The sequence below is a fragment of the Ailuropoda melanoleuca genome, chromosome 2 (genome assembly GCF_002007445.2).
Source record: "Ailuropoda melanoleuca isolate Jingjing chromosome 2, ASM200744v2, whole genome shotgun sequence".
NCBI lineage: Eukaryota > Metazoa > Chordata > Mammalia > Carnivora > Ursidae > Ailuropoda > Ailuropoda melanoleuca.
The window spans coordinates 88564875-88682209 of NC_048219.1; the positions used below are offsets into that span (position 1 = coordinate 88564875).

Consider the following 117335-nt stretch of genomic DNA (forward strand, 5'->3'; position numbering starts at 1 on the left):
GGGGGGCGGGCCGGCGGGGAGGGGAAAAGAAAACCTGAAGTCCCGAGCAGGGTCGGCCTGCGCGCCTCTGTAGAGCGCCCGCCGCCCGGGAGGGGGCCTGGCGGTCGGAGAGCTGACGACGGGGCCAAGTTCTCCCCGCCCCGCCCCGCCCGGGGAGGTTTAGTTCCCCGTCGTTTAGAGCCGCCTTTTCTTATTGATAATTTCTTTTTGTCATCGTCATCTCTTGGCCTCAGACTGCATTAAGGGAGCCATATTGAGACTGCGGAAAATGAGGTGATCTGGAGAAAAAATTAAAATGTGATTTAAAAAATAGAGTTTTTCCTACTTCCTTTTTCTCTCTCAAATTACTGTAGATGTAAGTTACATTTGGAAAAGCCCCAAGGTCAGGCTTTCCAAAGCTCTGTCTTCTGCCCTCACCTGACACTTAAAATAAGATTTTGGTGTGATAGTAATTTTGCCAAGTGGAGGTCGACTCCCCAAAACATCACCCCGGTAAGTAATGAACATTTCCGTGAGTGAAGACTTAGTTTTTGTTTTACTTCTTTCTAATACATGTCTCTTCTTTGAGTGGGTAAGATTATACCTAGGTCAGCCCTGGTTAATTCAGATTATTTTTTTAAAAATCTCTAGGTAAATAAGTAATTTACCTAGTTTCTTATTCAGATTTAGGAAATTTTGCTTTATTGCTACATACATTTTAAGTCTTTTTTGTCATGCTATTCTTAGTATAGATAGAAAACAGCCTCTTTCCCTCTCTCTCCTGGTAGGGACTGTCAACAAACATTTGGGGAGTACTTAGTTCAGGATGCTGCTGGGTACTACAGATTAAACAATCTGACATACCTGTTAATTTCATTTGGGGGGGGCGCATGAGTGGCTCAGTGGTTAAGTATCTCCCTTCTGTTCCAGTCATGGTCCTGGGGTCCTGGGATTGAGCCCTGCATCTAGCTCCCTGCTAAGTGGGGAGTCTTCTTCTCCCTCTCCCTCTGCTCCTCCCCCTACTTGTGCTCATTCTCTCTCTCTCTCTGTCTTGTTCTCTCTTGCTCTCTCTCTCTCTCTCAAATAAATAAATAAAAATTTTTTAAAAAGCTAAAAAAAATTGGGGCGCCTGGGTGGCGCAGTCGTTAGGCGTCTGCCTTCGGCTCAGGGTGTGATCCCAGTGTTCTGGGATCGAGCCCCACAACAGGCTCCTCTGCTAGGAGCCTGCTTCTTCTTCTCCCACTCCCCCTGCTTGTGTTCCCTCTCTCGCTGGCTGTCTCTCTCTGTCAAATAAATAAATCTTAAAAAAAAAATGCTAAAAAAAATAGCATTTAGGGCCGCCTGCGTGGCTCAGTTGATTAAGCGTTCGACTCCGGATTTGGGCTCAGGTCATGATCTCTCAGGGTCATGATCTCAGGGCCATGAGATCAAGCCGGGTGAGGGCTCCATGCTGGATAGGGAGTCTGGGGCAACTTTTCTCTCTCCCTCTCCCTCTGCCCCTCCTCTCACATACGTGCACTCTGTCTTTCTCTCTCTCAAATAAGTAAATAAATCTTAAAAAAATATCATTTAGGATTTCATTTACATATAGTCTATACGTTGCTATGTATCAAAAATATTTGTGAAATGTAAACTCCTAAAATGTAGGGGCCCTGTTTTATTCTTCAGTGAAATGGAGTTCATCTCCTTGTAGCATTGTGCATTTTAAAGGGTCTAGGATATAATAGGGACTCATTGAATTAATGACAGCTGTTAGTATTGTTTATCCTGATATCCTCCAAAGTGCTTTGCACGTGGCAATCAGTAAGTATTGGTTGAATGAATTAACATGACATGTCCTGTACTATACACAGGGAAACACTAGGATAGGAGCCCTCTAGCTCCATGACTTTACTTCATCACTGAGGCTTAGTGTGAAGGTATCCATCCTGCAGCCCTCTTACCAGATGCAGGCTCTCTTGACCGTGGAATGTGGACCACTTCAAATTTCCAGGGGGAAAAAGCGTGCCTCATTAACTAGCAGGGCCTAACCTCTTGTCAGGATGGAACTTAAGGAGTTTGTTTAAATATGGAAAAGCTAAGCGCACTTGACACAGATGTGGGGGGGGGAGGTTTCTATGCATTATTCAAGTTATTCATGTCAAAAGCGATTAGTGGGCCCTGGTTTCCATTATTACATCACTCCTTAGGAGAGTGAGAGCCTGGAGTTCTGCAAGTCACGTGATTCAGTGAAGGAATTGACTGATTTTTCTTTGTGTTTCTGCCCTTAGCCATATTTAGTTTTTAGTATATTTGGAAAAGGTGAAAACAGAACATGGAGATCGAGTTACTTTAATGCTGTCAGACTGCTAAGTGGAGGAAACTTGTTGAAGAGATTTACTGAGCTGTTTCCTTAGATTAAAGACCTTAGTGAATGAATTAAAAAGGTTCTGAGAGATAAAACATGCCAGACCCCTACTGGCTCATAAAATTGTTCTTTTCTATTGATGTGACGTGACAGCTGAGCACCGCTTTCGTTCGTGTAAAGCTGCAGGGGAATAACATAAGGGCTGTGCTGATGTGTTCAAAGACATGCAAACATTCAACTCCGTGTGGCCGTGACAATGGAGTCAGTTTTCTTCTGCTCAAGCACCTGAGCTCAACAGAAGCATAGGTGTTGGCAAGGTGCTCGACTATTTGGTGCAAATGAAGTCACAGCTTCTGAAGAGCTTCACAGATTTTGATGAGTAGGTATTATGTCTCATGTTTCAGTTGTTGCTTTCGGAATGCACACCGGAAGCCGGCCCTCAGTTTCCAGAGTGACTGACTGAACTGAAAATGAACTATGTCTGTAAGGAGACAAATATCCCTGGAATGTTCCAGACAAGTAGATGAATTGCAGAAGTATTCTAAAATTTTTGAGCAATGTTTGGGGCTAGCTGGTATAGAAAGTACATTCTTTTTCAGGCAACAGTGAAGTCAACCTCGTCAAAATTGTCAGCCAACACTGAAGCTGCAAGCCATCAACATTAACGTATACCTGTAGTCAGAAACTGAGAATGCTGTGGCTGAATAGAACATATTCATTCAACACGTATTTATTAAGCGCTAGACCTTGGAGATGCCTCAGTTCTTATACTCTAACAGTTGAATAAGAATGTAATTTGAATCATCTATGTAACTTAAGGCTTTCTAGTAGCCACATTAAGAAATTTAAAAGAAACCAATACAATTAATTTTAATACTATATTTTATTTCACCAAATATATCTAAAATATTATTTTGGTATGTGACCAATATAGAAATTATTCTTATTCTTATTTATTTTTTTAAAGATTATATTTATTTGAGAGAGAGAGTGAGCGAGAGAGAAGGCACAAGCCGGGGGGAGAAGCAGAGGGAGAAGCAGACTCCCCACTGAGCAGGGAGCCTGATGCGGGGCTCGAGCCCAGGATGCTGGTTTCATGACCTAAGCCACCCAGGCACGTGAGAAATTATTATTTTCTAATAGTTTATTATTTGGGGGGCATCTGGGTGTCTCAGTTAAGCCTTGACTGTTGATTGGGCTCAGGTCATGATCTCAGGATCATAAGATGGAGCCCTGTGCTGGGCGTGGAACCTGCTTGGGATTCTCTCTCCCTCTCCCTCTACCCCTCTACCAAAAAAAGTTTATTATTTTTTTTAGTAATATCTACACCCAACTTGTAGAACTCACGCCCCATGACCTATTTAGAAATTTTTAATAAAATAGTTACATTCTTTAGAATCCAGCTTTTCTAATTTGGTATTTTACACTTTCAGCACATCTCACATTGTGCTCACCACATTTCAGCTACTCAAAGCCACACGTGACCAGTGGTTACCATACGGGGCAGCCCAGGTCTAGAGGGAAATACAGATGAGTAAACAGATAAATTCAGTGAAATGTAACAGAAGCTACGATGAGACAAGTATAAGGTACAATGAACATATACAAAGGGCTTAGTCCCTTCAGTTCATCCCCAGATTTCACAATTCTCTGTATGTCTCTGCATCCTTCTCGCAGCTGTTCTTAAGCCAAGCCAGCATCCTCTCTTTCTCAGACTTGCACGACAGCCTCCAAAATTGTCCACTTGCATCCACCCATGTGCCTCTCTGAGTGACCTTTTAAACGTGTGCATGTGATCATGTCACCCCCCTGCTTAAACCTTAAATACATGAATGCACGGTGAACAATGTGCAATAATGGACGTAAAGCACCCAGGGCTCAAGTTCTGCTGAGTTCACTACTTCTTCCGTTCACTGTTTCTGCCTCTTTCTTCCCTCTCGGTTTGCTTTTTTGGTCTGCCTCTCAGCCCAGCCCTTCCTCCTCCTTTTATCATACAATAGTCTCTTATCATCTGAATTTCTTTTCTTTCTTGCCTTCCACTTTCTTTCCACTTTCTCTTTTCTCTTTTCTTTTCTTTCTTTTCCTTCCTTTCTTTCCTTTCCTTTCTTTCTTTTCATTCTTTCCTTCCTTCCATCCTTCCTTCCTTCCTTCCTGTAGGCTCAATGCTGAACATGGGGCTTCAGTTCACCACCCTGAGATCAACAGTCGCCTGCTCTACAGATTGAGTCAGTTGGGCGCCCCTCTTCTTCCTGCTCTAGTGGAATTTAAATGGGTTTGAATAGAATTTTAATGGGGTTTAAATTTTGTGCTATAGTTATTTACTTCTGTGGTTCAAGTTCTTCACTTAAAAATCAGGAGAGCTTGACCCTATATCAGGATTAAATTCAAGTGCTTTTCTTCTTCTTCTTCTTTTTTTTTAATATGCTTTATTTATTTACTTGACAGAGAGAGAGAGAGAGCGCGTGCACAAGCAAGGGGAGGGGCAGAGAGAGAGGGAGAAGCAGGCTTTCCCAGGGGGCCAGACACAGGGCTCGATCCCAGGACCCTGGAATCAGGACCAGAGCCAAAAGCAGAGGCTTAACTGACTGAGCCTCCCAGGTGCTTCAGGTGCTTTTTTTTTTTTCCAACATGGTCTTCAGTTAATTCTTCTTGTAGATTAGAGACTTCTATAGAAAAATACCTATCACCTTCTCCTCCCGGGAGGAAAATGATCCCCTTTCACATTTTGTAGGAGAGAAAGTAGTGTAGCTACTTACACCAGATCATCTAGTGATTTGAAACAAGTCAGAAGAATCCAGGTGCTCGCCCACAATTGTACCTCTTTTAGGTAGATTCCTGTTGCCTCCTGATAGTAGGGCAGTGAGGCAAATTAATTATTCAGTGTCTGCAGAGGTCAATAAATAAATGAAATCGCTAATTAAATAAACGGGGTGCTGAGAGCTTGCAGTTTCCCTAACTTCGCCCTTTCTGTGGAGCACCAGTTCTCGTGTTTGAAGGAACAGCCTACCCAAGCAGATGGGCTGTTCCCTTTTACTTCTGGGAAAGTGGATTTATGTCTCCAATATAGACAACTCTGTGAGGTGCCAACACTTGTTCTACCTCCAGTGAGAGCAAGAAGAGATCCTGTAATTACAGAAGGAAGAAAGGAAGTTATAATTCAAGAAGGACTTCCTGCTGCCAAGCCGTAGTAGACACGACACAAACAAACGAGGGAGGATCTCATCCTAGAAAAGGTGTTTCTATGCAATAAAGACCCCCTGAAAGGCTTGGGTATTCAGATTCAGAATCAGGAAACAGTTGTTGAATAGATACTATATACAAGGCTCATCTTTCTGCTCTACCATTTTAACATTTGAATCTAAGAGAAACTCTTCAACTTTTTCGCAAATGGAATTTCATCCTGAAATGATAGCCTGCAGACTGAGGACCAACTACAGAATACTTTAGTATTCTTTATGTGTCAACTACAGGCAAATTTAAAAAACCCCAGACTGGGGCACCTGGCTGGCTCTGTTGGTGGAACATGTGACTCTTGATCTTGGGGTCGTGAGTTTGAGCCCCACACTGGGGGGTAGATTGTGCTTAAAATAAAATTTAAAAATCTTAAAAAAGAAAAACCCAAAAAACTTTAGTATTAAGGTACCTCTGTAACCTGAAACATTTTTCCTACCTTTGACCATTGCTCCATGAACATATAGACACCGTGTCCCACATTCCATCCTGGCATGTTGTTCTGACCCTCTCATTACAAATGTACCAAGAATGTCTTTCTGAACAGAATTGCTCTCGTGAAAGACTGGAAGCATGTGGTATTAGTTAGGGTAATTGCTATAACAGATAGATCCAAATAAGGAAAATGGCTCAAATACAAGTCTTCCTTTCTTTCTGAAGATTTTTATATATTTTTTAAAAGATTTTATTTATTTATTTGGCAAAGAATGAGAGAGGGCAAGTGAGCACAAGCAGGGGGGAGGGGAAGAAGAAGAAGGAGAAGCAGGTTCCCCGCTGAGCAGGGGGCCCAATACGGGGCTCCCAGGACCCTGGAATCATAACCTGAGCCAGAGACAGATGTTTAACTGACTGAGCCACCCAGGTGCCCCTAAAGATTTTTATCTTTAAGTAAACTCTACGCTCAAGGTGGGGCTCAAACCCATGACCCTGAGATCAGCAGGAGTCCCATGCTCTACCGACTGAGCCCGCCGGATGCCCTCAAGTGTTTAGTTCGTGCTTCTTAGGCTGCAGAGCAGCCCTCCTCCATGCAGACATTGAGGAACCCAAATTAAGGAATGCCCACAGAAGGCGTGGAGGAGCAGAGGTGGGAAGTCTTCGTGGGCCTAGAAGTAGGAAATGTCCCTCAAAATGGGCTTTATGGACTAGTATCAGCTTGGTGCAGTTACTGGGGTGTGACAAGATAAGTACAGAAATGGAAACTAAGCCTTTAGAAAGTTTTATAACTGTTTTGCTACCGTTTTATGTGTGCTGAATTTACTTTAAAAACTGGGGCTTAATTTATGTCTTTGTGTTAAAATTTCATTTTTTCCAGTAACTCCAGTAGTGTATTTTACAAAAGTTTTGGTCCAGAATGAATGAAAAGGAAAAAAAAATACAATCTAGAAGCATGAGTGTACATTACTTCCCTTCATATATCTTGAGCTAGAACCTAGGCTCATGTTCATGTCTAACCATAGCGGAGGTTAGAACTGTGATCTATTTATTTGTGTGCGAAGAGAAATGGGGAGATCAGAGATGTTGGTGAGCACTGGAAGTCTCCAGCACACTTAGCTTGCACAGCCAGAAACGCAGCCTACAATGTGAAGTAGAAGGGAGAGAACAAAGTCCTCTGGGTGAGGCCAAGACACGGGAGGTAATTGTCCTACTTTGTCCATTGCCAGCCATTGGAATTACTTACAATCCAGAAGGGTTTGGCTGTGAAGGCCGGAAGGGGAAATGTTTTCTTTACTTTCTGTGCTCATTTCTCTCACATTCTAATGTTTCTTTCCATTCTCCTGGCCATGGCTTAGTTCCTTTTTGAATTATCAAAATAGCCTCCTAACATTAGTCCCTACCTCCAGCCCGCTATCTCTCATCCCCATCTAATGTGAGCCTTGCAATGTTACTCTTCCATGATTCCCCATCACTTACAGGCTTGAGTTAGACTTTTGTCATAAAAATCCCATAAGGTCATTCACATTCCAGTCCCTTCCTACCTGTTAGGCCTCATCTCATGGCCAGATGGATTAATGAAATCCTGCCTTTTGCTCCTGTGACTCATTGAGACTTCCCGAAGGAACCAACATTCATCTCGCCCTCTTGTGGCCACAAGACTCACTCTGAACTTTGGCAAGGAGTGAGGAGGAAGCCAGAGGGGAGGGCTAAAATCAGCAGAGGGCTTAGCTTAGCCCAACTGTGGGGGAAAAATGGGGTATTCAAGGAGAAGGAAGGCAGTTAGCAGTTCAAGGGAATTATACTTAGTTCAATTCCTAAGTCCCAAGTCCACCCCAGACCTAGGTGTGTCAGCCTCCCATAAAAATGAGGTCCAGAAAACTCCAGGGGGTTGGTAAGACTTTCTTTCTTTTTTTAAAAATTTTTATTACTGGGGCACCTGGGTGGCACAGCGGTTAAGCGTCTGCCTTTGGCTCAGGGCGTGATCCCGGCGTTATGGGATCGAGCCACATCAGGCTCCTCTGCTATGAGCCTGCTTCTTCCTCTCCCACTCCCCCTGCTTGTGTTCCCTCTCTCGTTGGCTGTCTCTATCTCTGTCGAATAAATAAATAAAATCTTTAAAAAAAATAAAATTTTCATTACTTTATTTATTTGACAGAGAGAAACAGAGCACAAGCAAGGGGAGCAGCAGGCAGAGGGAGACGGAGAAGCAGGCTTCCCGCTGAGCAGAGAGCCTGATGTGAGGCTTGATCCCAGAACTCCAGGATCATGACCCCAGGACCCCAGGATCATGATCCAAACCAAAGGCAGGCGTCCAACCATCTGAGCCACCCAGGTGCCCCTGATAAGACCTTCTTAAGTATGATAAGGGTGTCTCAAGAGAAGAAATGGAAGACATAGTGCCCTCCCTCAAGAAACTTGTCATATAATACGTCCATTGGAGCAATCAGCAGGCAGAATTTTATGTGGTTAAGAGCTGACTCCAGAGACAGGCTGTCTGGGTGTGAATGCTGGCTCTGCTACTTACTGTGTGACCTTGGGTAACTTATTTAACTTCCCTGTGCTTCGGTTTCTCTTTCTTTCTTTCTTTCTTTCTTTCTTTCTTTCTTTCTTTCTTTCTTTCTTTCTTTCTTTCTTTTTCTTTCGTTCTTTTTTAAAGATTTTTAAATTTATTTGACAGAGAGACAGCCAGCGAGAGAGGGAACACAAGCAGGGGGAGAGGGAAAAGCAGGCCTCCTGCTGAGCAGGGAGCCTAATGTGGGGCTCGATCCCAGGACCCTGGGTTCACGCCCTGAGCTGAAGGCAGATGCTTAACGACTGAGCCACCCAGGCACCCCTGTGCTTCAATTTCTACACATTAAGTAGAAGTGATAATGCTACCTACGTCATAAGATCATCATGAAGATTAAATGAGGTAATATTTGTAAAGCAATTCGAATAGTGTCAGGCATATAATAAGTGGTTCAGTGCTTTTAAAATAAATAAACGTGTGTAATTAGAGATTTCTAGATAACATGTAACAACACTCATTGTGTGGCTTAGTTCCATAAGAATTCAGAAATGGGGGGCACCTCCGTTGCTTAAGCATCCGACTCTTGATCTCAGCTCAGGTCTTGATCTCGGGGTTGTGAATTCAAGCCCACGCTGGGCTCCACGCTGGGCGTGGAACCTAGTTAAAAACAAAACAAGAACGAAAACAGAAATGGGAAAAATTACAGGGAAAACGAAATTAAGGAGGGTTTCAATAAGGTAGTGAAACTTAAGAATGGGCAGATTTGGGAAGACAGAGGTGTGGCCAGATCCTGAAGGCGTGGAGGTAGAAACTGGCATGGTATGGGGGCAGGTGGTGGAGAGTGAGAAGAGATGGCAGGGCAGTAGAATTGCAGTTGGGGAACAGAGAGAGCTAAGGTTGACACCTGATTGCATAGGACTCTGAAAGACTGTGTGGGAGGCAACATCTTTCAAAGGGACATGACATGATGAAATTGGTGTTTTGGGAAGATTCATCTGGCAGTGGTTTTCTGGAAAGACTGGAGAAGAGAAAAGATCAGGAGAGGAAAGGACAGTTAGGCGGTAATTATAATAATTGTGGCTTGAGGTGGTGAGGACCTGATTTAATGTTGCACTAGATGTGAGATGAGGGGAATTTGTGAGATGTTTGGTTTTAAATTTATTTTCAGAAAGTAAAAAAGTAAGATACGCTTTGAGTTAAAAAAAATTGAATAGTACATAAAGGTATGAAATGAAAAATAAAAGTGTCCCTTGTCTTTGCCACCTCTAGTCTGGCTTTACAAAGGTAAGCACTGTTAAAGACTTCTTGTGTACTTCAAATAAGTTTGACACATATACCTGTATATAAATGGTTGACTCCATTTTTCCCGGTAGTTATGCTCTACAAAGTTGTATCCAACACTAAATTAGCAAATACAGAGCCATTGCTCTTGGGGAAACACAGGGTTAGGCTCTTGCAAGTCTCTGATCGTAACATTTTCAACTGATCAAACATAACTTTGGTTTTGTGTATTTCTGTTTAAAGACACCTTATTTAATATGTATGGTTGATTCATGAACATGGAGCTTAGACCAATAGCACTAGGAGTCATGCCTGAAGGGAGTTCATCTAATGCGTGTTTTCTCAGTAAGACACACTGAAGTTTTCTTGAGCTTGGGCACACTGGGCAGCCCTTCAGCGCAATAGTTGGGGGCCATTTTAAACAGTGAAATCACCAACAACACCAAAAATGTGAAAAACATGACACTACATAGACCATGAGTAGGACACTTGTTTGTAGGATCAGAGCTAAAAAAAAAGAAAGCGAGGAGCGTTGCTTTGTTGGATCTCAGCTGGAAACGAACCCGTCCTGTAACTCAAATTGTTTGCTGCTCTGTACATGTCTGTGGATGACCATGAAAGCGTTATGAGTATTGGTTGCGGGGCTACAGGTAACGTTTAGCGAGTAGGCAAATTGACAAGTACAGAACCCACAGATAATGAGAATGAACTGTGTTTAGAGAGGGGACCAACTTTATGGCCGTACAACCTGTGTAGTCACACACAGCTGCAGTCAATGTGTATCTATATAAACACACCCACTTCGGCATATCTTTTTTTTTTTAAGATTTTATTTATTTATTTGACAGAGAGAGAGAGAGAGACAGCAAGAGAGGGAACACAAGCAGGGGGAGTGGGAGAGGAAGAAGCAGGCTCCCCACTAAGCAGGGAGCCAAATGCGGGGCTCGATCCCAGGACCCTGGGATCACGTGCTGAGCCGAAGGCAGAGGCTTAACGGCTGAGCCACCCAGACGCCCCTCACCTCAGCATATCTTGGCATTACATTCAGACACTGTACCTGCAGTAGCATTGCTGCTAAGCCAAAGAAGATTTGTATTTCAGATAATGATCATAATTGCCTTGTGCTCTCCATAAAGTTTGTACTGATTTTCCTTCCTAGCAAGAATATTTGAGAATGTCTATTTTCTCACAGCTTGCTAACTCTATGAATTTCCAAACTTTAAAACATTTGCCAATCTGATCGTTGCAGTTGTTTTAATTTGCATTCATGTAATCACGTGTGAAGTTGAATATGTTTATGTATTAGTCATTTTTCTTTTTTGCGAATTGCCTATTGCTATCCTTTGTTCTAATACTAAAGGTTGTTTGCCTTTAATATTTCTTTATATAAATTAATTAGCTCTTTGCTTATTTTATGAGTTATAAATATATTATCCCTGACTTATGAGTCTTTCGATTTTATTTGCAGCATTTTGGGGGGGGATACTTCTTAATCCCCTTCACCAATTTCTCCTGGCAACCGCCAGTTTTTCTCCGTATTTATGAGCCTGTTTCTGTTTTGTTTGTTCATTTGCTTTTTATTTTAATTTTTTTAAGATTTTATTTTTAATAATCTCTACACCCAGCATGGGGCTTGAACTCCCAACCCCGAGATCAAGAGCTGCACTCTCCACTGACGAAGCTAGCCAGGCACCCCCATTTGTTTTTCAGATTCCACATGTAAGTGAAATCGTGATATTCATCTTTCTCTGACTTCTTTCTTTTTTTTTTTTAATATTTAAAACGATTTTAAGTAATCTCTACACCCAACATGGGGCTTGAACTTACAACCCTGAGATCAAGAGTCACATGCTCTACTGACTAAGCCAGCCAGGTGCCCTGCTTTTAATTTTAATAAGCAACTTAAGAATTATTTCAGATTTACAGAAAAGTTGCAAAAATAGTAAGTGCCATAAGAGTAAGTGTTCTCGTCTACTCTACACCTGCTTTTCCCTATTATTAACATCTTATATTAGTATGGTACATTTATCACAATTAATGAGCCAATAGTGCTACATTAACTAAATTTCATGCTTTACTCGGATTTCCTTAGTGTTTAGTCTCATATTCTGTTTCAGTTCCAGGACCCCATCCAGGATACCACTTAATATTTATTCATAATGTCTCCTTAGGCTCCTCTTGGCCATGACAGTTGTTCCCTGCTTTTTATCCTTGTCACCCCACATCAATTCATGGCTAATGGGAGCAAAACCCTCTTGGAACGAGCCATGCCCAGGCTACAGAATCAGCAAATAGCTGACTCTAGGTCCCTATCTCTGCTCTGCCTCCTGCTTCCAACCCTCTTACCCTGAGGCTCTCAGGCATTCCCGCCCCCCTGTACATTCACTCCAGTGCCCTGTGCATTCCTCCTTTGCCCTCTGACTTCAGCATATTGAAGGTAAGTCTTCCTTTGAAGTAAAAGGCTGCTTTCTAGCCTTCTTTGTCAGAGGTTGGGGTCACCCCCACATTTTCCCATCAGCTTGCTTTATTTGTGTGTGTGTTTATCCCCTTGGTCAGGGTAGCTGGCTGGTTTTCTTGGTAGCTAGTTTCAGGTACCGTTCTAAGCAAGGCGTCCCTCCTTCAGATCCTGGAGAGACTGAGGACTACCACTAGCAGATACAGGGAGGTTGAGAAGAAGAGTTGGTGAACTGGGGAAGTTAACGCCCCTGGTTTGTATGTTTCCAAAGTAAAGGTGAGATGCGCAAGTGCAGAAGTCCTAGAGAAAGCTAGGAATGCAGATTTTGCATACTGATGAGAGGTCAGCATTTAGAATGGAGATGAGTTATCTGCTTTTGGAGATGAGTTATCTGCTTTTGTAGAAAGCATGGGAATGAGGGAGAAGAGCTGAGGGCAGAGGAGAGAGCCTTGTTCATATTTAGGGAACTGGGAGGGAGGGCCCCTGATGGAGACAGGGGAGGGGCTGGAGAGCATGGAGGAAAGAGTGTGGAAGACTAGGAAGCAGAGGAACAAGAGACAGCCAGTAGAAGGAGCACTGAATAGAGGTCTTCAGTTTCTGAGCTCAACTGTAGAGGAGGGACAAGGGGACTGGGAACCATTGGGTATAAACTGACACAGGCAATGGTGAATAGAAAGGAAAGACATAGAGCAGCAGCTACAAGTTGCAAAAGGAAGGGGATATGGTTCTCCTATACATCTTTGAGGTCAGAAGAAAGTAACTCTGAGAGTGAATTAGAAAAGATGATAGGAAAGGGAAATTGGTGGAAGTTAGATTCTACTTAGGTTCTTGTAGTTCCCCTGCTTTGCTAGGATGTAAGCTCACGAAGGCAAGGATTTCTGTCTGTTTTGACTTCTGCAATATTCCAGAAGCCTAGAACAGTGCCTGGCACCTGGTAGGTCTTCAATAAACATTGTTGAAGAATTGAGAAGAACAGGAATTATTAAGTCTAGATACTAGGAAGAAAGACTGGCTTTAGAATGAATGATAAATGAACAGATGTATCTCTTCCTCTTAGACCATAGGGAAGATTGAGAAGCTGGGGGTAGATATGGAACCCATGCCTGAAGCCCTGGGCTGGGACACAGTACCCAATGAAGACAGACTGCAGGCTTGTCAGGGAACTGAGGGCAAAAATCTCCCCTTCCTTCCATCCAGGACAGCCAAGAGCTGGCCTGGGACACCAGCTGGGCTCTTTTCCCAGCCCTTTGCAATCCAGCTGAGTCCTGTGCACAATGAAGAAAGGGAACTGACAGTGCAGTGACATGATTTAAGTTAATGAACCACTGGTCACCTGCCAAGTGGGTGGGAAGTTGTTTTTCTTTCTGCCCACTTCTGTAGAAAAAAAATTTTATGAATGATTCATCTATCTCATTACCCAGAGTACAAATTTGTGAGCTAATAACAAGAGATTAAAACCCAGGGAGAACATATTCCCTCCCACCTCCCCACCTCCCCCTAATTTCAGGTGGATGCATATGTTTCCTATGTTGATTGTAGTGAGGATTTCGTGGATATAGACATAGATATCTATTTATATGTATCTCAAAACTATCAAATTGTACATTTACTGTATATCAATTATACCTCAATAAAGCTGTTTAGAAAAAGGAAAATTAGAATCTCACTTAAAATATTTTTATAATCACAGAGTTAGGGTATTTAATTTGTGCATGCTTACTTGCATGTATCAATTTATCTAATTTATCTCTGCAATCAAAGAGAAAATCATTTTGAAATAAGATATTATTTTGGAGAAAACAAAGGACAACTAAGGAGACAAGATACAAAGAGTGTCCTTGCAGGAATCCCAGCCACACACTAGTATAAACTAACCATTTTCTGAGGTGTGGGGTGGGGGGGCAAAGAACTAAAGAGGAGAAAGTCTTCCATTAGCTGGGGTGAGAATGTCATGTTCTTTTTGTAATTCCTTATTTAGCTGGCTGACTCCTTGAGACCATGCTTTCCTTATCCCCACCAATATACACAAAGCCCTCCCTTTTACAACCTAGAGAGGAAGATGTTTTCTTCCCTAGCGAAGCTAGTTGCTCTGCCATTCTGCTGGTCCCAGGGTCTCATTTCATAGCCCTCCTGAGGCACTACAGAACTTGAGAGACGCGAGTACAATCCACTGAATGGATGGATCAAGGACCTGCTTTCCTGGGCCCCAGGACTCAGTGATCAATGGAACTCTTGCTGAGGCCCATCCACTTTAAACTTCTTTGGAAAGGTTTTGGAAATTATGTCCACAGGAATCAAATTTAAGTGGCTAAGGATTTAAATTACTCCCAACTGGGGGCACCTGGGTGGCTCAGTGGGTGAAGTGGCTGACTTAGGCTCGGGTCAGGATCCTTGAATCAGTGGGGACTCTGCTTCTCCCTCTCCCTCTGCCCCTCCCTCTGCTTGTGCTCTCTCTCTCTCTCTCAAGTAAATAAATAAAATCTTAAAAAAAATTATTCCCAGTTGGTCTCTGCCATTGCAATGCAGTCTTAGGGCTTTTATGCCAAACAATATGCATAAAACAGTGCCGGGTGCTGTTCTTAATCCTAAAGAGGCAGGGCTGTTTCTTGATCTTGACTTGAAATTCAGAAAGGCTAGAGACTAAAATCCCTGGGGCAGGGGTGACAAATCAATAGTTGTGAGTTGGAACTGGTCTGCTTAATAGAGCACATTCATAAGTAGGCAGGGTAAAAGTCAACTCATTTCCTGAACTAACAGGTCCCAAATTTACTAAAAATCTCCAAATGATTCTAGGGGGACCATGGAGGCAAAGTTGCCAGCAATTGGCTTCTAATCCTTTAGGCTTTGGCTCAAAAGCCACCTCTTCAGAGAAACTTCTCCAACCATTCTCCATACCTAGTCGCCATCAGGATGCCCTTCCAAAATTTTCTTCATAGCACATTTCAGCATCTTATCAATTAATTTACCTGTTTAATTTCTGTCTCTCCTGCACTGGAAGAGCCTCTCCACAGGAGCAGGGATGTCACCTCCTGTGTTCACCCCTGTATCACTGCAATAATGCAGAATAATGGCTTCCTAAAGGTGGCCACATCCTTATCCTAGGTACCCCTAAATATGTTACTTTACAGGGCAAAAGGGACTTTGCAGATGTGATTAAGTTAGGGATGGGGACTCAAAGATGGGGAAAGTATCCTGGTCCAGGTAGGCCCCATGTAATCTCAAGTGTCCTTCTAAGACGGAGGAAGGAGAATCAGCGTCAGTGAAGGACATGTGACAACAGAAGAAGTGGTCGGAAAGTGGGAGAGAGACTTGAAGAGGCTGCACTGCTGCCTTTGAAGAGGGAGGAAGGGACCATGAACTAAGGAATGCAGGCAGCTTCTGGAAGCTGGAAAAGACAAGGACATGGATTCTCTCTGAGAGCTTCCAGAAGGAATGCAGCCCTGCCAACTGCTTGATTTTAGGATTTCTGATCTCCAGAACTATAAGATGATATATTTAATTGTTTAAAGCCACTAAATTTGTGGAAATTGGTTATAGCAGCCATAGAGAACATATGGTACCTGACACATAAACATATGTTTATTGACCAGCTTCCCTATATCTGGGACTCCAGCCTATAATAAAAATAATACTGGGGCACCTGGCTGGCTCAGTTGCGGGGAATATTTGACTCTTGATCTTAGGGTTGTGAGTTCCAGCCCCACATTGGGTGTAGAGATTACTTAAAAATAAATAAACTTTTTCTATGTCTTCTTCCAGATCTCATCTACATAAATACATATTTTGGAAATCTTTGTGGGGTGCCTGGGTGGCTTGGTTGGTTAAGCATCTGAATTTTGATTTGGGCTCAGGTCATGATCTCAGGGTCATGAGATTGAGCTCTGCATTGGGCTCTGCACTGGGCATGGAGCCTGCTATAGATTCTTTCTCCCTCTCCCTCTGCTGTGCCCCCCCAAAAATAAATAAATAAACAAATAAAGTAATAAAGAAGAGTCTTTGTGATTGTAATATGTGTGTGTGTACACACAGATATACGTAGTTTTCGTTTTTCTGTTTAACATTGTTTTATTGTCTGAGTGTGTCAGTTTGAGTCCTTTGGGAAAAGAGATGCAGAGACAAAGTTAGGAATGTAAGGAGTTTATTAAGGGTAACACCTGTGAAAGAGGGAGGATGCAGGACAAGACAAAGGAGAGCCTCCAGCACCATGCAAATCGGACAGAGTCTCAGCCTGCTCAGGGCAGAGGCCTGGCGCAAAGACTGCCGGTATAGGAGTCTCATGTTGAGCAGAAATGGCCAGGTCCTAATAGACAATCATGCTCAGTCATTGGCTGGGGTTGCCAGGCAAGAGCGTGCTCTCAACTTGAACATAATCGTGAATCCTGAAGGTGCTGCAGCTGGAAGAGGGGGGAGACGTCTGCACTTCTGGTGGCTGAACGGAGTGTATATATATATATTTTTAAGATTTTATTTATTTGACAGAGAGAGAGCGAGCTGGCAGCAGAGGGAGAAGCAGGCTCTCTCTGCAGGGAGCCTGGTATGGGACTCAATTCTAGGACCCTGGGATCATGACCTGAGCTGAAGGCAGATGCTTACCCGACTGAGCCACCCAGGCAACCCATTCTTTTTTTTTTTTTTTTAAGATTTCATTTATTTATTTTGAGAGAGACAGTATGTGTGCTCCAGAGCAGGGGGTGGGGGGTAGGGGCAGAGGTAGAGGGACAGTAGAATCTTAAAGTAGATTCCATGCTGAGCACAGAGTCTGACTCGGGGCTTGAACTCAAGACCCTGAGATCATGACCTGAGCCTAAGTCAGCTCAACTGAGTGAGCTACCCAGGCGTCACCTCCCCCAATTTTTTTTTTTTAAGATTTCATTTATTTATTTTGAGAGAGAGAAAGAGAGAGACAGAAAGTACTTTCTTGAAGGGAACCCAACTGGGCACCTCCATGGCTGCTACAGCCCCCCACTTGTGTCCTGTGGCTTCACTTCTCCTACACATTTGTAAGTGTTCCATAGGCCTCTCTTCCTGAGGAGGAACTCAGAAGGAGGTTAATGGAATAAACTACTGTCCCTGTTGCTGCCATTAGTCTCAGGGCTGCAACCAGTACTCATTGTTTCCTTCCTCCCCGCTGCAAATCTCCCTTGCCCTCAGCCATTCTCTCTCCTCTTCTCAATGGTGTACCCAGTGGTGTGGCCCAAACCCTGATTCCTGAGAAGTCTGAGGTCCCTTCTCAGGTCAGGGTTGCTGTACTTTTTCATTCATGGTCACAACTACGCAAGGAAGGACCACGAGGTGCCCAGATAGGTCACCCCACACTTTTTTACTGGGATGCTGGTAAGTTACTGGGACCTCCATCCTGCCCGAGCTTTGTAAGAGCAGACCTATCTCTTCCCTAATCAGGGTCAATTACCCCTGACATCATAGTAGTTTCTCATCCTGCCTGCTGCTCCGTGTACACATATAAGGAGCCCAGAGTGCCCACGTGGCAGCCGTAGTATGTAATTTAATGTGATCCCCATGGAAAGAGCATGCCCCTTTGTGGACTAGAATTTCTAATCCTGCAGAGCCCAGAGTTGCAGGAACAGGAAGCACAAAGTCACCCAAGAGGTCACTGAGAGTGATGGTAAGTGGGTGCTCTGTTTGTGTCTTGTGTTTGTATCTCTCCAAAATTTATATGCTGAAATCTTAATGCTTGATGAAATGTTTTTTTTTTTAAAGATTTTATTTATTTATTCAACAGAGATAGAGACAGCCAGCGAGAGAGGGAACACAAGCAGGGGAGTTGGAGAGGAAGAAGCAGGCTCATAGCGGAGGAGCCTGATGTGGGGCTCGATCCCTTAATACCAGGATCACGCCCTGAGCCAAAGGCAGACGCTTAACCGCTGTGCCACCCAGGCGCCCCTGATGAAATGGTTTTTAGGAGGTGGTGACTTTGGGAGGTATTTAGGTCATGAGGGCAGAGCCTTCATGATTGCGATTAATGTCCTTATAAGAAGAAGACCAAGTAAAATCATCTCTTCCTTCTGCCATGTGAGAACACAGTGAAAAGACAGCCATCGAGCTCCTGGGTGGCTCAGTTGGTTAAGTGACTGCCTTAGGCTCGGTCATGATCCCAGGGTTCTGGGATCAAGCCCCACATCAGGCTCCCTGCTCCTTGGGGAGCCTGTTTCTCCCTCTGCGTCTGCCTGCAGCTCCCCCTGCTTGTGCTTTCTCTCTCTCTGTCAAGTACATAAAATCTTTAAAAATATATACAAAAAAAAAAAAGACAAGGAAAGAAAGAAAGAAAGAAAGAAAGAAAGAAAGAAAGAAAGAAAGAAAAGAAAAGGAAAAGAAAAGAAAAGAAAAAAGAAAAGATAGCCATCTATGTACCAGGAAGCCCTTACCAAACCCTGAGCTTGCTGGCGCCACGATCCTGGACTTCCCAGTTTCTAGAACTGTGAGAAATAAGTGTTTATAAGCCACCCAGTTGGTGGTATTTTGTTATAGTAGCATGAGCTGAGCAAGACAGTGCGACTTCTCCTTTCCTGCTCCAGAACTGGCCCTCCTTTATATCACCTGGTATACGGGCCAGTGTTTCTTGAGTGGAATGTGTTGCCTTCACAATGTGAAGAGGCTCTCAAGTACTGTGATTCCTTCTTTGTCCTAAGAGATGCAAGATGTAGCAATTTTTCTTTTATTGGAGGGGATGTCCTGGCTTGTTCTTAAACACTGGACTCCTAAAAACCTTCCCTGGTTTTGATGCAGTAGGCTCTGGAATCCTCGTAGGGATTATCTTTCACACTCTGGGGCACGTGTGTCCCCACATAAGCTTACTGAAGCTTATAGTATGCGAGCTTCTCCTGACTGATCAGCATGATGTCACCAGTAGATCAAAGGGATGTTCTGCAGGATGTTTCCAACAGGCCAGGGTGCTTCCGACTAGATGGGCTGAATCCACTGTAAACTGGACTTTAGTCAGGATTCTATTTATTACCTGGCCCTCATAAGCTCCACTCAACAGTGGGGGTGAGATGGTGCTTCGGGTCTCCAGATATCAATGTCAACTCAGGTCCTTGTCTAACAGTCCTCAAGATGCCTGGCCTGCTCTCCTCTCGTCTGTTTACAGTCACCTGAACAAACAATTATAGGTCCCTTTTTGGAAAGACTGGGGAATTATTGTAGTATATACTTACCATGGTATTGCCAGTCTTGGAGATCCAGCGACGTCTTGAACCAATGCACTTTAGGTCTGAAAACGGACTCAGGTTGAGGAACTAGATAAGGGATCAGGATTTTTTTTTGCTGGGACTTCCATCCTTGGGTTCCTGCTTGTCTATTTTTGCTTTCTTTCAATGACATATATTCAGTAATACCCATGCTTTTACTGCCCATCTATTTGCCCCTAGGGATGCCACGTTCTATTAACCATCTCCACAACTCTGTGTCAAGCTCCCTGGGCTGTCACTCTGACCTTGACAATCATTAGGATAATTGTAACCCCCCGGCTTCTGGCAGTTAAGTTTAAGTGCTGTCACTTGGCCTCTATTGCTTTGGGACTCCTTTCTTTCTGTTGCTGTAAAGGAGCCAAGCTGTGACAGCATCTCCTCTTACTAGCCCTGGCTTGCAGAAGAAAGCCACGCCGAGCTTCACAGTGATGCTGGTGGTGCCCTCACCAGCACATTCCTGATGGCCTTTAAATGGGTTCCTCTAGACGTTCTATGGAACATCTTCTGGTAGAGTTTCTGGCCTCTTATAATTGATTCTAGCGTGTGCCCACTTCACTGAGCCATGTAATCCTTTCTTCTCCCAATTGCCACGGTGATCCAGGCAGATGCACTTCACTTAGCAAACGTTCCTCCACGTTTCTAGGAGCCATTGGGGCAGGTCCTTACCAGGAAGTTAAATTCTATCCCAAGAGAGTAGGCCCCAGTGAGTAAACTGTCCCTTATCCGGTCTTGTATTTCATAGATAGTCCTCAAATCTTACACATGCCGGTTAGTTCTTATGCAGCACATGCAGTGCTGGGGGTGTAGTCCCTTTCTTCTCTCATTAGGACCAGCATGTTCTTGCTGGACTATGCTATAATCTAGCTCTAAATAAGGTCTTGGCAGTCAGGAGAGGAGGTATGGGCAGATTCTGGCAGGGGGTCGGCCTCTGTAGCGTCTTTTCACGTGGAGGGAGTGCTTGATCTTAATAGGGAGGTGTGGGCCCCTTCTTAAGGCTCTGAGGGTTCAGAGGAGTGTGAGAGCCAAAATTTTGGGAGTCCCACATAGACACATCCATTCCAAGTACCAGAGTCCTGGGTTTTCCCAGCCAGGGCCCCGACCGTGATTACAGATCTGCCTCCTGGAGCTCTATTAAATCCTGAGTTTGGTCTTCAGCTTTCTTTGCTCTCCAGCTGCTATAGATAAGGGCCTCTTTTTAACCCATCAAAGAGGCTGTCTGGCCTTCACAGTTAATTTTCAATGTTTGGTAACTGCTCTCAGCTTTTCATTATCTCTTGGCAGGGCTCAATGCAACTTACTAACAGCCAGCCAATTTCATTGTTTCTGTACACACTACTACCCCTCTGCCTACCCCATATGCCTGAATTGTTACACCACAGGAACATTTTCCCACTTCACCATCAGCGAAAGCAACTGGGCCACCATCTTGTCTCAGACTATCTGTAGCCCACATACTATCTGGGACGGGTTCTTATTGCCAGCCAAGCAGTGAGTCATGCAGTTCCCAAACCCGATCTGATTGCCTGCTTTTTCAGACCACTCCTGGAACCAACTTGAGTCAATTCAGGTGGTCTGGGAAGCAGATGCTGAGGCAAAATTAGGAGCGCAAGAGGCTTAGTGGGTATTCATGCCTGTGAATGAAAAAGGGGAAGGAAGCAGGAAAGGGTATGGAAAGCTTTCAGATAGGATACAGATCGGATACCCCTGAAAGGAAAGGATGTAGGAAGCAAAATTGGGCAAGGAGAACCTCGAGCCATGACGCAGACCCTTCCAAGCTCCAGCCGACCAAATGGAAAGTTTCAGAACAGAGTGTCTGATAGAGGAGTCCAGCAGCGGACAGAACTGGCCAAGCCCTGATTCCCATACCATGCCTAGTCCTAGGCTAGGGGCTGCCGGGGAGAGTGGGGCCACCTCAGACACTGTAACAGATCCCCAAAGTGATGTAGCTGGAGGCTGACAACTAATTTTGTGCTGGGAGTTGAATGGCAGATTCTTTGTCAAAGGAAGATATGAGCCATACGATCTCCATGGCTGCCACACCAGGTATTTTGTCTCTGATTTCGGTGCTATGTCCATATATCATTTTCTCTTTCTCCGCATTTGAGATATACATTAAAAAAAAATTCACATAAAGAATCTAAGCAAATCTGGCAATTGGTGGGACCCCGCTGAAACTTCTTGCCATAACTGACTGGGAAGAACTTGGGGCTTCGGGAATGTGTGTACAGGTTTAGGCTGCCAAGCTTCTGCCTCCTTCACTGATGAGAAAGGAAAGCAAGATGGGAGGGTGGAATCAGCTGTTGTTTGGGTGTGTGGAGGCAAGCTGGCTCTCTCCTCCGAACAGCGTCTTAACAACTCAGAAAGAAAAATTATGCAGAAGGAATCTGTTCCTTTTAATTTCCCGTGGAATTGGAAATATGTAGCCTTCTTGCTCTCCCTTTTTTTTTATTCTTTTAAATGATACTCTTATTTTCAATGTCTACTGGAGACTTTCGACATACTGGCATTTGGTTGCTCAGAGCCTTAGAGGTGGGGCAGCTAGAAGGACAAATGGGTGAGTGAGTGTAGGATGACAGGCGGAGCTTGGAGATGAGGCTCTCCCTTGTTAGGGAGTGACTCTGATTAGACCGAAAAGGTTGCTTGGAATTCTTTGTCCCAAACAGTTACCCTGTTATATATCAGATATGGTTACACATACTCATGTTCCCAGCCCATGATAAGAGAGGGCCTGGAAGATAGAACACGACTCTTTTTCTCCCGAAGAAGCTCAAAGGAAACAATGTAATTATGAAATCTGGGATCATTTTCTTAATTTTTCAGAGGAAAGCGAGTCCCAGAGATTTAGGAGACTTGACTAATATTATGATTTCCCAGAAGTAAAATGAGAATACAGACCTCTGACTCCTGACTCAGTGCTCTGCCTCAATGATGTCCACTTATAAAATCTCTGTGGAAAGAGAGGAACACAGGGTTTGGAAAAATGAAACATCTTTGGGGAACTCTTGGAGATCCTGAACCCAAAGGCTGGAAGAGTATATCAAGTGAGTATATAAAGTGACCCTTTCTTATGGTCTTTCCTAACAATACCCATAACAGAAATTTTACTCAACCAAGAAAAGCTCCAAGTGTCAGCATAATTACAAGTTACTATTGCTCTTGAAGAGCAAAATACTTGTAAACAAAGCTCCAGAAAGAAATGATGAGCAGTGTGCTAAGGGACATCAGGGTGAGTGGTCCCTTTCTTTCTCCCTTTGCCACCACTCCAGTGTAGGGTGTGCCACCTCGACCAAGCCTTGCCGTTGCATTCATCATACTGACCCAACTTCACCCTCTGGAGTACTGCCACCTTCTCAGTCAAAAACCTTCAAGAGTTCTCCATTACAAATAAAGCCCGCATTCCTTACCCCGATATTCAAGGCCTTGTATCATCTATCCCAGCATCTTATTTCCCACTCTGTCCCTGTCTCTTTGATTAGCCTGTAGGGCTCCCTCCAATTCCCACAGTAAGCATTACGCTTTCCTGCCCCAGGACCTCTGCACAATATCTGGCCCTCATTCCTCCTCTTCCTTCAATTACCCGTTTCCTCAACACTCAGGTTAGATGCCTCTCTCTTCTAGTTGAAAGGGGAGGCTTTCCTGGTAGCATTTCATTTGAACCATTTATTTGACACTTACTGTACTCTTCTGTAGGTTTGTAGGTAATTGTAGGTAACTCCAACAGTTCCAAAACTGGTTTGCAAAGTCTCCAGCCCCCAGAATCACCCTTCTTTTTGGCAGGTTGTGCAATGTGGTGAATTAAAGTGATCTGACTCAACTTCAACTCCCCACTCCTGACCTGGTCTTCCAATTTAAGTTCCAGAACACAGACTTTACCTTTTCCTCTAGGTCTGCTTGCTCGCTCTCTCTCTCTCTCCCCCTTATTTCTTGAATCTTGCTCACCTTTTTGGCTTATTCTCAAAATATAACCAAGTCTCTCCTCCCTAAAAACAAAATAAAACAAACATAAAACTTCCCCTTTTACTCTGTTTTTCTTTGAGTCAAGGTACCTTTTGAGACGACTGGGTGTCTCAGATGGTTAAGCGTTTGCCTTTGGCTCAGGTCATGATCTCACGGTCCTGGGATTGAGTCCTGCATGGGGCTACTTGTTCAGTGAGGATGCTTCTCACTCTGCCTGCCGCTCTCTCTCTCACTAATAAATAAAATCTTAAGAAAAAGGAAGTCAAGGTACCTTTTTCCTTCTCTTTTCTTGATACATACTTCTGTTGTTGCAGTCTGAGCTGAGGGTCTGCCCTCTGCTGAAGCTTACATCTGGAAGATCAACAATTCTAAATGTCAAATTCCCACTTCTACTTCAACACCTCTCTTCCATGGACTTTTTCACCTAACTCTGAATCCTCCATCACTGACTTTTGTGTTTCTCCCACCTATCCCATATTTTTCAAGGTTTGTTCTTTGGTCCTCTTTGCAAATTTGCATATCTCTGAGGATGCTTCTTAGATCTCTTTCTAGCCCTACTGCTCTTCTAAGCTTCATTTCCTACTTTGTGTGTGTGTGTATGTCCCACCTACTTCTCCAACATGGCAAATTCCAAAGTTAATTTATTATGTTCTTCCTCTTCTGGGTCCTCCACAAATACCTTCTGTCTCCTGTCCTTTCAATCTCAGCCAATGGTGTCTTCTTCCAGTTATTTAAGTTACTCTTCCTATGCAGTCTTCCCTGCTGCTCCTCAGAAATTGGCCACAGATTAACATGTGATCTTTAAGACAATAATTTCAGTAGAGTTGTTAGTGGTAGTGGTGATGGCCTGGGAAACTCAGGAAAAGAACAGAGGAAAAGAATTATAGAACAGAAATTTGGTTACAAATTCAGTTCTTGGTGAAAACGTCTCTAATTTACCTAGAACTTTCTCTTTCATACAATTTCACAAAAAGTATAATTACTCACTTGAATATGTATCGATGTAATTTATTCCTTCTTTCTGAATATTGTATTTGCTCCGCTTTCCTACCTTTGCCATATTTGTAAACTGGCCAATTTTTCCAAATTGTAACTTTTTTTTTTTTTTTAAGATTTTATTTATTTATTTGAGAGAGAGAGCACAAGCAGGGGAGCTGCAGAAGGAGAGGGAGAAGCAGCCTGTCTGCTAAGCAAGGAGCCCTATGTGGGGGCTCGATCCCAGGACCCTGGGATCATGCCCTGAGCCAAAGGCAGACACTTAACCGACTGAGCCACCCAGGCGCCCCCAAATTGTAACATTTCTTTTTTTTTTTTTTTAAGATTTTATTTATTTATTTGACAGAGATAGAGACAGCCAGCGAGAGAGAGAACACAAGCAGGGGGAGTGGGAGAGGAAGAAGCAGGCTCATATCGGAGGAGCCTGATGTGGGGCTCGATCCCATGACGCCGGGATCACGCCCTGAGCCGAAGGCAAACGCTTAACCGCTGTGCCACCCAGGCGTCCCCAAATTGTAACATTTCTTAAGAAGAAGGGACCACAAACTCTGGAAAAAGACCTTGGTGTCACCTTTACTACCTGTGCCTGATGATGGCGTCCTTCTGAGATTGAGTGCTTCCTTGAGGGACAGATGACACTGATGGTGACTCTGAGGCCTCCTGGTTTTTCTTGTAATCCACTCTTGTGTCCAGATTGCTGGGTGTGGTGTCTTCTTTACCACCCTAACTTTATATTTACTACAAATATACTAAGTATCCTAATTATTAAGGTGTTACCCAGGAGACTTTAGGTGTTTCCACTTTTCCAATATCTGGGTCAATTAACAATCTCCCATTTCAAAAAAAAAAAAATTAAAAAAAAAATCTTCCCACTGGTCTGGAGATAACATGTCCTGGAGGGATACTTCCTCTTCGGATCCCCACCCCCAAACGTTTTTGCTATTCCCTCCCCTAGGCACTGGCAGGTTTGATGACTCTAATCCCGGTACAATGCTTCCCTTGGAATGCAGAGACTTTGCATTCTAGCTAAGGAACTGGTAGGTGGACTTTACCCTCCAGGACCCACACCTGCTTGGGAAGGATGGAGGGGGGGGAGGGGAGGGAAATGAGCTTCGGCGAGTACACCAGACGGTCAGCTGCATTTAAGATTCCTCTTCAAACCTAAATAGGTACACAATAAATATTTGTTGAGAACAATATCCAGAACCCAGCAACGTAAACTAATCTTTTTACATATCTCAACGGTTAAAATCTAGGAAGCCAACTTTAAGGCTGTTTAACCACCCCTAGCGTTTAGCAGGGGCCTGTAGTTTGCTGAGCACCCCTGACCTGTCTTTACTCTTCTGGGGCCTGAGATCAATTCCTCCATCTCTTGAAAGGCTAAACTCTTAAGGTGGATTCACAATCGGGGGTTGAGTCCCCTTTTCTTTAGAATGAGGGTCATTCCTATTCATTGTAAACTTACATCCCCCTTCGTAAACTTACATTGGCATTACCCAATTCCCATTCATTCAACAAATTAAGCGCCTTATGTGTGCCGGTCCCTGTAGCAGGCGTTTGGGATAGCAGCGAACAAAACAAGAGATCCTTTCCCCGGTGGAGCTTAACGTTGGACGAGAGACAAACGATGAATACGATTTAAAAAACTGAATTATGTAATTCGGAAATTGATAAAATACTACAGAGAAAAAGGTACCAGGCTGGACAATGATTTGTGGAGGCCACAAGATAGGGGCTGCGGCTCAGGCTGGGGAGAAGCGACACGAGCTGAAGTCGCGGAGCTCTGTCGTTTGAGGACCAGGGAGCCTCTGCAAAAGGACATCAGAGCGATCTGATTTATGCGGAGACAGGTGAAGGGCAGAAATTCTGGTCTAGACAGAGATTCCCGCCGAGAACCGCGGAGGCGGAGGGCTGCTTTCCAGCAGGGGCGAGAAGATGTCCTGGCGGGCGGCTCCTGGAACCAAGCGGGGGCGGCCACACAAGGCCAACCATTACGCCCCCAAAATGGCCTCCCGTGGCCCCTGCCGCCCCACCCGCGGCTCTCCACCGCCCGCCGGCCCACGTGACCCGCGCACCCACCCCCTGCCCGAGACCCCCGGTCCAATTCCGTGCGGCGAGGGGCCCCGCCCCTCGAGGGAAACGGACCAACCAGAAGAAGGGTAAGGCGGGGCGGGTGGTGACGGCCAATGGGGGTGGAGCTCCGGAGGGGAGTAACAGGTTGGTGGGGGGAGGGAGCGCGGAGGGACGGAGGGGGAGGGCCCGGGAGCTGCGGGTGCAGCCGTACCCGAGCGCGAGCCCGAGCCCGAGCCCGAGCCCGAGCCCGAGAGCGCCGAGCCCGGCTGGGGTGAGTGAAGGCGGAGGGTGCAAGAGCACCTGAAAGGCAGGCGGGTCTGAGGGGCAAGGGGCGAGGCGATCCGAGATACCCTCCTCGGGGTACAGGTGCTGCATTGGAGAGACGAGGAGGGGAGGTGAAGCTAGGGTGGGAGTACTGGTTAAGAGCTGGCTCCTACTCTAAGGTACCAGAGGTAGGTGTCTGGGACCGTGCCAGGTGAGGGGCACCTGAGGCTAAGGTTACTCTCAGGACATGAAAGCATTTCGGGGCCAGGTTATCTCTGGAGGTCAGACGCCGGTCCCGGGGCAGAATTTCTCTTGGAGACCGCCGTGTTAGGGGGAAGTAGTTAGTCTCAGTTGGGCAAGAGGAACTGCTGCCTGGGGTTCAGAGACGTCAGGGGGAAGGCATCCAGAGGTGCTGTTTCCCTGTGGTTTTCCCCTGGCTGCCGTTCTGAGCTGGCGCTGACCCCTCCTCTCGGGCTTTGAGATGTCTCTGAGGTGTGGAATCTTGCTCTATCCATTCACCTACAGGTGAGGACACTGAGGGGCAGAACAAGAAGGCACCCCCGTCTCTTTGCTAGGTGTGAAACTATTTAAGCCTTCGGTTTCTGTCCTCCTTCGCTATAATGCCTGGGAGAATTTTTCCTTCTTCCTCTTGAGAGAGTGCTCCAAGAGAGGGAAATGAGGAAGCATAGATCCCTGCAAGATACATAGAAATACTTTCTAGAAATACTTTCTAACGAGGCCTCTTGCTGGGGCTAATATCAAACCCTCTGCCCAAGCGCACAAACTTTCTTCTGTGGTTCTAGATAGGGCCATTGGATGCGGTTTGGGAGCCTAACCAATTTCCTTGATGCCTCCCAGAAGATCCCCATTACTCCTTGAAACCCCACAAGGCGTCCCCGACTCTGGGACCATGATGGCTATCAGACTGGCAGTAGGCACCAGTGGTGTGGGAAATAGGCAGGAGTCCTTAGGAGACCGCAAGACTAGAGGAATTAGTGCCTCTGGGTTTCCAGGCTGGATGAGAGCTGCACATTGGGGCCCAGACAAGACTTCTGAGGCAGATTTCCTTGCCTTAGGCAGGTAAGGGAACCAGAGCCAGTCTTAGCTTGGCCCCTTTGATGCCCTGCCTGAGGAAAGTTGTTGTAATTGGGAAATAATTAGCAACCGCTATGTTGTCCATAGGCTGCCTACGCGTGCCTCTACACCTCTTCTTCTATTCTTGATATTTGGGAGTGGGGGCCTGGCCCTGGGGGACTGCTAATCCAGAGATTTGCCTGACCCTAAGAGGATTCTGGCTTCCTAGAACCCTTTCTTCTGCATGCTATCAGCCTGTGGGAGGTGAGGAGAAGGTAGGGTTGCTTCGCTTCATGCTGGGGAGGGGAGAACTAAGGGCCAGGGAGTTGGCCAAGGCAAGTGTGGGATGAGGAATGCAACTTCGGGAACTTGAGAGGGAGGGGTGGGGGACACAAAGTCTTCCTGTCACATACTGGCCTGTCACTCACCAGGTTCTTTGTGTATCCCTTCCTCCCTGTTCTCACTCCACCTTCTGCCTCCTCCTTCAGAGCCTTGGCATCTAGGCTGGACAGTCCTTGCCCATGGATTTGCCTGCCCCCTGCCTCCTCTGTGGTGTGGAGTTTCTCTGGTCTGCTTTATGAGCTGCCAGTGGAGTCTCTGTTGCCCTCCCCTTCCCCTTGCCTCTCAAACCAGTCCAGCCAGTTTGCAGGGCCCAGTTTGTCATTTGTGTTTTTTCCTCCACTGGCCAACCTGCTCTAGCCTGGCTCTCAGGTTTCTGCTTTTTCAGTGGACTGGGCCAGGAGTCCACTTGGGGTGGTTCTTTTTGATCCATGGGGAACCTTCTTGTCTTTGTAATTCTTCCTGAGAAAATAACCAATTGATCAAGATAGACTGTCCTTTTCTATTTTGACCATTTACTTCCCTTGTTACCTCTGAGGGGAGTCAAATCTCTGTACCTCTCATTCTTCCATTTTCTAAATCTGCCAGTTATATAGCATCCAGCATGTTGCCTGCCCTGTATATATCAGTTGTTCCTCTGTACAACCCAAACCACCCCACCCCCACTTCCTGCCAGAAGTCCAGAGACTGTCACTCCTAGTTGGAAGCCAGATGCTTATGGCTGGGCCAGAGGTGACGGAATTGGGGTAGGGCAGGCTAATGAGTAACTCAGGGAGAAGTGGCTGTCTGGTACAGGTGCAGAGTGTCCTCCCTCTCCTTACAGGCAGGAATGGCAGAGGCAGACAGATGAAGTCGAATTAACCTGTGGCCTGGGCTCTTCCCAGAGTACAGTTGGTGAGGAGTGCCCTGGGCACATGCCAGAGGAGGGAAAAGCAGGGGCGGGTTGTGAGAGCGAAGCCTCTGTACTCCATGTTTCCTGGCACTAGATCGCTGTTTACCTGCCTCTTGGGCTTACGCAAGACCTTGGAGCTGCCTGCCTCCCCTGGCCACGCCCCACTGTCCTCTGTAACTGAAGGCGGAGAGGTTTCGGGTTTTCCACGTTGAATCATTTAGAGCTCTGCTTTCTGACCCACCCCAAAGATCACTTCAACCCTCCTGGCCACTGACCCACCTGTCCTGGGACTAACGTCTGTTGAAGTTAGGGAGTCACTGGGACCTGGGGGCGCGTTCAGCACCGCCTCTGAACAACGTGGGGCTCTTGGGTGGGTGAGGGGCTGTGCACTCTGCTGGGCCTAGTCTGGGAGCTCCTTGACCTGGATCTGGAAGATCAGTAGCTGTACTGACGGAGTAGAGCTGCCTTGTGAATAGACCATGTGACTTCTGAGAGCTGGCAGTCTAGGCACATCTGGTTCCAAAATTATGGCTGCATGGGGCAGGGAGAGGCCTTGTTACTAGGGCAAATGAGAAATGGCTGTAAGGGATCCTTGGGTAAATCTCCCCACTGCTGCACAAGTCTGCCTTGGTTCAGGATACAACCTTTAACAGATATTTATTGATGCATACCATGTCACCAGGCCCTGGGGCCACCAGAGTCAGCTGAGAGCCATGTTCTTTGCCCTCCAGGAATTTGTAATCTAGTGGGGAGACAGACAGGAAACAAATCATCACTCTGATAAATATATAAAAATAAGCAGGGGTGTGTGGCTGGCTCAGTTGGTACAGCACACAACTCTTGATCTCAGGGTTGTAGATTTGAGGCCCACATTGGGTGTGGAGATTACTTAAAAATAAAATCTTCAAAAAAAAAATAAACTGAGATAAATTCATTGAAGGACAACTGTAGAACGTACAACATGGTTCTGTTCTAGTTTGTGGGAGGGGGTGGTTGGGAAAGGCTCTGAGGAGGTGACATCCTTCTGTGAAGCACTTGAAGCTGGGAAGGTCCTGTTGAAGGCACATGTGTATGCAGGGGAACATTTGTTGTCAGCTTTGTGACAGGCGTACGTGCTGCTATGTTTCCTGTTTCATGTCTTATCATTTTCCCTCTTTTTTTTTTTTTATAGATTTTATTTATTTGAGAGAGAGGGAAAGTGAGTGAGTGAGTGGGAGGGAGAGGGAGAGGGAGTTTGAAGCAGACATCTTGCTGAGCACAGAGTCCAATGTGGGGCTTGATCCCCACAACCATGAGATCACGACCTGAGCCAGAACCAAGAGTCCGACACTTAACTGACTGAGGCATCCAGGCGCCCCTATTTTCAGCCTTTTTATTAAAAAAAGTAATGGAACCTAAGTAAATTAAATGCACGAATCTGAAGTGTAGAATATGATAAAATGTTCACAGCTGCGTACACATGTATTTATTTTTGTCTAATTCTCACAAGTATTACCTCATGAGTTATCATTATACCTATTTTACTGATGAGGAAATTGAGGCTCAGAAAAGTTGTGATTTAACCAAGGTTATATACATCCATTGAAGAGCAGGGCCAGGTTCCTTTTTTTACTGGGTGAGTGGTTTGGAGAACCTTTGCCTTGTACCTTCTTTCCTGGTCCCATCTCTTACTTGGATTCTAACAAAGGACCCTGCCAACTAAGTATCCTTTTGTCTGGTGTATCTGAGGTTGGTTTAAGTCCTCCCTAATGCCGAAATGGTAGAAGGACGGGGGTCCTTTAGTTCAGGGTGGGCTTGGAGGTGTTCGTTAACCTGAGATTCTGTGGTAAAAGTTTGTGTGGACTGTTTCTTGGGGGTGGGGTGCATTACTTTCATCATTCTTTCAAATGGAGTCTCAGAACCAAAAAGGAGAACCATTGCCAATAAGGGCTGCTCAATCCCTGTTCCTTTCTCTGGAGGGGAAGGGCTGGAAATGCTAGGAATGTTCTTCCCACCAAGCCCCTTCTCACCTGCAGCTAGGCCACTCCCTTCCGCTCTCACCCTGGTTTCCTGAGCTTCCTAGCATGTCTGCAGTTCCTGGAGGGGGCCTTGCCAACTTTCCTTGGCCCAGATTTCCACTGGGAGATTGAGCTGGGGATGTTTGTCTGTCTGTCCGGCTCTTCAGGTATTCCTCCTCTAGTTTGGTGCTAGGCTGTGCTGGAGATTAGTCGCAGGGCTGGGGAAGCTGGAGTTGTTATTTGCTTCAAGGAGAAACTGCCCTCCCCAGTTCCTGGAGCTGGAGTACACCTGGAATATATTCCATTTGCCGACTCTAATCTTGGGCTGATGTGGACCAGAGAAGTTGGCCTAGGGGTGGTCCTGGCTCTGGCCCTCAGGTGGGACAAGTCTGCCTATCCTAGGGCCCTTTGGACTGACATTCTTAAATGTTACTTAAATCTTTTTTTGAATAAGCATACATCTACATGGTTCCAAATTTAAAAGGGACAAAAGATACACAGTAGAAAGCTAGTTACTCTCCCATCCCTGTCCTTAGCCCCCACGTCCTCCAACCCAGAGGCATCATTGCTATCATCCCAGAAATGGGATGGCATACCTTGTGGGCGGGTCTTCTGTATTTTAAATGAGCTCTGGGAGTAGAGGGCCCATTTTCTCCATTGGGATAGAGGTATGTATTAGGCGGGGTTTGGGTTCTGCCTTCATCGGGGTTGGAGGAGGTGCCCCATGCTATAGGCGTATGTGCGAAGATCAAGCAAAATCGTTGAACTCTTGCCGAAGCCAAGCTCCCTAGGACTGTATTAGAGGAAATGGATTCTTCTAAGTCGGTGGGTCTCAAAATCTGGAATCTGGATCAGGAGCACCGGTATCTCCTGGGAACTTGTTAAAATGCAAATCCAGACCTACTGAATCAGAAACTCTGGGGACAGGCTCCAATAGTCTGTGTTTTTATAGGCCCTTGAGGTACTTCTGTTCAGATAAAATATGAGAACCACTGTTCTATGTAGAAGGAACGACAAGGTAATAAGCCATACAAAAGCCGGACAGGTGGAGGTTTCTGGGTTGCTACTTCCAGTTTCTTGGCTTTAACTATTTCCTTAATTTTCTAGGACCCCTCCCATTCATGGAGCAGGCATCCACCATGGCTGAGCCCCGGGGCCCTGTAGACCATGGAGTCCAGATTCGCTTCATTACAGAGCCAGTGGGTGATGCAGAGATGGGTACCCTACGTCGTGGTGGGCGACGTCCAGCTAAGGATGCGAGAGCCAATACCTATGGTGTCGCTGTGCGTGTGCAGGGCATTGCTGGACAGCCCTTTGTGGTGCTCAACAGTGGGGAGCAAGGCGGTGACTCCTTTGGAGTCCAGATCAAGGGGGCCAACAACAGAGGGGCTCCGGGAGCTCTGAGCTCTGACTCGGAATTCCCTGAGAGCTCCTACTCTCATGCCAAGGAATTTCCTGTCCGCTCACAGGGCAGCATGTCTGATGAGGAGCCTGGGACCCACTGGAATGGAAGGCTACTCCGATCCCAGTCCCAGGCCTCACTGACAGGCCCTGTCCCTGTGAGTCCGAGCCCCAGGAGCACTAGCCTGTTGGAGCTGATCCCCCAAGGAGGTTCCGCAGGAAGCACCATTGACACTGCTCCCCTGTCTTCAGTGGACTCACTCATCAGCAAGTTTGACAGTCACCACGGGGGGCAGGCCCGAGGCCGGACTGGCCGGCGCATGCGGTCGCTGCCCCCTGAACAACGCAAGCGGAGCCAAAGCCTGGACAACCGGCTCCCACGGGATTCCCTCGAGGAACGGGAGCGTCGGTCACCCAACCACTGGACTCCTAGCACAAAGCATGACAGCCACATGGGCAGCTCCAAACAGTCAGCCCAGAGCCAGAGCTCTCTTGGTGGCTTTAGCCGTGCCCGTCAGACCCAGGACTGGGTTCTTCAGAGTTTTGAGGAGCCACGGGGGAGAGCGCAGGACCCTGGCATGCTGCAGGTCAGACCCCATTCCTCTGTGGCTTCTGGTCCCCAACCGAACAGCCCCAGGACCCCGTGCTATTCAAGTAACTTAAGGCAGAAGATTTCTACTTTTGTCCTCCACTTTACTCATCTTAGTAGATGATATTCACATGTACAAGATGCTTCCACGGAGATGGAACTATCTGTGAAATCAGCCTCCACAAGCATGAGAGTTACTTGTTACTGCCGGCCATGAACTGTGCCTCAGTCGCTAGCATTTGCTGTGTCTGCAGCATGAGTAATGCAGGCCTGGTAATATGAGCAGCTTCTGGTGCTCTTGTCAAGGCTCCCACCTTTGTCTCCCACTCGGGAGTGTAAGTAAGCGGGGGAGCGGCTTCTTGGAGACAACGTTAAGCCTGTTTATGTACAAACCCTAGTACATTAACTGTCAGTAGTAATAACTTTACCATAGAGCTCACAGCTAGTTGAATCTGCTTGTCAGGGAGAGTCTGGCTTGCAGCAGTAGTGAGAGGTGTACCCTGCTCGGACCTCTCCTGAGCTGCCTGCTCAGGCCTCAGCGGTGTTGCCTCTTTTCCCCGCTTAAGGTTTGTTGAGCATGCTTGGAGGGCCTCATCTCCCACCTGCCGCTTCTGCACCAACTGAACCCCACACACACTGCTGGCTTCATCTTCCTGTTTCTCTGGGTTTATGTTTTGCAGCTCAAATCAACTCCAGACCTTCTCCGAGACCAGCAGGAGACAGCCCCACCAGGCAGTGTGGACCACGCGAAGGCCACCATCTACAGCATCCTGAGGGAGGGGTGAGTAGGGGCCCTCCCAACAGCGCAGTCACATACCTCCCCTCTTTTCCTTCTGGCTTCATTCCCCATCTTCCCTGCCCTTAGCTCTTCCTTCTCTCATCTCTGTTACGTCTTCCCTCCCTTAGCCTTTGCTTCTGTCCTTTTTATCCTCCAGAAGCTCAGAAAGCGAAATGTCTGTGAGGAGGAAGGTCAGTTTGGTGCTGGAACAGATGCAGCCTCTGGTGGTGAGTGGCCACGTCCCGGTGGGAATGGGGCAGGGTTAGAGCCTTTGGGGCCTGGATCTGGATGCGGACCCATGCCCTCCTGCCCTGTCTCCGGCAGATGACTTCTGGCTCTGCTAAGGCCCTGGCTGGGCAGAGCGAGCTTACCCGAAAAGTGGAGGAGCTGCAGCAAAAGCTGGATGAAGAGGTGAAGGTGAGGGGAGATTGGAGGTGCAAGAGGCACACAGGACACAGGAGAAACTGTGGCCTGGGTTGCTCTTCCAGGCGATCTAATGAGCACTCGTGTGTTGTGTGACGCAAGAGACAAGAGCGTGTGCTGGTCTCACCAAGGACTTCTGGGGTTCCCTGATGAAGAACGTATTCATCAGAGCTCTGCCTACCTTTCATTCATTTCCTTTGGAAGTTCCCATCCTGGCTTTGCTGCTCACTGGCTGTGTAAGCCTTGATCAGCTTACTTACCTCAGTCCTTGTCACTGTCACGATGATGGCAATACCAGTAGCTGTCATTTATTGAGTGTACTTTATGTATGTATGTATTTATGTATATTTATTTATTTGAGAGAGAGAACGTGTGCACGTGCACATGCGCGGCAGAGAGGGAGGGAGAGGGACCAGCAGACTTCTGCTGATTGTGGATCCTTGATCCCAGGACCCCAAGATCATGACCTGAGCCGAAGTCTGATGCTTAGCAACTGAGCCACCCAGGCACCCCGTTGAGTGTACTTCTTGCAATAGGAACTGTCCTGGGTAATATGTAATAATTATAGTGATCTTGTAAAGTAGGTATTGTGGACCCTTTCATGATAAGAAAACTGAAGATCAGACAGGTTAAGTGAATTGCTTTAGGTACTAAGTTACAGAGAAGGAATTTAAAAATTCAGGTCAGCCTTATGTGAAAAAAATATTGCAGGGCACCTGGGTGACTCAGTTGGTTAAGTGTCAGATTCTTGATTTCAGCTCAGGTCATGATCTCAGGGTCCTGGGATCGAGCCCCATGTCGGGCTCCGTGCTGACCATAGAGCCTGCTTGGGATTCTCCGTCTGCCCTTTCCCCTACCCTTGCATTCTCTCTCTCTCTTTAAATAAAAAAAATAAAATAAAATAGTTGAAAAAATATTGCTCCCACCTCTCATAGTATTGCCTTGCATGCAGTTGGTACTCAGTAAGTATTGGGTTGTAACTCCCCTTATTTCCTGGAAAACAGTAGAGTGTACTGGTTAAGCGGTCAGCTGTGGAGTCAAACTGAGTTCAGGTCCTGGTAACTGTTGGCTGCGTAACTGATGGCACGTTCTTTACGTGTTCTAAGCCACTGGGGATAATAATTGTACTATATTATTTATTTATGGCTGTGTAACAAATTACTCAAAACTTAGCCGTTTGAAACAGTCATCTCCTGGTGTCTAGAGGGCCCAGAGTCTGGAAGCAGCTTAGCTGGGCGCTTTAGGGTCTGTGAGGAGCTTCCAGTCAGGGTGTTGGCTGGAGGCCTCCCTTCCTTGCTGCGTGGACCTCTTGCTTGAGTGTCTGCATGGTAGGCGGCTACCTTCCCACAGAGCGAACGGTTCAGGAGAGAAGGTGAGGAGGGAGCTGCAGCGCCTTTTTAGGACCAGTCACAGAGCCTAGACATCCCTTCTTCCTTTTTCTGTTTGTTAGAAGAGAGTTCTTAAGTCCAGCCTGTACTCACGGGGAGAAGAGTCACCTTTTGGAAGGAATGTCAGAGAATTAGTGGACATACTTTATTTATTTTTATTTTTTAAAGATTTTATTTATTTGACAGAGAGAGAGACACAGCCAGCGATAGAGGGAACACAAGCAGGGGGAGTGGGAGAGGAAGAAGCAGGCTCCCAGCGGAGGAGCCTGATGTGGGGCTCGATCCCAGAACGCCGGGATCACACCCTGAGCCGAAGGCAGCTGCTTAATGACTGAGCCACCCAGGCGCCCCTAGTGGACATACTTTAAACCCTCACAGGTCCCACGGTTTGTTAAGAGAATTAAATGCAGATAATAAACACAGGACCTGTAGTAGAGTGCCTGTCATTTAGTGAGTCAGTAAATGTTAGACATTTGCATTACTCCTGGTCCTCCTGAGAGGCTTTCCCTACTCTCCACCTGCTTTACTCTCCCTGTCTTTTCCAGAAGCGACAGAAGCTAGAGCCATCCCGGGTTGCACTGGAACAGCAGCTGGAGGAGAAGACAGAAGAGTGTAGCCGGCTGCAGCAGCTGCTGGAGAGGAAGAAGGGGGAGGCCCAGCAGAGCACCAAAGAGTGAGTGCAGCCAGTGGTGCTCATGGGGCTGCTTGGGGACGGAGGCTAGAGTTGGAGGTGTGAGAGAAATCTCTAGAAGCTAGAAGGGGCAGACAGAGATAGTTTAAGGATGGGACCTTTCTCTTTACTTTCTCTGTCAGTAATGGTGATAGTGCCTGAGTTGGGTCACCTGGATTTGCCTCTCTACTTCAGGCTCTAAATCTGTAAAATAGTACCTATCTCACAGGAGTGTTCTTTCAGCAGACGTTTTTGCAATGAATACTGTGTGGCAGGCACTGATCTAGATTCCTGGGGTACACCAGTGGAGCATTCAGGTGAAGAGCACTGCTCTCCAGAAGCATAGTTTCTAGCAGGGTGTGGGGCGGGGGAGACAGAGAGTAAATAGTGAACATGTTAGGTAAGTAAATTTGTAACATGTGAGAAGGTGATAAGTAGAGTAGGTCAGAGTAGATTGGAGGGCTGGGTGGTGCAGGAGCAAGGTCCAGTATATAATAAAGTGGTCAGGGGAGGCCTCATTTAAATTTGAACAAAGAAGGAGGTTTAAATGAATTAATACATGTAAAGTGTTTGGAAGTCTGCTTGACATCTTGTGTTTGATGATATTATCTATTATTAATTATTAGGCTCCAGAACATGAAGCTCCTTGTGGACCAGGGTGAAAGGGTACGACATGGGCTGGAGGGCCAGGTGATGGAGCTGCAGGACAAGCTGAAACAGACCCAGGGGCTGGAGCCTGCTAAGGAGGCGCTAAGAAAGGTAGGGAGCAGGATGGCTCCCGCAGCCCCTGCTTCCTGTCAGCGGGAGCACCCTCAGACCTGTTCACCCACAGCTTCCCCACAGTATGGGCAGTAGGTAGCTGATTGTGGGTACCCCTTAGTGTGTTTTCAGACAGATTCAGTGGTGGGGTGGGGGTTAGAGCCCAGAATGGTGGGCATCCTGAGGGCAGAGAGCACCTGGTACTGAGCCTGAGAGTTACAAGGTGCTCAGTAAATGTTTTTGATTGACTAAGTGAACGAATAGACAGGCAGATCCTAACAGAGTCATCTCTGTGCTTCCATCTTCATTTCCCCAGGACCTGTTAGAGACCCGGGAGCTTCTGGAAGAGGTCTTGGAGGGGAAACAGCGGATCGAGGAGCAGCTGAGACTGCGGGAGCGGGAGCTGACAGCCCTGAAGGGCGCCCTGAAGGAGGAGGTGGCCTCCCGTGACCAGGAGGTGGAAAACGTCCGGCAGCAGTACGAGCGAGACGCAGATCAGCTCCGCCGGAGTGTGCAGGACGCAACTCAGGCATGTGACCCGAGCGGGGGCAGCCGGGAGGGCACGCCCACCCCCAGAAGGGTCTGCCTTGAGGTCTCTTGGTATTTTGGGACTTTCCTGGTCATCACTGGAACTACCTCTAAAAGACACATGTGAGATGTAATGAAAACCTTGGCCAGAAATCCTACAAGGGCACAGCGGGAGAATGCAGGCCAGGAGCACCGTGAAGGTGTGTAGCCAGAGTCCCATGGGGAAATGAATGGGGGAGGCTTCCCGTAAATGACAGCAGGGGGACTGTGACTTGGAGAGAGCTTTGTGCTGGCATCGCGTCAGGCACCATTGGGGTCTCACAGTGTAGCCGGTGTGGTGCCCTCTGGTCCTGAGCCTCCCCTTCCACACACTTAGACTTTGGTCTGAAGCATGTTCTTCCCTCTGAGCCTCCTGGCCCCCGGCTGTTTCCTTCCTTAGGACCATGCTGCATTAGAGGCGGAGAGGCAGAAGATGTCCACCCTGGTGCGAGAGCTGCAGAGGGAGCTGGATGAGACCTCAGAGGAGACAGGGCATTGGCAGAGCATGTTCCAGAAGAACAAGGAGGAGCTTAGAGCCACCAAGCAGGAGTAAGGACCTTGCCTCTCTCCCAGGAATGCTTATCCATGTTTCCTATATCCTGCTGCTTTTCTACGCATACTGTGCCCTTTACTCTGCTGAGAGTGGGTGCTCGGTCTGTTGGCTTCTGAGGAGGTGGTTTGCATTGTCCTGCTCTCCTCTCCCAGGCAGGTGGCCTGACCTTGTTCCCTTTCCCTTTGCATTCGCCTGGCTGGGCTCAGACTCTTGCAGCTGCGGATGGAGAAGGAGGAGATGGAGGAGGAGCTTGGGGAGAAGTTGGAGGTCTTACAGAGGGAATTAGGGCAGGCCCGAGCTGGTGCTGCAGATACTCGCCAAATGGAGGAGCTCAAGAAGGTACTTGGAGGGGCGCCTGGCTGGCTCAGTCGGTGGAGCATGGGACTCTTGATCTCAGGGTTGTGAGTTTGAGCCCCATGCTGGGTGTAGAGATTACTTAAAAAGAAGGTACTTGGAGTTGGGCTGTGGAAGGGCAGGTTGGGGTGATTGGCACTGACCTCGCCTACGCATGAGGGCCTCCACACAGTTGTGGCTGCCTCCTATGTGCTTGGTTTTCAGGGCCCACCTTGCCTGCTCAGCCATCTCTCCCCCACATCCTCTTTGATGCAGTTGGGCTGCTCTCGTTGAGTGCACAGGTTTCCAACAGAAAGAACTCCTGGTTGGGTTCTAGCCAGAGGCTGCTGGCTGCCTCCCAAGAAACTTCAGGGGAGCAGCATTCAGATGGATTTGTGAAACTCCAGGGTCAGTTTTGCAAGCTTGGAATTTGGTCCGCACAGGGAGAGTTGCTCTGTCAGGAGGGTGTGGGAGGGTGGGGAGTGGGGCAGGGGGATGGACTCATTAACTACATCTATGAAACAAACATTTATAGTTAGGTGCCAGTTTGTTAACTTGTAACATGGAGTGTTGGCACACAGACTGGAATATTTGCATCGCATGGCCAGCTGACCTACTTGGGAAGCCAAATTGTAATTTGAAGGCTGCTTAGAGGATAGAATCTAGACGCAGGGATTTTATCATGCCTGGATGTTTTTAAATGATAAGGTCATCAAATTGAAGCAAATACAAATGATGTCTTCATATTCCTGGTATTAGTTTATGAAGGATAAGAAAGCAACTAATTATTTTGGATGATTTAGAAACTTAGAAAATATTTTTTTTTAAAAGATTTTATTTATTTATTCATTCGACAGAGATAGAGACAGCCAGCGAGAGAGGGAACACAAGCGGGGAGTGGGAGAGGAAGAAGCAGGCTCACAGCAGAGGAGCCTGATGTGGGGCTCGATCCCATAACGCCGGGATCACGCCCTGAGCCGAAGGCAGACGCTTAACCGCTGTGCCACCCAGGTGCCCCAGAAAATATTTTTGTTAGTATGGGGAACTGGCCTCCTGAGGATCCTTCTAGGTTTATGGTTCTTTGATTGACTATGCTGGATATGTAGTTGGTGCTCATTTAACAACTATTAATTAATCAGTGCTTGTTTCTCATGCCTTTACCATATGACTAATTGTAATCGAGGTAATCATTTATTAAACGAGTAAAGAAGTATAGCTCTAAGTGATGATTTTCCAGATAAATAAGTCTGAGCTTACACAGAATACTTGGAGAAAAACGTAGTAAATGTTAACCAAATACACTTTTAGTGATTGTGAAATGAAAAGTGCTCTTAAATTTTTACTACGTTAATATGAAGTTAACAAATACCGAGGTAGTCTGAAGTCTGTTCACTGTATTAGTCGACATAATAAACTTGGACATTCCTCTGGACAATCTCAGTTATGCAAGATAAAGCTAAAAAGCTAAAAAGTAATAAGTAGTGCTTCATTTATCTCATGTATGAAGTGTATTTTATCAAGTACTCACTCAAACAACATACACATTAGGAAAACAGACCCCATCCGGTGTAGACCACACGCTGTGCTGTTTTTTTATTTGTAGTTAGTTTTGTTAGTGTCTTACCCTGAAAACTCAAAATATGTTGTATAACCTTTCAGCCTAATTATGGTACTTTCTGAATTTTCAGAAGTAGCTAATAGCTAAAGAATTAGAACCAGAGCTCATATTTTAATTTTTTTTTTTAAAAATTCCTATTTTTACACCCAATGTGGGGCTCAGACTTACAGCCCCGAGATTAAGAGTTGCATGTGCTACCGACTGAGCCAGCCCGGTGCCCAAATATTTTAATTTTTCAAAAAAGAAATAAGAGCAGCACCACTATTGTATAATATGTTTTGGTTTTCAACATATTTTCTTTTGTTTTTGAAATAGCCAACCCTGTTTTATCCACACCTTCATCTCTCACTTCGTGTGATTTTTTTTTTTTAACGGAGATTTATTTCACATACCACAGAATTCACCCTTTTAAAGTGTACAATTTAGTGTTTTTTTAAAAAAAATTTATTCATTTTATTCATACCCAAGCAGGCAGAACAGCAGGCAGAGGGAAAGGGAGAAGCAGGCTCCCTGCTGAGCAGAGAACCCAATCTGGGGCTTGATCCCAGGACCCTGAGATCATGACCTGAGCTGAAGGCAGACGCCCAACTGACTGAGCACCCAGGCGCCCCTTAGTGGTTTTTGGTATATACACAAAGTTATATACATCCATCTCACTGTCTAATTAGAGAACATTTTCATCACCCCAGAAATGAACCCCATACCCATTAGCAGTCACTTTCCCAGCCCTTGGCAACCACTAACGTACTTTCTGTCTCTGTGCATTTGCCAGTCTGCACATTTCATATAACTGGATTCATATGGCCTTGTATGTCTGGTTTCTTTCACCTAGCATAATCTTTTTTAAGGTTTACCAATATTTTAGCAAGTATCAGGACTTCATTACTTATTATGGCTGAATAATAGTCTATATGGATATACCACATTTTGTTTATCTGTTTACTAATGGGTGGACATTTGGGTCATTTCTGTTTTTTAGCTTTCATGAATAATGCTGTTAAGAACATTTATGTGAGCATGTTTCTTGGGAACATGTTTTCAGTGCTCTTGAATATATATTTTGGAATGGAATTCATATGGTCACTCTATGGTTAACTTTTTGAGAAACTATCAGACCTCTTGCCCAAGTACCCACACCATCTTTCATTCCCCCAGCAATGTATGAGAGTTCTGGTTGCGTGCAGTCTGTTATCCCAGGCCGCCTCTGTGCCCTGTCACTGTCGCCCTTCCCTTCCAGGAGCTGGACCAGACACAGCAGGCACTTAAGGAACTGAGAGAAGAGCAGCAGAGCCAGGAGGTGGCTGGGCGCCACCGGGAGCGGGAGTTGGAGAAGCAGCTGAGGGTTGAGGCTGATCGAGGCCGGGGGTTGGAACAGCAGAACCTCCAGCTACAAAAGACCCTCCAGCAACTGAGACAGGACTGTGAAGAGGCTTCCAAGGCAAGGGGAGTGGGCACGGGGCTTAGGAGGTGGAGGCTGAGGGGTCTGGAGGGCTGAGGAGCCAGAGGGCATGGAAAATTACCTCTCATGGGTATGTACAGACCAGATCCTTGGTCCTAGGTGTGTGGTTAAAAGTAGCCAGGATTTGGCAGGGGGGAGGCAGGGCTGCACCTGGTGATACCCACCACGTCTCTGTAGGGGTGGGATTCTCAAGGACACTACCAGTGTTGAGGTCTAGTTCTTGTGGGCTCTCTCTGGGGTGGCTTTCCTGGTAGTGGTCGGTGACCTGGAGCCCTGGGGTCTGAGCTGCCATTCCCCGAACTGGCCGCAGGCTCAGATGGCAGCAGAGGCAGACGTGGCAGTGCTGGGGCAGCGGCGGGCAGCAGTGGAAACGACACTTCGGGAGACCCAGGAGGAGAATGATGAGTTCCGACGGCGCATCCTGGGTCTGGAGCAGCAGCTGAAGGAGGCCCGAGGCTTGGCGGAAGGTGGGGAAGTGGCGGAGGCAAGGCTTCGGGACAAGGTGCAGCGGCTGGAGGTCAGTGCTTCTGCCCACATCGTTGGCTTCCCCCTGGCCCTCTCTCTTCTCCTCCCTGGCTAAATACTTCCAGCTAAATCCTCAGCTATCAGTTTTATTTTGCTCTGAGAGTGCTTCCATTTGCCTTCCCAATCCAGTGTTAAACTTGGGTTTATTTCCTGGAGCGTGCTTTACTGTGGACATCTTGGCCCTTGCACTGGTATTTTTGGCTCTTATCTCCCACCCTGTGCTTGTTCTCTGTGTCTTGGTTTCTTTGCTGGTTCCTCTGAGCCTGTTTTCACTGCCCACCTTTTTCATAAATCACTCTTCCCTCCCATGTATTGCCCTCCAAATGGCTTATGTCTTCCCTCTCCCAGGCAGAGAAACAGCGGCTCGAGGAGGCCCTGAATGCAGCTCAGGAAGAGGAGGGGAGCCTGGCAGCTGCCAAGCGGGCACTGGAGGCCCGGCTGGAGGAGGCCCAGCGGGGGCTGGCCCGCTTGGGGCAGGAGCAGCAGGCACTGAACCGGGCCTTAGAGGAGGAGGGGAAGCAGCGGGAGGCACTCCGGCGGGGCAAGGCTGAGCTGGAGGAGCAGAAGCGCTTGCTGGACAAGACTGTTTGCCAGCTGAACAAGGAGGTGGGGCCCGGGGTGGCCTGGGCTCTCAGGAAAAGACCCAGCTCCTACAGAAGCTTGCCTGGCGGGGAGGGGGCTGGGTAGGGGGTCAGAATGTGTGCTGTTTGTTTTCCTCAAGTTCATCCACTGGGGGGAAGGCCAAGGCCAAATCTTCAGAGAGGGGTGTCCTTCCTGCTGCTTCTCAATGTTCTTGTCCTTCCCTCTACATCCCATTCATGTAGTTTTGGTCCTTGGAAAATGTCTCCTGGGATTCCCCCTTAGACATCTGTAAGACCCGAACGTAAGAATCTTCATTAGTAGGATGTTCTGTTTGGGGTAGGGAAAGGAAACTTCCATAATCTCTCCGTAGATGTCTTTAAGACCTAAACACAGGAATTTTTGTGGGTGGAATTTTATAGTTGGGGGCGGGCAAGGAGAAAGGGAAAAAAGAAAATAAATTGCATTTTTTCAGGTAAGGTTCTCGTAATCTCTTACTTTAAAAAGCTAGAACATACGTCTATCTTTTGTCAGTTCTGAGATGCACATTGTATCATCTCTGAAGTTGACTTGCATCTTACAACTGATGGTATGTTATAGTTCAGTTGGCAGGTTTTTCTTTCTTAGTGGTACATCCTACGATCATTGGCGTCTTGAGTTTGTTGAAATATGGTCATTTAAGGTTTACTTTGTCATTTAAGGTTTACTTTGTATCACACTTTTATAAATACTTTATATCATAAATGTAATTCTCACAATAACCTTATGATGTAGGTACCGTTATTTTCCCATTTTACAGACGGGGAACTGAGACCCAGAGAGGATAACAAACTTGCCTGTGGTCACACAGCTAATAAGTGGTAGAGCCAGGTTTTGAACCCAGGCAATCTGTATATTACTACTAGCCATAGTAGGGACCTAGGACCAGGGGAGAGCAAGGGAGGGCTGCTTCGGCAGTAGCAAGAGTCTGGGGAGTCTGGGCTCAGAGGAGGGACAGAGGTGTAGTGCTGAAAAGGCTCTTTTCTCTGCATCTCAGCTGGAGCAGATTGGGAACGACTCAAAGCAGGCCCTGCAGCAGCTCCAGGCCCAGCTGGAGGATTACAAGGAGAAGGCCCGGCGGGAGGTGGCGGATGCCCAGCGCCAGGCCAAGGAGTGGGCCAGTGAGGCTGAGAAGAACTCAGGGGGGCTGAGCCGGCTTCAGGATGAGGTAGGAGGAGAAATGGCAGGAGGGTGGGAACTGCCCAACGTCCTTGGTTTGAAGGTCATCACCTCTTTTTTTTTTTTTAAGATTTTATTTGAGAGAGTATAAATAAAATCTAAAAAAAACCCCAACAAAACCCCAGTACCGAAAAAATCTCAACACTGCAGTGCTTAGTGGAAGTATGGTATTAAAACAGAGGCATGTCTGACACAGAGTGGGTGCTTTAAATATGATAGCTAGTTTTTGTTTTTTTATCTTTTTTTAAAGATGATAGCTAGTTTTAAGGCTTCACAATCTTTTACAGTAACAATTTGTTATAATTTTGTGTTTTGTGATTACATTAAACCCTTTTTGTTTTGTTTAAAAAAAAAAAAGTCCCAGTACCCAGCCTGGATCCTATATCACTTAAATCACAACCCCTCGGGCTGGGACCCAGGATCAGTTGTCCAAAAACGACTTAAGTTATTCTAATTTGTGTAGAACATTTTATTTTATTTTTATTTTTTTATTTTTTAAAAGATTTTATTTATTTGACAGAGATAGAGACAGCCAGTGAGAGAGGGAACACAAGCAGGGGAGTGGGAGAGGAAGAAGCAGGCTCCTAGCAGAAGAGCCTGATGTGGGGCTCGATCCCATAACGCCGGGATCACGCCCTGAGCCGAAGGCAGACGCTTAACCGCTGTGCCACCCAGGCGCCCCTGTGTAGAACATTTTAAACAATAAAGAAAATGGACTAAGGGCTCCTTGGACTAAGAACTGCTTTCTGCCTGCTAGATAGGATGCTGCCTGATTCCTGAATTGTTGAATTAAGCTAACTAGATCTTCAAAGAGGAAAGAATGGACTAAAAGTCAGCCTGCTTTTTATTACCACCAGGCTCTGGCAATTCTAAAGAATGTCAGTGATGAAACATTTCTCCCCACAGGGGCGGACTGTTCCCACCCCTCAGCCCCCATGTTAATTCTCCAAGTTGTTGCATTTTCCCTTCTGTCCAGACCCAGAGGCTACGGCAGGCCCTGCAGGCATCTCAGGCTGACCGGGACACTGCCCGGCTAGACAGAGAGCTGCTGACCCAGCGACTGCAGGGGCTGGAGCAAGAAGCAGAGAACAAAAAGCGCTCCCAGGATGACAGGACCCGGCAACTCAAGGGTCTTGAGGTGACGACGGCATGGGAGTGCCAGGGAGGGGGAGGGGTGTCCAGGTCCTGGCACAGGTGGGACTTCTGTGGGGGAAAGGAGCCAGGATGCACCAAGCCCCCTTTCTATGCTAGGTATTGAAAGCTGGTAGCCCACAGCTGATGGATTTTGTTCGAGTGTCATGTTATGAATGACTTTTGAGTTAATTGCCAATGTTTAGAAATATACATGTCACTTATTTATATATTCCGATTTCTGGCTTCTTTTGTACATTTGGAAAATACGGTAGCACTGAGCTTCTAATCCTGAGTTGTCTGCATGGCAGCAGTTGGCTGGAGCTGAGCAATGGCATCTCCCCTTTAGAGTGAATAGTGGTCTAAAGTTTGCTATATTTGGCAATAATAGTAGCAGTGACAATAGCAGCAAACACGTACTATGCCATGTGCTGGGCACTTAAGACTCATTTACTTCTGAGAATAACCCTGTGGGATAGGTTCTCCATTTTATAGTTGAGGAAAACAGACACACAGAGAGGTTAAGCAACTTGGCTGTGGCCCCCCTTTTTTTTTTTTTAAGATTTTATTTATTAATTTGACATAGAGAGACAGCCAGCAAGAGAGGGAACACAAGCACGGGGGAGTGGGAGAGGAAGAAGGCAGGCTCCTAGCGGAGGAGCCTGATGTGGGGCTTGATCCCAGAACGCCGGGACCACGCCCTGAGCCGAAGGCAAATGCTTAACGACTGCGCCAGCCAGGCGCACAGCCCCGGCTGTGGCCCTTTTGCTAGGAAGTGGTAGATCTGATTTTCAGACACAGGCCGTGTGGCTCCAGAGACCCTTAGCCTCTATATGGGGCTCCCTTGGTGCTTCCTTAGTCTGAACCCTGGCGGTTTGGTTTCTGACTCTCCATCCCAGCTTTGGCTTGGACACTTTATCCCAGCTTTGGCTCAGGCACTTTGGTTTCTATCTTTTCTCATTAGGGGAATAAGGCTGCCCCACTGAGGAATCAAATCTGGGGTTTTCATCCTGCCAAGGGCCAAGAGTAGAGCGGGCGTCACCACCCTCTCCCCTCAATGCCATGCCTGGTCAGCAGAGGGTGCTAGCTCCATGGTGGCTTCGGGCAGGGCAAAGACCAGCTGGTTATGGGGACCTGGGAGACAGAAAGGTTTGGGAGGGTCCTGGTTGGGGTTTAGCATTCTGGTGTCCAGCATGTGGGGCAGAATGAACCTGTTGTTCCTCTGTCACAGGAAAAAGTCTCACGGCTGGAAGCAGAGTTAGATGAGGAGAGGAGCACCGTGGAGCTGCTGACAGAACGCATGAATCGTGGCCGGGACCAGGTACCCCCTTCCTCACCCCTCGGCCTTCTCAAAAACACCTCCACCCTCCCATAGTTCATAATCTGGAGAATTCTGGCTGCTGAATTTGTGCATGGCTGGTGCTCCTTCAGGGTCTTCTCTGCTTCGGGATGGGTGGAAAGAAGCCAGGGAGTTGAGTGGAAGAAGGAATCCTGGTGGCCCGGGATCCTCTCTGACCTGAGTCCAGGCTGCTTCCATTCAGAAGGGATGCTAGTTCCTGGTGAGACGGAGGTGGCCCTGTTTAAATTCTCTGGCTCCTCCCATTTGAATAGGCTGTGATTTCTTAGTTGCCTGAAAACTGTGGGGATTCAGAGAGCACTGTGCAGTTTACTGAGCCTCATGTGGTTTACCTGGCTGGTTCATCGTTAGCCCTCCCCAAAGCTGGCTCTTGTCACCCGTCCCCACTAGGTGGACCAGCTGAGGACAGAGCTTATGCAGGAGAGGTCTGCTCGACAGGACCTGGAGTGTGACAAAATCTCCCTGGAGAGACAGGTGAGTGGGGGAGTAAGGAGTCTTGGGGATAGACCCCAGGAGGCAGGTAGAATGAGCATAGGAGGGATCAGAAGTGGAGTGTGACCATGAAGACTTTCTGTCCCTCTCAGAACAAGGACTTGAAGAGCCGGTTGGCCAGCTCAGAAGGCTTCCAGAAGCCCAGTGCCAGCCTCTCTCAGCTTGAATCCCAGACTCGGGAGTTGCAGGAGCGGCTGCAGGCTGAAGAGAGGTGATGTGAGCCCATCCTCCCCCTCCCCCTCTGGGCTTTTCTCTGTCTTGCATGTCAGACACGGCCAACCTGGTCTGATCTTTAGGGGGATCTTTCCTCTTGGTAAAGAGCAGAGGGAGTTGCCGAACTTCTGAAATGTGAATGACCTCTTATCTCCCTGGTTCTTTGGATCTGCCCCTGGATCCTCCTTAGTGTGATGTGACTGAGAGGAGTTCATGGAGGCCAGAGGGGGCCAAGTAGAATTTCCTTTAGAAATGGCAACGGCCGTAGACACCCCCCTACCATACCCTCCTAGGGAGAAGACAGTTCTGCAGTCCACCAACCGAAAACTGGAGCGGAGGGTTAAAGAGCTGTCCATCCAAATGGATGATGAGCGACAGCATGTCAGTGACCAGAAGGACCAGGTGAGGACGGTAGCTGGGGCCAAGTAACCATATGGTAAGCACATACTGTGCGTTTGCTTGAAGGCCAGGGAGGCCCCATCTCACAGATCTTCCCAGCTTCGACTCTCCTTGTATAAGGATGGAGACTAGATTGGAGGCACTGGATTAAAGCAGTCATAGTAAGCACATGCATTGAGTGTCTGTGATGTGCTAGGTTCTCTTTCTAAGTGTTATACGTGTATGAGCTCATTTAATCCCCAAAACAAACCTGTGAAGTTAGGGAACTTGCCCACGGTCATGACATTTTTCTAGGGCAACGATCCCTTGTTGGAATTGCTACAGGGGAGGGTCCAGTCATGGTAGCTGCAGATGCTTTTCTAATGTGGGGACTTGGTATCCTGCCCAGCTAAGCCTGAGGGTGAAGGCTTTGAAGCGGCAGGTGGATGAAGCAGAAGAGGAGATTGAGCGACTCGATGGCCTGAGGAAGAAGGCCCAGCGTGAGCTGGAAGAGCAGCATGAGGTCAACGAACAGCTCCAGGCCCGGATCAAAACACTAGAGAAGGACTCCTGGTATGGGCTGCTTTTCTGTCCCCTGGCTCAATCAGGATAGTCATGCAGGAAGGGAATGGGTTCTCTGGAGCTGAATAGGGAGGAGAATCTCTAAGATGGGGCTGTGTAAGTCACTCCTTCCTGGCTGGAAGCCTGTGTGGTTATTCTTTAGTATCTCAGCCCACAGACTGTATATATCCCATCTCCCCAGATCTCAGATTGATGGGGGATCTTGTGAGTGCCTTCAGGCCTTAGAACAACTGGGAGTTCCTTAGCATGAAAAGCGTGGTTGTCTCAATCTTTCTGTCTCCCTCCCTAACAAGTATTCCTCTTTCTCACTCAGGCGCAAAGTCTCCCGCTCAGCTGCTGAGTCAACCCAGCGTGAAGGGCTGAGCTCAGATGAGGAATTTGACAGTGTCTACGACCCTTCTTCCATTGCATCACTACTTACGGAGAGCAACTTGCAGACCAGCTCCTGTTAGCTTGGGTCCACAGGGACCAGAAACCACACTTGGTGGCCTGCCCTGGCCAGGCCTGCTATGCCCTGCCAAGCCTCGAATTCCTCGTTCCTGGAGGGGGGTACCCAGTTAGTCGGCCCTGAGACCAGGAGAGGTGTGAGTGACGGTGATAAAAAAGGCATTGGCACTAAGCTGGTGAACAGGCTTTCCCTTTCTTTTGGAGGAGTGGGTATTTTAGGCCAACTGAGCTCTTCCCTTAAGTGCCGAACCTCTTTTTCCTCCCTCACAGCAGTAGATGGTCAGCATATAGGCTAAGGGGGGATTGAGCAGGATAGGAAGGGATAGACATTGCCACATATATAAAGCTTTATTTCTTTAGCCCTTAACCCTCAGGCTCAGGGAAGTACCTTTTGATTTGACTCCTTCAGTGTTTTCCTCCCAGTCTAGAGCAGGGTGAAGGGAGCATTATGGGTTATGGACACACTGGGGTGGCTCTATCCAGCTCTTGGATGCTTCTCTTTGCACAATCATGAGACCCATATGGTAGTCCCCACCCCTCTCCACTCCTATACATACATTTTGTCTTCCCCAAGCCAGTGGATCCAAGGGATCTCTTCTCCCCTTCCTGTCTTCACCATTCCTACCTTCCTTTCCTTTTGGTGCCTTAGGGTGAGGAGATAAGGATGCTCTTCTTCCCTTCTGTACCTGCACATTCATACCTCTCCAAGGACTGACCTTTCCTCAGCTAGGGCCCTCAGCTTTCCCTGCTTTCCCAGTCTAGAGAGCTACTGGCCCCTCTGCTGATGAGCTCTTGGGGGATGGACTTTGATAAGGTGGTGGGGCTTGGTTCTGCTCAGGGTTTCCATCTTTCTTCCTCTCCTGTGACTATGGGTTGCATCTGGGAACCCTGATAACTGTCTACCTGAGTTTGAAAAGCAAAGGTTTGTCTTGTGGTTTCTCTGACCCAGATGTGCCCAACCTCAATAGGGAATCAGAGGACCCTCAATAGGGAATCAGAGGACCCTCAATAATCTCAGGAGCTTGGACCTGACACAGGGCTTCCTGCCTAGGGCTGAAGATCGACTCTTGGTAGAAATGGGAAGAGGCAATGGAAGATTTATTCCTCCCTTGGGTTTTGGGGAGAGCCAAGCCCTGGTAGGGAGGAAGTAAGGGAGATGATTTACCTTTCTTATTTCCTAAGCAGGCACTGTAAGGAGCCTGGGGGAGGAAGAAGGCTGTTTTCACCAATGACTTGTAATTTCATGATTAAAACAAACAAACAAAAAACTTGTATTCTGCAAAATAGAGATTTTTTTTCCTAAACCAACCCAGCCTTGATTTTATTTTAAATTAAGTATTAAAATTATATATCTATACTGAAACCTGTGACTTCTCACTTTTCCTGGCTTATCTGGAGGTCTGTTTTATGAGGAAACCATTTTAACTAGAGAACTTAGAGGCTGAGACTGGGGTTTTCTTTACCTCACGTTTAGAGGCTCTATACAGCAGGTTAGATGGCACCTGGGGAACCTGTACGTGTTTAGGGCACATCCACTCTCCTAAACGACCTGGGAACAGACCGGTAAAAGCTGTCTCTGAGGGTTAAAGGAGACAGACCAAAACTGGGTTTTATTCCCTTGGGGCACAGGGATATCCCCAGCATTCATCTTCCATGTACAAAGACCTTCATTCCCATCTGGTACGGGACCCAGTCCCTACCTGGGAGGTGGCAACATTTCTGTCATTTCTGCTCTTGTGCTGCCTGGAAGAGGGAGCTAGATGTTCATCGGGGCCTATTGCCAGATTCAGGGGCACTGCGCACTCCAGAGTGGGTCAGACCTCCCGCCTGCTTTCCACCTGGACCACAGCCCAGTGGAGCAGCCAGCCTGCAGAGAAAAGCTGGGCTGGAAGAGACTCCATCCTTGGCCATCCTCTCCTGCGGGCCCTTAAAATGATACTCTTGGCTTGGGGAGCCGATGCCATTGGAGAAGTTGAGGCTCATCCTTTCTCAAGAACGCTAAATCCTTTTAAGGCAACGTGTCCCGCCTCTCCCGACCATATAAGGGCAGCTTTGGTGTAATAGCTTCTACAAAACAAGCCCCACCCAGAGTCAAGCTGGCTTCGACTTCGGCCTGGGCCTCCTGCCAGGGCAGGGCACCTGCCAGACTGGCTTAGGCCAGTCTGAGTGAGTTGGCCTCTGGTGCCTGCGTTTCTACATGCTCAGTTCCACAAAGGTGGCCTATATATAGGGAGAGAATGGATGGAAGCGCTTTTCCAACTCAGTCCCCTAAGGGGCAGGCAGGGTGATTGTCTTTCACCAACACTGACCTTGGAGTTGAAGGAACAGCAAGATTAACGAAGAATGTTTGAGACACAACCAAACACAGTGGACAAATTTTCTGTTAAGCAGCCTCAGGTAGCCTCCGAGCCCGACCTTTTTGTAAATCTGAGAGAGTGCAGATGGGCGTGCCCTGATGCTTCTCGGTCACGCCCACCCCGCTCTTTCGTTCGCATTGGCGAACGACACCTTTGGGGCGTGCCCAATCAGCAGTCCCCGCCCCCGCCGCGCCTATACAAGGGGGCGGTTCCGCGCGCGCCTGCCTGGTAAGCGCCGGACCTCGGGGCGGAGGTTGGGCGTCCGCGCTGCGACCCCCGCCGGAGTAAGATGAACGGAACGCGGAACTGGTGTACCTTGGTGGACGTGCACCCGGAGGGGCAGATTGCGGTAAGAGAGAGTGGCCGCACCGCCTTCCCGGCCCGTATTCTCGGTTTCCAGTTCCGTCCCTCGCGTGCCCAGCGCGGAGTTCGCTGACATCACCTGGGGCCGGCTTGGTGCCGTCCGCTCCTGGCGGCGCTTCTCTTTCTTTTTTTCTACCGCGGCGTGGCTAGCAGTGCGGGTGCTGGGGAGTCGCGGCAGGAAGGCTGTTCGGAGGCTTGGGGACTCGGGGCATCCCTGCCCTCTGGGAGGTCGCTGCAGCTCCTGCCCGGGACCCCGAGCGCGTATCCGGTCCGCGCTCTTTAGGCGTCCTGTGAGCAGTAGATAGGGTCATAGGAGAAATGAGCTCCTGGAACGGGATCTCTGCGCTCTTTGTACTTTGGGTCTCCAACGGGGGAGATTAGGCTTTTCTGTGGGTCCTAGTGGTCTCAGAGGCCCTTCAAAGAACTTATTGGTACCTTGCGTGGTCGGTAAGTAGACAAAGGGTAGAGAGTGAAATCCTGGGTCTTGGACGGTAGGACTCCGGGTACGCCGAGATTGGCCAGGAACTTCACCTTTTGGTGGGAGGAATAGGGCTGTCCGCTTGGGGGTCACATCTCTGCTCGGATTTCTCCTGCCCCTTGCAGTTCTCCTGGTTCCCCTTCCCCCATCAGCCAGCCAGTAGCTTCCTGGGACGGTTTGTTCACTTTGTTTCCGGGTCCAGCTACCAAGCTCCAGGCAAGTGGATGAAGGAGATGCCAGAACCTAGGCAAGGGAAGTGACCCACGCGAGAGCTTCCGGACGAAGGGAGGATGGGGGAAAGAGGGGCGTTCTCCAGCGCTAACACATCTGTCTTGCTCCCCTCATTCCCTGGCTGCCTGTCCTTGTTGTCCTCCCCACCCCAGGTGACCATATGATTTTTCCTCTCTAGAGGCAGAGGAAGGTGACTTGTGGCTGAATGTTACTAGCCTTTGCTGGGGAACTTGACCCAGAATGGGTGTGTACTGTTTCATCTATTTTCAAGCTATTGTGGGTGAGAGGGAAATGGGAGCCAAGGTGATGGGGAGTTTGTATCCCTGCATTTCCCCTCCCTCCACTCTGCATCTGCTTCCGGTCCTGGGTTCCAGTCTCAGCATGTCCCCTGGGGGAACTAACCCAGCTGCACTGGGATTATGGCTCTTCAAAATAACTCAAAGTAACTCGTAGAATAGTTTCTCATTTCAGGTTTAGAGTACAGATGATCACTTAATTCTGTTCACAGTCCCCTCTCCATTTCTGTCCAGTCTATAAGTGTTCCTGCCCACATTACAGCTCTTGCTACTGCCCAACCGGCCACGCCCCCAGCAACGCAATTCTGAAGATAATAAAGAAATACATCCTCTCTTATGTCAGCGCTAAGACCTACTGTGTGCTCTTACTCACTGTTTTAGAACGGTTGAGGCAGGGAAAAGGGTGTGAGGAAAACAAAGGAGAAGGGTGTTGGGCTTCTTTTTGTTCGCTGTAAAAAAGATTCAGAAAGGTCTTAAGACCAATGTATGGGTACTGTTGAGAATGATTTGACACACTCTTCTGTCCCTTGATATTTCGTTGCTTGCCTCGTGGGGGAGAGTCAGTAGGAAAATAGTGAGCAACGAATTCAGTCAGTCCAGCCATGGATTAGTTTGAAGCTAATCAGAGATCTCTAGAACAAGGGGAGATAGAAATTCCCTTTATTCCTTCTTCGTAGGTTGGACTTTAGAGGTATTTTACTTCAAAGCTGTGAATGAAATAAGCATTGCTGGAATCTGTTCTTGGAGACATTCCTGAGCAGTTGAGAGGGGGAGGAGATGGTAAACAATCAGTCAGGAAATAGGCTTTGTCCCCGGATTCCTCTCCTCTGAGCCAGCCTGAAGATAGAATTTATGGCTCTGGACAGTCCCCAGGGAGCTGTAGTACACTCACACCATCTAATGAGTGCTCAGCGCGTGCTCAGAGTGAGTGGATGAATATGTAAATGAACAGATGTTTCTCCTTAGTGTCAGCAGTGTAGACAATTTAACCAGCTGGTGTGTCCTAGTGGGCGTGAGGACCCTGGGACTCTGTTGGTGTTTCCCTACTAACCAGGCCATGTGCGTTGATGCCTCACACTTGGACGTGGTAATGTGGCTAATACCTCTCTGGATTATTTTTATTGTTGGTGGCAGATGCAGCAGGTGTGGTGGGCCAATATTTTTCATACTGCAGATCATCACTCCTAGTGGGTCTGAAGTCAACTTAGTGGGTTAGAACCCTAGCATTAGAAAAGAAATGGATTCCGATTACATGACATTCTAGACTAGGCAGAAATGTGGAGACAACAAAGAGATCAGTGGTTGCCAGGAGTTTTGAGGGTAGAGGGGAGAGGAGTAGACCACAGAGGATTTTTTTTTTTTTTGTCCTAACCCACAGAATATACATTATTCATTTTACTTGAGTGAACACTAAGGGGAACCATGGGCTTTGGGCGATAATGATGTGTAGGTTCATTCTTGGTAACAGATGTGCCATTCTGGTGAGTGAGATAGGTAATGGAGGAAGCCATACCTGTGTGGGGGTAGGGAGTATATGGGAAATCTCTGTACCTTCCTGTCGATTTTGTTGTAAATCTAAAACTGCTCTAAACAAAAAGTCTAGTGCTATCAGAGTGTTAGGGTGGACATTTTTAGCAAAAGTTTTGTTTCAGTTCTATGTATTTATACATAGTGTGTGTGTGTGTGTTTACTAGATCTTGAGGTAAAATTTTTTTTAGGTCAGAGGAGTTTGCAAGCCACTGTAGTAAGTTATACTGTCAAATAGAAGCACAAACAAGCCTCAAACATTTTTATTAAACATTCCCATTAAGTTCCTTTGGTTATAAGCAGCAGAGAGGGACTCTATTTAACTTAAGCGGAAGAGGAATTTATTAGAAGGAAATGGGCAGTCACAGAATTTAAGGGAAAGCTTAAGAAGTGCGAACCAAGGCTGTTCACATTGGCAGCACATGTACTAAAATTGAACCGATATGGAGAAGATTGCCACGGTTCCTGTGCAAGGGTGACAGGGTGACACGCAGAGTCATGAAGTGTTCCCTGTTTTTCAGTGGTATTAGAATAGCAGTGTATGGTGACAGATGGTAGCTACACTTGTGCTGAGCATAGCATAGCGATGGAGTTGTCAAATCACTATGTGGTACACCTGAGACTAATGTAACATGGTGTCAGCTGTACTTCAATTAAATAAAAGTGTGAACCGGGAGAGTCTTGGATCTGGCTAAGTGGAAGGAAGTAATGGAGGGTTTCTACATCTGGATGTATTGGTTCCAGGTGTTTTTGCAATTCTGTCCGAGATTCCAAGGAGGGGGTGTCATTGGCCCCTCATCCACCTTGGCCAGGGCAATATGGGGTTCCTTGATGGACAGGCTCACCAGATTATCCTGTAAAGGAGGGAGATTATGCAAAGCAAAACCCAAGTGCTGTTACTGGTAGAGGAAGATGGAAGCTGTGTGGCAAAAGCAACAGAAGTTCACTCTATTAGACTTTGGTTTGAATGATCTGTTTCTTTTTTTTAAAAAGATTTTTTTTTTTAAATTAAGTGGTCTCCACACCCAACGTGGGCTTGAACTCACGACCGTGAGATCAAGAGTTGCATGTTCCACTGACTGAGCCAGCCAGGCACTCCTCTTTCTCCCTTCCTCCCTTCCTCCCTCCCTCCCTTTCTTTTTTCTTTTCTTTTCTTTTCTTTTCTTTTCTTTTCTTTTCTTTTCTTTTCTTTTCTCTTCTCTTCTCTTCTCTTCTCTTCTCTTCTCTTCTCTTCTCTTCTCTTCTCTTTTCTTTTTTCTTCTCTTTCTTCTTTCTTTCTTATTTTATTTATTTATTTTGAGAGAGGGAGAGAGAGAATCTCAAGCCGACTCCATGCTCGGTGCAGAGCCTGACGTGGGGCTGGATCCCAGGACCCTGAGATCATGACCTGAGCTGAAGTCAAATGCTTAATTGACTGAGCCACCCAGGTGCCCCTCTTTTTTTCTTTATAAATCATTTTTCAATCAAAGGAACATATGTGCCTGATTTTTAAAAGATTAATATTATCAAAAGACTTTTAAAAAGAAACTAGCAAGCAGTTTCCTACCCCAAGCCCTGCCCCATGGGAGAGACCGCATTCAACTCTTAGCACTTTTGTCTGGTATTTACCCCCATGTTTCTAAGTAATATGCTTAGAGTGTTACTTCTTAATTTATCAGTTTTAGACATCTGTTGACTTCCTGTTGTAGGAATTATAGGAAAGTTTATACTCCCAACCCGTACATACTCTCTTTCCCTTCTCCCATCCTCCTAGTATATTTACATCACAATTTTTGACTAAACTATGATTTCTCTTAATAGCATTGTGGTTAAGAGCCTGGTCCTGGGAATCTGGCCTTACAGTGGGGCTGTAGTCAAGGCTTTGATGTTTGCTTTGCCTAAGATCATTTCATTAAATTACTTAATCTTTTCCGTCTTAGTTTCCTCATCTGTAAAACAGGGATAATAATTGCACCCTTCTAATGTTGTTGTGAGGATTAAATAAAATAATGTATGTGAAACACTAAGCACAGTGCCTGGAATATAGTAGGTGCTCAGTGCTAGCTGTTATTTTCTGTTTGCTGTCCTTACTGGCTTAGATGAGACTGTTTTAGCCTCTCGTGAGACCCCTGCCCAAGGGATGGAGGAAAAGTCTGGGAGCTCTGTGGTCTGGTCAAGGTTTCCTCCTTCTCACTTTGTTCATATTGATGCTTACCTGTTCCTTTCCCCTTGCCTCTGCCAGTGGAGGGTCTCGAGGATGAGAAGGGGCCTGTAGTAGGCCCAGAGTAACCTTTGCTAGCACCATCTCAGCCAGGACTGGTCTCAGAGGAGCGATGGTCAGGGTTCATATTTTAGTATCCTGCTCTAGGCGCCTTTCCTCTTCCTCCTTTTTCTGACTCATGGTCTAGGCAGCTGATGTCCCATGATGCTCTGGGCTCTGTGGTAATATGATTCCCTTTAAGTAATCTATCAGCGTTACCCTTCCTCAGAATATTTACATTTTTTTCATCTCCAATTTTTTTGTCTTTGAAAGATTTTATTTATTTGAGAGAGAGAGTGAACACAAGGAATGGTGGGAGGGAGGGTAGAGGGAAAGGGAGAAGCAAACTCCTCGCTGAGCAGGGAGCCCGATGCGGGGCTCCATCCCAGGACCCTGAGATCATGACCTGAGCTGAGGGCAGATGCTTAACCAACTGAGCCACCCAGGCATCCCTCTAATTTTTTTTGTCTTGATCAGTCTTGGCCAGAGAGTTTCTTTCAACAACACCTCAGTGGATTTGGAATTTTTTCATCAGTTACAGCTAGAACATTTGTCTTTACCCTGGAACAAGTGTTATTCCTTTAGGATCTCAGAAGCTGAATTAGTTTAATACCAAGTCTTTCTTGAGCTCCATTCCTTTAAAAAATTTTTTTTTGGCGGCAGTGGTGAGGGGGTGGTTCAGTCAGTTAAACATCTGCTTTGGCTTAGTTTATGACCCCTGGGTCCCGGGATCGAGTCCCAAGTCAGGATCCTGGCTCAGTGGGGAGTCTGCTTCTCCCTCTCCCTGCCCCACCCCACTTGCACGTGCAATCTCACTCTCTCTCAAATAAATGAATAAAATCTTTTAAAAAATTAAAAAAAAATTTTTGACTAAAGCTATGATTTTTTGAAGGTTTACTATGGGCCTAATTTTCCTATAACTACTTTAATGAGCTATACTTCATAGACTGCACAGATAACCCATTTAAAATGTATAATTCAGTGGCTTTTAGTGTAGTCACTGAGTTGTACAGTCATCAACACAATCAGTTTTAGAACATTTTCTCTAGCCATAAAGGAATCCTTATCCATTAGCAGTCACTCCCCATTTTCTCTTAGCTTACCCCCCCCCAGCCCTAGACAACCACTAGTCTATTTTCTTTCTCTGAGATTTTCTATTCTAGGTATTTTATGTAAATGTAGTCATAGAATGTGTGATCCTTTGTGACTGGCTTCTCTTAGTTAGCATGATGTTGTTTTTATGGTTGATCCACGTTGTAACATGAATCAATACTTCATTCCATTTTATTTCATTTTTTTAAGATTTTATTTATTTGAGAGAGAATGAGAGAGCACAAGTGGAGGGGGAAGGGCAAGGGTAGAGGGAGAGGTATAATAAGCAGGCTCCCTGCTGAGCAGGGAGGACGGACAGATGGACTGACCTGGACTGAGGGATGACGTGGGGCTTGTTCCCAGTACTCTGGGATCATGACCTGAGCCAAAGGCAGACGCTTAAGTGACTGAGCCACCCAGGCGCCCCTGTATGTCATTCCTTTTTAAAGCTGAATGATATTCCATTGTATGGATATATTATCACATATGTTCATCATGGAGAAGTGTTGGCGGACATTTGGGTAGTTTCTACTTTTTATCTTTTATGAATAATGCTGCTATGAACATTTACTTACAAGTTTTTGTATGGACATATATTTTAATTTCTTTTGGAGAGACATACCTAGGAATGGAATTGCTGGGTCAGAATATTTGCATTTTGAAAGAGGATTCCTCTAGTGTCATTCTACTTACTCCAAAGGAGTAAACGAATTCTAAAATGGTGAGAGCCCTGGCTCTGTGACACCGGGATGGGGAAGAAACTCCTGGGCAGAGGAACCTTTCGAGTTTGGTGACTGCCTGTTCCTTCCACTCAGAACACCTGTCCCAAGCTCAGCCCGTAAATTCCTCCTCACACCATTCCTCTCCCCCACTCATTGCCAGAGTCTTGCTTTCTAGAGTACTACAGCGGATGTCTGCAAGCCTGCCAGGAATCTGGGGAATCCTGGGCTCTGCAAGAGGATCTATGTGAGGACGCTTGCCCAGTCACCGGGCATTTGGCGCCGGCATCGGCCATATTTTTCTGGAGTGGGGGATGGGGTGTTCACCCAGATGGTTTCGGTTCCAGACACATGTGCTCAGAGCAGGTGAGACGAGCTTCCCCGCCTGCCGGTAATTATGGTACATGCCTCTTTGGGTCACAATGCAGTCTTGTGAAATACTTTTGTTTCTTAGGGGTGGGGAGGTTTCATTAGGGGAATAGGTATGTGCCAGAGAGGTTGGTGGCCTAGATTTAAGCCTGGCCAGCAGGGGCAGGAAGAAGAGAAGAAGATATAGGGTATGATGGAGATGGGTAGATGAAGGAAGAAAAAGGAAATGATCTTCTAGGGTCTGGAGGGCCAAAAGTGAAGAATGACAAAATGACAAGAGAGAGGAGGGGGAACTGCCCCTTCATCCCAGGCTGGCTGGGCACCTGGCAGGTTTCCTGGAGAGCGACTGGCTCAGCAAAAGGGTGTCTCCTCACAGTGGAGCATTCAGGAGCCCACCGCCCTTCTTGTACACACTCCCTGTTAGGCCTCTTCTGCCCCATCGGTTCCCTGCAGCAGGTCTCCAGGTGACGAGAAAGGCTGCCCCATTTAGGATGCCACCTTAAATCCTTTTTCTCATTTCACCTCCCCATCACCCCTGTCAGCCCTCTGTAGAGTGCTTGTCCAGCCCATGCCTCTGGGCAGGTAGCCAGACGAAAAGCAGACACCTGTTTCGTTGGCTAATCTGTGGGGAGGAGCGGAATAATTCTTTGTGTCATACTTAACAAAGGGCCATTTCTGGCCTAGAGAGCCCAGTAGAAGGCAGAACCAAGGCTGCCCAAAACCTGAGAGTGGAGTGGCAGCCCGGAGAGGGTAAGCCCCAGCCCCCGCATCTGGCGCTCTTTGACTTTATTGGGGTTTACCTTGTGCTGGCCTCTTGGGAGCCAGTGTTTCAAGTGGCTGGCTATTCCCATTTCTCAGAAGGGGAAACTTGAGGCGGCTGCTGCAGCTATCTGGGAGACTGCGTACGTTTCGGGTAGGAGAGGGGATGGGACTGAGGGACAAAGTAATGGAGGAATGGGTTATAGAGGAAAGATGAATTAAGGATGCTGGTTTCCAGCTCAGGGGCAATCTCTACTGCCCTTACTTCCTAGAAAGATCCTTGACCCTCACCTGCCACCCATGTTCATGACCCCTGTAGCAGCCTGGGGAGTGGGAGCAAGGGAAACATAATTTCCCATAGATCTGTCCCCTATCACATGAGCCTGGGGTGTGGGAACCTCTGGGGCCTCCCTCTTTATCTCCCTATCGTTTCTCCACAGCGTCTTGATCTCTAACCCCTCAGCTATGTGTTCATCCCCTCCCTGCTCCGAGGAGTGACTCACAGCCGGAGATTTGTTTGAACAGAAGCGCGAGGCTGCCTGTAATTTGGAGGTGGCTGGGCTTCTCCCTAAGAATGCTTATGAGGTTGGAGGCTGCTTACCTTGTGATTAGCTGCTGCTTTTTCCCTGGAGAAGGCTCTGCTTCTTATCTTGCCTTTCAGAGAGTCCCCAGTGGGACTTCTGTGCTAGACATTTTGGGGTACTCCTAAAGCTCCCTGGAACCTGCTCATAGCCCTGAGATCACTCCAGCTCCGGAAAACAGCTAATGGCACCATGCAGAGATGGGCCTGGGTTTCCCTCCTTAGCTCTGGGCTAGGGTTGTGGGTTGAGTTCATGGTCTTGCGGACTGGATTCTCTGGTTCTGGAGGCCGAGGTGGCAGAGAGAGCCCTAGGTTTGTTCACAGGCTTCATTTAGACAATTTGGCTCACCCACCCTCCTGCCCGTGTCTTCCCAGAGCTCCTTGGGAAAGTAATGCTGTCTCACCTTTGTGAAGCGGTTTATGATTTGCAAAGCACTTTCGCACTATCCTACGTCTCTACCTGTCCTGCCTTAAATGTAGTTGGGGTATGTATTATCGCTACCATTTTGCAGATAGAAAACAGTCCCCGAGAGATAAAGTGATTTGCTCAGGATTAGTAGGTGTCGGTTGGACTCAGACCCCACCTCCAACTCCAAGTTTAGCACTTTTTCTTGCCTTCTCGTAATTTATATATTTAACTAGACCAGTGCTGCACAAACACATTTTTGTTGCTAAAGTTTAAAAACACTGTAGAAGCATGGCCTGAAAGTCCCTTTACTCCTTTGTCCTTCTCTTGTTTAATGTGTATAAATTCAGTGCTTTCCCACGTGCTTACATTCTGGAAATGCCCTGTGGCATGGTGTTTGGGAACACTGACTCTAGAGCCACAGGACTTGGGTTTGAATCCTGCCTCTGACCCTTGCTAGTTATATGGCCTTGGGCAAGATACTTAATGTCTGTGTCTTGGTTTTCTCATCTATAAAATAAGGATGTTGATAATAACATTTTGTTGATAATAGTATTATGATGAGGATTAAATGAGTTAATATGTATAAAGCACTTAGAACCGAGCCCAGTAGGGTTCAGCACATAGTAATTGCTATATATAGAAGTTGGCAATTACTGTGAACGTGTGTGTGTGTGTACTTAAACGTATATGTATATATATGTATATGTACTTAAATAAGAAGTCATTTTTTTTATGAATTAGTGTCTTGCTTTTTTCCTACTTTATCTTGGAGATCATTTCCTGTCAGTTCACAGAAGTTTATTTATCAGCAGTGTAGTATTCCATGTGGATGATACCACACTTTATACACTTACCTACTGGAGGATAGTTATGCTGTTTCCAGTTTATAACTATTGTAAACAGTACGGCAGTCAACAGTTTAACACGTATATCTTTTGGCAAATGAGTGTGGATATTCGTAGGGCATATTCCTAAAAGTGGAATTACTGGGTCAAATGATTTATAAAATGCAAATATTTTTTATTAATATTGTCAAATTAACTTCCAAAATACTTGTATAACTTTACACTCTCTCTAACAATATATAACATTACCCTTTCTCCCTGCACCCTCACCAATCCTGGATATTATCAGTATCTTTATTTATTTTTAATTTTTAATTTATTTTATTTATGTTTTAAAAGATTTTATTTATTTATTTGACAGAGAGAGAGGCAGTGAGAGCGGGAACACAAGCAGGGGGAGTGGGAGAGGGAGAAGCAGGCTTCCCGCTGAACAGGGAGCCCGATGCGGGGTTCGATCCCAGAATGCTAGGCTCATGACCTGAGCCAAAGGCAGACGCTTAACGACTGAGCCACCCAGGCGCCCCTCTTTATTTTTTTTTTAAATATTTATTTATTTTGTGTGAGAGAGAGAGCATGAGGGAAGGGGAGGGGCAGAGAGAGGGGGAGAAACAGACTCCCCGCTGAGCAAGGATTCCCAGCTCGGGCTCGATTCCAGGACCCTGGGATCATGACCCGAGCCGAAGGCAGACACTTAACTGACTGAGCCACCCAGGCACCCCAGTATCTTTAATATTTGCCAATTTGTTGGTCTACAAATGCTATTTCTGCAGGATTTACATGAGGAAAAGTCCATTGCTTTACTGAGAGCAAGAAAGAAGGCTTGTGTATAGGGGAAGTTTTAAAGCATAGCAATAAAATGGACAGCTGTGCACTGAACACTCAGCTTAAGAAATAGAACATTACCAATCTTTTTGAAGCCCCTGAGGTCCTTCCTGGTTCATAACCCTCTGCTTCCTCCACAAAGTGATCACTGTCTCGAATTTTGCGTTTTTTTCCTTGCTCTTTATTACACTTTTCCTACATGGACAAGTGATATAGTGCTTGATTTGGCATGTTTTGAACTTTATATTCATGGTATTCTATATTCTCTAGCTTGGTTTTTTTTTTTTTTAAGTTTATTTATTTATTTATTTAAGTAATTTCTACACCCTAGTGTGTGGGGCTTAAACTCACGACCCTGAGATCAAGACTCACATGGTCTTCTGACTGAGCCAGCCAGGTTCCTCTTCTATAGCTTGCTTTTAAATTTGCCATTAATTTGGAGATTCATTCATGTCGATACATAAGCTGTAATTCACTTATTTTCACAGATGAATACTAGTTCATTTTACTATATGCCAGAGTTTATTCATCCATTTTCTCATCAGCAGAAGCTGTAGCCATTACAAACAATGCTGCTGTGAACATACGTCTGCATGTTTCCTCTTTACACTTTTTTTTTTAATTTAAAGATTTATTTATTTATTTGAGAGAGAGGGAGAGAGAGCGCATGAGTGGGGGGGGCAGAGGGAGAGGGAGAGAGAATCTCAAGCAGACTCTGTGCTGAGCGCAGAGCCTGATGCAGGGCTTGATCTCACGATCCTGAGATTATGACTTTAGCAGAAACCAAGAGTCAGACACTTAACCGACTGCAACACCCAGGTGCCCCTCCTCTTTACACTTCTTCTATTTTTTTAAAAGATTTATTTATTTGAGAGAGAGAGAGCGCATGAGTGGGAGGGGCAGAGAGAGAGGGAGAGAAAATCTCAAGCAGACTCTAAGGGCTGAGTGCGGAGCCTGACTCGGGACTTCATCTCATGACCCTGAGATCACCTGAGCTGAAATCCAAAGTTAGAGCTTAACCCACTGCACCACCTAGGCACCACTACACTTCTTAAATCTATCAATTTAACGAAATTCTCCCCAAGATGATAACTCATTATTGTTTTAACTAGCATTTCCCTAATTACTGGTAAGGTTGAACATCTTTCATGTATTTTTAAATTTTACATTAAAATTTTTTCCAATAATAGATTTTATTTAACCCAGTATATGCAAAGGTTATCATTCCAAGTGATCAGGATAAAAAGAAATTATTCAATTTTTTGTACTATGACTTTGTACAGAACATCTCTATTTGGACTGGCCACATTCCAAGTGGTCTATAGCCACATGTGGCTAATGGCTACCATATTGGACAATATAGTTCTTTTTTTTTTTTAAGATTTTATTTTTTTATTTATTTGCCAGAGACAGCCAGCGAGAGAGGGAACACAAGCAGCGGGGGTGGGAGAGGAAGAAGCAGGCTCCTAGTGGAGAAGCCTGATGTGGGGCTTGATCCCAGAATGCTGGGATCACGCTCTGAGCCGAAGGCAGACGCTTAACGACTGCGCCACCCAGGCGCCCCGGACAATATAGCTCTTGATAGTGAATGACTTGACTTACCTGACCCAACTCCCTATATTCAGACCAAACCTCTGCTTTATCAATCCATATGTCCCATCTATCTACCAACTGATTTATTTATTTATACATTAAAATTTCTTTAAAAAAGATTTTATTTACTTATTTATTTGTCAGGGAGAGAGAGTACAAGCAGGGGGAGCAGCAGCAAGAGGGAGAAGGAGGCTCCCCGCTGAGGAAGGAGCCTGGTGCAGGACTCAATCCCAGGACCTCTGGATCATGACCCGAGCCGAAGGCAGACGCTTAACTGACTGAGCCACCCAGCTGTCCCTATACATTAAACTTTTAATTTAATTATGTCATTATTTTTAATTGAATTTATAATTGACACACAATGTGACATTAGTTTTAAGTGTACAGTATAGTAATTCGATAAGTCTGTATGTTATGCTGTGCTCACAAGTGTAGCTACCATTGTCTCCATGCAGAGTATCTTTTCATATGTCTATTAGCTACTTATATGTTTTCTTAGAGTTACCTTTCTTAGACTTTGCTCATTATTTTTGTTTCCCCTCTTTTTGTGTTTGCTTTTTCCAGTATTCCATATTGCTTCTCTAAACTGAGAAGTTTGAGTTTCTCAAGAAACTCAAGAAAGGGAATTGGGGAAATCCTTGGTCTCATCACCTGGACTTAATGCAGTGTATATTTTTTGAGAACCTACTTAGGTCAGACACTGTGCTAATAAGCTTATGATTTTACTGGGGGAGATGGATAAATAAGTGGTTATAAAGGAACAGGATCATTGTTACAGTGTAGGATATGTATGCAGTGGGTGCAGGGAGCAGGCTCTGACCGAGGAGTGCTGGGGTAAGACCCTTTGAGAAAGGATGCCTGAGCTGGGATTTCTCCAAAGAGGCAAGGGAGGGGAAGGGATCCAGAAAGAGAAAGCAACATGTGCATTTATGGGGAGGTGAAACACATTGGAGGACTCCTCAACAGAAGAGATTTGGATTTGGGTGCCTCCCTACAATTGGATCAAGAAAGTTTGGGATAGAGTGTAGGGTGCAGGTAGGGTAGTGGGAGGAGTCAAGACATTATGTGGTACTGACAATGATAAGCCTAATCCTGAGGGGGCTTTAATGCCATGAGGAATTTAATTTTTTGGAAGATTTTATTTGACAATGACATACATGCAGGAAAGTGCATGTATCATAAATGTACAGTCAAGTAATTTCACAAACTAGACATATTCCTCTACCCATCATCTAGAGCAAGAAACGAATCATGAACCCCACAGAAGCCCCCGCTTCTAGTCATTATCCCCTTCTAGTCAGTACCTACCCCCATCCTTCAGGGGTAACCACTATCGTGACTTCTAAAGTATACATTAGTTTTGCTTGTTTTTATACTTTTTATGTAAGTGGAATCATATAGTATACTTTTGTGTCAGAATTCTTTTGCTTAACATTTCTGTGAAGTTTATCCGTGTTGCGTGTACAGTAGCTCATTTTTTTTCATGGCTGTACACTGTTCCATTGTATGGCTATATCCCAATTTTAATTTATCCATTCTACTCTTCTTAAAAAAAAATGTGGTTTTAGGGTGTGCCTGGGTGGCGCAGTTGGTTAAGCATCTGACTCTTGGTTTTGGCTTAGGTCGTGAGATCGAACCCTGTGCCCGGCTCCATGCTCAGCACAGAATCTGCTTAAGATCCTCTCTCCCTCTCCCTCTGCCCACCTCCCCAAAGCGTGCTTCCTTGCTCACCCTCTCTCTAAAATAAACAAATACATCTTTTAAAAAAATGTGGTTTGGGACGCCTGCGTGGCTCAGTTGGTTAAGCATCTGCCTTTGGCTCAGGTCATGATCCCAGGGTCCTGGGATCGAGCCCTGCATTGGGCTCCCTGCTCGGCGGGAAGCCTGCTTCTCCCTCTCCCACTCCCCCTGCTGGTATTCCCTCTCTCGCTGTGTCTCTCTCTGTCCAATAAATAAATAAAATCTTTAAAAAAAAAAAATGGGGCTTTAGGGACACCTGGCTTATTTGGAAGAGCATGTGACTCTTGATCTTGGGGGTTTGGGTGTAAAGATTACTTAAAAATAAAACCTTTAGGGGCCCCTGGGTGGCAGAGTCAGTTAAGTGTCTCACTCATGGTTTTAGCTCAGGTCATGATTTCAGGGTCCTGGAATTGAGCCCTGTGTTGGGCTCCATGCTCAGCATGGAGTCTGCTTGAGATTCTCTCTCTCTCCCTTTCCTCCTGCCACTCATGCTATCTCTCTCTCTCTCTCTAAAATGAATAAATAAAATCTTTAAAAAATAAAATAAAATCTTTAGGGGTGCCTGGGTGGTACAGTCAGTTAAGGGGCTGATTCTTGGTTTTGGCTCCTGTTGTGATCTCAGGGTTGTGAGAAGGAGCCCCATGTTGGCCTCTGTGCTCAGTGCAGAGTCTGCTTAAGACTCTGTCTGCCCCTCCCCCATGTTCTCTCTCTCTCTCTAAAAATAAATAAATCTTAAAAAAAAAAACTTTAAAAAAAGAAAATAAAGAGGTGCCTGGGTGGCTCAGTTGGTTAAGCATCTGCTTTCAGCTCAGGTTGTGATCTCTAGGTCCTGGGATCAAGCCCTGCATTGGGCTTCCTGCTTCTTTCTCTCTCTCTCTCTCTCTCTTTCTTTCTCCCTCCCCTTCTGCTCTTCCCTACCACTTGTTTTCTCTCTCTCTAATAAATAAAATCTTTAAAAAAAATTTGGTCTTATGTATGTATGTTATGTATGTATTTAAGAAATCTCTACACCCATCGTGGGGTCAAACTTTTGACCCTGAGATTAAGTCGCATGCTCTACCAATTTAGTCCGCCAGGTGCCCCTATCCATTTTATTATTGAACATTTGGATAAATTCTAATTTTTGGCTATTACGAGAAATGCTACTGTGAACATTCTAGTATCTTTTTTTTATGGGTAGAATTTTTTTGTTTTTAGGGGAAACATAGGTATACATTTCTGTTGGGTAGATAACTGGGAGTAGAATTGCTATGTTACAGGGTTTGCAGATGTTCATCTTTGGTAGATGTTTCCAAGGAGATTATGGTAACGAGCAATCCCACCATCAGTGTAGGAGAGTTCTGATTGTTCCGTAGCCCCCAACGCTTGTTTCTTGTTTTCATTGTAGTCATTCTGATGGGTATTTGCCTTGTAGTTAACTCTTTGATGACGATGACTAATGAGACTGAACCTTTTTCAGATATTTATTGGCCATTTGAATATCCTCTTATGTGATGGGTCTTTTGAAGTCTTTTGCCCATTTTTCTGTTGGGCACCTGCTTTCGCTCCCTTTCTTTCCCTCTTTGCCCTTTCTCTCTCTCTTTCTTTAACTATACTTTTTATTTTGGAATACTATTAAGTTTATAGGAACGTTGCAGAGATTTTACAGAGAAGTCTCATATACTCCTCGCTCAGTTTCCCCCAATGTTAACATCTTATATAACCAAGGTACCATTGTCATAACTAAGAAAATTAATGTTGATACAAGACTATTAACTAAAGTATAGGCTTTATTTGAATTTTGCCAGTTTTTCCACTAATGTACTTTTTCTGATCCAGGATCCAGTCCAGGATACCATGTTGTATTTAGTCTTTTTGTTTTATAGGAATTCTTAATATATTCTGAATATTCTTTGCCAGATATATTCTGAGTGAATACCTTCTGCTCCATGGATTGTCATGCACTATCTTTTGATGAATAAAAGTTCAAAGTTTTAATGTAGTCCAATTTATCAAATTTTTTATGGGGAAGATATTTTTTGCTTTTTACATTTAAATCTGCAATCCAGGGATGCCAGGGTGGCTCAGTCGGTTAAGCATCTGCCTTCGGCTCAGGGCATGATCCTGGGGTCCTGGGATTGAGACCCCCATCAGGCTCCTTGCTCAGTGGGGAGCCTGTTTCTTCCTCTGCCTGCCATTTGCTTTGTTTGCGCTTGCTCTCTCTCTCTCTGACAAATAAATAAGTAAAATCTTTTAAATAAATAAATAAATGTGCAATCCACTTGAAACTGATACTTGTATATGGTGTGAGGTAGAAGTTAATATACATCCTTTTTCCAACAAGGCACTTCTACTTCAGCTTATAAGCAAGCATATGCTATAGCAGATATTTTGAAGAGGAGCATTACATCAAATTTTGAAGAACTGGAACTTTTGTTTATGTGTTTTAGTCCTATGCTCGCTCTCTCTTTCTGTCTCTCACTCTAAAATAAATGAATAAATCTTAAAAAAAAAAAAAAAGAAAGTTGCATGCTCTACTGATTGAGCCAGCCAGGTGCCCCTCTAATGTATACATTTAGTGTTTTGATTTTCCCTCTCAGAACTGCTTTATTTGATTATTTGTTTATTTATTTACAAAAGAGAGAGCAGAGTGAGTGTGAGGGGCAGAGGGAGAGGGAGAAGAAAGCTCCCTGCTGAGCAGGGAGCCCAATGCAGGCCTCAGTCCCAGGACCCTGAGATCATGACTTGAGCAGAAGGCAGATGCTTAATTGACTGAGCTGCCCAGGCACCCCAGAACTGCTTTAGATATGTCCCACAAAATTTGACATTTTGTGTTTTCATTTTTGTTCAGTTCAGTGATTTTTAAAATTTCTCTTGAGACTTCTTTTTTCTTTACATTACTAAATATGTAATGTTTTCTTTATTTTTTTAGTTTTATTTTTATTTGGGAGAAAGTGAGTGAGCCTGAGTAGGGGGAGGGGCAGAGGGAGAGGGAGAAGAAGCAGAGTCCCTGTTGATCATGGAGCTGGATGCAAGGCTGAATCCCAGGACCCCAAGATCATGACCTGAGCTGAAGTCAGGCACTCAACTGACTGAGCCACTCAGGTGCCCTTGAGACTTCTTTCTGACCCAGGAATTATTTAGAAGTATGTTGTTTAGTTCCTAGTGTTTAGAATTTTTCCTTTTATCTTTCTGTTATTTCTAGTTTGATGCCATTTTGGTCAGGTAACATGCTCTGTATGATTTCAGTTCTTTCAAGTTTGTTGGTTTGTTTTATGGTCCAAATTATTGTCTGTCTTAATGTATGTTTTATAGGTACATGCAAAGAATGTGTACTCTGCTACTGAGGCGAGTGTTCCATAACCGTTGATTAGATGTTGTTGGTTGGTGATGTTGTCGAACTCTTATGTATCTTTGCTCATTTTGGCCTAGTTCTTTCTATTAATTGCTCAGAGACGTATGTTGAAGTCTCCAACTATAATTGTGGGTTTGTGTATTTCTCCTTTTAGTTCTTTAGTTTTTTCTTCACATATTTTTCAGCTTTGTTGTTTGGTGCATATCCATTTGGGATTGCTATGTTTTCTTTGTGGATTGACTCTTTTACATTATATAGTGACCCTCTCTGTCTCTGGTAATTCTCTTTGCTCTGAAGTTTACTTTACCTGATACTAATATAGCCGCTCTTGCTTTCCTTTAATTAATGTTTTCATGATGTATCTATTCCCATCCATTTACTTTTTTTTTCTTAAAGATTTTATTTATTTATTTGACAGAGAGAGAGACAGCCAGCAAGAGAGGGAACACAAGCAGGGCTAGTGGGAGAGGAAGAAGTAGACTTCCAGTGGAGCAGGGAGTCCAATGCGGGGCTCGATCCCTGGGATCAGGCCCTGAGCTGAAGGCAGACGCTTAATGACTGAGCCACCCAGGCACCCCTCCCATCCGTTTACTTTTAACTTGCCTATATGTTTACGTTTAGATATATTTCTTTTAGACAGCATGTATTGATTCGTGTTTTTAAATCAACTCTGCCAATCTCTGTTTTTTAATTGGTGTACTTAGACCACTTACATTTAATGTAATTATTGGCATGACAAAGCTGCCATTTTATTTTTGCTTTTTGTTCTCTATCTTTCATTTATCTATTTTATTCTCCCTGCCTTCCTTTGGGTTACTTGAAAGCTTTTTAGGATTCCATTTTGATTTATTTGTTGTTTTTGAGTGTTATCTGTTGGTATAGACATTTTAATTATTGCTCCAGGTATTACACTTGTATAAATATAACTTATCACAGTCTACCAGTGGGCCATTTTACCAGTTTGAGTGAAGTATAGAAACCTTACCTTCCTTTACCCTCTCCCATTCATAATAAAATTAATTTAAATATTACCTCTATGTACTTTTATTTTTATTTATTTTTAAAAGATTTATTTATTTATTTGTTTGTCAGAGAGAGAGAGAGAATGAGTGCGCGCGCGAGAGAGAACATAAGCAGGGGGAGCAGCAGGCACAGGGAGAAACAGGCTCCATGCTGAGCAAGGAGCCCGATGCGGGACTTGAACCCAGGACCCTGGGATCATGACCTGAGCTGAAGGCAGACGCTTAACTGACTGAGCCACCCAGGTGTCCCCTGTTTTTATTTTTTTAAAGATTTTATTTATTTAGAGAATGAGAGAGAGAATAGGAGAAGGGACAGGGAGAGGGAGACAGAGAATCTCAAGCAGATTCTCCACTGAGTGTGGAGCCTGAGTGGGGCTTGTTTTCACGACCATGAGATTTTGTCCTGAGCTGAGATCAAGAGTCAGAAGCTCAGCCGACTGCGTCACTGAGGTGGCCCCTCCTCTGTGTACATTTAGAACCAAATCAGACAGTGTTGTAATTTTAAGTTCAACCATCAAATGTATTTTAGAAAACCCAAGAGGAGAGGGAAAACCTATTGTATTCAGTGACTTTTTTGCTATCCATGTTGTTTCTGTCTTTCTAATGTTCCAAACTTCCTTTTGTATTGTTTCCTTTCTGTTTGAAGACCTTTTACAGCCATTCATTTTGTTTTTGTTTTCTTTTTCTTTTCGAGAGAGAGAGAAAGGAAGAGAGAACTTGCGATGCGGGGAAGGGCAGAGGGAAAGGGAGAGAATCCCAGACTGTGTGCTGAGCTCAGAGCCTGACATAGGATGCCGAGCCCACACAGGGCTGAATCAGGACCCCAAGATCATGACCTGAGCCAAAATCAAGAGCCAGCTGCTTAACCAACTGAGCCATTCAGATGCCCCACCTGTTTAAAAAAATTATTTATTTATTTATTTATTCATTCATTCATTCATTCATTCATTCATTCATTCATTCCAGAGAGAGAGCACAATAGTGGAGGGAGGAGCAGAAGGACAGGGACAAGCAGACTTTACACTGCACACAGAGCCCAATGTGGGACTTGACCTCATGACCCCAAGATCATGACCTGAGCCAAAATCAAGAGTCAGACACTTAACCGACTGAGCCACCCAGATTCTCCTACAGCCATTCTTTTAGTGTAGCTATATTGGTGAGAAATTCTCTTTAGTTTTCCTTTACCCGAGAACATTCGTTTCTCTCCTCATTCCTGAAGAAGATATTTTGGTCATAGGATTGTTGATTAAGAGGTTTTCTTCAGTACTTGAAAATAGTGTGCCATTTTCTCCTCACCTTCCTGGTTTATGCTGAAAAATCTGCTTTTTATTCAGAATGTTTTCCCCTTATAAGTGAGGTATCATTTTTTTCTCTGACTTGAAAAGATTTTTTTCTTTGTCTTTAGTTATCAAAAGTTTAATTATGATGTGTCTTTGCATGATTTGGGGGTTCATCCTGTTTGGGATTTGCTCAGCTCCTTGAATCTGTGGGTTTATGTCTTTTGTAAAATTTGGAAGGTTTTCAGCCATTTATTTCTTCAAGTACTTTTGCAAGTTGCATACTTTATCCTGTCCACCTGGACATCTGATAACATGTATGGGCAAGATGACCTCTCACAGACTCCCATCTAGCCTAGTCGTCTGTGCTCTTTCAATTAGAATACCTGGATTCATACAATAAACCAGACTTGATGATCTTCATTAGCTAATAATAACCCCTTTATTTTGGCTGAGGCATGCCCCAGCTTTCCCCAGCTGCCTCCAGGTATGGAGAGATGTTTTAACCAAAGTGCCTGTGTATGTCCTGGGGAAAAGAGTTGGCAGCCACTCTGGCTATTTTGAAATCATTTCCTCTTCTTTCTTGTGTAATGTTCTCTTGACCTAGGTGTCATGGAGCACTCATATGCATTCAGAAAATACTTAACCTGTGTGCAGACTCTGGCAGGCAGCAGCCCACAAGGAGTTAACAGAAGGGGCAATTCCTCATAGAACATAAATAACTGAGAGGCAGGTGCCGCGGGAGGCCCTGTGATGCTGAGAGAGCTCAGGGAGGGGAAGGTAGGTTTCCCACTGGATGTAGGGATGTGTCATGGAAGATGTGGCATTTCAGTGTGAACTCTTGAGGGCCTTGCAGATGCCCCATGTGAAAATGGGAAGAAAGGACATTTAAGGCAAATGGTGAAAGCAAGTCACTGAGGTGGAAAAGCCTGGGATGTATTGGACTGGGAGCAATGAGGAGCAGTAATAGAAGAAGTGAGTTGACCCAGACTCTGGAGGGCCTGAAATGCCCCCACTAAGGATCTAACTTGTATTTGGTAGGAATTAAGTGTTTCTGTAAAAGGAGCTACATTGCTAAGATTGGGAAGGCTGAAGGGCCATGTGGGCGTGTCTACCATCTGTCCCAAATTTGGGTTCAAGAAGTAGGAGGAGGCTAATATTTGAGTACCTCTCTCTTATGTGGCAGAGGACAACCTCCATACATTTTCAGTTAATTTTCACCAAAAAACCCCTAGTAGTGTCGGAGGGTAGTGTTGCAATTTTATAACGAGAACACTGAAAGTTACGTGTCTGACCACAGAGATTGATTTCTTCTCTCCCGATTTCCCTTCCTTGAATAGGAAGGGCTGTTCCCTGCACCGAAAAGCTTCTCCCAGCTCCCTTGGGGGGGGGGGCACATTCTTTCTTCCTCTTTTCCTTCCACCAGACATTTGGAATGTTAGGAGGGTTCCTTAAAACCTGTTAAGGGTAAGATGGCATTTCTACTCCTGGACCTCAAGGTCACTTTTATCCTTGGGTAGCTTAGCACCCATCTTCCCATCATTGCTTCGGGGAAGCATATACTCCCTTTTCATGCTCTCAAGGTATCAAAGCTGGAAGGAACCGTAGAGATATTTAGTCCAACTCCTTATTTTTCTGGTGCAAGCCAGAGGCCCAGTGTGGCGAAATCACTCATCCAGCTCTACACACAATACAGGTTATTGGTGGGGTTTGGTCCTCTCTGCCTTGCTGACCCCCTCTCAATGTTCTTATCTCCCCAAATCTCCAGCATCTGCTTTTTCCTTTTACCATATGATTTCCCTCTCAATGTGTTCTGTTTACCTCAGTTTGTTTTTTAAACCTTCTTTGAGTTAGGAAAGAAAATCTGCTTCTTCCTTTGAAATTAGGCTCATCTGTAGATAGATACCTATTGTCTTACCTTCTTTCATTTGGAGAATTTCTGTATGCCTTATGAAAATAGGAGTTTGGGGGCGCCTGGGTGGCACAGTCAGTTAAGTGTCCGATTCTTGGTTTCAGCCCCGGTCGTGATCAGATGGTCAGGTGGTGAGGTTGAGCCCTGTATTGGGCTCCGTGCTTAGTGCTTAAATTCCTCTCTCCCTCTGCCCTCCAAGTCTCTCTCTCTCAAACAAGTAAATCTTAAATTCAGCTGCTGTCCTATGGTTTGGTTCAGGAAGGATATCCTAGTCTTGTGAAGTCGTCGGTAGCTTCCTGGTTGGCTGTCAGGTGCAGGAACCCTGGACTGGGGATGCCTTCTCCAAGGCTGGGAAAACGGGAATGCGTGCAGTGTGCTGTAATCTGAGGACCGGGGTGGCCGGCCCTTCTGGAACTGCGTGGAGCAGCGTGCTTTGTCGTCTCTGGTGTGGTATAAAGAGCACTGTCAGAGAACCCTGAGACATCATGCCACCCAGGAGTGACTGATCTTAGGCAAGCTAATGTCACCTCTCCAGACCTCGGCTTTTCTGTCTGTTAAGTGGTGATCAGAAGGCCCACTCCACAGGGCTGGCAAAAGTGTCCCTGTGCCAGCAGTGGACTGTAAAGGTAAGGGGTTATTGTTGCTGTCATTGCCATTATTAGGGCAGCGTGGACATTCTCAGGCTGACTCTACAGAGTGAACTGACAGGAGATGAACTTGAACACTTAGCCCAGAAGTTATCAAGGTTTCTGGACGCGTGAGGCCTCTCCCTCAGCCAGTTCTCCTTCCTTGCTGCTGACTCCCCATGCCAGTGCTGCCTGGAACCATCTCTGCCGCTGCTCAGGATCACGTCCTTTCAGACACACCAGCTGACCTCAGCATTGTGCACTGCTTTGGGGGATGGGGAGACCCCGCTGAAAGGAAAGCTAACCTGCAATTTCTGCTAATTTTCCCCGCCCGGTGTGGCTGCTGTGTGGCTCTGGTAGAGGTTCTGAAATGAATTTCACAGGGGAAATCAGACTAACCCTTTACGTCTTCTAAGGAGCAGGTATTCTGCATTGGTCAAGGGGCGGAAGTTCTGGGCTTGTCATGATTTCTGAGCCATTTCTCTCTCTTTCTCTCTCTGGCAGGCGGGCAGAAAGACCTATGCGATGGTGTCTGGCCGCTCAACTGGTCATTCCCTGGCCTCAGAACTGGTGGAGTCCAATGATGGACACGAGGAGATCATTAAGGTAAGCTTTAGTTCACCTCCCCTCTTTTTCTCCCCTCCTCCTCCTTACAGGCGTGCGAGAGGGAGCAGCTGACTTTGCCACAGGGTTTGACTGTGGTTTGACTAGGAGGAACCAGACTTGTAATGCTAGTTCCTGGGTATTTTCCTGGAAAGATCTTAATTAACACCAGGAGACCGTAGTCAGTGTGTGCAACGCAGCCCCAGGCATGAGGATGGATGAGATGCCCTTTCTAGGTGCCTACCCCCCTACCCATAGTTAGCTGCTGGAGGTGGTGGAGAGAGGTGGGAGGTGTGTCTAGGGAACTTACTATTTTTTTTGTTGTTGTTTAATAAAACAATTATTGTTACTCCTTTTCTAAAAACAGCTCTTTGAGATATAATTCACATACCATACAATCAATTCAGTTACAGTGTACAAATCAGGTTTTTAATATGTTCACAGATTGTGCAATCATCACCACTATTAATTCCAGAGCATTTTCGGTCACTCCTTCCTGCTCCTGGCAATCACCAGTCTGTTCTCTATCTCCATGGATTTGCCTCTTCTAGATATCTCACATAAATGGAATCCTAGAACATGTGGCCTTTGTGTCTGGCTTCTTTCACTTCTATCACTTTCACTTAATAGTTTCAAGACCCAGCCGTGTTGTAACATATGTCAGTACTTAATCCTTTTAATGGTTAAATAACATTCCCTTGAATGGATATATCACATTTTGTTAGCCACTCATCAGTTGGTGGACATTTGGGTGTTTCTGCTGTCTGGCTGTTTTGAATACTGCTGCTATGAATATTCAGGTGCAGGTTTTTGTGTGAACATATGTTCTCAGTTTTCTTGGTATATACCTAGGAGCGGAATTGCTAGGTCATTTGGTAACTCTATATTTACTCTTTTGAGGAGCTACCAGACTTTTTCTCAAAACATTTGTTCCATTTTATACTCCCACCAGCAATGTAGGAGGGTTCCAGTTTCTTTGTATCCTTACGGACACTTGTTATGTGTCTTTTTGATTATAACCATCCTATTGCATGTGAAGCCATATCTTATGGTTTTCATTTGCATTTCCCTGATGACATGCTTTCATTTGCTTATTGCCTATTTGTGTATCTTCTTTGGAGAAATATTTATCCAAATCCTTTGCCCGTTTAAAAATTAAATTGTGTTTAAAGAGTTTCTATGTAGGTACAAGTGATGAATGTGGCTACACTTTTCCATGGTGTTACCTTTGCTATATTTGAATTTTTAAATAGCAGTGAATAGTAAAAAAAAAACTTTTAATGATGATTGATTAAATTTGCCAAAAAGAGTTTGGACATATGAATATTATAAATAAAACATTGTCATTTTTGTTAAAAGAAGTCAATTGTGTTTTCATTTTCGACGTGTAAGGGTTCCTTATATATTCTGGATACTAACTAGACTCTTATGATATATGACTTGGAAATATTTTTTAAAAAATTTTCCACTCTGTGTTTTGTTTTGTTTTTTACTTTCTTAATGATGTCCTTTGAAACAAAAGTTTTAATTTGCTGAAATCCAAGTTCTGTATTTTTTTTTTTGTTGTGTTTTTGGTGTCATATCTAAGAAGGTTTTGCCTAACCCAAGGTAGCAAAGATTTATTCCTATATTTTCTTCATAGAACTATAGTTTTAGCTCTTACGAATAGGTCTGCGATCCATTTTAGATTAATTTTTGTGTATGGTATAAAGAAGAGGTCCAATTTCATTCTTTTCCATGTGGATATCCATTTGTACCAGCATCATTTGTTGGAAAAAACCGTTATTTCCACATTGAATTGACTTGGCATCCTGTCAAAAATCAGTTTAGTGTATTTTTATTGTATTATTATCGTTTCTGGACTCTCATTTGTATTCCATTGTTTTATGTGTCTCTCCTAATGCCAGTTCCACACTGCCTTAATTACTGTAGCTCTGTGATTTTTGTTAACATTTTATTAATATTGGGACGCCTGGGTGGCCAGTCTGTTAAGCATCTGCCTTCAGCTCAGGTCATGATTCCAGGGTCCTGGGATCGAGCCCCGCATGGGGCTCCCCGCTCAGCGAGGAGCCTGCTTCTCCCTCTGCTTGTGCGCTTGTGCTCACTCTCTGGAAAATAAATAAAATCTTAAAAAAAAAATTTTGTTAATAATTATTAATATTTGTAATTTTGCTATTTTTCAGGATTGTTTTAGCTATTCAGAGTCCTTTGTATTTTTATATGAATTTTAGGATCAGTCAGTTTCTGCAAAGAAGCCAGCTTGGATTTTGATAGGGATTATGTTGAAACTGTAGATCGATTTGGGAAGTATTACCATCTTAACAATATTAAGTTTTCCAATCCATGGAAATGGGATGTTTGTTTATTTTTTAGGTGTTCTTTTATTTTTTTCAACAATGTTCTATAATTTTCAGAATACAAGTCTTGAACTTTGTTAAATTTATTTCTAAGAATTTTTTCTTTTTAAACTTTTTATTTAAATTCAATTTAATTAACATACAATGTATTATTAGTTTCAGGGGTAGAATTTAGTGATTCATCAGTTGCATATAACACCCAGCGCTCAATACATCAAGTGCTCTCCTTAATGCCCATCACCCAATTATGCCATCCCCCTACCCACCTCCCCTCCAGCAGCCCTCAGTTTGTTTCCTAAAGTTAAGAGTCTCTTACGGTTTGTTTCCCTCTCTGTTTTTATCTTATTTTTCCTTCTGTTCCTCTATGTTTATCTGTTTTGTTTTCTTAAATTCCACATATGAGTGAAATCATATGGTATTTGTCTTTCTCTGACTTATTTCACTTAGCATAATACCCTCTAGTTCCATCTACATAATATTTTTTCTTTTTGTTGCTATTGTAAATAGAATTGTTTTTAAATTTCATTTCAGATTGTCCCCTGCTAGTGTATAGAAATACAGTTATTTTTTGTATATTGATCTTATATCCTACGACCTTGTTACAACCTCTAATAGTTTTTTCGTGGATCCCTTAGCATACTCTATATAAATGATCACGTGTTCTGCAAATGGAGATAGTTTTCCTCTTTCTTTTCAATCTCAGTGCCTTTAATTAATTTCTTTTTCTTATTCAGTCATTGCGTGGCCCTTAAAGAAAGCAAAACTACCCCATAATTCTATTGATATAATCATTGTTGTTACTACTTTATCGTGTATCCTCTCATTTTCCTATATGTGTGTGTTTTTTCAAAAGTTAAATTGTATTATATACGTTCTATTCTGCAATTTGCTCGCCCCCCCCACAACACTTTAATGTTGGTTTATAACATCTTCTGTGTCTATAAATGTAAATGTCTGGAATTCTACTGGTTGCATTAGTATGCTGTTATGGACATACCACAGTTTAATCCCCCGTTGTGGACATTATGCCTGTTTCCATTTTTGCAATCATAAACGATATTTTGCTGAACATGTTACTAAATTGTGCATGTGTTTTATAATATAGGTAATAAATATTTTCCTAATTGTAAAAGATTCACGCATGTATAGAGAAGAATGTGTAAATCTCTTTTTACAACTTCCTTTGCATAAATTTACATATATCTGTGAGTGTTTATACCAGTTTGGCTAAAGTTATTTCATGATAAATTTCCAGAAGGAGATCTGATAGGTCAAAGAGTAAGCATAGTTCTAAGCCTTCTGATTTGAATCATCGAATTGCCGCGCAGAAGGGCAGTAATAATTTACCTTCCCACCAGCAGTGTATGAACCTGCCTATGTGGAATTAACTTACCAGGAAGTTCCTTAACTAAATAGTATTGTTTTCCTTCTTGCAGGTGTACTTGAAGGGGAGGTCTGGAGATAAGATGATCCATGAGAAGAATATCAACCAGCTGAAGAGTGAGGTGCAGTATATCCAGGAGGTGGGTACCCCTCCCACTGTGGGAACCTCCCATTTTTTTGGCTCCCTTCTTTTGTGGGGTCTGGTTCTCTCCCATCTGCTCCCTTCCTACCCAAAATGCCACCAGGCCCCTTGAGTCAAATATTATCTCCGACCCTTCCATTAATCAACCAATCCATTCATCAACACATATTTATTGACTACCATATGCCTAGCACTGCCCCAGCCATCGTCTCTAAAACTGCCCGTCTCTTTTCCCCAGCTTTTCCTGACCGCTGGCTCCTGTTGGCTCCTTGGCACTCGCCGTCATGTAATAATATATTACATGTTTCACTTGTTTGCCTTTTGCATTGTGTATTGTGTGTCTCTGCAACACGAATGTTAGCTCCGGCAGGGCAGGGTTTCTTGTGTGTGTAGGAGGCACTGAGCCGTAGCCCCACTTGTCTGGGGTCCCTGTTCCCCAGCCAGTGCTAAGGACAGTACCTGGCTCAGAGAAGTATGGGTCGGGGATGGGCACAAAGCTGGGTGAGTTGGTATCTCTCTTTCCTTTTCCCAAAGCTAAGGCTTCTTGCCCTCCCCTCCCAGGCCCGGAACTGCCTGCAGAAGCTCCGGGAGGACATAAGTAGCAAGCTTGACAGAGATCCAGGAGATTCTCTCCAGGGACAGGAGATACAGGTAATAGGAAATGGTCAATGGTCGGATCTTCACTGAAGAGGTTGTGCCGGGCAGTCCCATCTGCCAGTCACGCAGTGGGTGCTGAGTCTCCCCCCACTGGCAGGAAAGGTGTGAGTACAGGCCATGTTGGCTTCTCAGAGCACTCACGACCTTGTTAGTGCTCTCCAGCAGGTGGGCACTTGCGATTACACGTATCAGCCTATACAGAAGTGTACCTGTTCCGAAAACACTGTATAAAAATGGACTATGTGGGGCGCCTGTGTGGCTCAGTCGTTAAGCGTCTGCCTTCGGCTCAGGGCCTGATCCCAGGGTCCTGGGATCGAGCCCTGCATCAGGCTGCTCCGTTGGGAGCCTGCTTCTTCCTCTCCCACTCCCCCTGCTTGTGTTCCCTCTCTCGCTGGCTGGCTGTCTGTCAAATAAATAAATAAATAAAATCTTTAAAAAAAAGTGGACTTTACGTAAATAAAATTACCATTAAGTTCTGCAAAACCTCTTCTCTGTGAGGATTCTGTGATCAGTCTTTCCACAACAGAGTCTTATAAAGCAGACAATTGCCCATAAATGCAAACTTCTCATAAGTCGATCTTGCTTAATTGGGGTGACGCTGTGGTGTGAATTCTCCAATTGGTCTTGGTCCTTGTCTGTTATTTGTGTAAGTAGCTGTCTCGGCCTGGCATGAGAAACTCCTCGAGTTAAGGGTTCACCCCACCCCCATCTCTGTAACCCCACACTCAGCACAGGGTCAAGGATGAAGAAGGTCATCAGTAAATGTCATATTGAACCTACTGAAGAGGTCTTCTTGAGCTAGATGGATAACTCTGGGATCTTGCTTTTTGGCTTTTCTAAAATTGGAGGCTAGAAGTGTCCTCAGGAGAACAGAACTGTCTCTTCCATTGCACCCTCATCCTCCTTTAGCTGCTGAGTTATATCTCCTTCATTTGCATTTCGGTCAGGGATGGGGGTACTAGTCTTTCTGCAGTAGCCCCTGCTCTCGTTCTCCTGAGGGAAACAGTGACCTGGCAGCTAGTGGCAGCAAGGTTCCTCTCTGGCGCGAGCGTCGATGAGGCTTGTGTGGTGATTCCCCCTAATTTGTTTTGCTGTGACTGAAGGTAGGACTTTCACTGCCGGAGCTCACCTCTGGCTGCTGGGAGGTGCTTTGTCAGGTGACTGAAGAGCCTGATGTGCTCGGAGACTGGCCCAAAAGTCCAGGGCCCTTGCTTGCACAGACCAGCAGTCGTATGACGAATAATCAGGCTTTGGGTTGGACAGGATTGCAGCAAAAGCCGCTTCACCTTTCGCTTTATGCTTCATCAAACCTTGTCAGGATCCCCAAGGGGCAACGGAAGCTCTTTGTTGGTGGCAGGCAGCTGCTTGTATTCCCTGGGCTTCCAGGAGTCAGCCTGCTGAAAGGTTTTAGCCTGAGGTTCCCTTCATCCTCCCTATAGGGCTAGAGTGTTCCCTTTCAAGGCCACACACGTTTCTCCACTCCCCCTCCTCTCCATTTTCCACAGAGCACTCAGTCTTTTTTCCCTTCCTGCCTGCCTTCCTACTCACCTTCCTTCCTTTTTTTTTCCTCCCCCTCCTTCACTTCCCCTTCCTCTTCTTTCTCTGTCTTCCTCCGCCTCTTTTATTCTATCTCAGATTTGTGATCGTAGGAGATTAATGTTTTAAAGTTGGTTGGTTGGGCTGTTTTAACTACCAATTTTATTTTTCTTTGAACAGGTGGTGTTAGAAAAGGCAAATGGATTAAACCCAAGCTCCACGACCCGGGATAGCAGCCCACCTGAGGTAGGTAACAGGGAAAAGAGCGGTAACTACTTCATAGCCAGGAGGCAGGATATCCTCCTCCCTGATCCCCTTGTTATTGCTCTTTCTGTCTCACTAAATAGAAGAGTAACGTTTGCTGTAAAAATTTCAAACAACGGCGAAACATACAAACCGGAAATTCTCCTTCCCCAGTTCCACTCCTTTGAAGGATACACTGTTAACAGATGGAAGTGGGTGGATCCTTTTAGAGCAGTGCTCTTGGCCTTAGCTGCTGATTGGAATGGCCCTGGGACCTTTAAGGAGACAAGCCTGGTGCCAGCCCAAGAGATTGTAATTTAATTGGTCTGAGGTGTGGACTGGGCATCGGGACTTTAAAAAGCTCTTCAGGGGGAGCCTGGCTGGCTCAGTGGGTAGAGCGTATGACTTTTATTTTATTTTATTCTATTCTATTCTATTCTATTCTATTCTATTCTATTCTATTCTATTCTATTTTAATTGATTGAGGGGGTGGCAGAGAGAGGGAGAGAGAATCTTAAGCAGGCTCCACACTCAGAGTGAAGCCCAACTTGGGGCTCAGTCTCACAACTCTGAGATCATGCCCTGAGCTGAAATCAAGAGTTGGAGGCTTAAGTGACTGAGCCCTGAAGGCACTGTGAGCATGCAACTTTTGATGTTGCGGTTATGAGTTTGAGTCCCATGTTGGGTGTGAAGATTACTTAAAAATAAAATCTTAGAGGGGCACCTGGGTGGCTCAATCGTTAAGCGTCTTCCTTCAGCTCAGGGTGTGATCCCAGCTTTCTGGGATCGAGCCCCGCATCAGGCTCCTCCACTGGGAGCCTGCTTCTTCCTCTCCCACTCCCCCTGCTGTGTTCCCTCTCTCGCTGGCTGTTTCTCTCTGTCAAATAAATAAATAAAATCTTTTAAAAAAGAAATAAAATCTTAGAAAAAAGAAAAAATATCTCTTTAGGTGATTCTAATGTCTGGCCAAAGCTGAGTATCAGTGTTCTAGCATATTTTTCTTTTCTTTTTTTTCTTTTTCTATTTTTTTAAGATTTTATTTCTGGGGACTCCTGGGTGGCTCAGTCTGTTAAGTGTCTGCCTTTAGCTCAGATTGTGATCCTGGAGTCCTGGGATCAGTCCTATATTGGTCTTCTTGCTCAGCAGGGAGCCTGCTTCTCCCTCTGCCTGACACTCCCACTGCTTGTGCTCTCTCTCTTTCTATCTTTCTGACAAAAGAATAAATAAAATCTTAAAAAAAAAAAAGTTTTGTTTTGTTTTGTTTTTAATAATCTCTACACCCAAGGTAGGGCTCAAACTTGCAACCGCGAGATCAAGAGTCATATGCTCCACTGACTGAGCCAGCCAGGCACCCTTCTAGTGTATTTTTCTTTATTTTTTGTAAAGTTTTACTTACTTAAGTAAACTCTACACTCAACATGGGGCTCGAATTCACGACCCAGAGATCAAGCGTCTCATGCTCTTCTGACTGAGCCAGCCAGGCACGCTGCTAGTGTATTTTTCTATACACAGACCACCATATCTAAATACCAAATGCATGCATATTTGTATATATATTAATATATACATACACACCATAGATACATGTATAAATACATGTGTGTAATATACACATACTTTGCACAGGGTCATGATAAATACAGTTTTCCTTGCTTGCTTTTCAGTTGTTTTAAACTGATAGCCTTCTATCAACTTAAAGTCTATTAAATAATTTGTAGCCGTCTTTCTATGTTAGTATGTGTATATCCACCTCATTCTTTTGAATAATGACATGCAGTATTTCTCTCCATGGCTGTCTTTATTTATTTATTTTTAAAAATCCCAGTATAGTTAACATACAGTGTTATATTAGTTTCAGGTGTACAGTATAGTGATTCAACAATCCTATGTGTCAGCCAGTGCTCATCATGGCTGTCCTTTTTGAAAAAAATTTCCCCCCAGCTTTATTGAGGTAGAGTTGACAAATAAACATGGCTATACTTATTTAAAAAAAAAAAAAAAAGGCCTTTGTGTTTTTTTTTTTTTTTCGACAGAGATAGAGACAGCTCCTCCTCATAGCGGAGGAGCCTGATGTGGGGCTCGATCCCATAATGCCGGGATCACGCCCTGAGCCGAAGGCAGAAGCTTAACCGCTGTGCCACCCAGGTGCCCCAAAAAAGGCCTTTGTTATTGTATTTTTTTGTGATTATGTAGTAAGATATGCTTATTGTAGAAAATTTAGGAAATTCAGAAACACAGAAATGTGGAAGAAGAAAAAAATGTCATTAGAATCTACCCACAGAAAAACCACAGTTTGAAATGCAAATATACGTATTCTGATATCGAGATTATACTGTATATAGCAGTTCTTTCTGTTTGTTTCTTTTGTTTGGGTGGGGTTTTTTGTTTAGTTTTGTTTTTTGGATTTTTTTTCCTGGCCCTTGAACGCAGGGCTGAATCAGATCTACCCATCCCTTCAGGGGTTATTATCATCTCTGGCCTCGTAAAGGCTTTTTTCTTTTTTTTTTTTTTTTTTGCCTCTCCCCTCCCCAGCCAAAAGGTATACATTCTGATATATTCAGTGTATGGTTTAGATACGCCTATGAGTATGTTTTCAATTCCATAATGGATTCGTGCTACATTTCTGTTGTGTCCTTTTGGAGGGTCTACCCACGTTGCTCTGCTTAAATCTAGTGTGTTTCTGACTCCTACATGCAAAGTTTTGTAACTACCTTTTTTCTCTTCATATTATACCATGACAATTTTCCATGTCGTGAAACAGTCTTATAAGAACACCATTTGAAACAAGCACACAGTGGTTATGCCCCAGGAGCCTTTGAAATATTCTCACCAGCCCCGCAGCTTACGTGCAGGTCTAGGGGAGTCGACTGGATCACTTCTTGATGGCTGGAGTTCGGCGTGTTGTGATTTTAGCCACTCTCGTTAGATGTGCAATTTGAATCTTTTCCCTTCCCCTGAATCACCATGTTTGGCAAGTGTGCTGCTGGCAACAGGTTATAACACCTGGTGCTATTTGTTCAGCTTTGTGTTCTGACAAGCTCTCAGCCCTCCTGGAAATTATCTTATTTTTGAGGCAGCCTGTAAGGCAGGGCACGGGAAGGAGGCTTCTCGCTGCTTCACAGAGAGAGGAAGGCCCATTGGACTCAGTGGTCGCACAGCCACTGGGACCCTGTTGGCCGCCTCTTACTTGAGAGCTCCGTGCTTCCTAATGTGCAAGATAGGGACAGATTTTTCTGTCAGACTCTCTGGGAGCTGGTAACTGAAATGTCTGGTGCCTGTGCGGCGGAGGTGGGGGCAAGACCCCACATGCCAGCTCAGCGTTAACCACCAACCTGCGGTTGGGTGTGTCTGGGGAGAGACTCGTGGTAACCTCGACAAAGACACCTTTTCTCACATCATCAGATTCCTGGAGTCACTGGGTGCTTTTGCTCTAAACCTGCCTGTCCATCAGTAGCCCTCTGTGTGCTGATTTCTGTGCTAGGTCACAGAAGACCAAGATGTGCCTTCGGGTGCGGCACAGTCCCTGCCCTTGGGCACTGTAGTCTAAAGGGGAACGCGTCCCCGCTGTCAGAGAACTCTGGTCTGGTGGCAGCAGGGCCTACAGGTGAGGCTGGCATAAGCATACCTGTGAATCAGTTGATAACCTGTATAAAAATTACTGAGTGTGTCCTATAATCATGCGGTGATTTGAGGCTAGTTGAGTTCCTTAGGATATGAAGAAAGAGTGTTTTTGCGTGAGTAACTCAGAGCTCCTGGGTACCCAAGACTAACTCTCGCCTTGAGTGTTGTGAGGGTGGTCTGGACAAGAGGACCCAAGTGTGCGTGCAGGAGACCTTCTCTTACACAGACACAGGGCCCTCACCTTCTCTTCCCTGCTCTGACTGTAGGTAGACACCTATGTAAACGAAGATGCTGAGAGCTTGAGGAGGACTGTGCGGGACCTGCTTGTCAAGCTGCGGGAGGCTGAGCGGCAGCACCAGTCAGACCGTGCAGCTTTTGAGGTAAGATCTGGGATTGGAGGAGAAGGTGCCCCAAGGGTTGGGCTGCTGGATATGGGTGTCAATGACTTAGCATGGACTTCATGTCTTTCTGGCTGTGTGCCATCAACTGGAGAGGCTGGGCTTTGAGGCCTGGGCACTTTCCTGTCTGCTTTCTGCGTTCCCGGACATTTATAGTTTTTGCTGTTCAAGGCTAGCCCATGGTTAAATGTTGGCACTTGGCTCTCTACCGAAGTTGAGTGGTGGTGCTGGTCTGGGATAGCAGGTGACTCAGGGGTTGTTACTCTTACCACAGTATAAATTACTGGGCTCTGGGCACCATGCAGGCAGGGACTGTTGCTGTCAAGGTCGCCCTGCATCCCCACGTCTGGCATAACGCCTGATGTAAGGTGGGTACCTCTTAAGTGTCAACTGGATGAGTGGATGGAACAGTGTGGTTGTGGAAAGATCTGTGCCTGTGGAGTCAGGGGACTTGAAGTCCTGATTTTACTATGCAGAGGTTTGTGATCTTGAATGAGCATTTCAATTATTGTTACAAAAGTAATACTAAATTATTATGGAAGATTAAAAAAGTACCAAAGTCTGGGGGCGCCTGGGTGGCACAGTGGTTAAGCGTCTGCGTTCAGCTCAGGGCGTGATCCCGGCGTTATGGGATCGAGCCCCACATCAGGCTCCTCCACTATGAGCCTGCTTCTTCCTCTCCCACTCTTCCTGCTTGTGTTCCCTCTCTCTGGCTGTCTCTATCTCTGTCAAATAAATAAATAAAATCTTTAAAAAAATAAAAAATAAAAAAGTACCAAAATCTGTAGAGGGTGAAAGCCCCCCCAATTAGAAAGTATGTGAAGTCTTCTATACTTTCCAGAAAATTCTGAGTATAAAATGAGGTACGCTGGGAAAACACGAGGCTTCTGTGTGAGAGTAACCGTCTGTTATCTGCTGTTGTTCATCCGCATGTAAAGTATTTCTGTGTTATAAATACGTAATGATAGGATACGCCCTGCCCAGGCATGCCAGGAGCTGGTCGTAGGAAGAAGACTGAATGCTTCTCTTCCATGGGACTAAGAGAGAGAATTTTTGAGAGGGATATTGAGGGCAGAAAGAGGACACAGGGATAATCAGTTGCCTTTAGAGGAGATCAATTATTTGAGCAAGTAATTTAACCTAAGTATCAGTTCCAAATTATGTAAAAATGGGTCATTTTAAGTATACCTTACAAGTGTGGTCTGTGAATTAAGTGAGGTAAGATATTTATTACTCTGAAGGATTTTAGAAATATAAGATAACCTGTATTTTTCTTAGTGATCAGTTTAGTTAAGTGGGTTTTCCTATCCTAAATAGTTTGGACTTCGCGTGATACTGCGATTTGTTTGGTTTCAGAACAAAGTAGCTGTGCCGTAAAGCCGTTTGCCTCATCTGTTTCAGATTCCACAGTTTGGATAATTGGGTTGACGATGTCTCATTTTGGTGACCAGCTGTTCCCTACCTTCCTGGTACACACCAGGAGGAATGGGAGGTTGAGGCTGTAACACTGACCAGACTCTGAATTTTGGAACGGAATTTCTACACTGAGAGGCGTTATGAAGCAGTGGTTGGTTTTGGCCATCCGTGGAGGGGTCTGCTAGCTCTGGGTGTCAATGCTCTAGCAAAAGGGTCCAGAGTAAAAGCCTAAGGCCAGAAGGTCTGACAGCAGTAGCCACCTGCCCACAGTTTCCCTCAGAAGGGGCTGCCCTTGGTCAGCAGCACCTGCTGTTCCCACTGTTGGGTTGGTTGGCACACCCTGTTATGATTAAGAGGTTCCTTCAGGGCATTGCTGACTGGAGCAACAGGGACAGATGTGGCCGAGGAGTGTTTTTCTTCCTTTGTGATCCCATAGCAGAGTGTGCGGATCAGCCCAGGGCCCATTAACTTTGTGCTCTGAGTACACATCAGCCTGGGTGCAGTATTATGTACAGAAATGAGAGGTTTTGCTTTTGTGTTCCTGTCCATGGGGCTGGCCTGTTCCAGGCTGATATGGGACTTTCGGAGGCTTTTCTCAGTCTTTGCTAGCGAATGAGACTCTCTGATGTACTTTTCTGAACCAGGAGGTAGCAAGGGCAAGACTGTCAATTACCATGAAAACAACCTGCCAGTAAGCGTGGGTTTCCTGGTCTCCCAGCAGCAGCTTGCTGTCAGGAAGGGATCACAAAGAGTTTGCTCTGCACAGGGCTGGTGTGCAGCATGGATGGGTCCCATCACACATCATCCTGTGCTTTGCTTTCTCTTCCCGGATTCTGACTTTGGGAGGAGTCAGACAAACTGGCCACTTCGGTGTTCTGTTTTCCCAGGACTGCATGGGCTTTTGGGAGGTTATGTGGATTCTTTTTTTAGTCACTGACTGGGGAGTCCGTGTGGGGTAGCTGGGAAGAATTGAAATGGATGATGAAGTCACTATGTTTTAGCATTAGCTCTGTTATTCCCTAGCTATGTACCTTGGGTAGATCAGTTGACTGTTAGTTGCGAAAGGAAAGGATTGGACTAGATGAACACCAATTCCACTCACAACGTTAGCGAGCGTTAACTGTGTGCTAAGTACTATGCTGAGCTCTGGAAATGTAATGGTACCCAAGGTCCCTGCTGATGGCCCACTGGGGAGTGCACACAAGTGACTGGGCAAAATCCACTTGATGCTATAAGAGGGAAGGCCACACAATGGAAGGACTCCTCACCGGGCGTGGAGGCTTCTGGAGGAAAGGGTATCTAAGCTGAGACCTGAAGTTGGCATGTGGGAGGAAGAGAGGCAAGTTCCTCCTTAATTTTTCATTCTAAAATTCTGCTTCTATCTCTCCCAGATTGGCTTATCATCTTGGATATGGAGCAATTCTTCCTGGTGCTTAGTTGCCCTTCCAGATGCCATTTGGCCTTTATATGCAGGCTGTAATATTGCTTGATGCGAGGGTGAGGAAGAGGGGGGACACAGAGGGAAGGTTGTGGAGATGTGTTCCCCTGGATTCTTTGTGTTTGCATTTGTAGGAAAGGTACAGCGCTGGGTTAGCTTGGGTGGCACTGACCAACTTGGGAGGAGGGTGTTGAAGAATACTGCCATCTGGAAGGCGCTTATGGGTTCCAGATGTTACTCTAAAGTAGAGCTTGATCAGGGCGCCTGGGTGGTACAGTTAAGTGACTCTTGGCTTCAGCTCAGGTCATGATCTCAGGGTTGTGAGATCGAGCCCCAGGTCGGGCTCTGCACTTAGTGCAAAGTCTGCTTAAGACTTTCTCTCCCTCTCCTGCCCCTCCCCACCTCCCACTCCTCGCACTCTCTCTCTCAAATAAATAAATAAATCTTAAAAAAAAAAAAAGAAGAAAGTAGAGCTTGATCAATGATGTGCCAGTTAACCCTGGAAATGGAGATACCTGCTAGTTTCTCAAGTCATCCTAGAACCATGAATGGGAAAGAGAGGGGTGCCTCCCTTCTCCCATCATTGTGCTCAGGGTCCTGGGTTCTCTCCTAAGGTTTTTTTGTTTCTTTTTTTAAAGATTTTATTTATTCATTTGACAGAGAGAGTGCGAGCACAAGCAGGGGGAGCAGCAGGCAGAGGGAGAGAGAGAAGCAGGCTCCCCGCTGATCAAGGAGCCCAACGTGGGGCTCGATCCCAGGATGCTGGGGTCATGACCTGAGCTGAAGGCGGCTGCTTAACTGACTGAGCCACCCAGGTGCCCTTCTCCTAAGGTTTTTATCCATGTTTGTTCTTTCCCCTCCACCCCCTTGACCCATCCCCATTCTGTCTTAGGTCACACTCAGCCGGTACCAGAGAGAAGCGGAACAGAGTCAAGCGGCCCTTCAGAGAGTGGAGGACAGAGTGGGGCAGAAGGAGGCAGATGTCGGAGAGCTCCAAAAGCGCTTGCTAGGCATGCAGGCGGTAATTGTGGGAGTTCTGCCTACAGGGCCTGAGGGCGGGTGGGGGGGGCGGTGTCCTGGGATTGACTGAGACCACTGTAGTCTGCTTTTCTGAGCAGTTCCAGAAAAACACACTTCATAACTTCCTTAGCAAATACCTTCGAGAACCTTTCAGCCTTTAAGGAACGAGCAGTCTTTCTCAGCTGAGCTTAGCCCTCGGTAACTAGGGTTGAACCCATTTCTATTTCAGCGGGGTGCTCGTAGAGCTGCCCTTTATGGGCTTTTGAAAAGTGTGCTTGAAAAGAAAAGAAAAAAAAAGAGAAAAGACAAAACTGCTCTTAAGGAGCCACTGGGCCTGGTTTCCCGGGACCGGTAGCCATGGCCGGCAGGTGGGCCGGATAATGCAGGGCCAAGCTGTCTGTCCAGGTAGCTGGGTGAGGCTGGGAAGTTTCTGCATGCTGAGGGTGGGAAGGGTTATCCCTGACAGGGGAGGGCGCCCCAGCAAACCAGCTTGGCCTGCTGCTCTTTGGCAGCTGTCCCAGGCCCAATAGGGGCTGAGCCCAGCCCTCAGGCCCCTTTCACCCCAAACGGAAACCATTGCCACCTCTTATCCTAGATTTTCTTCCCTTCGGCCTATCCAGGAACATCAGGCCTTACTGGCAAAGGTTAGGGAAGGGGAAACAGCCCTGGAGGAACTTCATAGCAAGAACACTGACTGCCAAACAGAACGAGAAAAGTAAGGGCCCTTGTTCACCGGGAAGATGGGGTGCAGGGAGGGGAGGGTGGGCCATGCAGCCTGCAGCTCCCGTGGCGGCAGGCCTGGGGAGGAAGCTGGTGCTGATGTCAGATCTTCCCACTCTGACTCATGGGGCGGCTGCTCAGGGTGGGGCCTGCCGAGGGAAATACTGTTTGGGAGGCTGCCGTCTCTGGGGAGTTTGTTCTCCTTGGAGAAAAGGCCTGCGTGGTGTTAGAGCCAAGGTCAAGTGAGAGCTGGTGAAGTCCATGTCGTCGTGGCACCTTACTCCGCAGCCGTCCCACTGGACGTGGATGTGGTAGTGTTGCCACGGTTCCCTCCCCTGAAGACAAACACTTCCCTCCCCTGAAGACAAACACTGATTGAGGGTCAATCAGATAACTTCCTACAAGTCAGGCTTCGAAAAATACAAAAGCAGCTTCATGGAGAGATTCTGAACTTCCTGTCACATGAAGCCCCTCTGGCTGAGAGCCAGCTGTCAGCAGCAGCATGCAGGGGCTTCTGGGATCCTTCCCACTCCAGAGATTTTACAAATTCCCTCTGATCAGAGATCCAAGGCCCTACCAGTGAAACCTACAGAGCAAAGAGTAGGCCATTTTGGACCTTTAAGAATTTGGAAATTTTTTATGCTGCTGGCAATTAATAAATAAGATCTCAAATAGTAAATCGAAGTTGACGTCAGCATATTGGGCCTGCTGTGTCCATGGTATAAGTTGGATCTTTTTAAGTTCAACAGGTGTCACCTGGAGGGCCTTCTGAGGCATTCTAAGATTAACAGACATGATTTTTTTTTTTGAAGATTTTATATATTGACAGAGACAGAGTGAGAGAGAACAAGACAAGCAGGGGGAGGGGCGGCAGGCAGAGGAAGAAGCAGGCTCTCCGCTGAGCAGGAACCCTGCTGTGGGGCTCGATCCCAGCACCCTGGGATCATGACCTGAGCCGAAGGCAGATGCTTAACTGACTGAGCCACCCAGGTGCCCCAGCAGACATGATTCTTGCCCCCTTGGACCCCACAGTCGATGGGGGGCATATTCTCTCCTTTGGGATAACCTCAATCTAGGCATGGGAAATGCAGACATTTTATTGTAGCCTCCTTTTGGGCTTGACGTCATCAAGGAATTGTACTAAAGTACTCTGCACTCCTCCTTCCTCAGCAGTGGTGCTCATGGGCAGGTGACCAAGAGGAAGCATCAGGAGAAACAGACCCAGATAATCCAAAAGGGAGCTTGGGAATGGCAAATGATGGCTATGCACCATAAAAATTGATTTTCTAAATAAAAGGAGACTGAGCAATAGGGCATTGGAGAGCTGAGGGTGGACTCCTAGATTGTTTGAGGCTTAGGGAGGATGTTGGGGCTCAGATTGCATTGTACCCCTCCTCCACCCGCACCAGGAGCTCTGCCCTCCTTCTGGCAGTGGCACCCGTCAGCTTCCTCAGGCAGGAGAGGAAGAGATGGGCACCAGCGGTCCTTCAGAGGTCTGAACTCCTGGACACTTGCCTAGTCGCCGGACCCCTGGGGATCTTGGCCCAGTTGAGAAGAGGCAAAGGATATGGCAGTGTCTGGGAATCAGGGGACTTAGGAACGCACTTGTGTGAAGAGGCTTGAAGGACCCTTAAATCTTATCTCCCTCTTGACATAGAGTCCTTTCCAACAGCTTGATGGCAATGGGTGTCATACTCCCAGTTCCCACTCGAATCTTTCCAGGAAACGAAGAGCTCATCGTACATGAGGCTGTCCATGTTCTGACAGCTTTAATGCTGCGAAAGTCTGTCCTGTGTTAGCATAAGGGCTGCTTCCCTGGACATCTAGCTAGTGGTTCTAGTTGTACCCTCTAGAGCTTTCCAGAGTGACTTATCCATTCGTACCTCTCTGAGAGACAGTTTCTTCGTGCAGACTAGCTGATCTCTAGTGATGCTTCCACCGCGCTGTCCCAAGGTGTCCCGAGCACCTCCTCCTCACGGCAGACACGGGGGCATCAGGCAGAGGGGATCCAGTGCACGGAAGCCCCCAGGCCCAAGGTTCTTCCCGTGACTGGGTGGAGAAGGCATCTTTTCCCCTTGCCTCAGCTTTCTGGTCTTAACGCCCAGGGCTGCCAGGCTGGAAAAGGAAGTGGCTGCGTTGCGGGAGAAGATCCACCACTTGGATGACATGCTGAAAAGCCAGCAGCGCAAAGTGCGGCAAATGATCGAGCAGGTAGGCGGGGCCAGTGTTCCCCGCGGGCCCTCTCGGGGAGCTGCCACTTGGAGCCCAGCCCTGTTTTCCTGTCGAGCCCCTGCTTTTGCTGTTTATTCTCCTGGAGAGCTTGGCTTCTATTCCTTATGCTAAAACATTAATGACTACCGATTCCTAGGTTTGGGTGAGTGGGATTTGCTTTTGTCCCATCTTTCCCCTATGGTTTTAGGCATTTGCCTTCTGCTTTCCAGTGGGAAAAGAAGGAAAAGGTTAGTCTGTGTTACACTTTGAAGACCGCTGGTAAATGAATAATGAAGTCACAATAAACTCACTTATCTGTGTGCAGATTATCAACCTTTGTACCTCACGGCAGATTTTCTGCCTTCCACCCCTGAGCTTTAGGGAGCATACTCAGGATATGGCATTTGGCAGAATTGTCTTGAGAACTTAAAACCCCCTAACTGGGAGGGCGTATTTGTTGCATGTCAGCTCCATGAGGACTAGGATTTTTCTGTTTGGTTCTCTGCTGTTTCCCAGTGTCTAGAACAGAGCTTATCACATAGTAAGCACTCAACAAATATTTCTTTTCTTCTTCTTTTTTTTTTTTTTTTTAGATTTTTATTTATTCATTTGAGAGAGAGAGCACAAGTGGAGGGGAAGGACAGGGGGAGAGGGAGAAGCAGGCTCCCACTGAGCTGGGAGTCTGATGTGCGGCTCAATCCCAGGACCCCGGGATCCTGACCTGAGCCGAAGGCAGGCGCCCAACCAGCTGAGCCACCCAGGTGCCCCAACAAATATTTCTTGAATGAATAGATAATTTGTATTTCCCAACACCCAGTGGAATGGGTTTTGAGCCGTCCATGATTTTGGATCATCAGGGTGGTGTTCTTACAACCCCTCCCCTCACGCCTGGGGTAATCAAGAGCTCAATATTGACTGAAATGGGGCTTTTCTAGAAAAGCCAAGCAAGTCACGTAAGAGGTGCCAAAGTCTGCCTTATGTCTCTGCTGGCTCCCCGTCAGCAGGGTGAAGTTCTGTGAGTGCGTACTGAGTCATTTCAAAGTGAACCCCACTGTCTCCCACATCTTTGTAGCTCCAGAATTCAAAAGCTGTGGTCCAGTCAAAGGACAGCACCATCCAGGAGCTCAAGGAGAAAATCGCCTACCTGGAAGCAGAGGTGTGTGCACGGGGCGGCCCTGGGAAGGGAGCAGGCTCTTGGAAGACAGGACTGTACATAGGGAGGGAGAGATTCTGAAGGGGACTTCGTCCTGTCTGGCTGCTGCTCAGAAGCGAGTGTCTGGGAGGATTGTTGACATTCAGTTCAGTTGAGTCGGTGTTTTCTGAGAAACTTCAGGGAGTTACGACAGTAAAACCGGTCCCCGCTCTAAAGGCGCACATCATCCCTGTGTGAGCCGTGTGCCATGAGCTCAGCGGAGGAGGTGACAGTGGAGCTGGGCTGCGAAGGGACAGGCATTTTGTAGGAGGGGTCTTGTGTTCTCCACAGCTAAGGCGATCAGCTCACGAGTTCTTCTTAGTCTAATTTCCGCCTTTGCTGAGAGCTGGGGAGGACAGCAGGGAACGATCAGTGTCCCACACAATTCTTGAAGGCAGGAAGCAGGAGCGAGAGCTGGAGGAAGAGGGTGGTCGGGGGAGTGGGCACCCGGGTGGTAGCATGCATGGTAGGGGTGGCTGTGACTGCAGCACAAACTGAGGGGCAGAGACCAGAATGAGCGAGTTAAATGTCACAAATGGCCAACTCTGACCCCAGAACTTGTATTACAGAACTTAGAGATGCATGACCGGATGGAACACCTGATAGAAAAGCAGATCAGTCATGGCCACTTTAGCACCCAGACCTGGACCAAGACCGAGAACCTGGGCAGGTGAGGAGGCGTGCCGGTGGGGGGCCCAGGGGAGAAGTGAGGGAAGAGGGATGGAGCTATGGGAAGGAAAGCTTTGGTACTGAGGCAAGGGCAAGGCCCTTTTAAATCCCACTTATGCTCTCAGTCTCTAATCTGACCTGTTCTCCACCTGAACCATTTTCTGACCAAGTCAGAGTAGAGCCTGATAGCACAACCCCAAGGAGGCCCGTGAACAGCCTCTGGATCCGGATGGACCCCCTGAAATTGTGTGCATAAATCATGAAGGTATAGCAAGTGCGTATTTCTAGAGAGAGGGCCTTCTGTTTCCAAGAGACTCACAAAAAGGTCCCAGGCTTTGAAAAAAATCAAGAACCACAGCTAGACCCGCTTCTCAGCTGTTTATGTGCTCCCTGTGTTTCCATCAGCCCTGACCCACCACCCTTCTCTTAGATGCTGCTGACAGTTACTTTTTAAAGTGTTAGAGCCAAGACCTCGGCTGGCACCAAAGTGGAACCCCGGGGGCAAACACGGGAGGTGGCCGTGTGTGGGGCGGGCGACAAGCTGCACTCAGCGTTTCTGACTTTCTTTCAGCGTCAGGATATCCAAGCCCCCCAGCCCTAATAAGCCCATGCCTCTTATCCGAGTGGTGGAAACATGAGCGGAAGGAGCCGGGTGCTGCTGTTGCTGCTGCCTCTCGCCTGCGGAGAAGCCCGACACACCTGTAGGCTGTCGCCCCGACTTTGATCTTCCTGACTGATCCCTGGCTGCACTCGGGGCTGGGGGTTCATGTGTCCCACTGTTTCCAAACCCCTGTCCCCTGTATGCTGGGCAGACAGAGAGTGAACGCCTCCTCTGGACACTGCAGCCCTTTGGAGGACGTTAACGTGCCAGCAAGAGCCGGGGCGGTACCCTCATTCCCGTAGTTACTACTTTTCTCTGTAGCAGAGCCCCCCTTCTCTCGTAGACCAGAGTTCAGCTGCCCCAGAGTCCAGGCCCTCATTGGGTCAGGAGAGGTGGCAAGATTTGCCTCACCCAGTGAAGCCAGAGGCACCGATGTCCACAGCGATGTCCACAAACACAGCTCAGTTCTTAGCAACATTGTTTGTTTTTCCACTTGCTCTGCCCGCAGCCCCTGCTGACCCGGGCCTCCTACAGACAGACACAGGATGACCTGTCATGGCCTGGGCAGAATCAGTGAGCCTCAGCTCTGACTGGCCAGCCTTGTCTTCCTAGGAGAAGGAAATGTACGTTCCGGGAGTAGCTTTTAGTGGAAAGATTCTGTAGGGCCACAGGGAGTTATGTGTGACTTCTCTCTGCTGGGAAGGCTCTCAGCATCTCTTAGGGTTTCCTCCAAGATGCAGTGCAAGGTACACCTCAATCTTCTTGACTCAAGAGCCTAAAAACTGTTTTCGCTGGGTTACGTCAATCTCAGTGAAACTCTGATTGTATTTATTTTGCTAAGTTATTGGTGTTTTTCCTTACATCTCACAATTGATGTAATACCAGAGTTTTACAGCCTTCTCTTGTGGTGTTTGGATTTGCTCCTTGCAGGGAAAGATGTGTTCCCACTGAACTTGTTGATTTCAGAAGTAAATCTTTTTCTCTTTTTCCTGTACCTGCCTCTTTTCCTTCCTCCTTCAAACCTGATCTGAACCTCAGGGAGGCAAGTATGTTTGCCGTGAGGCTTTGGGCTCCGAGTGTGTGTTGTTTGGGGGAAGGAGATAATCGGGACTCTTCTGGGGAGGGATTGAGTTCTTCCCCTAAGCCCTCTGCACCTTCTGTTCCACAGTCAGTCTGTTTTCCTGGCTCCAAATGGCCCTGACACTCATCGTGTTTTCTTTAGGGCTCTTCCTGCAGCCTCAAGGAGGAGATAAGCATCAGAAAGTGGTACTGTAGGGCACAGGAACATTCAGAGTCCACATGGGTCAAGTCTTGAGGTTCTCCTTGGCTCAGAACCAGAAGGCCGAACTCTGTGTGTCAGGACTGGGCCGAAGTGCCGGTGCTGTCCAGAATGCGGTTCTGGTGTTCCTGATTGACTGTACTCGCTGTAAAACAAGGGGGTCCAGATGATCTCCATGGGCCCTTCCAGTTCTGATGTTTTTTCCTGTGGCATATTCTTTGTATGGCAAACTTAATAAAATATATTAATGTGTCTCTTTGAGCTGCTGGCCTGTTCCTCCCCCCACGCCCCCCACCCCCAACTTTCTGGGAGGACAAAAAAACATGATTTTAGTGCCTGTTGAAGATGGGCCCCCTGTTATCCACATCTGGAAGGTGTGGGCCAGACAGCCCAAATACTAAAAGACTGTGGCGTTCAGAGGTTTTAGACTGTCCCTCTTAAGCAGCTCAGCTTTGTGGGCTGAGTCTTCACTGTAGGCGGTGGCCCCTAACTTTGACCTTGTCTGGGGTGGTGGCTTTGTGGGGGCCCTATGCTTGGCGAGTGTGTCCTCCTCGACTGGAGAAGAACTGGTCACAGCAGAGGTCCTGTGATTAGAGATTCACCAGTGAGCATGGGAGGAAGTGGAGCCACTCCAGGCTCTTTGCAGAAACGCCAAGCACTCTGGAAATGCTGACAGCAGCTGTTTAAAGGTTTCATGTTTGGCTTTCTCTGGGCATCATTCAGCTAGTCCACTGATCTTTTTCTTTCTGCCAGGAATGTAGTTGACTGCAGAGCCCCCTGGGGCATAGCCAAGTTAACACAAATCTTTTCTAGGCCAAAGAAACTAGAAATGCAGCCCCCTTTATCCCTGGCCCCTTCCTTCTAGTTCCCCTTTCTCCTTCAATGGAAAGAATGGAAATTCTTCTCTTAGGACTTTTCTTCCCCCTTCTGCTTGTCAGCTGATTCACACCTGGGGTTTCAGAATGTATTGGAAACTTCCATTCCAGATCTGGGTTTGTCTTCTGACAGCCCAGGGTTCTCGTCTTGCTCGGCATGGGTCTGTCTAGACTCTGCTTGTTCACAGAGTGTGAAGAGGGTGGAGGTGGGGTGGGGTTGCCTGTGGTGCCCAGACGCAAGGCTGGAAGGCGGCGCTGCCTTACAGGAAAGGGAGGCTCTCGACCCAGGCCTCGAGGGCTTGGGGGGATGAGCAGAGACTCGAACTGGAGATAAGTAGTCTGCAGACTAGAACGGGGCTTGGAGAGAGTCCTCGGACCAAAACACACCTCTGCTGTGTATTTGCCACAGTCTGGTTGTATCACCACTGAAAGGAGCAGGGGCTGGCCCCGGAGGTTGAGGAGGGACTGCGGGAAGAGAAAGCGGTGGGGAAGCTCATTTATATCTTAGCAACCTTTTCAATGGAGAGCAGAGACTGTGGAGCAGATAGAGCCCAGAGCCTGCGGAAGGGGGCGGTGCGCGAGCCTCTCCTGATCTCGGCGGCCGCCTTATTGCCTGGGTTAGCTTGCTGGTGAGCCGACTCTTCCTGTGCTGCTTGAATAGTTTGTGGAGGGAAGATTGAATCTGCCTGCCTGGGGCCTTTGCCTCTAAGGCTTGTTTCTTTGAGCTGGGCGCTGAGAGCTGCCCTGACACGCAGCTCTCAGCAACCAGCTCCCGCAAACCTGGAGCATCAGCCCCAACGTGGGAAGAGCAGCTTGCAAGAGCACTGCTTGCCTCCTGAGTAGGGGCCCCCATTCCCGTATCACACCCTTCTGCAAACAGAAAAAAGCCTGGGAGGGACATGGTATTTCAACCAAGAGGTGCATGGCAACTTTTTAAATGTTTACTTATTTTAGCTTTTATTTAAATTCCAGTTAGTTAATATACAGTATAATATTAGTTTCAGGTGTACAATTCAGCGATTCAACACGTCCATACAACACCGTCCATACAACACCCGGTGCTCCTCTCTGCACTTCTTAATCCCCATCACTCAACCCATCCCCCCACCCACGGCAAGTTTTTTTAAAAAAAACTAAATTTCTAAAGCCCAAAGTTGATACGCGCATCTTCATTTCTATTTAAAAGAATCTTTCACTATGAAGTGTTCCAAGATTTACCCTGGAAAGATGCTATGATATGATATGGCTTAAAACAACTTAGTTTGACCAAGGAGGGCAATGTCCCTTGGGGTGCCGAAGCAGCTTTTCCTCTTTAATGAGCTCTTCAGTACGCGCGTTGCTGTTTTTGGTGGGGCTTCCTCATTCCTCCAAGCCGAGTGCTGCAGAGCTTGGGCCGGAGCTTGTTCAGGCTCTGACCCAACAGCAGATGGTAGCCTAGGGCCCTTGGCCTCTTTTCCATGCTTCGATTTAGCACTCTGGCTTCACAAGGAGAGACTGTGTCCTATCTTCCCTGTCCCAGTTCTAAGCACCATGGCCTTGAAACTCAAAGTTGGAGACCTAAATATTTTCTAGACCCTCATTCCCCAGGCTGAGGACAAAGGAGATGTTTTTTACAGGCGCATAATTTCTAGCTCCACGTGCTCTGCGGGTTGGCAGCAGACTTCTTTGAACTTTAAAATGTGCGTGGCCTTTCTGCCGGAATCGCTCTTCCCCTGGAGTCTTCTGGGCCATGAGACTGAGGGTGGACGGTGACAGGATAATGCATTTTCCTGTGGCGCCTGGGTGGCTCAGTCATTAAGCGTCTGCCTTCGGCTCAGGGTGTGATCCCGGCGTTATGGGATCGAGCCCCACACCGGGCTCCTGCGCTGGGAGCCTGCTTCTTCCTCTCCCACTCCCCCTGCTTGTGTTCCCTCTCTCGCTGGCTGTCTCTGTCTCTGTTGAATAAATAAATAAAATCTTAAAAAAAAAAAAAAGGATAATGCATTTCCTGATGAGCTGTTGGTCACCAAGTTGCAGACCACCGGATCTCAGACAGCTGAGAGGGAAGGAAGCCATTCACGCTTATCACTTCATCGGCCAATGCAGTGCTGCTGACACACCTAGGCCTTTCCTCCCTCTCCCCAGTGTTCTGGGTACTATGTCTGCAGGAGTTTGGGGACCCTTACACCTGTTTTATGTCTATCTGTACGTGTTTGTGTGTGAACCAGCCTGCCATCTGTGGGGGGAAAATGTGAAAACACTGGTGTTCAGGAAAAACTCCGTTTCCTACCTATGTTTCCTCTGTCCTACCCTACCCGCACAGGGCACTTCACTTCTGACACTCCTGGTCATCGACCGGGTAGGCTGTTCCCCACACCAAACCACTGAGGACACCTGCTGGGTGCCCTGCCATTTAACTCCATTCTGACACCATCTGCCTGGAGACAGCTTCCGATCCCTCAGGGTACGGGCTCAGCCTACAAGACTGCCCCCACTTCAGACGCCAATAGCAAGTAGCAGGTCTCCAGGTTCCCACAAGTTCTGACTTGGCTACAAATTGGAGGTTCCCACAACCCCCTCTTTAGCTTCGATTAATTTGCTAGAGTGGATCACAGGACTCAGGGAAGAACTGGAGTTTACCAGTTTATTACAGGACATGGTAAAAGGTACAGATGTGCAGCCAGATGAAGAGATATCTAGGGCGAGGTCAGGAAGGTCCCGAGTGCAGAAGTCTCTGTCCCCATGGAGCTGGGGCGCGCCACCCTCCGCATGTGCACGTGTTTGCCAGCCTGAAAGCTCTTGGAACCCCATACTGTTGGGGGTTTGGGAGCCTTTCTCAAACAGGCATGGTCAGTTATTAACTCCATTTCCAGGCCCTCCCTTCTCTGAAGAATGGGGGATGAGGCTGCAAATGGCAAGCTTTTAATCATGGCTTGATCTTTCTGAGGGCCAGCCCTCATCCAGGAGCTCACCCAGAGTCGCCTCGTCAGAACAAAGGTGCTCCTGGTGTTCCTTTGGCACTTAGGAATTCACAAGGGTTACAGGAGCCCTGTGTTAGGAACCAGGGCCGAACCCAATATTAGAACAAGAAATGTTCCCAATGCTCTTATCACTCAGGGTATTACAAGGGTTTTGGGAGATCTGTGCCAGGAACTGGGAGCTGGGACCAATATGTATCTATATCTGTATCTATCTATCTATTCTCTCCTATCTCACACCTGGTCTATAGGACAGACCTCTCTCCTTGGATATACTGTAATCTCAGGGTCAGGAAGACAGAAATTGACTATCTTCCAAAATATCTCCCCTCTTCTCTTTCTCTTTGTAAAAACAGTCACTCTCCTCAGTGATTCAGGCTAGAGACTTTAAAGCCATCTTTGACTCCTCTTTCCATTCCTTTGTCCTTTGTGTCCAGTTGGTCAACATGTCCTGACGTTTCCTTGTTTGAAAAATTCCTCAGACTCGCCTCTTCATGCGTCCTCTGCCTTGTCTCAGCCAGTCTTGAAGACCGGATTGCCTCAGAAGCCAGTGCCTGCTGGTTCCCTACCTTTTAGTCTAACCTACCCAAAGCCCATCCCCCTTACCACCATCATGTGAATCTTTCCCAAATACTAGTTTCATCCTATCAGCTGGGGTTATTCAGCCAGGATGAAAAAAGGCTGATGGGAAGCAGGACAGTCTCCAAAGATGAAAATCTCTCCCGTAGGAGGAGGGGCGGGTTTACTACATCTGGCTCCAGCGGGCAGAACTCAGGTCTGTGGGCGGGTTTGTAGGAGACCGCTAAGAAACAAAAGAATGCATTGACAGGGAGAGAGGCTACTGGACTGTCATGTCCAGTTGCCAAGTTTCCCGGCAGACACCAGTAATAGCCCGATTAGAAAACACCCTGAACTATAAAATACCTAGAAATTGGTGTACCTGTGTGGTGCGGTTGGTTCAGCGTTGGACTCTCGGCTTCGGCTCAGGTCATGATCTCAGGCTTGTGGGATCGAGCCCCGCAGCTCAGCAGTGAGTCAGCTAGAGTTTCTTTCTCCCTCTTTCTCCCCCCCCCGCCCCCACTCACTTGCTCTCAAATAAATAAATAAATCTTAAAAAAGATACCTAGAAATCACCTTTATTGGAAATGTCAACGAGCGATGTGAGGACAATGACCAAATTTTGTTGAGAAATACGGGAAAAGTCAATGAAGAAAAATTTCCCTGGCTGGCAAAGTTAAAATTGTAAAGATGTCAATTATTTCTTAATTTATTTTCAGGCTTTGCATAATTACAGTGAAAATCCCAACAGAGTCCTTTTAGAATTGGATATAATTATTTTAAAATTTATCTGAAAGAATAAACAGGGGAGACGGCAAAGAAAATGTTGAAGACAGAGCTTAATTGGGAGGAGTATTAGTCTTGGCAGGTAGTAAAACATTATATAGCTTACACATCAATTTAACAGACTGGCTAGGCAAAAATAGACCCCATTTTATATTAGCATTTAAAAAGAACAATGGGGGGATGTCTGTGTGGCTCAGTCAGTTGAGCGTCTGCCTTTGGCTCAGTTCGGGTCCTGATCCCAGGGTTCTGGGATTGAGCCCGCAGGGGCTCCCTGCTCAGTGGGGAGCCTGCTCTGCCTTCCCCTCCCCTTGCTTGTGCCCTTTCTCTCTCTGACAAATAAAATCTTTTAAAAAAAGAAAAAGAAAAAGAACAATGGGGAGAAAGGCATTTGAACAGTTGGTTAAAATTTGGGGTGTGGGGGAGGAAGTAGAGGGCTCTATCCTTAAACAGTACACCTAGATAAATTCCAGTTAAATTAAATATTACAAGTTAACTGTAGGAAAAAATATAATAACTCTGAGAGGAGATCCATTTAGAATTTTAGTACTAAAGGTCATGAAGGTATATGTCAATTATACCTCAATAAAAAAAATTTAATTCACAAAAATGTGGAATTCTGAATTAAGCTAAAGGAGGCCAAAAGTGAATGAGGAATTATTAGTGACAAAGATGATGAAAATGTAGCATTTTTACTGATAAGCGCAAATATAAAAATACTAAGATCCCCTTGGACCACTGGTCAATGTAAGAATGAATAGTTCATACACACGTTTCTTAAGCTCCCACTCTGCCGCCACTTAGCCTTGGACTGAGGATTCCAGTAGGGTGACAGCAGTAAGGGAGACAAGGGTGTCGGGGGGGGATAACGTGGGCTGCAAGTCCAACTGGCTTAAGCAACACAGGATCAGTCTTCGGTTCAGGTGAAAGGAAAGTCAGCGGCGCTGCAGGCCCAGGCAGGTGCTTGTAGAGTACTTTGAAGTCTCGTTCAAGACCTGGATTCGTTCTACCTCTTCTCTCTGCGCAAGAGCTTTGTTGCAGTGCTTCTTGTAATAGAGTAAAATGAGAAACAACACGAGTTCAACAACAGAGAAATGGGTCCAGTGCGTGAGGATGTGGCTTCCCTGGGATATTATGCATTCACTACAAATGGCCTTTATGAAGACTGTGTCACATCAGGGAACAGTGCTTAGAATGTTAAGTGACAAAAAGTAGGGCACATTTTATGGACACTTACTACAGCTTTGCAAAAGAAGAAATGTTTCTAAAAAGGCTAGAAATAAATACTCTGACCCACTCACCATGCTAGGGCAGCGTGGTTTGTTTTTCTGTTTGGTTTGTGTTATCTTGACCCTTCATTTCCCAAACTTCCTATGGCGCTCATTCTTCTCCCTCCAGCAAGGCTGCTTCCCACACCGCCGTCGGCTCCTGTGGGGATCATTCCTGTCTTTGTACATGTTCTGGTGTTGTTTCCTTCACCTGGAATGCCTTCTTCGTTTGACCTGTTAGCCTGTTAGATATTTACTGATCATCAACACAAGGATATTGTGCAGCGTGTGGAAGATAATGTTCACGGAAACTCTTTGTAAAGTGCTTTACAGATGTTAGTTTTTATTATTAGGAATTAAAAAGGAAGAGGAGGAGAAAGAGAAAGAAACCTATTACTTGCACAGTATTGTGCCAGGTGCTAAGGGAGATCAGAATGGAAAAATCCAGAAGCTTACCATCTCATTGGGCAGGTAGGGGAAAAATAACGACGTGTGGAATGCTAACACGAGAGAGGCAAGTAGTGCTGTGAGAGAAGGGTGGAGAGGATGAGGGGTTAGAAGCAGACCCTGAAGGATTCGGGCAGGTAGGTCCCAGGAGGAAGGGCAAAAAGAAAGCCCAAGTTAGAAATAATCAGCCTGTGTGGGGGATGGTGAGCACAGTTGAAGAGTCCTGCTGGAGGAGTAGTGGGGGCCTAGCGGGCAGGGGAAGCAGCTAGGGTGGGCACTGCCCCCAGAGTCCGGACTCTAATCATTACAGCAACAGGTCTCCGATGGAGACTTTTAAAACTAGTGAGTAGGTTTCAGGGGCACAGGGGTCTTCCTCGCCCATCTTGTTCAACACTGAATCCCTAGTGCATAGAAGTGTGTTCCTGGCACAAAGTAGATGCTCAATAAATGTCAGTTGAAGGGAAGTGGGAATGAAGGCTAATCCCAAAGAGGTGGACGATGCAGATTGAAGAGGTAAAGGCTGCCGGCAGAGAGACGAGTTAACAGTCTGTGAGGGCACCTCCAGGCATGAAGTAATGAGAGAAGGACCTGGGCTAATGGCCACGCAACTGGAAAGTGAGGGACTGCTGTGAGAGCCATTTGGAAAGAAGGGTTAGGTCCTGGTGACGGACCAACTGAACGCAGGACATGGAGAGAAAAGAATCAAAGATAACATCAAGGAAATTCACTCATGCTTCAAGATGGCCTGTGTTCCTCTGCCAGGAAGGCTTCCCAGAATTCTCAAGCCTGTGCTGTGTGTTCCCTTTCTGAACTCAACACAAATGATCTGTACCACCCCGTTCTAGGGCGTAGACATTGTAATCCAGACTTTGCTTATGTTTGCTTGCCCAACTAGACTGCAAGCTCTTAAAGGTCAGGGCCATCTCCCGTCCCCGCAATGGCTGCCTTTACTATGCCACAAAGTTGATGCTCAGTAAGTCTTTACTGGTTGAGAAGAAACCTGTATTCTCCTCTGTGCTGAAGATGGCGTTCTACTTCTGTTTCTTTTTTCTTTTCTTCTTTTCTTTTCTCTTCTTTTCCTTTCCTTTTTTTTTTTTTTTAAATTACTTTCATCTTCTCTCTTAGTTGGTTCCTGGGAATGAGGAGGAGGCACATCCTGAATACTAATACTTTCTCCATGGAAAAGTCAAGTGCCAACGACTGGCATTGCCACCAGCAGTGAAGAATTCCATTCATTCATTTGCTCTTATATTGGGTTAGTCGTAGGGGAATAGTGCAGCATAGAGCCTAAGCTCAGCATGGGCTTTGGATCTTGCTTATGATCTTATTTTTTTTTTAAGATTTTATTTATTTATTTGACAGAGAGAGAGACAGCCAGCGAGAGAGGGAACACAAGCAGGGGGAGTGGGAGAAGAAGAAGCAGGCTCCCAGCGGAGGAGCCTGATGTGGGGCTCGATCCCAGAACGCCCGGATCACGCCCTGAGCCCGAAGGCAGATGCTTAACGACTGAGGCACCCAGGCGCCCCTGCTTATGATCTTAGATCTCTCATTTACTGGCCATGCTCATTTGGAAAACTTTGTCTCTCTTAGCTTAGATTTCCTCATCCGTAAAATCAAGATGATAATGTCTACCTAATAACATTTACTGAATGCTAACCATGTGCCAGGCACTGCCATTTAATTCCCATTTTACAGATGAGGACATGGATATGCAGAGAGAGTAAGGATGCACAGGTAGGAAATGTAGAACCAGGAGCCGGTCACAGGCCACCTGATCCCACAGCTCTTGTGCTTGGTGCTGTGCTTTCTAGCCTCACAGGTGTGGCGGTGCGCAACGTAAAGCCGTGTGGAAGCGTCACGTGCCATGTGTCCAGCACACAGCAGACCCTGGATATGCTAATTATTGTTAATATTTTTGACCATCTAACATGTCAAAGGCAGAGGCTTAGGCTTTGGGGATGTGAACAGGAAGAGAAACACTCTGCCCTCAAGTTGCTACCAGTTTGGTAGTGCCACCACTACTTGTGGGCCAAGAGGCAAACAGACAATCATAAACTAACACTGCTAAAAGAAACCACAGAAAGCACAGAACTTCCTCACTTTACGGGTGAGAGCATTGAGGCCCAAATTGGGGGTGGGGGTGAGTCACTCAAAGTGGAAGCTTGGATAAGAATCTAGATCTCCTGCACTGGAATGCTGGGTCCTTGGCCGAAGAAAGTGCCCAAAAAAGGCAGGAGACGGTCCTTATCCAGCACCTGTATGCACTTACAAAGCAGCTTTCCTTGGGGAGCAGAAGATGGGGTGGGGTGTCACGGACAGGTGCAGAGAGCCCCTCAGATCGTCTCTGCTCACCTGGCTCACCAAGTCTGCAACTCTTCAGCATCATCGTGTCTTTCTAAACTTCAAATGGCAACTCCCTCTTCCTTCCTTGTCTTCCAATGAGGATGGGAGTTCCATCCCAGGCTTCTTCTCTAACTGGGATGTGTCCTTGGCCAAGTGACAGAACCTCTCTGATCCTTGGGTTCCTTCTCTTTAAAAAGAAAGCCAAAAAAATGGGGGTTGGACTAAGGTCACTTTCAGCTCTAAAATGGTGTGGGTCTTGTGGGGGAACGCTTTCAGAGCACGTTTACTCAGCAAACCTGAAAAACAGAGAAGAATTTTTTGTTTGCCAAGTAGAGGTACCGCTGCACCGCACATTGCAGCCACAAGAGGGCAGTAGGTCCTCGAGCACCTGGGCAGGTGGCCGTGGCGGGCCCCACAGGAAGAGAAGAGGCAGGCTCTGTCCTGGACCTTCCCTGGGGTCCCGGAGTTCTGTTGTAAATGGCAAACTCACTTCTTTAGCAAAGGGCAGCCAGCAGGGTTGGGGTGAGACAAGGGAGCAATTTTGCAAATTAAGTCTAGCATCAAAAAGATGAAAGACGAGGGCTAAAAAGAAATTGGATTCTAGGAAAGTAAATATTTTATGAAAAATTGAAAATGTATCCCTGTCCCAGTTTAAGTTGCCTACAGTAGCTCACATCATCAGAGGCAGAGCTTTGAGAAGAGCTGGGAGCATTTTACAGGCTGATAAAAAGTTTGGCAGGCTAAAAGGTGATTTTAAAACCTTGTTTGTGAGGCTCATGTGTTAGACCAGCATTTCCTAAAGCTACTTGAGAAGTTTCAGTTTATTTTGCTCATGTTTAGTAAGCCCTTACTCAGGAAAGAATTAGTTCTGGAAGTTTCCAAAGAGCTCAGCCAAGCTACCACTATTTTTTTGTTTGTTTTTTTGAGATAGAGTAAAATAACCCAAATTATCATGTGTCATCGAATGAAGAGCACCAGCCTGGACACATTAATATGTGGAAAGGAGAGGAAGCTCGGTGAGGATGTCAAGGAGGACTGGGTACTGGCTTGGCTTATCCTCTTCCAGAATTCCAATCAGCAATAATCACATTTCAGATCATCACGAAAGCCCATAGCTTCCAGATGACCTGCCCAAGGGCTGTGAAGGGGTGATGGTTGGGATTAAGCGGCTCACTGCCTTACTCATCCAGCCTCATTTCTGGACCTCTATCACCTTGTGAGTTTCCAAAACAGACTGTGTCCTTCCCCACCTCTCTGCTTTTGCTGTTCCCTCTGCCTGGCACTCTCTGCCTTGCCTTAGCTTTCTAACAAGCTTCTTTTCAACCTTCAAAACCCCACTCAAATGACACGGTTTGGTGAAGTCTTCCCGACTCCCCAGAGGATCCCCAACAATTAATCAGTGCTCCCATAGCAGCTGGTCCAAAACTTATCCCATTCTGCAATAATTGTTTGTTTTCATGTCTGCCTCTCCCCCCCAGACCTGAGAATTCCTGCAGGGCAGGGCTAATGATTTATCCCTGTGTCTCCAGCCTTGGCCCAGTGCCTGGCCCATTGTGGATACTCAGCCAATGCCAGCTGAACAGAAATGGATTCTCTTTCCTGTAACCAGCACAGTGTTTTGCGAGGTGACTGACCAGGATCACAGAATGAAACAAAATCCTTCCTGAAGGGAGCCTTGGAGCACTGCCTGGTATCAGGAGCTAAATGCAGAAAACTGCTAACATTCGATGTTTGTGCTTTGAAAGGCACACAGCATTCAAAGCTTTTAATGGAGGCTATTTGCCTAGAATCTATTTTAAGAATAAGATTACACGTAAGGAGAAATTTTCTGATCCTGTGATTAAGCTCTGGGACATGCAGTTAAGGGAGTGATGTGTGCTCCCTGTTGAAGATCTTCATAATCGAGATGTTTTGGAAAAGACTGTTTGGAGGGAGTAGGTTAAATATGAACAGAGACTTCTGATTATAAGTTTATGTAACAGAAGCACTCAGCTCTGGGCACTGGACATGGGGTGCGGCTTTGCTAGCTTCCGGTGGAATGACGTGGCCCTCCATGAATGGTTGTTGGGGTTGGATACACAACTCACTTCTCTGCACAGCTCCTCACAGCTTGGTCTCATTTGCAAACATCTGAGGGATTAGGAAATATTAGTAGATATGTGTTGTCAGTAAATAGGCTCTGTGAGCGCTGCCAGCACCTGCCGGTGCTAAGTGCCTGTGCCTTTCCTAGCCCCGGGTCTTCCTCTCTGCCTCCTTGTCCCAAAGGCTCTTGGCATGGGTGTGGGGAGACCCAGCTGTACTGAAAGAGGACTAGGAGATGGAGGAAGGGGCAGGTAACCTTCAAGGGGAAAGGCAGTAGGTTTCATAGCTGGTTCCATTCTGTGTGTGGGGGTTCCCTTGCAGGGCACTTTTGGCGGATGGAATTTCTTCATCTGCACACCAGTCAAAACGACTGGTGAGAGACACAGATAACACAGTGACCACTGCCTTGGGAGTTACAGTGGGTTTGAGAAAAGAGGGAAGGATGAGATGTGATGTGGGCGGTAGTGATTGCCGAGGCTAGGAAATGATTCTCACCCACAAATTAAAATGGGCAAAAGCTCAACATTAGGTTATCCGAGGGAACCATGAATTTGTATTATACATTTGTACCTTTTTCAAGTTTAGTGAAGTTCCTTCATTGTATATCTTAAATAGCCTCACTATTTTATTAAATTTTTATTGTGATAAAATAGACATAAAACTTATCATTCTAACGACTTTTAAGTGTATAATTCTGTGGCAATAAGTATATTTACGTTGTTGTTCGACCGTCACCGCCATCCACCTCCAGAACTTCTTCCTCTTCCCCAACTGAAACTCCGAACCCATTAAACACTAACTCCCCATTTCCTCCTCCCCCAGCCACTGCAACTACCATTCCACTTTCTGTATAAATTTGAATACTCTAGGAATCATATAAGTGGAATCATACCATATTTGTTCTTCTGTGACGGGCTGGTTTCACTTAGCACATCTTTCAGATTCATGGGCGTTGTAGCATGTGCCTCATTGTTTTATTATTATTATTTTTTTTTTTTAGAGGCGGGGAGGGGCAGAGGGAGAGAGAGAATCTTAAGCAGGCTTCATGCCCAGCACAGAGCCCCATGCAGGGCTTGATCTCACAACCCTGATATCATGACCTGAGCCGAAATCAAGAGTCGGATGCTTAACCGATGAGCCACACTGTTTTGTAAGTGTATCCTGCAAAATCTTATTTCTTAAAGTATCTCCATGTATAGATTAAGTAGGCATCATCATCTCTAGTTTACAGTCGGAGAAACCGAGTTGAAGAGAAGATAAGTGCATCGATATGACAGGCTGCGTCTCCAAATCTATATCCCTCACACCCTTCTTTCTTTTGGCAGAGCCCCAATTTTGTTCTCCCATTTACTGGCAAGCTATGCCAGGGACTACTCTTAGCTCCATGAGTAAGTCTTGATTAGTTTGAATCAATCACAGTAATTTCAGTTCCTTTGCCAATGATTGGTTTAGGTGATACACTTTTGGCCAATGAGACATTAGAGAAAACTGATGCAAGACTTTTAGAAAGAGTTCCTTTGCTTTTACAAGTAGACACAAGAAGAAACTTCCTATTTTCTGCTTCTTAAAGTGGTCACATGTGTGTGTGACGCGTGTAACTCAGCAGCCATCTTGCCACCATGGGAGGAGTCAGCCAAATGTTGAAGTGGCAAAGGAGAGAGATGGAAGGAATCTGATCCTTGATGATATGAATAAGCTGCCGAGTTAATCAACACTGGAACTCCCCACCTTAATCTTGCTATTTATGTGAGATCATAAATTTCCTTGTCGTTTAAAGCACTTTAAAATTTTCTGTACTTGCAGCCAAAAACGTACTGAATGACATGTTAAGGATTACAGCTAAGCAGGAATGCAGAGGATACAAGTCTCACTCCCTTTTTCCACTGGATGATGCTAGTGACTCAGGACTGGTCTTTCTGCTATGTGATCTCCCAACCTATTGTATTATTTCTGAACTGTTGGCTCTGGGAAGTAATTTCTGGGAAAAAGGACCCATGGAAAATTAAGTTTGATTTTGAGGAAAAAGTGGGGGGCATTGGAGAAAACGAAGAGAGACACAGATAACACAGTGACCACTGCCTTGGGAGTTACAACTGGAAGGACAGTGAAAAATGTTATTTGGGAATGACCCTCTGAAACAGAAGAGGTGTGGTGAGAGGGGCTGATGGAAAAAAACAAGCCAGTGTGGCTGTAAGAGCCAGGGAGCTTTTCCTTCCAAGAGGAAGCCCAGCAAATCTTGGAGAGGTGGTATGTAGCAAAGTGGGAGACAAGGGCATGATATGAAGATGGCCAGGTGAAGGGCTCTGAAATATCGCGGCCACTGGTTGCTGCTAGAGTGACATGATCATGGCCACACACTAAGCTGATGCCAGCGCTCACCGAAGTGAAGCCCGTGGTAGGTGGTGCCAGCTACTTGGTATAGTTTACCCAAAAGCTTTCTTTTGGCTTGTGACGTGGATGAGTGATCCAGGTTTGGACAATCCTAGTTCTTTGTCCAGGCAACTTTAATTGGTCCAGGTGATGGGCACATGAAAGGGTCAAAGTTCTTCCCTGAGAAATATTTGGATTTTGAGAAAGATAAGGTGTTTTTCACTAATAGATAAAGAGAAGAAGAGATGAACAAAAATGAAAGGCAGATGAGAAAGAATTAGGTGGTCCTGGGTTCTCTGTGTCTGTCCCTACGGCCGTGGTTCCTATAGTGCTTGGTTTAAATCAAGCAGCCATCCCAGTTTGGCAGATTGTATTTTTCAGAGATGGCCACTTGCTATATCCCATCCCACATACTCTGATTATGTTGCAAAATTGACACTCTTCTCATCTAGTGGTTGTGTCTGTGTCCCCTCCTATTGTACCTGAGCAGACCTTTCTGACCACCAGGACCAAAGCAATATGGTGGAGTGATGTCATGTGACTTTCAATGCTGAGTCATAAAAATTCCATGCATCACTGCTTAATTCTTCCAGGACATTTGATTTTGGAACTCAGACACCACGCTTGAAGAAGCCAAGAAGAAGAAACCACATGAAGAGGCTATGTGTGGCGGTCAGGCAAACAGCCCCAGCTGAAGTCCCAGTAGCCAGCCAGCCTCAATTGCCAGGAGTAAAACACTCCCAGATGACCTCAGGCATCCAGTCACCCTTAGCTTTTGAGTCTTCCCAGCTGAGGCCCCAGGCACTGTGGGGCAGAAACCAGTCATCCCTATGTGTCCTATCAGAATTCCTGACCCACAGGGCCATAAGCATAATAAAATGATGGTTTCATGCCACTAAGTTTTGGGATGGTTTGTTACACAGCTATAGTTAACATGAATACCCAGTGTCCTTCTTAGTTATGTGAACCCATAAATTCTCTTTTTTTTTGCTTAAGCTAGTTTGAATTAAGTTTCTGTCACTTGCAACTAAAAGAAATTTGATTCATATACCCTTTATTCTGTAGGTATTATTCACTCTTGCAAATCAGTTACTCAATTTACCAAAAATAAATAAATAAATAATTTTTCATGTGGTCTTCATGGAGAAAGTACAGAAAAAATAGTGAGGAGGATAGAAGACTCAGAATTAGGAAAAGGGTCTAAAAAAAGGACTCTCTTTTTGTTTTCTTCAACCCATGAGTCCATGGGTAATGACATGCCTTCTAGCCTCATTTAAGCCATTTCATTTTTCTTTCTTAGTGTTGAGTTCTGGCCACTGATCTGCTGAGGGACCTTTGACAAGTTGTGATACATTGCTCGGTCTATTTGTTTTTTTAGAGAGTGGTAGTGGAGGGAGCTATTTCTTCATCAGCAAAATGAGGGAATGGGGCTAGATGTGGTATCTATTAGTATATATATTAATGATAACTATATACTAAGCATTATGTTACGTGTTTTCCACATATCACTCATTTTACTCCCATACAGCAGCTGTTATTAGACACTTTCTGGTCCTTTTCTGGACTAAGATTCCATCAGTACTCCTTCTCTTGTGCCTCTCACTCTCCCACTCTCTGAGGACACAAGTCACATGTGACAAGTTCCTTGTTTTCCAGAAACTCATGTTCAGACTGGAAAGGTAAAGCTGGACTAGACGTTAAATGATCACCATTGAAACGGAGTGCCATGTCATAAATACACAGGGGTTACATTGGTTTTCTGCTGCCATGCAACAGATGACCATACACATAGCCCCTTAAAACAACACACATGTATTATTTCATAGTTTTTGTGGGTCAGGAGTCTGGACTCAGCTGGGTCCACTGTAGGGTCTCACAAGCCTGCCATCGAGGCGTTGGCTGGGCTATGTTCCTTAGGGGAGCCCAGGATCCCCTTCCAAGCTTATGTGGTCAGCAGCAGAACTTCTTGTAGGCACGGGACACAGGGCCCCTACTTTCTGGCTGTCAGCTGGGGGCAAGTCTCCGTTCTTAGAGGCTCCTGCAGCTCCCTGCCGTGGGCCTTCTCCATAGGCAGATCAGAACACCGCAGCTTTCTAACTCAGAGCCAGCGGGAGACTCCTTCATCCTAGTTTGCTGGGAAGTGTTACATAATGTAACTGTTAGCATGGGAGTGACACACATCACCTTTGCCACATTCTGTTGCGTAGAAGAAAGTCACAAGTCCTGCCCACAGGCAAGGGGAGGAGATTACACAAGCGTGTGACTCACCGGGAGGTGGTGGTGGTGGGGGGTGTCCCTGCAAGGTGTGTTTGCCACAGGAATTTAGAAAAAAAGATAAGTCAGAGTGAACTGGAATCCTCAAGGGAGGCTTTATGGAGAGACTCTTAAGTCTAGAGCTTAAAGAAGGAGTAGAATTTAGACCCACAAAAAGGGAAAGAGAAGAGGCAGATTATCTAGGATCAAAGGACCATACACATATGAGCAAAGGTGTGAAGGTGGGGTTCTCACTTAAGTTAATGCCCACACAAACCCTAATGGAAACCTGCTGACTTTTTACATCACAAAGGGTAGGAGGAAATTTTCTTTTTCTTTCTTTCTTTCTTTCTCTTTCTTTCTTTCTTTCTTTCTTTCTTTTTCTTTTTTCTTTCTTTCTTTCTTTTTTTCTTTCTTTCTTTCTTTCTTTCCTTCCTTCCTTCCTTTTTTCTTTTTTTAAAGATTTTACTTATTTATCTGAGAGAGAGAGCAAGCGCATGAGCAGGGGGGAGGGGCAGATGGAGAGGGAGAAGCAGACTCCCCACTAAGCAGGGAGCGACTCCAGGATCAAGACCCGAGCCAAAGGCAGATGCTTAACCCACTGAGCCACCTAGGTGCCCTCTTTTTTTTTTTTTTAATTTTAAAATTTATTTATTTATTTGAGAGAGAGCTAGCAGAGGCGAGGGGCAGAAGGAGAGGGAAAGAGAATCTTAACCAGACTACTTATGCTGAGCACAGAGTCCCAGGCAGGGCTCCATCTCATGACCCTGATATCACCACCTGAGCCAAAATCAAGAGTGGGATGCTTAATCAATTTAGCCACCCAGGCACCCCAGAACCTTTTTCTCTCTTTAACCAAAAGGAAGCTGGGTAGTGAAGAGAGTCCTGGACGTGATGTCAGAAAATTTGGGTTCATGGTTCAGTTCTGTTATAAACTAGCAGTATGACTGGGGCCTGCTGCTTAGCTAAGCCTCATTTCCTCCGGATGCTTCTATTGACGTGGCTATCGTGAGGACTATGGAAGCTCTTGGGTTGGAAGTGCTCTGCATACTTTCTGGGTCCCCTTTCCAAAGGCAGCTTCAGTGAGTTCCAAGACCCCACTCTCTCCAAGGACACCTTGCTCTTGCTCTCGGAATCCTCTTTCTCAGTGTCACCAGGTCTCTCTTGAAGTCTCCTGAACGGCTGGAGGGAGGCATTCTCCAGGTTCTGGCCTTGGCAGCCCTAATCACTTTGTTTACCGCTCTGCCTGGTGCCCTCCTCCGGCACCACGCACCACCCAGAGCCCAAGCTCACCAACGCATGCTCGGGCCAGACCCCTTCCCCAGCGCCGGACTCATGCATCCAACCAATTACTCATCTGTCCGTCCTGGATCTCCCCCAGACCCCTCAAATCCCTCGTACCCAGAACTAAACTCTTTGTCCTCCCCTCGAATCTCTTCTTCTCCTGCCTGGTCTTGGGAAATCACACCACCAAGTCTGGGCTCTTAGGCCATTCTTTCCCACCCTGCCCCCACACCTGAGCTCCAAGTGGTGCCAAGTTATCTCTGCCCGGTGAGGCCCTCTGGTCACCATGGCCTAAGCCTCCCTCTTGTCAGTTCTTGCGGGAATCAGGGCACCTAGTTCTCAACTGGTCCTCCTGGCTCATTTTGTTCTCCACACTTCCTGCAGGATGAACTTTCTCAAGCACAAATTTAATAATATGTCTGCTCTGCTTAAAACCATTCAGAAGCCCCTAAATACTTGGGAATGAAATTCAAACTCCCGGACAAGATATTCAATATCTGAAATCCTCTCAGATGTGATTCTTGCCCACCTCCCCTCTTGCACCTCCAGTCCTACTGACTGCTGTCAGTTCTCACACTGCACCATGTTCTTTCAGGTCTCTGCGTTTCAATGCACTGTTCCTCTTGTCAGAAATACCTGACCACACCATCCTTCCCTGCCTTGCTGACCCTTCTCATCCATGATTACTCAGCTTAGTGATTCCATTTTCAAGATCCCTCCTATGAGCACTCGTGCCGACCTCTACCACAACTCTCATTACTCCGGAGACCCAAAGCCTGTGTTGTAATTGTTTTTTCTTTTGCTCTCTTCCTAGATTGTGAGTTCTCGTGAGCAGTATGGTGTCTTATTTTAGTTTCTTATTTTGATGCTCTGATCACTTTTTCTTCCAATCTGATCCTTTCTACATATTTTATGTATTTATTTTTTGAATAGGTAACACATCCATCTGTCTAAAATTTCAGAAGCTACAAAAAGCTGTATAATGAAAAGTTGCCCTCCAACCGCTGTCCCCACTCCAGCCATCCTGTTCCCCTCTCCAGAGGCAATCAATACTATTAGTTTCTTCTGAATACTTCTAGGGATATAAATACTTCGAGAGATAAAAACATATCTATGGTTCCCCTTTTATACAAAAATGTTGTCACGTTCTACAGACTGTGCTGTACCTTGTTTTCACTTACGTACTTTACCCAGGAGATCATTTAATTTCAGCACATAAAGAGCTTCCTTATCCTTTATTTTCAGTTTTCAGTTTTCCATTGTGGTTGCATCCTAAGTTAACCAATGAACATTAGGTTATTTCCAGTCTTTTGCAAATACAGATAAAACTGCAATGACTGTCTTCAGAAAAATGTCACTTCACACATGTACAAGTGTGACAGTAGAACGAATTTCTAGAAGTGGAGCTGCCACATCAAGGAGTATGTGCATTTGCAAGTTTCACCATGTCATACTGCCCTTCATGGAGTTTGTAGATAACATCTTATTTATCTTTGTATCCCTAGCCACCATTGCAGAGTCTAGAACAGAGCAGGCATTCAGTACATTTTTTGTCAAATAAACAAATGAAAAAAATAGCTCTTTCAGTGGAAGCTCCCTTTTTCCTTTCTTTAATGTCTTTAGTGGATAAATAAAAACATCCAGTGGAAAAAAGACAGTCTCTTCAATAAATGGTGCTGGGAAAATTGGACAGCTACATGCAAAAGAATAACTTGACCACTCTCTCACACCATACACAAAGATAAACTCCAAATGGATGAAAGACCTTGATGTGAGACAGGAATCCATCAAAAACCTAGAGGATAACATAGGCTGCAACCTCTTTGATATCGGCCACAGCAACTTTTTTTCATGACACACTCCAAAGGCAAGGGAAACAAAAGAAAAAAATGAACTTGTGGGACTTCATCAAGATAAAAAGCTTCTGCACAGCCAAGGAAACAGTCAAAAAAACTAAGAGGCAGCCCACGGAATGGGCGAAGATATTTGCAAACGACACTACAGATAAAAGATTGGTATCCAAGATCTACAAAGAACTTCTCAAACTCAATACACGGGAAACAAATAAACAAATCATAAAATGGGCAGAAGATATGAACAGACACTTTTCCAATGAAGACATACAAACGACTAACAGACACATGAAAAAATGTTCAAAATCATTAGCCACCAGGGAAATTCAAATCAAAACCACATTGAGATACTACCTTACGCCTGTTAGAATGCCAAAAATTGACAAGGCAGGAGCAACAAATGTTGGAGAGGATGTGGAGAAAGGGGGTCCCTCTTCCACTGTTGGTGGGAATGCAAGTTGGTACAGCCACTTTGGAAAACAGTATGGAGGTCCCTCAAAAAGTTAAAAATTGAGCTACCCTATGATCCAGCAATTGCACTACTGGGTATTTACCCCAAAGATACAGACACAGTGAGGAGAAGGGCCATATGCACCCCAATGTTCATAGCAGCATTGTCCACAATAGCTAAATCGTGGAAGGAGCTGAGATGCCCTTCAACAGATGACTGGACTAAGAAGACATGGTCCATATATACAATGGAATATTACTCAGCCATCAGAAAGAACGATTACACAACATTTGCAGCAACATGGACGGGACTGGAGGAGATTATGCTAAGTGAAATAAGTCAAGCAGAGAAAGACAATTATCATATGGTTGCACTCATTTATGGAACATAAGAAATAGCAGGAAGATTGGAAGGAGAAGGAAGGGAAGAATGAAGGTGGGGTAAACAGAAGGGAGAATGAACCATGAGAGACTGTGGACTCCGGGAAACAAACTGAGGGCTTCAGAGGGGAGGGGGGTGGGGGATTGGGATAGGCTGGTGGATGGGTATTAAGGAGGGCACATATTGCATGGTGCACTGGGTGTTATACGCAAATAATGAATCATGGAACATTACATCAAAGACTAAGGTATACAATATGGTGACTAACATAATATAATAAAAAATTATTATAAAAAAAATTCCTGCCCATTCAGAGCTCAGTTCAAACCAAATGATTGTAGAGTATCATTGTAGAGCAAAATTCTTACTCCAACTTGTATTATTTTCCCTATTTGTGCAATTAATTGACTTCCTTCTTCATTAGGTTGGTTATAAAATAAGGTCATACTAACTTCTATGTTCTAACATAATAACTGAATCCTCATCCCACATTTTGTGAGATGTCTTAATTATTCTACTACTCTCCTCCCCCACATCCTGAGCAATTGCTGGAAACCCATACACAGCCCACAAATTCTTTCAGGGGGCTGCTTGTTGCTTTTATAAGTCATCAGACCTGTCTCTGCAAGGTAACTTTTACTTTGCTTTAAGATTTTATTTATTTATTTATTTATTTAGTTGAGAGAGAGAGAGAGAGCGAGCATGGGGGAGGCAGAGAGAGAGAGAGAGAGAGAATCTGAAGGGGACTCTGCACTGAGCGTGGAGCCCAACCAGAGGCTCCATCTAAGAACCTCAAAATCATGACCCCAGCTGAAACCCAGAGTCAGACACTCAACCGAATGAGCCACCCAGGTGCCCCACTTTTATTGTCTTTTTAAAACTCTAAATCCCTGTTGCTTCTCCTGGATTGTTTACTAGCTGTGTGGCTTCTCTATGCCTGTTTATTCATCTATAAGTAGGGCACATTATGGGATTGTGAACATTAAATAAAATTATAGATGGAAAGTGCTTAGAATATGTTTGGCACATAGTGATGTTGAGAGAAACAGTCCTTCATGGGTCTGTCATGCTTCTACTCATCTTCCTGCATATAACGAAAATGCAACACCCTGACTGCTGTTTACCAGGGTCAATTCTCAAGGTTGTGTTTATAGCGAGCAACTTTAAGAAATGAAGTAATGTCTCCCTCCAGGACGGAGAACAGGTTTGCTTACTACTTCCCATAGCATGGTAGGCTCCCCAAACTCAGTGTTCCCTCAACTGTGCTGTAAATCCACCAAGTAAGTGCACAGCATTCACGTGAGCCCCTCATGTCAGCCCCATAAGACTTGCGGGAAGAGGAATTGTCATAAACGTGCTGAAGCTCATGTTGCTTCCTGTGTCGTAACAGTCCTTTGTCTCCGACCCAGGAATTCTGTGTCTTTTGTCAGCATCCACAAAACAGTAACAGACTAACTTACCAGCCAGTCAGTAGGGTAAAATAAAATACCAGACTCGAGTACTAAGTGCTTAAGTAAGCTTTTTTCATTATTGTTGCTCTTGCTCTTTTTTCTGGCCTTTGCCGGGCATTCTGCACACTATCCGTGAGTGTGCATTTGGGTAGGGAGCTGAAAAACAGCAACTGCTGTCATTGGCAAAGAATTCTGCTGTGCTGTTGGGGGCAACAAAATAAATTAGAAATAAAGGTAACTTCAAAATCATTGCCCAATTTAAATTATTACGTGGCCCCTCTATTATCCAGTTCTAAATTGTTGAGACCATAGTTTTCTCTGCATACACTTTTTGTATAGTTAGAGCATAGCTTTTATGTAGTTGCAATACATGGAAGTTGCGAAAAGATAACCGGGCCTTAGTTCCTGTTACCTAACAGCTGGATGACTCTGGGCTCTCTACGGTTCAGTGTCCAAATAAGTGAAATAGAGAAACAAATTCATGATCCAGTCAGCTTACAAGGTTGTTGGGGCTACAGAATAAAATATGTGAACACAGAAGGTACTGAACAAATGAGTTGTTATAATTTAAGGTTGCAACTTAAGGCTGTCAAATCACAAACATCAGTTTATCCTAATATTATTACTTTAGAGGCTACGAAATTAGTTATGAAATGAAAGAAGAAAAAACTTGCCCCACGTCAACAGCTGAATCAGTCCGCCGCACTCGGTGCCGGGTAAGCTGCTCAAACTACAACTCCCGGTAGGCTTTGTTCTCCAACTGCGTCACCTAACCTCCGCTCCGGCCCGGGCCCTGCCCTCTCCCCCGCCCCCACAGTCCAGAAACTACAACTCCCAAGAGGCTCCACGGGGCCCAACCGTCCGTTTTTTCCCCCCGCCCCCGGCCTCCCGTTTACCCCCGCCGGCAGCTCTGTGGCCGACTCTGGTCCCGCGGGCGGCGGAGCGGGCGCGCGCGCCGAGGGTCGCGCGGCTGCCGAGCAGGGCGAGCGCGCGCGAGGAGGGAGTGGAGGCGTAGGGGGGCGGGGGTACGGCTCGCTCGCTCGCAAGATGGCGGACGAGGACGGGGAAGGGATTCACCCCTCAGCCCCTCACAGAAACGGAGGTGGCGGCGGCGGTGGGGGGTCCGGGCTCCACTGCGCCGGGAACGGCGGCGGGGGAGGCGGCGGCCCGCGGGTCGTGCGCATCGTCAAGTCCGAGTCCGGCTACGGCTTCAACGTGCGGGGCCAAGTGAGCGAGGGCGGGCAACTGCGGAGCATCAACGGCGAGCTGTACGCGCCGCTGCAGCATGTGAGCGCCGTGCTGCCCGGGGGGGCGGCCGACCGGGCCGGGGTGCGCAAGGGGGACCGCATCCTGGAGGTGTGAGTATCTGGGCTGCCCGCCCCCACCCCGCCCCACCCCCTCCGGCC

The 117335-nt window shown here is 46.1% G+C and overlaps 3 protein-coding genes, 3 long non-coding RNA genes and 1 pseudogene across 12 annotated transcripts in view; 5 read left to right on the top strand and 2 right to left on the bottom strand.

Annotated features, from left to right (window-relative positions):
- The first annotated feature begins 28 nt into the window (after nt 1–28).
- LOC117801050 lies at nt 29–8202 on the top strand. The gene is made up of 3 exons (XR_004623427.1): nt 29–492; nt 2480–2705; nt 8148–8202. It is a non-coding gene; the product is annotated as an uncharacterized LOC117801050 (long non-coding RNA).
- A 17234-nt stretch (nt 8203–25436) lies between these two features.
- LOC117801051 lies at nt 25437–26379 on the bottom strand. The gene is made up of 3 exons (XR_004623428.1): nt 26092–26379; nt 25881–25997; nt 25437–25556 (listed from the first exon to the last, which is right to left on the bottom strand). It is a non-coding gene; the product is annotated as an uncharacterized LOC117801051 (long non-coding RNA).
- Nucleotides 26380–26636: 257 nt separating this feature from the next.
- CGN (cingulin) lies at nt 26637–49848 on the top strand. Its single transcript, XM_002919331.4, has 21 exons — nt 26637–26739; nt 32142–33022; nt 33705–33805; nt 33960–34029; nt 34127–34219; nt 36159–36286; nt 36910–37042; nt 37359–37571; nt 38010–38158; nt 38369–38501; nt 41351–41551; nt 41883–42089; nt 42446–42703; nt 43713–43883; nt 44871–45032; nt 46257–46346; nt 46773–46856; nt 46967–47085; nt 47381–47489; nt 47875–48038; nt 48361–49848. The coding sequence occupies exons 2-21, from the start codon at nt 32156–32158 to the stop codon at nt 48497–48499; spliced, it is 3591 nt and encodes a 1196-aa protein (XP_002919377.1). The 5' UTR covers nt 26637–26739; nt 32142–32155; the 3' UTR covers nt 48500–49848.
- A 1203-nt stretch (nt 49849–51051) lies between these two features.
- On the top strand, nt 51052–94834 carry TUFT1 (tuftelin 1). 4 transcript variants are annotated; one of them, XM_019799741.2, is made up of 13 exons: nt 51061–51200; nt 52102–52167; nt 73592–73693; nt 77484–77570; nt 78134–78223; nt 79946–80011; nt 83896–84009; nt 87774–87902; nt 88522–88616; nt 90727–90832; nt 91905–91988; nt 92594–92694; nt 93265–94834. In XM_019799741.2, exons 2-13 carry the CDS (start codon nt 52129–52131, stop codon nt 93329–93331), a joined length of 1080 nt encoding a protein of 359 aa, XP_019655300.1. In that variant the 5' UTR covers nt 51061–51200; nt 52102–52128; the 3' UTR covers nt 93332–94834. The 4 variants fall into 4 exon arrangements, with proteins under 4 accessions (XP_011223412.1, XP_011223414.1, XP_019655300.1 ...); XM_011225110.3 differs by lacking the exon at nt 52102–52167 and having other exon boundaries at nt 51052–51200; XM_019799743.2 differs by lacking the exons at nt 51061–51200; nt 52102–52167 and adding an exon at nt 58891–58915.
- On the top strand, nt 54152–54264 carry LOC117801275 (annotated as a pseudogene).
- A 4693-nt stretch (nt 94835–99527) lies between the features above and the next one.
- LOC109489651 lies at nt 99528–113065 on the bottom strand. 3 transcript variants are annotated; one of them, XR_004623426.1, is made up of 4 exons: nt 112979–113065; nt 103814–103991; nt 101048–102593; nt 99528–100792 (listed from the first exon to the last, which is right to left on the bottom strand). It is a non-coding gene; the product is annotated as an uncharacterized LOC109489651 (long non-coding RNA). The 3 variants fall into 3 exon arrangements; XR_002142696.2 differs by lacking the exon at nt 112979–113065 and having other exon boundaries at nt 99528–100789; nt 103814–110922; XR_002142695.2 differs by lacking the exon at nt 112979–113065 and having other exon boundaries at nt 103814–110922.
- Nucleotides 113066–116768: 3703 nt separating this feature from the next.
- The window catches only part of SNX27 (sorting nexin 27), a 63962-nt gene continuing 63395 nt past the window's right edge, over nt 116769–117335 (top strand). Inside the window, exon 1 of one of the 2 annotated variants that reach the window (XM_034654280.1) lies at nt 116769–117287. In XM_034654280.1, coding sequence (XP_034510171.1) covers nt 116977–117287 — 311 coding nt within the window. In that variant the 5' untranslated portion in view covers nt 116769–116976. The remainder of the gene's footprint in view (nt 117288–117335) is intronic. The other variant, XM_034654279.1, reaches the window with a different exon arrangement.

Excerpts from the sequence above, each read along its gene's own strand:
- TUFT1 (XM_011225110.3), top strand. The coding sequence starts at position 51,141 with ATGAACGGAACGCGGAACTGGTGTACCTTGGTGGACGTGCACCCGGAG. Across the intron at positions 51,201-73,591 it reads ACCCGGAGGGGCAGATTGCG|GCGGGCAGAAAGACCTATGC; the intron begins GTAAGAGAGAGT and ends TCTCTCTGGCAG. Across the intron at positions 80,012-83,895 it reads GGGATAGCAGCCCACCTGAG|GTAGACACCTATGTAAACGA; the intron begins GTAGGTAACAGG and ends CTCTGACTGTAG.
- CGN (XM_002919331.4), top strand. The coding sequence starts at position 32,156 with ATGGAGCAGGCATCCACCATGGCTGAGCCCCGGGGCCCTGTAGACCAT. Across the intron at positions 38,502-41,350 it reads AAATGGAGGAGCTCAAGAAG|GAGCTGGACCAGACACAGCA; the intron begins GTACTTGGAGGG and ends CTTCCCTTCCAG. Across the intron at positions 46,347-46,772 it reads TGAATCGTGGCCGGGACCAG|GTGGACCAGCTGAGGACAGA; the intron begins GTACCCCCTTCC and ends CGTCCCCACTAG.